The sequence below is a fragment of the Sarcophilus harrisii genome, chromosome 1 (genome assembly GCF_902635505.1).
Source record: "Sarcophilus harrisii chromosome 1, mSarHar1.11, whole genome shotgun sequence".
NCBI classification, from domain to species: domain Eukaryota; kingdom Metazoa; phylum Chordata; class Mammalia; order Dasyuromorphia; family Dasyuridae; genus Sarcophilus; species Sarcophilus harrisii.
Window position 1 is genome coordinate 531,451,547 of NC_045426.1, and position 144,179 is coordinate 531,595,725.

The window sequence follows — 144,179 nt, forward strand, 5'->3', positions numbered from 1 at the left end:
ACATTCCAGATTTCAGGAAATTTTGAAAAATGTGTGTGTGTATGTATGTATGTATATATGTATATTATACACACATATATACATACATATATGTACACATTTGCTTATATACATACATATATAATTTATTTACATATAAATATACTTAAATATATCATAATATAAATATATTTATGTATTAATATTAATAAATATATAATTATATAATATTTTGATATTAATAAATATATTAATATGTTAAATATAAAAATAAAATATATTAAAATTAATATCAATTATATGTATGTGCAAGTTGTACTTTGAATTCAACAAGTGCATTAATTCAACAGACTTTTATTTAATACCTTCTTTGTACTGAAATCTGGAAAAGCATATATCATTTAAGTTAGACATTGTCTAATAGGAGGATGTCATAGCATGCAGGTAACTGGAATTTATAACATTAAATGATGCAAATATTATGAAAGAATCTGATAGAACTTGGACACTGCTGTCCACATCAGTCACTCAACAAATACTTATCAGGCAATGTTCTAACCCTGATATAAAGAAAAAGCAAAAATAGTCTCTAATCTCAAAGCTCAAGTTTATATTCTAATGGAGAAACTATATATCTGAGTGTTTATATATAGCTATTATTATTCAATCATTATGATCATGTTCAACTCTTCATGATACCATTTGTAGTTTTCTTGGCAAAGATACTGGTGTGGTTTCTCATTTCCTTCTCTAGTTCATTTTATAGATGAAGTACTGAGGAAAACAGGGTAGGATGACTTGTTCAGTGTCACACAATAAATGAATCTTCCTGACCCCAGGACTAGCACCTACTACCTAATGGCACTTAGCTCTGTGTGTGGATAAATACACCCACATGTGTGTTCATGTATTTATCTTGTGTGTATATTTACATATGTGTATATTTTTATGTTGTTATTGTTTTTAAAGAATTTTTTTTTACATTTGCCTCCCTCTTCCTAATTATCTTTGTACTATAAGACTTTTTTTCCCCTCACAGCATCCTTTCCCACCTTTGACTGATGATATATTTAGTAACTGTTATTAGAATTCCATAGTGATGCTAACAATCTCTAAGTGATGCTTCAATCTTTCTACTGGATGGCCACTACCCACTTTATCTCTCTCTGTTGCCATGGGGCAGCTACTTAAGTACCTTACTATGTTTTATTCTTTGTATTCATCCTGCTCTATCAAGCTGATTTGTAACAAATGGCTTTTATACTATCATTTTGTTGGCAGTTTTAAGAACTCACAATGGGAGAGATAATTTATCCTTTAGTATTCTATATGATTTGTACTCACAGGATTATAGATTTAAAGTAGGAAGTCAAATGAGTGGCTTTTTTCTTAAAAACACTCTTATTTTACAGGTAAGAGCAATGAAACTCAGATATTTAAATGAATTATGTAAGGTCATATAACTTCTAAGCATCAGTTTTTCTACCAGAGTTATTTTTCTTGCCAGTGTAGCATGCTTCCTCCTAAAAAACCAAAACAAATAAGCATGAATCTTAAGGGCCAACCTGAAAGTTACTAGGGATGTTAGTATTGGCATTCATAATATAACTTAATCTTATGGAAAAAATTACATATACATACATTAATACATCAGAAGAATTTTTTTTCAATGTTGTATTCATTGATGTAAAATTCCTTTATTCCATGCTGTAGAAATGTATAGCTATCTGGGCTACTGTGTTTAAACATAAAATTCTCATTTGATGCCTTAATTTCTGGCAATATAATTCTGTAATCTTAGCATGATTGTCCTTTAGGTAATACACATAAATGTCATCCCTGGTCCATAATGCAGCTTGATAGAACCTACCAGAATCTACAAGAACCCAACATCACTGACATACTATGTTAAAGTATTAGTATTTACCAAAAGAGACAATCTCTTTTGTGTTATGGACCCTTTGACAATCTGCTGAAGCCTATATACCTCTTCTATAAATATTTCTTGAATGCATAATTTTAAGAGAATGATAAATTCAGTTGGAGGTTAGGGAAAATAAACTTATTTTCTGTTTCTGATTCAAGTTCAAAGACTCTCCCCCAACCCTTGAAATCTATCCAAGGATTTTTTGTTGCTTCATAGATCCCGGGTTAAGAACTCCTGATTAGTAGCTAACCTTGTGTATTCAATTCAATAAATGTTCATTGATTGAATATAAGAAATAGCACTAAAATCAAGTCTCACATGTAGGTTCCAGATTTCCCAGTCACTAGAGATTAGCAGTGTTGAGTAAGCAACTTTAACTCTCTCAACATTTCAGTTTTCTCATCTGTAAAATGAGAGGGTGAGATTAGATGTTCCCCAAGGTGCCTCTTAGCTCCAGCAATTTGATTCTATGAATTAAAGTGAAGAAAGTTACACATTACTATAGCTCTATGTACCTTTGCTTGTTTGGGAATTCCATTGCAAAAAAAAAAAAAAAAAAAGTTGGTTTCTTAAATTGTTGTTTCATTTTATTATCAAACCACTAAGTATGTATTATACTTGCATCTGAGTTCATTGTCAGCTAATAGTTTTGAGTGGTAGTAAAAATCTCAACTAAGGATGATTTCCAAGTCAGGCTTATGATTCATCCATGCTGACACTGCAGAATGATGTCTGATCTGTCTCGCCAGCCTTTTTCTAAGTATGCTTCCAGAGAACTGATATCAAGGTAAAACTGAGAGAAACATTGAATGCTACTTCAATCATTTTAAGACTGGAATCATAATAAGCTCTAATGAGCTTTGAGCTTTTGTGATATGCTTGGATGTATCTAAATAAAAATGATTGGATCAAATTTTACTCAGGAGACAAGCTGCTTCACTTTAGGAACTGAGTCAAAGAGGGCATCATCTGACATACCTATAAAATATTGCTAAGGTCTTAGTGGTGCAGACAGTTATAATAAATGATTTTAGAGTTCATACCTGATAAATGGTTTCAAATGCTATTGTAATAAAGAAAAAATACAATTCCTGGGCAATTATATTTTTCCTTATATTCTGCTGATGAAAATTCTGGGTTTTTTCTTCAGTTCCATAAGCATAATAATCATATCATTATTTTCCTATCATACATGCAGAAGCAAAAAATGTTTGAGTCGTAACCCTAAATGCCTGCATTTTTACATGACTTTTTTGTTCATGTTTTCACCACTTCATGGGATAGCCTCCTTTTTCACTGTTTCTATGACTTTCTATACTACTCCCCATACACACACACACACACACACACACACACACACACTTTAAATATCATCTGTTCTGCTCTAAGCAGATATGCCTAAAGTCATCTTAGTCCTCACCTTTCTTATGTACTTGATATGTACCCATTTAGCATCAGTTTCTGTATGTATTATACTCCCTTGTTAGTTTATATGCTTCAAGGTGTCAAGGATTAGGTTTTATTTAAAATTTTGTGTCTTAACAATGCTGTACATTGAACATTATGTATTTTTAAGATTTTTGTTCAATTGAATTTCATTTGAAATTAAATTGAATTTTCACAAAAAACAAAATTTACATGAAAATTAAGTGTACAGGGTCAAACTTAGAAATCTGCCTGTTCCCAGTTTATCATTAAAGATATGTTCCCTTAGATTAAAAACTATGCGAAAACATCATCTTTGAAAAGACAATATTAACCTTAATACTTGGGAGGCATTAACAAATTTATCTGCTACAGTTTATACTTTAAAGTATAAGATCATTTTTATGACAAACTACTTTTCATTAAAATATCAGATTCAGTACTGGGGAAGCATCTTTGTGATGAGAAGGTGACTGTCCCTGAATATATTTGTATGCATCCCTAGTTAAAAACTCATTGGCAGAGAGAGACAGACAGACAGACAGAGAGAAAGAGAGAGAGAGAGAGAGAGAGAGAGAGAGAGAGAGAGAGAGAGAAGAGAGAGAGAGAAATAGAGGCAGAGAGAGAAGAGAGAGACAGAGAAACAGGTAGAGAGAAACACAGAGACAGAGAGAAAGAGATAGAGAGAGAAGAGAGAGACAGAGAAACAGGTAGAGAGAAACACAGAGACAGAGAGAAAGAGATAGAGAAACAGAAGCAGAGAGGAGACAGAGAAACAGAGGCAAGGAGAGACAGAGACAGAAGAGAGACAGAAACAGAGAAAGAGGCAGAGACAGAGAAGAGGCAGAGAGAGAGAGACAGAGAAACAGAGGTAGAGAGAGACAGAGAAGAGGCAGAGAGAGAGAGACAGAGACAGAAAAGAGAGACAGAAACGGAGAACAGAGACATAGACACAGACACAGAGATAGAAAGAGACAGAGATTTATATTTATATAAACACACATACCTAACAATCACACAGTACCAATCTTGGCATACCTTGTGAATGTATAAAATGAGCCATATCATATTTAATTAACAAAAAAATAAAACTAAGACAAACCTATTCAATATCAAGGAAATAGCATTTCACACAGCTGTCATTCCTAAGACAACTGTGGGAAAACTAAAATTTCCTTTCAAAAAGGAAGAAGATGATTGGTAGATATTTACAAGGAAAATAATAAATAGGTTGAAAATCTACAAATACATTTTTGGTATAAGCAAATATCAAAGGTTGGCAAAGTGAAAATTCAATTAAACTGAATATAGGTAAAAAATTATATATTTCTAATATATACACTTGAAATAGAAGATATGAGTAGAATCAAAAGATCTTCAGTTGTGTGAAGTTAACACTGAATTGACTAAGAATATGTTGACAAGGAAGAATGACCAATGAAAGTCATGAATATGTATGTGGAAAAGGAAAGGACTAGGTCATCATCACCAGAAATCATGTGTGGGTTATACTTCAGACTAACTGATCAATTCAGATCATGTAATGAAACATTAAAAACTGGTCAGAACTTAACAATGAGTTACAAAAATGAAATACCTTGCAAGATAGAGTCTGGTGACCATAATTATATATTATGAGCTACTGTATTTCATAAGTAACAATAATCATGGACCTCACAAGTTCCTTGAGAATATATTATAATAACTATACCAAAATTGAGTCATCATCAAATATGGAACTGTTGCCCACAATCACCTGGATATAACAGGACAACTCGTGTAACTGGAGCCTCAAAGAACATTTGTATTAGACATTCTTTATTGATGGAAATTAATCACTCAATTTTTCACACCCACATAAGGGGCAGAGTTAGTGAGCGCTTCAGATCAGGTCTTAGCTAGACTAGTCTTTTCAGATGACAGAAGCACCATTTAACACTAAACCCATTTTCAAAATCCTTCCATTTCTTTTAGGACATGCCTGGTTGTATATTCCATTACCATAGATTTGAAAACACACAATCACCTCAATATGTGAGGAATCTATAATGTAACATATTAAGAAATGATATCTCTATGAAGGTCCTGAAATTAAATGAAAATAGCATCCCAATATTTATAAAACATTTTAGAATGTACAAGGAAGGAATGAAAAGCAATTTATTAAGTTCTTAATGCATCAATCCCGTAATAAGTACCAGAGATACAAATAAAGAAATAAAAACAATCTCTGCCTTCAAGATGGTTACAGCTTAATAGGAAAAACAACATAGTTGGGGAATGATGACTATAAAATTGTAGGAATGGTGAGTGACCATAGGGAGAAAGAATGACACTTCCTATCCAAGAACAATAGAATAATTGATTAGATCATTTTTCCAGGGCTGGTAGATGGAAGTTATTGGTGGGTAGGGAAGTGTACCTGAGTGACAAAAGTGCAATAAGATAGTTGGCAAAAGCATTTGGCAAGAGAAAATTCAAATATGGTGACGAGGGCTTTCTTAATGTGTTATTCCAGCAGAGCTAGTCACCAAGACAAAGATCAGAATTCCAAGATGGAAATTCCTCTGGGACCTAGTCTCAAGTGTGAACCTACAGGTATTGACCAAAAGGTTGAGGAAAAGGTGGCCATAAAAAAAAAAAAAAAAAAAAAAAAAAAAAAAGTAATTTCAATAAGTCAGAAGGCCTGGGTTTGTGTTCTAATTCTGACATTTAATTAGCTGTGTGACCACATGCTAGTCATTTAACTTGCCTGAGTTTCAGTTTCTAGATGAGTAAATTGAAGATAAAATGACTTGTGCTGTGTATTGCCACACAGGATGAGTATGAGGAGAGTACTTTGTAAACCTTAAAGAGCTATAGAATTGTGAGTTATTATTATTGTTATTATCATTGCTTCTGTTGCCACTAACATTTACTGAACATCACTACGCACACTCAGTGTTCTGCAGAAAGAATTAGATGCAGCATCTACTCCAATTGGGATCCTATTTAAAGATACCTTATGTCTTACAGAAGTAGATCTGGAGGAGCTGATTTTTTGTTGTTGTTGTTGTTGTTGTTTTTTTTTTTTTTTTTGATAGTGTCTGTTAAATACCCATGAGACTACTGTACAGGGATGTGCAGCACATATGAATTTTATACTAAATACTTCCTAATTCCAGGGCAAATGCCTTCCTCCATGGGGAATGACCTCCTTAAGCAAAAACCCACTCCACAAAGAACCTACACATACACACACACACACACACACACACACACACACATACACAATCTAAATGGAAAAAAAGATTTTTTTTTTTTTTTTTTGCTGATAAGTTTCAGGGGGAAATGACCTGGAATCTGGGTCTATATACTACAAAGATCTCAAAAAAATAATTTTGGTTTCTCTTTTATAGCCCAAAGACTTTTTTTTCTTATCTAGAGAAAATAATAGAAATGAAGAACAGACATAAAACTTTAGCCTGTGTAAATTAAATGGTTCTGCAGCATTAACTTCATAAAACCATAATCCTCTCCCCCATAAACTATTACATGCACTGCAACATATCTGATTTATGGGGTGTAGAATCGATGGGAAAAAATTAATGCTTGAAAAACATATTAGAGACATTATTGAACAGATTTTAATTGAGATTTGATTTCAATGCCCCTTATCCACATGATTAATGGGTCCTACCCCTCGACTCCAGCAGGCTGAAAAGGGAGTCTTTAATATGACAATTAAGTATCTGTCTTTAGGTTTTATGTAGCTCTCTCCTCAGATCACTTCATCAGTACAGTGGGGCTTTTGTGCAGATTAAATTGAGACTCAATTTTCTCTATTTTCCAGCACTTACTTATGTTTTATGACAAGCACTAAATCAATTTTATGCTATTATTGATTTTTTCTTAAATGGACACAAACCATTTCGCCTTTTGCCCTTCTTTTCTACTTTCCTTCCCTTCTCTTTTCTCACTGTATGCTTGATATACAGCCAGCTAAAGAAATTCAAGCATTTCCTGAGATTTCCACAGGTCATGCCAATTCATTCCATTTTTACAACATCAGAATTGACAAACTTAACCTGGGATTCTAACAAAACTTATATATTGTTGTAATGTGACAAAGGTTGCAGGTTGTTATGGGTTTTTTTGTTTTCCTTTTGCTTTCAAACAAACAAAATATCCCCAAGGTTAATTAATTCTTTCCCTTGAAATTTGGGTCAAATTGCTTTCATAATTCCTAAAAATTTTTGAAAAGTAGCTCCAGCTATAATTTTTCTAACATCCTTGAAGTCTAATTAATACAGTGATAGAGGAAGAATCTATTTCATGGCTTGCAGGGGAAAAGGGCATTATCTGCAAGGTGCAATAACTCCTTAGAGATGTGTGGCAATAGCTAGTAGTATGCAATGCAATTAAGAAGCTTCTACATCTTTTGAGCTTTATCCTCTATGACCTATGGCAAAAATTAACAGCTGCCTTGGGCAGAAGAAGCAAAAATAGGCACATAATTTGTAATCAGATAGCATTTTCCCCATGAAGAATACACATATACATGTATCTATATATATAGAGATAGATAGATAGATAGATAGATATAGATATGTGTGTGTGTGAATACACACACAGTCAACCCAAATGAATATAAGCTACTAAAAAAGTTTTCCGTTTTTCAGGGTTTCAATCATACTGCCTCTTATTTTTTAATATAATAGACACAGATAATATTTGGATGCAATTACTTATAATCTATATATAAGCATGCTATAAGTACAAATAAAAGTGTTTTCTATGTGATACATATATACACATATACACATATATGTGTTGATTTATTTAAGATGTAAAGTTAAGATTTTTATAAATATGAGCATAATATATACATAACCAGCTACATATAGCAATCACCTGTCCATCTGTTGTTTTGTCTATCCATCTAATGTTATTAGCATCAAGCACACTGATTAGTGCAGATGACAACAATCAACTAGGAATGCAAAAGACAAGATACAATATTTACCTTTCATATGTTATTGACCTGAAACCAATGAAATCAAATACAAAATAAATAATAAATATGATACTAGAAATGAAAAGAAAATTTCTACACTAATCATGCCTTTTCTTCTTTTCTCCTTTTCTCATGAGGTAGTCTAGGCCAACAGAGACCTTAGAATCAGTTTCTCAAGGCATCAGTTTCCTCACCTTTAGAATGGGAATAGTAATACTTGCATTAGTAAATTTCATAAAATTGTTAGGGGTTCAAATGAGGGCGTGTATTTGAAGTACTTTATAAACCTAAAAACAGCTGCATAAAAATTAGTGATTATTATTTCAAGGTATGACCAAGGTTATTCTTCCAAAACATTATTCTAATGAACTACTGGCTCATTCATAAAAAGGATATATGTTATTTATTCCCCGGTGCTCAGGGAGTCAGCAGTTTTCAAGTTTCTCCCATAGGTCAAAATTCATAGTATAAAGGTATAATTATCACTCGAGGCAAAACAACAACAACAAACGAGGACAGATTTTCCCTATCATATAGCATTTCTGCTACAAGTCTTTTTTCCCTTCTCTTTTTTTTTCTGTATCAAATATCCCCAGTTAGATACATAAGTTTGTCATCCAGTGACAGACAATGACTTAGAGATAGCCTACAATGCTGGGGCTCCCACAGCCCTTCCACTGCTGATACTTCATGGAGGATACATGTCAGTATCATTGATGTCAACTTTCATGAATGTCAGAAGGCTCACGATTTTAGCCTTAATGTTTGACTTTCTCATGAGTCCAAGATAATAGAAGCAAATATCATGAATCGACATTCTCTTGTCTTCCTATCTCATGTAATGAGAAAATTCTTTCATGACCAATCACTCTCATGAGACTGTTACATGTCTGGATGCTCTTGTATTAGTGGGTTGGAGTGTGGAGATGGGGCAGATCTGTCAATCTATTTGAAAGGAAATAGCTGAATAATGAAATGTTTAGCTTATCTTTTATAAGAAATATGGAATTCTGGCTTCTTCTTTTGATAACTCAGTTTACTTTATTCGAATACAACATCTTTGGAATTCATTTGATCATCTGATTCTATTATTTTTAAGCCATACTCTTCTTTAGGGTAATGATCATCATATAAATTCTGTATAACAGGACAATTTATATGGAAGGCCTGTAATTTTGTAATCACTTTTAAAGTAATAAATTTATACCTGTATCAGGGATTTCTCTTCAGTTTTTCCACTCAGTTCATGTTGATCTAATGGTGGATCTGCATGACCCTTCAAGGTTGCATCCTTTGTAAAGGACAAGTGGCTCATTGAACTACATTCCAATCAATTTGAGATTGTTTCAATAAGAGTGCTTGACATTTTTATCGTACTGCAGTTTTATAGTAAAGGACTTGCTTTGTATGTTTGTGTTTTGTTTTGAGGCTGGAGATTCTATGATTTTTTTTTTCTTTTTAAAAAAATATTAGCACAACCTTATTCTGTCTTCCCCACAAAGTGAGGAGGTAAATGGAATGTAAAATATATAAATAGTAGAAAAATATACAAAGTATTTTTCGCTTAGTATTGCATAGTTTAAGGCAGGTCCTTAGGGTATGAAATACAAATGAGTCCAAGGTTGAGCCTATAACAAGCTGATTTAAGAATCTTTCTAATGACTGACAAATTTCAAATTAAAATGTTAAGAGACTGTCAATATAGCTCTCATAATAAAAGCAGAAGTGTGCTAGTAAATGTTTAATAATCAGCTCTTCAAAAAAATGTGCACTTGGCATAGTTTTAAGTCTAATCTTGCTATTATTATTTGTATTACAAAGTATACATATGTATATGTGTGCACGTATGTGTGTGCATATAGATAGAGACAGAGACAGAGAAAAAATTAATACATGAATTAGTACAATTCAAATTTCCTAAAAATACTCTCTTTAGAATTCACTAGCAAAAAAATTATTTTCAAAAATAAACAAACCAGTTCATCATGCCAAATTGATCAAAGTATTGATTTTTTTCAAGCTAAATGGGGTATAAGGAGTAAGTAGCTCTTTGGAGAAGTTTACCAATGAAGACCCTGTACTAGGAAGATCATATTCCAAGTTATCCAACTATCTATCAATCTGCATTTGGGAACAGATTTTTCAGGCACAATATAATGTCTTACTAAATTTATGGCCAAAAATGGCTTTGCTATTCTCTTTCCATCCTGCCAATTCTGTTTCAGTTTTTGGATCAAGCAGGACCCTGATAATTTTTGCCGTGAAGAAAATGTTGACTTTTTTGACATTGATTGATTAAAGAACTTAACAGGCAAAGTGATCATTTTCAAATTCAACAAATTTTTAAGTACCTACTATGTACAAGCTGATACCTGCATCTCATAACAAAGTTAAGATCAGAATGGACTTGTTTTAATTATTCCCGTATTCGGGATTATTTCATTGTGTTTCTTATTATAGGTCATTTAAAATAATTCTTTGTCTACTGTCTGGTAGTGGTTTAATTTGGCAGGATACATTTTCCCAAGTTGTTTCTCAAGTTGTTGCATAGCAACAGTAAAAACAATAACAAAAAGGTAGGAGTGGGGAAGGAAGAAAGGGTATGGAGGTGATAGGATAAAGGAGGGGTCCTGATGAAGTCCAGGGAACCTGGCACTTAGGCAGAGAGGGTCATGACATGATAAGTGGCTGTCATTCCACAGACAATCTGTTATTCTTTTAGTTAAATTTCCCTCCCATCCCCCAGCAAAGAACAGGGATGTCAAGCAAGAGGGGGATTGGATGGGAAGGGAGGGAGAAGTGTAGTCCAGTAAGGTTATACAATAACCAAACCCGGAACAACCAGCCTCTGACAGGAGTCTGTCAAAGCACAACCCTTCAGTTCTTCGGCTAGAGTAAAACACCTTAACTCAGCTCTGAGAAAGAAGGAGGGAGGGGAAAGAGACCACCTTCAGAGTGCAGCTGGAATTGGAAGCTGTCTGCCTCAGCCGTTAGAAATATGTGGAGAAATTACCTATCATTCCCTGTAGAGACATCCAGCAACCATCCCAGCCCAGCTTTTCAGTTCGGTGATAATATGCTCCTATCAGTTTTAATAGCCCCATGCTGGATTCAGGAGGTATTATGGATTGTACAGCAAGCATATTGTCATTAAATTAAATTTTCAGAACATTCCCCAGCTCATCACAAATACCACAGAGAGTAATCATAATCGGTTCTCAACACATGTGTAATTGCCTTCAGCTGGCGTTTTTTACAGTTGACATTGTTCAGCAGTGATAAGGTGATTGGTGATTTGAATACACAGCTTGTTTCATAGCTGCCGTAATTGAAATATGGTATGTGTGAATGGAAGATTACATTAAGACCTAGGATAATCACCTGACATGAGAGTAATTGAGTCTACAATCTGCCACTGAGTCTCTCAGGGAGGGCTGAAATGAAAAGAACCCATTAGTAGATTACACCACTGCTGGCGCGGCTTTGTGCTGGAGTATCAGGCTGGCATTCCAAAACTGCGGGCTATGTGTGGATGCTGTCTAGGGCACCATAAATGAAAAGAAAGAGAAGGGGAAACAAAACAGTTGAAAAGAAAAGTTAACTTGTTTCCTCAGGGGAGCCAGACCAGGTTCTAGAACAAATATTCCTTATCACTCAGGAAAGGTTTTTTCCCTGATTCCCTTCATTGGTCCAGAGGCAAGATGTTCAGCTAGCAGTGGAATGTGGGGCAAGGGGAGGGGAAGAGTAAGGGGTTCCCAAAGGGGTTCTTTCTCTGGGCTGGCTTTCACAGAGCAGCCAACACAGTCTGATGAAGCTGCCTCTTGAGCAAGCATCCTTTGGGAATCAGAAACTTCCTGCCCAAGTAAAAAGGTACAGTGATTGCCTCATTCAATATGATTTAAAAGGAATATTCCTTTCAGTGAAGAAATTAGGAACTTTATACTAAGAATAAATGACCAGAGCATAAGACACCAAGAGGAACTATAGTTATCCAGACCTTGTCTTGGGAATTGTGTATTAAGTGGTGTATAAAAATCATTCATTGGTTTCCATCGGAAAGAACCATGCCAAATTGGTAGTTTATTGATCCTGCTGCCTGTCACTCTGAAATATTACTGCAGTCAGTTTTTCCAGTTATGTATCAGAGATTCTAAGTAGAGAAGCTGGGATTGTAACATTGGAGATGATTAACCCCAAAAGTTGTTACATATTTACAGTTGTTCATTAAGATCAAAGAAATTTATTCTGCATATTATTAATAACTGATAGGCTTGGTTTCTCACAAATCATGTTTTTTACTATTCCATAAATCATGAAATTTTGGTTTTTTTTAGGAATTCCCATTTATGTATGTGTGGGGGGGTATGTATATATATATATATATATATATATATATATATATATGAGAATATGAGAGAGAGAGAGTAATAAATATATATTTCAAAATAGCTATTCTTTAAAAATAATCAGAGGAGGTCAATGAATCCCAAATGTACTACTAAAAAATTTGATTTTCAATTTTTTAAACAGCTCATAATTATAATATGCTTTAAAATATTTATTTATAAATCTTGTAGTGACCTTGTGAGACAGATTTTCATTATACTTTTCATTTTTATCAGTAAGACATAGAAAATGAAATAATTTGTGTAAGAGCTAAAATTAAATATAATTTTGAGTTTTATATTGCTTCTATTTTCAACATAAACATATCCATTTTATATCTTTTTTTTTCTTTCTCCAGAAAATCTGATTTTAAATATGAAATGTTACTTTGGTAAAATTATGCAAATAATATATTTTTAAGGCCTTGATAAAATAGATTGTTATCTTTTATCTTATATGATGTTATTTAAAGATTAGAAGTGGGAGTCTATAAATTCTATGAAGAAATATAACCCACCATTTAGTAAACACAACCAACATAGATATGGCACTGGAAAAGAATTCATATACCATCTAATCCAACTCTTTTATTTTACGTTTGAGGAAAGAAAGACAGAGAGGTTGTGTCATCCAGGCACTAAGTGGAAGAGCGAAGATTTTTGAATTCAGGTCCTATAATTCCAGGTTCCAGTGCATATTCAGAATTTTCTATTAAACCATGTAGTTTCCCTCATATGAATACATATAGATTGGAATATTTTCTTATAAATGCAATGTCAATCCTAGGGTCGTGTTATAAGGTACTCAATAAATATTTGATGAATGGATATATTTTGATAGTTCACATGTAGGGTAGGTTTAGAGATAAAGCAATACATTCTGTTTTGGATATGTTAAATTTTTTTGAAAAAGGGAAAACTGAAACAAACATCAATTTACCAAGACTTATTGAATAAGTCTAAAAGAAAGGTGGTAATTAGAACAGGACTGGAGTCAGGAAGACTCATCTTCTTGAGTTCAAATCTGGCATCAGACACTTACTAACTGTGTGACTCTGGGCAAATTACTTAATCCTATTTGCCTCAGTTTCCTTATCTAATAAAATGAGGTGAAGAAATAAATGGCAAATTATTCCAGTATCTTTGCCAAGAAAACCCCAAAAGGTGTCATAGAGTCAAACATAACTGAAAAATGTCCAACAAAAAGAAGGAACTCAATATATTTTGGTCAGAAAAGTTCTGAGTCATATGAAGCTTAAATTTAAAACAGAAAAAAGCCAATAAAGTGACTTTATTTATGTATAAAATACAACTCAGGAGTTTGCTTAGACCAAAGGATACATATAATTTCCTATCTTAGCATGAGAGTTTAAGTAACAAACATACTGATAAAACAGATATAATAAATATTTATGAAAGTTATTCAGATAAAATTCAAACTGTTCTGTGTGATATCTAAAGTTCAAAAGTAAATTCCCATAGTTCAAACCTATTATAGTCACCTCTTCACTCTAACTCATGTAAAGCTGTCCAATGTTACAATTCATCACATAACCAAAATACATAGCATCAATACATACCCAAAATGATATAGTGATGCACTAGTCATGATGACCAAATACACTAAAACTTTAGGTTATCCAATTTCAAATAGGATCTCACTGGAACAAAGCAATCCTTTTACTCTTCCAGAATTGACTATGTCACTCACTCCAATGATTCTTACACTGTGTACAGGGATATAGAGGCAGCTAGGTGGAGTAGTGGATAGAGCATTGAATCTGTAGTAGGGAAGACTTGAGTTCAAATATGTTGTTAGATAGCTGTAGGATGGAAATAATGACAGCATATATCTCACAAGGTGGTTGTGAGAATCAAAAGAGATAATAATTTTAAAGTATTTTTTGTGGCATTGGCCTGGCACACAGCAAGCACTACATAAATATTAGCTATTATTTGCACATAAAAAATAAACAACATATTTATAGCAAGAACATTCATATACATGATAAAGGAATGAGAGGACAATAAGAAGTAGAAAAGTAAATGGAAAGTAATATATTATTTTTTTTTCTTTAGTCCAAGAAAGATTCACTGGGAAATGCTAAGTTGGGATAATTTACCCCAAGCGATAAGATAGAAAAAGATTGAGTAGTATTTAGTCACCCTAACAGTTTGTTAAATCTAATCAGTAAGAAAGTCTTCTTAGCCTGCAGAAGGCTCCCTAAATATGTATGATATGTTTTTAGGCTCTGATTCAGGGGATAGGAGATGAGATTTAGAAATATATTAACTATCATACATACATGAATTGGCCCTGACTCTTTGATTGTAAGAGAGCTGTGATATTTTCTGGTGAAAGAATAAGAAAGAGAGAAGCAGATGGCAATGCTTCAGGCAGCAGCAGCAGACACATGAAGCCTGCAGCCAGCTAGGGTAACAATCACACTGCCATGCACACATTGAGAGGTTCCAGGGTCAAGCCAGGAGCTGCAGGGAGATCCAGGGGTTGGTAGTAACGTGCCAAATGCTACAGGATTTGCAGAACCACATTATGAAATGGAAATATCAAAAGGGAGGGCCTGTCCAGGCCCTCCTAAAAGGACATCAGAAGTCCCAGAGAGTGCTCCTGGGGGATTAGAAAAAGAGAGGACAACTAAAGCAGAGCTAGCATTAGGAGCCATAGTAGCAATATACAGTATAGGGAATGCAGGAACTGATGCTTTGACTTTTGAGGACTATAACTGAACTTTGGGTTTAAGGGAAATCATAAGTTATGATGATTATCTTGCTTATGGGACATATCTGCTCTTTATTGTTACTTGTTTTCATGGATTACTGACCAAAGATGAAGAAAAATCCCAACATTTTACTAGCTAGATCCATTACAAGTTTCATTACATAGTTTCAGCTGTACTCTCACTGCAACAAGAAAATCCTTCGTACACTAGTTCTCACAAAACTGAACATGTCCCAATTTTTCCACATCCCTTCCAACAATTGTTGCTTTCCCCTTCAATTATTTTAGTCAGTCTGATAGATATAAAATGATATTTCAAGATTGTTTTGTTCTAATCAATAATAGTTTGAGTGTTTTATATAACTATAAATTGTTTCCGGAATGAATTTTCTGTCCCATATGTAATGGAAGCTCTCCCAACCCTCTTCAGAACTCTCCCAGTATCTCTTCCCCCAGTCCTAGCAGCTGAAAATCTTGCTTTATTTTTCTTTCATCCTTTCTTCCTTATTTCTTTTTCTTCCCTCCTTCCTTCCTTCTTTCCTTCCTTCCTACTTTCCTTCCTTCCTGTCTTTCTACCTTCCTTCCTTCCTTCCTTTCTTCCTTCCTTCCTTTCTTCCTTCTTTCCTTCCTTTCTCAGGCAATCAGAGTTATGGTACTTGCCCAGAGTCATACATCTAATAAATGCTCTATCCACTGTTTCATCTAGCTGATCACACACACACACACACACACACACACACACACACACACACACACACTTCATCTTTGTTTTACAATTCACTAACAAATTTCAGGCAATTTAGAAAGCGTTCTCTTTTCTCTGATATTCCTCATCTCATATCACTAAGATATCTTCTCCCACTGTCTTCTCCTTCACACCTGTTTTATTCCTGTTTCCTTCCCCTTATCAATGTCAACCTCAATATATGCAAACGTAATCCAACTTTATTTTGACTTCTGTGGATCACCTCCTCTATCATCCTCACTTTCTCAATAATCTTCATTCTTTTCCTGTATTGTGGCTACTTCCTTATTATCCATAAACATAATCATGTCTTCTTCATCAAAAACAAAACAAAACAAAAAAATTTCCATTTAATCCACCCATCACATAGCTGTCATTCTACATCTCTCTTCCCTTTTGTAGATAAAACCCTTGAGAAGACAATCAATAGCAGATTCTTCCACTTTCTTCTCACTCTCTTCTTAACTCTTGAGATTCTGACTTTCTACCTTCTTATTTAACTGAAATATCTCTCTCTCTTTGTCTCTCTCTCTCTCTGTCTCTCCCTCTCTCTCTCTCTCTCTCTCTCTCCAAAATTACTAATGATTTCTTAAATAACTAAGTGAAAGGTTTTTGATGAATTTCCATCTTTCTTGACTTTCTGTAACTTTAATACTGTCAACATCCTCTTCTTATCCAAGTTTCCATGACACTGCTCCACTTATGGTTCTACTACTTATGTTTCCTTTGTAAGTTCTTCATATAGTTCATGCCTCTTAACAGAGGTGTCCTACAGCTCTATCCCAAGTCTTTTTCTTTCTTTCCCTTTATATTATTTCATTTGATAAGCTCATCAATCCCATGGTTTCTGTGAGGATTATCTCATCATTAATTATTTCTTTTTCTATGCATATCTTCACTTCTTTCCTGACCTCCAGTCTCCCATTTCTATCTGCCTATTAGACATTTTGAAATGCATCTTCCATAGACATCTTAAACTCAATATATTGAAAATTGAACTCATTATTTCCCCATAACTCCCTCTTCTTCCTCAGTTGAAGTCCCTCTCACTTTTCCTGATTTTAATGGGCCACCAATCCTAATCCAAGCCCCATTTGCTCATTGTTTGGTCCTGATTGACTCAGATTAAATGTAAATAGCAGTTATTTTTGCTTTGCCCAGAAATCCTGTCTTCTCCTCCCAGATTCATTCATTCATTTATTTTGATATTTTGGACTAGTAAAAGATGAGATTCTTTGCCTCAATTGCTACTTAGACTTAATCATTGTATGGGTGCAACCTCAAATTGACACCTGTTGAAGATCTTAGTTTAAAAAGGCCAAGGTCTCCCATTTCATCCTGGACCATCCCCAGTCATCCTGTTCTATATCTTGTCTCTTGATCCAAATGGCTCTGGAGGGGAAAGTAAGGCAATTGACCTTTCACAGCCCTTTTTCACTTAAATTCAATTCACTTGCATGGCATGGTATCACCTCTTTGATGTCATGGCCCTCTTAGAGTGGAAGATAAACAAACAAAACAGGGATGGGTTGGAGCAGGCTACAAAACAAGAAACAAGAGACTCTGGAACCTGAAACAAAGACATATATCAGCTCATTACTGAAAGGAGACCAAAAAAATAGTTACCTGAAGACCATCAAGATTAAAAGTGAAATATTTTTTACTCCCAACAGGGATAATGGATGAAACACTGAAACTGATCTTATGTCAAGCATTGATTAACAAAAGTCTTTGCCACCATGGGATTTTCTTTGGTCCATCTTGCTAGTTGAAATGAACACTTCCCAAGTTGACAGGCACAGGTGTTTTATCTGAGAAGCTGACAGTCCCAACTTTGGTTTGTTTGGCCGTAAACTACTGAAGCTTTACAACATACCAAAACTACAGTAGTACTGTATGACACTGTCAATATCATTTATAGCACAATTTTATACAAAGGCAGAAGTGTCATAAAAAAGAAATAAGTTCTATCAACTGCCCTAAAATGACTCATGTCATAAATAAGTCTGATTTCTGAAAGGGAACCAATAAAGTTCTAGCAAATTCAATTTTTCCACTAAATAATCACCCTGACCTTTTCCTGTAATCTCACCCTCAAAGAAAAAAAAAAACAAAACAACAAGTCTTGAAGGCACAGGAAAATGTAACAAGATTTGATAAGACAAATACAAGACTTCCCTTTGAAAATAGCTTAAAGAACTGATATTGATGAGATTAGGGACAATGTCTCAATCTTTTTTTTAAATGCCTTTCGCCATCAGCATATTAGCACAGTACTTTGTTGTCACCAACATTTGTGGATTGAATATATGTCCAAAGAAATGAATGATGAGAAATAACCATACTCGGCAGAGTCTTATTTGATATCTATTATAAGATAGATATTAAACAAATTCTTACTGAATTGAAATGAATTAAATTTGAAAGCTAAAACATCTTTTAAAAAGACTAGGAATATACCACTTCTCTCTTAAAGTTAGATATTTTCCATGGTACTTAGTAATTCACAATTTGTATCTAGTTATCCAAAGTTGATGAAGTGTCTGTCACTTTTACCCTCTTACAAATAGACCCAATCAGATAATCTCATGCAACTCTACCCTCTACTTTTATTATATACCATGGAATCATTCTATTTTTCTGGGCCTTTGTACTGGCTATCCCCCATGAATAGAATCTTTTCTCTTGTTAGATCCAATTCTTGGAACCCTTAGCTCCCTACCAGGATTAGATAAACCAATAATACTTTCAGGAAGTTGTTCCTCATTCTCCCAGTTTTTGATGCCTTCTACAAAATAGACTCTCTATATACATATCTTTAAACAGATTGTAGAATTTAATCTCTTTAATGGAGCCAAAATACTTGGTGTATATATATATATATATATATGTATATATATATATATATATATGTATATATATGTATATATATATATATATATATATATATATATGGCATTTAAATGTTGGTTGATTGAGTGTATGTTGGAATCAGTGCCCTCTAATATCCCTTAAAATGCCAATATTTTGCAATTCTATCATTCTGTAAATTAAATGCAACAAAAATAACCCTGCTAATAAGATCAATATAAAATATAGCACTCAATGTTTAAGATATCACAAATACAAAATACTTAAAAATGAAAGATCAAGGCATTTCTGATATTGTTAATAAAATCACAGAATTTTAGAACTGGAAAGATTTCAGAATCTTCCAGCCCAAATAATCTTCAACATATAATTGTCTTCCCTAATACATCAAATCTTAAAGATAATGAGTTGGAAAAACTGACCACCTACTGGATAATTTTCATGACTAGGAAATATTATTTTTAATATAACTGTTAGGAGAATCCAGTTGGTCAGTATTGTTAGTTGTCAAATCCTGGTTTGTCTTAAATGTTTCACCCCCTTCTGTGAGGCTCCAACAATTTGCCACAGAGAAAAGAGAAGCCACCTTTACCTTCACTTTAACCAAACTGAATTGTTCTTTCAAGTTACCCCCAAATCTCTTCTAGTTGCCTCCTTAATTATAAAGTTTGAGGAAATCAACAGTAGCTATTCATCAGGAAACCTGAGAATAGTTGCTTTGACCAAAAATACCTTCACCCATCAATACTCAGAAGGAAACAAATTTTAGAATAGATAAAACTATAAGAGAAAAAAAGAGATAAAAAGCAATATTCTGTCACAGAACTTTTTGTTTGTTATATACCTTCCAAGAGCTATTATGTTCCCCCTTTCTTTAATTAGGCTGACTAGTTTGTTCCTGAGAAACTCATGTTTTTGTTTTGTTTTATTTTGTTTTCTAACCAACCCCTCTTCAGAGACCATGTATCATAGAATCATGGATGTAGAGCTAGAAGGGATTTTATAGAACATCTAGCCCAACTGTGTCACTTTACAGGTGAAGAAACCGAGACCTAGAGAGGTGAATTGACTTGCCTAAGCACCAACAGCTGAAATAAGATTAGAAATCAGGTTCTTTTACTTTAAATTCAGAGTGGTTTGTTATTTCCTTCTCCAGTTCATTTTATAGATGGAAAACTGAGGAAAACATGATTAAGTGACTTGCCTATATAGTCCTATAGCTAGTAAGTGTCTGAGGCTGGATTTGAACTCAGAAAGATAAATCTTCCTGATATTAAGTCAAGGACTCTTATCTACTCCATCACCTAGATGCTCTTTTTGAACCATACTGCCTCTCAAATATTTTAAGGGATTGACATAGGAAAATTACCTTCTACCCTCAATCTATAATCAAGGAAAATGATTCTTCCAAATTCCCATGTCAAGGAGATGACCAATCCATACTACATATCCTGACCTTGACTTTGGTTCACATCTAAGATGAACAATTAAAGATGGCTTAGCTGTTAATGTAGTATATTATTGTAATTAACTGAAATTATGATTATTTAAAACCATCAGAATGCTAAGTCTGGAATTTGGAGATCTAAAATTGAATCCAGCTTTGATATTCCCTATCTATAGGATAATATGATTTAGAAACAGAGAAGATGTTAAAGATCATTTAGTCCAAACCTCCCATTTTGCAGATGAGGTAATTCAGTCCTGGAAAGGTAAAACATGTTTTCCAATGTTAGTCACCCTGTGAGTTGGTGGCAGAAATGAAATACAATCCAGGTCTAATGAAATCTAGTGCTCTTTTCAGAATTCTTAGGTGTTATGGGACTATTGTATCACGTAAAGTCTCTAATAATCAAGAAAATGAAAAAAGTAATATATGAAACTATGTGCTTGGCAGAATTAATAGGAGGAAAAACTACTATACCATAGGGTTGTAATAGAAAGAGTGCTAGATTTGTAACCCACAGAGATCTGGGTTTGAATCTTGTCTTCAACACTTACTAGTTTGATGACCATGCTCATCTTTCTGTTCCTCAGTTTTTTCATTTTTAATAATAATTGGAATAATACTATCTATAATGCCTATTTTAGGGAGGTATTTTGAAGATTAAACACAATAGTACAAGTAGTTTGCCTTACAAACTTTAAAGTGTTAGATAAATATTAACTGCTTTGAAATGCTCAAATAATGAGATTGCCCTGGGACTTTAATAAAATGAATATTCCCTCTTCTGATATAGATTGTAACTCATCCATAATTGCCTCACATGCCTTCCCAAAAGAGCCTTCCTCTTTTTCTATTGAAACAGAGGAAATATAAGTGAAAGACACAAAATTCATCATTTATCCCTTGCTCTTACCTTGCAATCAGTTTTTTATCTTTCCATCATACATTTCTTTGATTATATCAATTATCTTTTTCTTCACAGGGTAACACATTTTTAATTTTTCAGAAAATATATTATTCCATGATTTGCATTTATACAATAATATTGGCAGAATATTACTATTAAAAAGACAGATCTTTCAGTCTATTGTCCTCTTCCTATTTAATTATAGGTCCAATTCACATATATATATATTTACTCATAAATACACACACACACACACACACACACTCAGAACTCTGTATTTTCTCAATTTAATTACATGGCTTTCTAAGCATGGAATAACACCTGTGAAAAATACAAAGCCATTTGAATGAATGAAACTAAGTAATGTGAAATAAGTCTGGAAAGATAAGCTGGAGAATGCTTGTGAAGTTTAAATTCCAACAAGAAGAGTTTTAATTTTTCCTGTGGGTAGCATGGATCCACTCAGAAAGGAAGTGACATCATCATATTGGAGTTTAAAGAAGGTAATTTTATAACTATGGGGAAATTGTAGAGGGGAAAGACCAGAAACAGGCAGAGCAATTAGGTGACTATTGAAATGGTACAGATAAAGAGATGACTTGAATGAGAGTGGTCATGTGATGGGAGAAAAAGGGACAAATATAACAGATGTTTTATAAGTAGAAAATAAATGATTTTTAGGATAAGGGAATGAGGTAGCAAAAAGTCTCTAAAAGGACTTTAAGGTTGCAAAATACACTGTGACAGAGGCAGGTCAGATATCTGTGTTCTTATTTTATGGATGTAAAATGCACATAATTGATGTTAAGTGGCAGACAAATTTTTCTGCTTCTATTCTAATGTTCTTTCCATTTTATCAGTGTAATATTAAACTTCATTCCAAGGTAAAATATGAAACACTACCATAAACTATTCTAGAAGAATAAAGAATGCTTGAATTTCAGAGTTAGAAGGGGTCTTAGTGATCATTCAGTCCAATATCCATATTTTTAAAGATGAGAAAACAGGTTTGGAGACAGCAATTTTCTCATAGTCAATGATACACAAAATGAAAATTTCTCAAACTTTTTTATCATACAACAAAATTATGAAAAATCTGGGCCTCAGTTTCTCCTCTGTAAAACAAGAGAGTTGAACTACATGATATCGGGTTCTTTCCAGATTCATGAACCTGTTGCTTATCTCTGAATATCCAGAATCTAACAAAATGTTTTATTTTTTTTTAACTGATCTTGCAATTTTTTGCTATACAGAACTCCTGGTGAGACAATTTCCTCACAACCAAGACATAGTGGTATTTTCTTTATTATTTTCAATCTTAGTAAGTTGCCTGAGACACTGAAATATAAATGACTATTACAGGATCAAATAGCCAGTATACAGCAGTGTAAGGTTTGAATTAAGGTCTTTTAACTTTAAAGCCAGTTCTCTATCCATTAAGCCATATTACCTTACACCTAATAAGTACTTAAAGAGTATTTGCTCAATTTTATTTAAATTCAAAATAAATAGTTGCTTTCATTATATGGATTTATAATATATAAAATATATACCTGTATCTATGTATATATACACATATATTAAATACATATATAGATAGATAGATAGATATACATACACACACACACAAAAAAAAAAAAAAAAAAACTTTGAACTGACTTTTTCTCTTCTCAAATGACTGTGATGGTGTCTGATAGATATAAAACATTATTGCTACAAAAAGGTGATCCTTTGGAATTTATCCTCAACGTTATATGGAAAGGTTCAGTATACTTATTGTTAGTCATGAAAACATATAAGGATTATAATGGGATTCTACAAGACTCAAAGAGATGAGCCTTTGTATCATAGGTACTATACCAGTTGAATGTCATTCTTGATATCAGAATACATTCTTTATTGTGGCAGAGAATTCAAATAGAATTTGCATCAGCCAGTCTAAAAGGTAGCTGCTAGGCAAATAATCTTACTTTCCATAAACAAGACTGCTTCCTTATAAGGAAAATGTCTACTAAAAAACTAAGCCTAATCATTGGTTCAATTGTCATTCAGAGCTAGTCACTAGTATCAAAGACAGAGATAATTATAAGCATTTCCTTCTTATCTCAATAAAATGATATTGATGAGTTTGTCCACTCTTTAAACTGATTTATTTAAAAATTTCCTCTATAAATTCTGCCAAAATTTAAAGTTGGAATCAATTAATTGAAAATCATATTTATGTGTCTATTGCATTCTAAGCACTGTACTAGGCCCTAAGGATTGAAATAAAAAGGATGAAGCAGTCCTTACTCTCAAAACCTTGCATTCCAATGAAGTGACCAAAAGTGCACAGATAAGTATAAAATAAAATAAAGAGAAAATAATTAAATTTAAGCTAATTGGGGAAAGAGGGCATTCGAAATCAGTAAAAATATATAAAAGATAGTCTTTGATGCCTCTTTTAAGGACAAAGAAGGAACCTATGAAGTAGACGTGAAGAGAGAGTATATTTCAAGTGCTATGTATATGTAGTTTGGGGGAGGAAAAGTAGGATTAGCCAATGGGAGGGGGTTGGGGGAGACAGAGAGATAAAGTACTTTGTGTGAAGAACAGAGAGAAGGTCTGTTTTGCTGGACTGCGGAGTACAGGAAGGGGAATAATGTGCAATAAGATTGGAAAAATAGGCTTGGGCCAGTTTGTGAAGAGCTTTAAAACTAGACAAAGATAATATTTTATCCTAAAGAAAATAGAAAGCCACTGGCATTGATTGAAAAGGGGAGCAACATGGCCAGAAAATTACTTTGGCAACTCTGTTGAGAATGGACTAGAGTGAGAATAGACTTGAGACTGTCATAATAACTTAGGGAAGAACTGATGGTGGTCTGAACTATGGTAATTGCTGTATGAGTAGAGAAAAGAGATATGATATGAGAGATAAAGTAAAGATAGTAATAGGAATTATAGCAACTGATTGATATAAAGAATAGGGGAAAACTGGGAAGTGGGAGGAAAAACAAATATTAAGGCAAAAAACCCCAAGAAAAATGAAATAATATCAGTGTCACCTACAGAAATAATGTATGGTATGATAACTGGGAAAGCTTCAGCATCTTTCAGCCTCAGTTTCCTCATCTTTAAAATAGAAATAATAGCACCTAATTTACAAGGCTGACATGAAGATCAAATGATATAGCACATTCACAGTGCTTCACCAACTCTTAAAATGCTATTCAAATATTAGTTTTCTTTTTCTTTTTTTTCCAGTGGGCTATTGTGATATGAAACTCAAGTTTAGGGCATAGAATTGGAATGAATACATGAATTCATATGCACATAAATACTCATATGTGTGTATTATCTTCATGGAGAAGATAATACCTTGAAAGTTAATGAAGTTAATGAGAGAAAATGTAAAGAGAGAAGAGAAGAGGGTCCAAGATATGGGGAAAATGTGTAATATAGATGAAGGGCCAGTAAAGAAAGCAGGAATTGTCAAACAAGTAGAAGGAAAAGCAGGAGAGAGAAAAACTCTGAAAGGAAAGAAAATTCAGGACATAGAGATAGTCAAAAGTGGTAAATGAAGACTGAGAAGGAAAAAACAAAAACAAAAACTTCAGATTTGACAATTTAAGAGATCACTGGTCTTTGTAGAAAGCAGTTTTAGTTGAAAAATGAGAACAGAAGATTAATTACAAAGAGGAAAGGAGTGAGAAGAGAGGAAATGGACAAAATAAGCACAAAAAGATCAAGCCTTTTCTTTCTGACAGACTTTCAAATAATTGAAAGTAGCTATTGTTTCCCATTAGTCTTTATTTTTCCAATATAAATATTCCAAGTTTCTTTTATCTATGATCATCTGACATAGATTCAAGCCCCTTTACAATCTTACTTGCTCTCCCCTAAATGTAGACTAGTTTAGCAATGCCTTTCTTAAGTTATGGGCAGCTGAGTGGCCCAGTAAATACAGTCCCAGACCTAGAGTCAGGAAGACTCATCTTCCTAAGTTCAAATCTGGACTCAGAAACTTGTTAGCTGTTTGACCCTTAGTAAATCATTTAAACCTGTTTGCCTCAGCAGATTTTTCCATAAAATGAGCTAGAGAAGGAAATGATAAACCATCTTTGCCAAGAAAATTCAAAATGAAGTTCTGAAGAGTCAACTGCAACTGAAAAATAACTGAACAATAATCTTAAAATGTGGCATCAAAACCAGAACACAGCATTACAAATGCAATTTGAGGATGGAATGCAGACTTTTTATCAGTTCTTTATTCCTTGAAGATGTGCTATGTAATGTATCCCAAGATCAAATTAACTCTTTTTTGCTGCCATATCACTCTGGTGATTTAGACTGACTATTTAGTAGTGTATTAACTGCATGTATTTTTGAAATATAATTTTCATTCCCATCCTTGGAGTACCTTGGACCCCTAAAGCCACCAGTCCACAGAGGTGAGTTTTGCCTTTTTTTGTTGCACATCAGCCTTCATTTCTCTTGATCCACAGTATCTGGTCATACAAGATCAGACAGTTTCCTCAACATGACTTAAAGCAGCCCTCTCCTTTTATAGAATCTCCTCCATGTTTGTTGACTTGGTATTATAACTTAAGTCCCTTGATTACTAGGATTGTTTAAGTTGCACTTTCAGACTAAGGATATGCCATGATAGTTGCCACATCTCTGATGGAGTGATGAATTCAAGGAATGTGGACCAGTATCAAATGAATTGTTGTAATGATTAAGCCATTGGGGATGAGAAAGGTGGAATTTTAACTGTGCCTCACCAGTTGGCTTTTGGGAAAGTTATACAGGGGTCCTCAAACTTTTTTAAATAAGGGGCCAGTTCACTGTCCCTCAGACTATTGGAAGGTCAGACTATAGTAAAAACAAAAACTTTGTTTTGTGGGCCTTTAAATAAAGAAACTTCATAGTCCTGGGTGAGGGGGACAATTGTCCTCAGCTGCCGCATCTGGCCGGCGGGCGGTAGTTCGAGGACCCCTGGTTAGCACATAATTCTGAATAGAACTGGGATAGTCTTAAGAGTACCAGTATAGCATTAAAAGAGTCAGGCATGAGAAAATGGGGTTATAGATTCCTCTGACTATTCACCTTCTCTGATGAAAATGTTTTCTTCCCCTCCTTTTTTCATAATCACATCATTCTTTGCTAAATGTGTACTCACATCTAACCAGTTTAAATTATTTCTCCTAGAATTTTCCAGTGAATTGAAGTCAAGCAGACTGGCATAGTTCAGAGAAATTCTTGTGTTTCCTTTGTAAATATTGGTACATTTGTCCTTTTCCAGTCATATGGTACTTTTTCCTTTCTTGTCAATCACTCAGATACCCCTGGTAAGGGTGTCACAATCATATTTGACAACTTCAACTCATTCTGATCTTAATATTCCTTGTGCTGTTTTTATAAGAACATGCTGTGCTTTTACATTCATTCCTCATTCCTGATCAGAGGTCCCTTCTTCTATTTATATAATTTTCAAATATAAATGAGTAAATGAGTTCTCTGCACATTCATATTGGTCTCTTCAGTCAAATTCTCTTTTTCCTCCTCATTAGGATTGTTTGACTTTTTTGCTTCAGGCTTTTACTACTTAGAGTTTCTCATCTTCCCTGACTGGACATCTTCCATAGAATTGTATTCCATGATCTATTAACCATCCTCTCACCAAGCAACTTCGAGATATGTTTTCCAAATCTAGGGTATACATAAGACTAACCCAGTTTTCTCTCTTCTGTCATAAAATTAGGAAGGAACTACTACTTCTCCCCTCTATTCTTATTTCCAACTCAGCAACTAGTTCCTTCCTATCAGTGAAAATATAATCTATATGAATATTTACATGTGATGCTATAGTGAATTCATATGAGATGAACATATAGGATATCCATTGGAATATATTATGATGTTTGGGGTCTTTTTTGGACTTCTTGGTGTACTAAATAGCTGGCAACACATACCATATTTTCACTGGCTTTTTATTTTTAAAAACAGAATGAAAAAAGACTTGAGATACATATTGTACCTCACAGGTACAATATGAAATTGAAAAGATGAATTTCTCTATATCAGACTTCTCTACTCTTCAGACCATTTTCTACACAGTTTTCAAAGTGATTTTTTTAAAACATAGTTCTAATTAAGTGACTCTCAATCTCAATAAATTCAGTGGCTTCTTATTATCTCTAGTAAAATAAAAATTCCTCTGTTAGGCTTTTATGCATCTTCATGAGGTAGACTCAACCTATCTTTCCAGCCTCTTTACTTATTACTCCTCAACTAAACTCTTGTCATGTGTACAAACTGACCTTATTTTTTTTTTTCTTTATACATGGCATATCATGATAAGATGAAAGACTTGAGAGGAAATTTTTCAGTTTTGGGGTGTTTTTATCCCTAGAATCACAAATATCTGTTGTGTTAAATAATGTCTCTTAACTTATTACCTTATCTTTCTCTCCCATTCCTTTGCATTGGTCATCATCTCTCATGTTGGAATAAGCTTCCTCCTCATCTCTGTCTCCTGGAATCCCTTGTTTCTTTCAAGAATCAACTCAAGCACCATCTTCTTCATAAACTTTTCCTGATTTCTCCCATTCCAATGTATATTGTCTTTCTTTCCTCATAATCTTTTATTCAACTACTCCATATTTGTTTTGTGCTTTTTTTATACATATTTATTTTGGATGTACTTATTATACAATTATTACTATTTATTAATTATTATTAATTATGTACTTATTATTATACAATTTTCTTTCAAGGGCAGGTCTATTCATTTATTTCTGATTATCTTAATAACCTCTACTATAATGCATTTATGTTGCATTTATATCTGATATGTACATAGTTATTTTATATAGTTATATAGTATTTTGTTTACCCCATTAAACTGAATTCTTTGACAGCAGGCTTCGTGGGGTTTTTTTCTTTTCTTTTATCTTTCTGTATGTCTTTTTCCCTTCCCTCTTTTTCTTTTTTGTATCCCTTGTAATTAGCACAGTGCTTAGCATGTGATAAGCTCTTAATATTTTTTTTTTCATACACATATACACATATACACACGAAATAGCCCAGAAGCATTCATTTCCTGAGACATTTTGAGTTACTGGTTGTATCCTAAACATAAAGAGCATGTTAACCTCCATTATGTGCTCTCCACAAGTGAAAAGGAGAAAAACTCATCTGATGATGATAAATATGAGTACACATATTACTCAAGAAAAGAAACAGTTTTGCTCATCTTAGGCATAATAATGAGACATAATTCATAGAAGAGTTGTGCTTCTGTGAAGAAACTACCTGGAACTGTCGTTCTTGTTCTTCCCTGCATTATATAACTGGAAAGCCTGAGCATATATGGTTATAACATATAGAACTATGCCAAACAAAGCAGGTTGGTCTCCTCTGCCCTATAGCAAAATAAGAATATTCTCTTCATAACCCCCATAGTACATTATGAAATGCCAACTGAGAAGTTTCATAGCTAATTACACATTTTGGGTTTTTTTTTAATTACTTAAAATTTTATTGATTTAGAAATAGTGTGAGGAAGAACAATGAGGGAGAAAGGGGGGTTGAGGAAGAAAAACGCAAATGAGAGAAATAAGAAAGGAAAGGGAAAGAATACATTCTATTTCCAATGAAAATAAAACACTTAGAATAATTTCACCAAGAAAATTTTAACTATAAAAACTATGAAAAATAAAATTCTTCTTAAAAGCTTCTTGATCACTGATTTAATACTTCTCTCTTTTATTTCTCCTGACCACAGATTTGACATGGCAAAGAGGAAACTGAGATGTGGGGAAGTTAAGTGACTTATCCAAAATTATTGTTGAGTCCTTTCAGTTATATTTGACTGCTTGGAACTCTCTGAGGGCTTTTTGGCAGATATTGGAATGACTTTCCATTTCTTCTCTAGCTCACTTTACAAATGAGAAACTGATACAAACAGGGTAAAGTGACTTACCCAGGATCACACAGCCAAAATATGTCTAAGATTGGATTTGCACTCAAGTACTCCTGACTCCAGATCCTGTATTCTATCTACTGAGCCATTTAGCTGCCCCTCCCCCAAGATTACATAGATTGCAGTTTTCAACATCAGAATTCAAATTCAAGTTTTCTAGAATTAGTGCTTTTTTTCACTTTCCCAAATTCCCTGTCAAATTTGTGAACACCAGTGGCAAATGTGAGAAGCATCAAATTAATCACACATGATTAACTTTTAGGCTTTACTGTGGCATGGAGTTAGCAATGTATTCTCAAAAACTGGACCCATATTATAAAATGCTGAAAGATCAAATTAAAACACTGTCTGTTTGACTCCAAGGCACTCTAATTGGACTTTATCATCTGGGGATACTATCTGAAGACTGATAATGAAGTGGTTAATACTTATGGTCATGAAAATTCATGGCACTCACAAGTACTATCTCTCTATAACTAATAGTTAGGAATTAGTTTGATTTAAAAGACTATTTAGAGGTGGAGCCAAGATAATGAAATAAAGTCAGAAATCTGTTTGAACTCTCCCAGTTTCCCTCAAAAATCACATGAAACCAAGCCTCTGAACAGAGTGTGATGGAATGAAACTCTCCAGCTGAAGATACACTGAAAAAACTTCAAAAAAGATCAGTCTCACTAAAGTGAAAAGGGTGTTCAGCCCAGGTCAGATAGATTCTGGGAAAGCTGGTGAGTGGGTTTTAATCACAGCAAATCACCAACTAAGACTCTGAGTCTTGGCTCAGTAAATGAGCAAATCAGTGGGGCAGCTTCCAATCCCAACTCAGAAAGAAAACTCTGGGAAACCAGGCTGTTTCCAGAAAAAAAACAGGCAAAACTACCTCCTACAAAGACAAGAGGCCCTTGTATTCAAAGACAAGGCTCAGAGCTGCAGAAGAAGCTTCGAACAACTTTAAAACTATAATCTCAAGGAAAAAATACTGCAAACTGCCAGACAAAAACAATTCAAACATCAAGGAGTAGTAGTCAGGATTTCCCAGGATCTGGCAGCTTCTACAATGAAGGATTGGAAGGCCTGGAATGCCATATTCTGGAAGGCAAAGAACCAAGGAACAAGAACCTGGAGTTACAACCAAGAATTAACTACCCAGTGAGTTTCAACATCTTCTTTTAGGGAAGGAGATGGAGCTTCATTGAAGTAAGAGATATTTAAACTTTTTTTTTTTTTTTTTTTTTTTGCTGAGACCATTGGAGTTAAGTGACTTGCCCAGGGTCACATAGCTAGGAAATGTTAAGTATCTGAGGCCAGATTTGAGCTCAGGTCCTCCTGACTTCAGGGCTGGTACTCTATCCATTGTTCTACCTAGCTGCCCTTCATTCAAACATTTCTATCAAAAAAATTAGAACTAAACAGAAAATTTAATCTACAAAACACAGGATCCAAAAGAAATATAGAAAGGTAAATGGGGGGGGGGTACATAGATAGATAGATATAGATATAGATATTTAAAGGTTAAAGTGTTTATATCCCTAAATGAAATAAAAAAATATCTGTAACTTTTGAGAACTGTATCTGACACTGGGACAGACAAAGAGGGGTATCACATGGACTGAGGGTGCGATTATGAATGGATTCTGATGTGATGACATCAGAGAAAAAGACATTAAGGGATGGAAAAATTCTGTTTTAGAAAAAGGAGGAAAGGGGGTTATTAGTTCACACCAAAAAGAGCACAAAAGACCTATTATAATTGAGGGGCAAAAGGGAGGGGATGAAAATTACCTGAAGCTTGATCTCATCAGTTTTGGCTCTAAGAGGGAATAACTTGATCATTCAATTGGATATAGAAATGTATTTAATGCTAAAAAGAAGTAGGAAGAATTAATTCTAATACTATTTAAATTATTTGCAAAAATAGGTAAAGAAGGAGTATTGCCAAATTCCTTCTATGAAAAAATATGGCACTGATACATAAATAAGGAAGGGCCAAAACAAAGAAAGAAAATTACAGACCAATCTCTCTAATGAATATTGATGCAAAATTTTAAAATAAAATATTACCAAAGAGATTACAGAAACCTCTCAACAGGAAATACACTATGACCATATAGTAGGAGTGTATAACTGGTTCAATATCAGGAAAACTACTACCATAATCGATATCAACAAAACCAACAGAAATCATATTATAAATTCAATAGTTGGCAGAAAAAGCTTTTGACAAAACACAGGACCCATTCATATTAAAAGAGATTATAGGGATAAAAGGAGCTTTCTTTAAAATAATAAGTAAAATCTATCTAAAACCTACAACAACCATTATTTCTAATGGAGAGAAGCTGGATGTATTCCCAATAAGATCATGGGGGAGATAGAAGAATGCCCATCATCATCACTGTTATTCAACATTGTATTAGAAATGATAGCTTTAGCAATAAGAAAAGAAAAAGAAATTAAAGGAATTAGAATAGGCAATGAAGAAATAAACTATCACTCTTTGCAGAAGATATACATAAAAAATCCTAGAAAATCATCCAAAAAACTACTGGAAAACAGTTCACAGCTTTAGCAAAGTTGCAGAATATAATCCATACAAATCATCAACATTTCTATCTACTACTGATAATGCCCCATCAGCAAAAGATAGAATGAGAAATTCCATTTAAAATTACTGTAGACAAAATAAAATATTTGGGTGTCTCACTGCCCACACAAACCCAACTATATGAACATAATTACAAAACGCTACTCACCCAAATAAAGTCAGATCTAAACAATTAGAAAAATATTAATTGCTCAAGGGTAGGCTGACCTAATATAATAAAAATGACAATTCTGCCTAAATTGGACTACTTGTTCAGTGCCATACCAATCAAACTACCAAAACAGTATTTTATAGAACTAGAAAAAAAAATAATAACAAAATTAGCAGTACCAAACCTAAAACTATATAGTAAAGCAGCAGTCATCAAATCCATTTGGTACTGGCTAAGAAATAGAGTGATGGATCAGTGAAGAAGATTAGATACATACAACACAATAATCAAAACCTATTGCAATCTAATATTTGATAAATCCCCAAACTCTAGCTTCTGTAATAAAAACTCACTATTTGACAAAAATTGCTGGGAAAATTGGAAAAGAATGTCAGAAACTTGCAAAGAACTACATCTCACACCCCAAACCAAAATAAAGTCAAAATGGTACATAATTTGGGCATAAAGGAGGATGCCAAAGACAAATTAGCAGAACAAGGAATAATTTACTTAACAGATCTTTGGAAAATGGAGGAACTTAAATCCAAAGGAGAGTTAGAGAAACATTAAGATGATTTTGATTACATTAAATTAAAAAGTTTTTTTTTTTTTTTTTTGTACAGACAAAACCAACAGAGACAAGATTAAAAGGGAAGTACAAAGCTGGGATAAAAATCTTTACAGACAATATTTCTGATAAAGGTCTCATTTTTAAAATATATAAAGACCTGTGTCAAATTTATAAGAATACAAGTCATTCCCCAATTGATAAATGGTGAAGCAGATAATTTTCAGATGATGAAATTGAAGTCATTTATTATGAAAAAAAATGCTCTAAATCACTATTGATTAGAGAAATGTGAATTAAAATAACTCTGAGGTATCATCTCACATTTCTCAGATTGGCTAAAATGATAGGAAAAGATAATTACAAATGTTGGAAGGGATGTGGGAAAACTGATACACTAATGCATTGTTGGTGGATTTGTGAAATGATCCAACCATTCTAAACAGCAATATGGAACTATGCCCAAAAGGCTATAAAACTGTGTATACCCTTTGACCCAGCATTGCCATTACTGGGTCTGTATCCTGTTGGAATCTTTACAAAGTGTTAAGCCATTGGAGTTGATTTGATCTTAGAAAGAGATATTTTGGGCCAGAACTTGAAACAAAGTACTAAGTGGAACTGATGGAAACAATGCTTGTGTTCACACCTTTAGAGAGCTCATAAGTATCTAAGAACTCAATGGAGTACACATGTTTGGGAGATTTCAGAGAGCATGCTAGGAGATATCCCACAATCCCACTCTCAGAGAAGTAGCATAAATACAGTTCCAGTGAGCGACTCGAGAGAGAGTTCTGGGAAACTTCAATTGGGGTTGGAGACAGAGCACTCTGGGAGATACAGAAGTGTACTCGCCTCAGTTGGAGATTGAGAAGCCACGAGTCGGTGCTGGCTGGAGGCTGAAGAAAGCAGAGGCAGAAGCCAAGGACAAAACTGCAAGATCTCTTGGAGCCAGGCAGAGAGATAGGCCTCAACTAACCGGGCTAATTTGGAAGGAGAAATAAATGTTTGCATTTTTACCAGCTGGCTGCAATTTTGGAGTAATTATTTATTTCAACTGAGACGAAGGCTGCCTCCAGGAAAACCTCCACAGTATCCCAAGGGAATGATAAAGGAGGGGAAACAACACACATGTGCAAAAATGTTTGTAGCAGTTCTTTTTCTGGTGGCAAAGAATTGGAAAATGAATGAATGCCCTATAGTTGAGGAATGGCTGAATAAGCTGTGGCACATGAAGATAATGGGATATTATTGTTCTATTAAAAAATGATGAAGTTGATTATAGAAAGGCCTGGAAAAATTTACATGAACTGATTCTAAGCAAAACAACCAGAACCAGGAATACATTGTACACAATAACAAGAAGGTGTAATGATCAACTATAAAGGCTTGGTTCTTCTCAGCTGTTCAGTGATCTGAATCAAAAGCAATAGACTTTGGATAGAAAATACCATCTGCATCCAGAAAACCATCTAAGGAAATTTAATGTAAATTAACACATGCTATGTTAATTTCTTTTTTCTGTTTTTTTTTTTTATTTTTTCCATGTTTTTTCCCTTTTGCTTTGATTTTTCTCTCCCAACATGATTCCAAAAACAATATGTTTTAAAAATAAACTTAAAAAAAAATTTTTTTTGAGAAGAGGATTCTGGGAAGATGGTGGAATAAGTCAGAAAACTTTTACTTCTCCAAATTTTCTCCACAAAAGAAGACAAAACATTGCCTTAGAGCAGCAAAATAAAGACTAGATAAAGAAGTTGTTATCTTAAAACAATTTGAGAAGACCACAGGAAAGACTGGCCCTCAGGTAGACAGTGAAACATCTCTAGGTTTACTCTACAGAATCAACAAACAAGGCCTGGGGGCAGCTGTATTGAGAGGCTGCTTAGCTTTAGAAATTTTCCTTTTGCAGACAATGTAGGGGTCTTACAGCTGAGTAAATGATTAAAGGACCTTCTACTGTTAAGGAACTCAAAGAAGAGCTGTGCAGAGGAGACATATCCTGGGCTATGACTGCAGAAAGAAGGAGCTAAACACATATTTGGAGAATGAAATAGCAAGGGCCAGGGACCCAGTTGGCTATGAGCATTTGCATAAGAGCAGAGTCCCTAATTTCAGTTCTAAGGTATAGAGGACAGCTAAGGACAGGAGTAGAATTTAGTGTATAAATAAAGGATGGTAATCAGGATCTAAGATGCTGCTAAACTTAAACCAGATTTAGTCAAAAGTGAAAAACAAAGATGCTACACTACATGTCAGCAATATTATTCAATACTATCTTAGACCACTTAAAATACCTAGATAGTATAAAATACCTAGTGTATAACTGCCAAAACAGACACAAGAGCTATATGAACATAAACATAAAACACTTTTTATACAAATATATTTAGATCTAAATAGTTCAAGCAATATGTATTGTCCGTGGATAAGTAAAGTGAATACAATTTTTTAAATGGCAATTTCATCTAAGTAATCTATTTATTCAATATCATCCCAATTAAATTACTAGAAAGTTATTTTACTAAGTTAGAAAAAAAATAATAAAGGTTTTTTTTAAAAAAAAAAAAAAAAGGTCAGAAACTTCAAAGAGAGAGTAAACATATAAAGGAAATAGATTATCCATAATATTAGGTGAGAGCATTGCTGAAATATGAAAAAGATAATTTCAATTAGGTAAATTTAAATTTTCCTATATAAATAAAATTTATGTAACCAAGAAGAGAAGGAATGCAGAAAATTGGGAGAGACAATCTCTTAGATAGGATGTGATAATTGGGTTGCTGTGGTATAGGAAATGATGAGCTGATAGATTTAGAAAAACATGGAAAGACTTGGTCTCACAAAGGAAGATGCTATCTACCTTCAGAGGAACAGATGATAGGAGGAAATAAATATAGTATGGATTTCCATATATGTGTATGAGTCTATATGTGTTTATGGGGTATATTTACAGATATCTATGTATATATATATATATATATATATATATATATATATATATAGCTGTGTGTATGTATGTATTTTCACTCTTAATTGTATCTTTCTTTAGGTTGGTAAGGAGAAGAGAGGGAAAAAATAAAAATGATTAGCAAAGAACAAAAAAAAACAGAAGAAGCAAAGAAAAGCTAGGCAGCTTTGAAAACCATATATAGTATTAAATATATACATTTTCTTGAAATAGAAATTTATTGTTTCATATTGAAATTTCTACTTTGTACATGGCAATGATTTTTTTTTTTTTTGCTGGCTCTGGCACACTTCCATTCTCTCAGAGTCAATTTTTACTATCATTTTTGATATCTCCTCCATTGATCATTAGCTTGCTCCCTCACCCATGATAGTCTAATCATCAATTTCTCCCTAATCTATGTCATTCTCTGATGTCTGCAACCATTTCCTTGAAAAAAAAAAAAAGTTGAGACAACCATTCCCTCACGTTACCTTTCTATTCTTCCTTTTCTGGTCAAACTGCTGGAAAAGTCATTAATATTTAGTGTCTCTTCTACTTATCTTCTTACTCACTACTAAACTCCTTGAAACACAATTTCCCAGTGTTCAATTGACTTTTTGACCTTTCTGAAATATATATATATAGCTACCAACTTTTCCTTCTCATTGTTTTCTATTAGGTTTTCTTGAATCTGGTATCTCTTGATTCTCTTCCTACATAGCCAACATCAATAAGTACATAATCTTGATTGTATGCCTTTTTTTTTTCTGGCAAAACTTAGCTGGCTGGAAATAAGTTGAGAGGAATTTAAAGTTAGTGATCACACAAGGTAAAGAATCAGAAAGTTGAAAACAGTTCATGATGCAGAAGGAGAAGAGAAGTGATAGAACCTAAGCTAAATGTAGAAGCATATGAAATTGGAATTGGGAATTAACTGTATATGTGAAGAAAAGAATTTCAAGACAACAAATGCATGCTTCCACTTTCACTGTAGGCAATTTCTTGGAATAAATCTAATTATCTCTGTTGTTTGGAGAGGAAGCCAATGGATTGACTCCTCCATTTAATGGTTCTCCTTTGTAGTCTATTCTGTGCAGCTACTACCCACAATAAAAGCCAATTTAATTATCTTATTTATTCTCCTAATCTGCTCTTCTCCCAATACTCAACTGTATATACTATTTTCCCATGCCTAGTATATCTTAGAACATGGGACCATGAGAGTGGTAATGCGGAGGAGTGAGAATGTATGATTAGTCCACTGTCATAAAAGATTATTGTCAATATGTAAAGTTGCATTAATCAAAGCATTATCTCATCATTGCCTGTTGTTGTGTTCTTCCATATGTGTTTTCCCTAACTCTGAGCTGACTTCCTCAGCTTTGAATTACTGCCAGAGAATCCTTTTTCACCTCCTGCCTAGTTCTTAGATTTAGTTACCCTATGAACTCTGGCTTGATACAGGGGATAGCATCCTGTTTACTCTTGTCATGACTAGGACCACACTCTCTTTCCCCAGGAGGGTTATTTTGGCTCTGTTCATTGTCCTAATCACCAACCTGTGTCAGCTTCATCCACCTTCCAATCCCTAGGGGATAGGGATTTGGCATAACAAGGAAGAACTGAGAAGTGCATTGAGACCTGAAATTTGCAGCAATATATAACATGAATTCAATTATTACTATCTTAATTGTTTAGAATGTATAACATAAAGAAATATTTGTGAGGGAAAATCTCCTTTGAATTGAAGATGTATAAACCTCAAATCTAGAGGAGGAAAAAAAAGCAGACCTGTAAGTGGTATGTTTGTCCTAAATGATATCAGTGCAACCAACTGAAAAGCAAAAATCTGGATTTAATGCATTGGTGTAGGTGCATATATATAATTTTTAAAATCTACATACTGACAAATAGTCACTATTTGAGTATCATATTAACATATATTCTACCACACTTTCCCCTTTTTAGAAATTAAAATCATATGCCTGATCATTGAATTTTCGGCTCCTCCTATATCATGAAAGTGCAGAGCTCAGGAAAGCTCCCCTAACCTTGTCCTAGGAGGCTTCCATTTTCAGCTAAATTCCCAGTTCCTATAGTTCTGAATTGTTCACCAAACACTGAACACTTTACCCACTCTGGAATCATATGTCATTACTATACCACAGTGCAAGCTTTAATCCTCCCCATTAAGTAAGCTTCACTTAAGTCTTTCCTAGTCTCTGCTTCAGTGCCTACCTTTAAATAAGAAGAACCAAAATATCCCTGAATGCCCCAAAGTTACTCTCTGGAGACAATGTTGTTGATGACTTATCCTAGATCAATCATCATTGAAGGTCGCCTGTCCTATTTGGCAATATTTGCTCAGTAACTAATAAAGATCAGCCTGCAGTTATTTATATTAGGTTATCATCTCTCCAGGGTGAAGCTTAATCCATTTTGCAATGTTTTTCCCAACAAGACAACATGAGTTTCTCTGTCTGAAAATGAATTAAGTGCACGGTTTCTAAATATGGGATCTGACATTGTTCTTGTTACAAAAAGCAATTTATTCCCCAAAAGGCTTACACTTCAAAGGTTATATAAAAAGGTTCAAATATCAATGCTATCCATTTTTCAATTACTGGGCTTCCTAACACCACTAGCTTTTGGACAGATAAGCAGTGGTATCAGTTTTCTTATTCAACATCTTATAGGTTTCCAATTCCACAGCACAGAGAAAGCAAATTTATTGTAATACAATTTAGCTGCTTTGGAAGCTGGAGTATCCAGATTGTTTCCCCCAAAACCATAGAATGTATCAAATAGCATCTTAAAGGGACATTTATGTAGTGCTAGATACTACCGATTATGATTGTTGATAGAGTTTACAAAGTCTGCCTATTGAAGAACTCATAACAACAACAACAAAAAAAAAAAAGCAAGATGGTTTGAGAAGACTATTTTTACCTTCTTATGAAAATTAAAGGACCAGCAAAAAATCTAAACAGCTATTAGGAGTTAGATCAGAGATAAGCATGCACCTATTTTTCTGTAAGAAAACAATCTTCAATCTCCTGTTCAATAAGACTCAGGGACAAAAATCCATATTTCCTTCCTAATATACATTTTAAAATATTTGGTAAATATATGATCATCAAAATTATACATTTTAGAGGAAAATACTTAGTATTAAAAGTAACATTTTCTTTCAACTAAAACAGATGATTCATTGAGGTAATGAAATGGTCTAATCTAAATTGTTGTATTTATATTTTTCTTTCCTTTTATAACAAATGAATATATGAAGGATCCATGATTCCCTTAGGGAAGGGAATCATGATCTATTCTGGGAATTCTCCCAACAAAGTAGATCAAATTTGTCTAAGACTTGTTAGTAATGGTAGTTCCCACTTCTTAAACCCAATTCATGAGCAAATCAAATGATCATCCTTGTGATGTCATTAGTCCTTTTTCTGAACAAAGGAATAATAATAACAACAACAAGCATTTTAAGGTCTGAAAAATACTTATGTATGTGATGATCAACTATAATGGAACTGACTCTTTTCAACAATGAGGTGGTTTAAGGCAATTCCAATAGATTTATGTTGAAAAGTGCTACGTACATCCAGAGAGAGAACTATGGAGAATGAATGTGGATCAAAACATAGTATGATGAATATGAAAATATGTTTCAAAAAACTGCACATGTTTAATCTGTATCAGATTGTTTGGGGAGAGGAAAAGGGGAAGGAAAGGGAAAAACATTTGGAACACAAGATTTTGCAAAGGTGAAAGTTTAAAAACTATCTTTGCATATATTTGGAAAAATAAAACATTATTAAAAAAAATATAAAAAAACTTATGTACATTAGCTTGTTGGCTCCTCCCAATAGTACTAGGAGGTTGGTGCTATTATTAACTCCATTAGAAGATAAAATTCAGATAAGTTCACAGATATGCACAGCTATTAAGTGCTTGAGGTTGGCTTCAACCTAGATCTTCCTCACTTCAAGTTCAGTGCTTTTTAATCACTGTGCGATAGAATTATACAGAGGTTGGATGACCTGCCCAGTCTTTGCAGAAAAAGTGTCAGAGAGAGAATTTGAAGCCTAAGAACTTAGCTCTTTATTAGTGATTTTCAAACTTTTTGATCAGATGTCTTTTTTATATTTATTTATGTTTATATTTTAAAAAATTAAATTTCAAATAAAAATTTAAAAATTTATTGAGTACCTCCAAAGAGCATTTTTTTTAAAAATGGAAAGATAGTAGATAGATAATCAGACAGATATATACATACAAACTACATAAGTATGTATATATACATATATATATATATTTACCATATAGAAATTTAAAATGCCTTAATATAAAAATGGAAATTATTTTTAACTTTACTTGAAACTTGAAAGGTTTCCAAGGGTCCCCAAATTTCACTTTGAAAACCACTGCTATAAATATTGTCCAATTGTGTCTGCTTTTCATGATATCCTGATCCTACCCCTCAAACAAAGAATTTTCTTCTTTTAGCATTTATATTCTTCCAGAATCATATAAGCCATCTCATTATCATTACCAATGCTATTGTCTGAATGAAAGTTTCTTAGAATCTAGAGAAGACATAAGCAATAACATACCTCTTCAAAGAGAAGGAGGTTAGTAAGTTTGGTAAATTATTATATTGAGTTTCTCAGAAGAAACAATACACCATGATTTTAAAAGCAAGTGTGTGTGAGTATATGTATGTGTGCATCTGTATATATCTGTGTGTGGGGAAGGGGGGGAGGTCCTTTGTGATCACAGGAGAAGAAAGTCAAAAAAGAGAGCTATAAATACTATCTCACCATTGATATTGTTTAAATGTTTTCCATTCTACTTATTAAATCCTCTTATCAGGCAAATTGTGCAAATACAGACCTGTTGGTAAGCCTAGGCACCTGTCCTATTCAACTAAATGGTCCCTCGCCCTGGAATTATGTATGGAGGCCCAGGTTCAGTCCTGAGGAAGCTTCTCCTCTGAATAAAGAGGTCAGTCTCTATTTTTTCACAGGGACTTTTTTATGCCCCCACCTCAGGACCTTGGAGAACATCAACTAAAATTTCACTTTAGTTCATGTCTAGGATGTCCTCAAAAAAAGATTAGAATGCATGGATATAGGACAGTTCTTTATTTCTTCTGCAGAAAAAATGCTTAAAATACAAAGGAATCATGTATATTTTCGATAGAAAAGATTTAAAATGTGATAAAGTAGCCTATAAGATCTATGTTGATACTTAAACCATTAAATGGTTTAATAAGAATGTTTAATAAACATTTAACCTTAACCTCAGCTCTGCACTATCTGAACAACTCTCTAAAAATTCTTGTCTTGGGTCAAACTAGGCAAGGGTTTGGATTCATCCTCCCTTTAGTGGCTATCTCCTCTTACTGTAGAGGGCTGGAACTCTGAAAAGGTGTACTTAAGATTCAGTATAGTTGATGAGATAATAATTCTCTAGCTATTGATGTATTCACTCTAGTCAAGTACATACACGTACTTAAGGTAATAAGGTGATGTGATGGCTCTCATGCTCAAGTGTGGTTGGGCATGCTCTGTGTGAGGTAGTGACAAGATTGTACTGGAGTATTTAAAGGAGTCACAGAGGACTCTCTCTCTCTCTTGGCCGCAGCAATCTCAGCCACAGAGAAGACTTCAGGCTCCGATATCCAGATTATAGATTCCATCTTTGACCAGCCACATGTCTCCTCTCCTGCCTCCTTCACTTCATTCACCCACTAATCCCAAGGCCTCGGGCTGATCACTTGAGTTCACCACCATTTGTGAATGAACAGATTCCTTTGCTGCCAGTCAGTCTATAAGCATTAATTAAGCATCTACTATTTGCTAAGAATTGTGCTAAAGGTAAAAGACAGTCCCTACTTCTATTATGGCATATTTCAAAGTGAAGCTTTCTCCAGAGTGATCTGGAGAAAGGAAAGGAAGAATGAGAAAGCTATATCTCCCATCGAAGTACATTGAGTGAAAAGTTTTTTGAGTTCAGTAGTGAATTCTCTTTTACAGAGGCACCCCTTACTGCTATTAAAAGAATGAGGGAACAAAAAGAAGATTGCTTCATCCTCGCAGTGTTCCAGTCCTTCATCACACATGCATCACTGGTTAGGAGCATATAGAATATCACTCACTATACATACTCTTTCTTATGCCTGCAGCCCTTAAAGTTAAGACCAACAATCACCTCAGCAAAAACATGTTTGGGAATTTCTTGTTATATTGTTCTCTGCCAAAATCTCACTACTTTTAGGATCTATTCCAAAGCCCCTAGCTGATCCTGAAAAGAGAACAGTACAAAGTAGAGACACTAATTTTCTTTTTAAAATCTTTTATATGGGGCAGGTAGCTTGGGCAGTGGGTAAAGCACCAACCTTGAAGTCAGGAGAATCTGAGTTCACAAATCTGGTCTCAGGCATTTAACACTTCCTAGCTGTGTGACCCTGTGTGACTTAACCCCAATTTCCTCAGGAAAAAAAAAAATTATAAATCTCTCTTAAGCATCAATATAAAATTGAGTATACTTTGGAAATTGTTATACTTCAATAGCTCAATTTTGAGCTAAATGAGAGCTTAAATTTTCTGTGGAAAGAAGAGGAAAGAAAAAATTAAGTCTTTCTACCTACACGGTTATTCTAAAATGATTAGCACCACAATTACTGAATATGTGAACAACAGCCAATTTGTGATTTAATTACTAAATGGACAGGTTCAATTCTTTTCTTTTTTATTCCCAAACATTCATGTAAAGGAAACTATATGTGGGTCAGAAGGATGGAGTACAAATATTAACTGATACTTTCTGCTTGCGTGACCTTAGGGAAGCATATGCACAATAAAGAGAATATTGGACCCAGAGGCACAGAGACCTGATTATAAATTAAGCTGTGTGATCCTGGTAAGCTATTTAACCTCTATTTGCCCCAGTTTCCTCCAGTGGAAAATGGGAGGCAAAAATTGCACTCACCTGTCAGAATGGTTGTGACATAGAGTGTATGCTATATAAATGAGCTATTAGCTATTATAAATGGTTTAATATCTCTAGTTCTCTCTAAAATGAGTAGGTGGAACATTCTAAGGCAACTAATCAAGGGAATTCCCTTTTAAGGAAAAGCATTTAAGCACTTACTACATGTAAGTACTTTGCACTTTGTAAGTGGTAGAAGTACAAATGCATATTATATTCCAATGAGGTGGAGGAAACATACATTTAGGAATGTGAACAACCTATATGGGAGGAATTTGGGAGTGAGGTCTGGGAGTCAAAGAGATAGTGAGTACATGACAATGACATAACCTTTGCAGAAGCATGATAATATATATTGCATTACTGCTCCCAGAAGAAATAGAAAGCAGGAGGAGGAGGGAAGATGAAACACAAAAACTGATTTTGTCTAGCTCAGGCTAGACATAGTGAAGTATATGAGTTTTTACTTATACATTCAACAGTGAGGAGAGTTCAGATTCAATATGTGAGTTCTGAAAATGAATGTATGAACTCTTATAAGGCTCAGATTCTGTGTTTTAGGAGGAATCATCTAACCAGCTTAAGTTAGTATATAAAGAAGACAACTTTGGGACTTATGTCTTATTTTAGCAGTTGTGTAAACACTCATTCATATTTCCTGGAGGATGGATTTCACTAATTGGGAATCAATTATTTGATTTTGACCCTTAACAATGGACTTTTAAAGGAAAGGTCGCCCTCTATGATAATATACAAAGGCAAATAAAGTTCCAAACAAAGGGGAACTTTATTTGCCTTTTTCCCCAGAATGAATATGAGAAGACAATGGAATTGAAGAAATGTTGGTTAGGGGAAAGAGAGGAGTTCCATTCCCTCCCAGCTCCCAGTAGCCAATAACAGTTAGTAAGATATATGGCAGAAACACACTCAACTACATGACCTGAAAGGAGGGTGTCTGGACCTCACATTCTTTCCCCAGGATAGAGGAGACAGGGATATGAACTTTCAGTCCAGAAGATGTAGACCCATCAAAAATGATAAAGATGTATCTAATTGTTACTCAATTCTTCAGTCATGTCCAACTCTTTGTGACTCCATGTGGGGTTTTCTTGCAAAGATACTAGAGTGAGTTTACATTTCTTTCTTCAGTTCACTTTACAGATGAGGAAACCAAGGCAAATAAAGTTAAGTGATTTGCCCAAAGCCACATAGCTAGAAAGTGTCTGAGGTCAGATATAAGTTCATATTCCTGGTTCTGGACTCACCATTCTATCTACTGTGCCACCTAGCTGCCCCTGATGTAACCAATTATTTGTAGGCAATTTGTAGTCATTCATGTGGGATTTATTGCATTGCCTATAGGCTCTAATTAATTCTTTTATGGGTTTCAACATTTTCTCTGGGGGGTAGAGTAAAAATTATACTCTCCCAGAAAAAAAGAGAACCAGGGACATAGGGTGCTTAGTTTCAGTCCTCACTCAAAAACTTAAAATCCATGTATCCCTAAGCAAGTCAGTAAACATCACTCAGTTTTCTAACAATAAAACGAAATTAATAATAATATACACTATTGAGAAAATCAAATAAAAATAGCATGTGTAAAGCCCTTTGCAAAGCTTTTTAAGTTCTATGAAAGCATTCAACATTATCATTATTACTATTCATTATTATCTTGAGTGCTAGTGTTGTGTCCTGGCCCTCTTTTATTCACATTTAAATAGATTTGAGCATGATCTATATTCTGGGATATCAGAGAAGAAACTTTGAATGAGGGAATAATAAGCCATTTTTTGTCCTCCAAACTGGACCCATTCAGACCAAGAGCATGTTACAGTTAATGACCTTCAAGTTATTTTCTAGATGTTTTTCCTCCACAGCAATACAAAGTCACTGAATGTGACTAAAGTAGGGAATTATACAGTTAGATCTGTATTTAAGGAAAATTACTTTTGCTGCAATGTGTAAGATTGACTATAGTGATGAGATACTGAGGCAGGGAGACTTATTAAGAGGCTGTTACAATAACCCAGGAAAGAGATGATAGCTTTGTGACTGGAGAGAAGGGCTGATTGGAAGAATGTCATGAAGATAGTAATGGCAAGGTGTGTGTGTGTGTGTGTGTGTGTGTGTGTGTGTGTGCACATATGCATCTTGAAAGAATAAGAAGTAAAGAACAATGCTAAGGTTATATATTTGAGAAGATAGAAGGATAGTAATGTTTTTGACAAAAATAGGGAAGCTGGAAGAGAGATAGAGTTTGGGAGCAAAGATAATTTCAGTTTTGAACATGAGGAGTCTAGTTATCCAGTGTGAAATGTTTACCAGGCAATTAGGCATACAGAATGATAGAGAGACAGACAGACAAACATATAGATGATAAGTAGGGATTTGTGTTTATAATATATATAAATATATGTGGATGTATATAAGTACACAATCCTCTAGATAACTATCCACCTGAGTCATCTGAATAAAGGTGAGAATTAAATCCATGAAATTTTCTTCTGACAAAGAATATTATAGCATTCCTATAATTTCAGAAACTGACATTCAATTGTCACTCATAAGCTTATTATGTATTCAGCAATTAACTTCTAAAAAACCGATCTGGGAAAATCTGGAGAGCCAGCAATTTATGACTTCAGAAGACAACATATTTCTTTGGGACTCTCAGATTCCTATATTTTGGTGATTGACTAATAGGATTTGAATTACTTACTTGAAAAAGAACCAGCCATGATCCAAAGTGTGTGTGTGTGTGTGTGTGTGTGTGTGTGTTTTACTATTCAATTTAATGCATTTATGTGTGTTTTATAAGTGATAGGTTAAATGGAAATAACAAACTCTACTTTTTCCAAGTCAATTTTAGTGAGTCACAGCAATGACTCTAACAACCTCACAGAAACCCACATCCTAACATCAAATCTGTTGCCTTCCAGGAATCCACGCATTTTCTTGTACTGTTTTAAGAAGGTAAAAGATAACAACATATAAATATAGTGGCTGATTATAGTTGTTTTTGTTTTTTTTTTAATCTCCGGGTTATATTCAAGAATAGATTATTTAAAACATGGTTTGTAAGCACTTAGGACCAAATAATGCAACCAACACAACCAGCATTGGTTCTTCAGTAAAATACTCTTATTAATCTTCTCTCTTTTTCCCTCTTTTACTCTCTTTTTTTTTCCTTCTCTGCTTTTCCTTCTCCCCCCTCTCTCTCTCTCCCTTCCTTGTTTTCTTCCCTCCTTTTTTCTTTTTTCTTTCCTTATTTTCCTTTCTTTCTTTCTCTTTTTTTTTCTATTTTTCCCTCCTTTCCTCTTCTCCTTCTGTTCCTTCTTTCTTTCCTTCCTTTCTTTCTCTCTCCCTTCATTCCTTTTCCCTTCTGTATTCTTTTCCTCCTTCCATTTTCTTTCTTTCTTTGGTTCCTTCCCTTATATTGTTAGATAAAAGAAATTCCATGAACACAGTATTTCTGAATTTTAGCAAAGTATCTGATGAAGTTTCTTATGATATCCTGGAAGATAAGATTGCAATAATTATCTGTTGTTATCTAGGGTATGCTTCAGTTAAGTGGTTTGGGAACTGGACTAGATGACTGACTGGACATAAAGAATGTTGATTTGTGGCTGAATTAAAAGCCTGGGAAGAGGTTTCCATTGGAGTACAACAGGCCTCTGCATTTGGCCCTATTCTATTTAGAAATTCTGTAAATGGCTGGAGGAAAGCATAGAAAACTTACCAAATTCATAGAAAATATATTTGTCTAATTTTTTTCTTTTTCTTTTTTTATTAAAGCTTTTTATTTTTCAAAACATATGTGTGGAGAATTCTTCAACATTAGCCCTTGCAAAACCTTGTGTTCCATTTTCTCCCTCCTTCCCCCCTGCCCTTCCCTAGATGGTAAATAGTCCAATATATTCTAAACATGTCAAAAAAAATTTATGTTAAATACAATATATGCATACATAGCTATACAATTGTCATGCTTCACAAAAAAATCAAATCAAACCAGTAAAAAAAAAAGAGAGAGAGAGAGAGACAGAGAGAGAAGCAAATTAAAATGTAAGCAAACAACAAAAAGAGTGAAATTGCTATGTTGTGAACCACATTCAGTTCCCACAGGCCTCTCTCTGGATGGAGATGGTTCTCTTCATCACTGAACAATTGGAACTGATTTGAATCATCTCATTGCTGAAAAAAGCCTCAACCATCAGAATTGATCATCTATTAATGTTGTTGTTGCCATGTACAATGATCTCTTGGTTCTGCTCATTTCACTTAGCATCAGTTCATGTAAGTCTCTCCAGCCCTCTCTGAAATCATCCTGCTGGTCATTTCTTACAGAACAATAATATTCCATAACATTCATATACCATAACTTATTCAGTCATTCTCCAACTGATGGGCATCCATTCAATTTCCAGTTTCTTGCCACTTCAAAAAGGGCTGCCACAAATATTTTCGCATATATGGGTCCCTTTCCTTCCTTTAAGATCTCTTTGGGAGATAAGGCCAGTAGAAATACTGCTGGATTAAAGGGAATGTACAGTTTGATAACTTTTTTGAACAAAGTTCCAGATTGCTCTCCAGAATAGTTGGATCCATTCACAATTCCACCAACAATGTATCAGTGTCCCAGTTTTCCCACATCCCCTCCAACATTTGTCATCAGCTTTTCTTGTCATCTTAGCTAATCTGAGAAATATGTAGTGGTATTTGAGTCTAATATCTAACATATTAAATAACAAAAAAAAATAATAATTCTCATCCAAAAATGTTTCTAACAGTTTAAAATGGTAGACTAACACTAAAAGAAAAAGTTTTGGAAGAATAAATGATTAAGGGAGAGGTGAATGGTGTAGTGGATAGATCACTGGCCCTACATTCAGAGACTGTGTTCAAAAATCCAGCCTCAGACACTTAGTAGATGTGTGAACAAGTCATTTAACTCCAATGGCCTAAAAAGATTTTTTTTTTTTTTAAGTTTTTTAAAATGTTAAATTATCCTGCTATAGACATTGGGAATGTGAATAAAATATAGTTCATGATTTTTAAAGACATGTGTTCTAATGAACTTCAAGTACACTATTAAATATGTTGGACCCCAACATGCTATGTATGCCACCTTAAGATGTATTAATAGAAGTATGCTGACTAGAAAGAAAAGACAAACCATAACTAGAGTACTATGTCTAATTCTGGTTATTAGAATTTTGAAGGAGCATTTATAAGCTGGAATGCTTAGAAAAAAAGTGATCAGGATGATAAACAGAAATAGAAGTCATACTCTAAAAAGATCATTTAAGAGAGCTGGATGAGTGTATTCTGTAGAAGAGATGTGGGGGGAGGAGAATGTGTCCAATAGGTTCCTAAACATTTGAATTGTTGTTATGAAAAATTTTTATTCTCCTTAGGAGAGCTAGGATCATTAGGTAGAAGTTACAGAGAGGCCGATTTAGATTAAACAAAAGAAAAAAATGTATTAATTGTAGCTAGTCATAAATTGAATAGGTTGCTTTAAGTAACAGACGGAGAGTATATGATGGGATGAGGCATGTAAATAGTGAGTTCTCAAACAGTGAAGTATTTCCAGCAGAAACTGGATACCATTTATTAGGGATAAGATTTCAGATATGACTTTTTAGATAGATATTGGATTAAATGGGCTCTGAGGTCCCTTCCAACTTCCTGCGTATGATTAAATGTCCATTGTGCTTTGAGATTCAAGATATGAATAAAAGTGACACTAGTAAAAATAAGAATTATACAATAAGGAATCATCCCTTCAAGAATTTATTTCAGAAATCTAGAAGACTAAAATAACATCCTTTGTTATTTACCAATTTATCTGATTTGAAACATATCTAACACTTTGAGGACTATCTATCATTAGTTTTTATGCCCTGCCCCTGCCAACCATCTTCTTTTGGTTGAGACAGAAGTGTCAGTTCTAGCATTGACCTTTTCCTTCACATATTTTGTTTAGGAAAGAATGTTATTCAGTATTCACTACAGCACAAAAAAGATTCCTCCTGTGTTTCACACAACCCTTCACTGGTTTGGCAGTTCATATGAACTCTCTATCTTGTTTAAAAATTTCATTGTTAGATATTTTTCTCATGTACGCCTTTGAGTTTGTTCTTTTACTTTCTTCTAAAAAAAAGTTCCTGACTGATTTTTCTAAACTTAGCTTGGAACTTAACAGGGAATGAATAATTATATATTTTCTCCAATATTATGTGAAAGATGCCAAGAGTATACCATTTATTGTGGTGCTCTGACTGTTGTGGATCTTATATAATCCACATTGCTAATAAGATCTAGAACTTTAAGCTGGAAGAGACATTATAAGCTACTCTCAATTTAAAGATGAAGAAACAGGTTCAGTTCCTTCATCCAATGAGTTGTCCAAGGTCACAAGTAAGAAAGGAAAGGGAACAGACATTTATACATTACCTACTATAAGCCAGACACTGGTTAAGTGCTCTACAATTATTGTCTTAATTGATCCTCACCAACTCCTTCAAGACAAGTGCTATCATGATCCCAATTCTATAGCTGAGGAAACTGAAGCAAAGAAATTAAGTGACTTGCCAAGAGTCACATAGCTAGAAATTAACTGAGGCCAGACTCAAATTTAAGTCTTCCTGATCCCAGAACTATCCCTCCATCCATTGTGCCATCTAAGTAGCAAATAAAAGAACTGAAGTTGAAAAATTAGATCTTCTGAGCTCAAGCCTAGTGCCACAGTGTCTAAAGGAATTAAGATAACTAGAATTGTATTTTAAAGATATTGATTACAAATGGCTACAGTAAATTTTTATATCTGTACCTCCATGACAATAACCCAAACAAGCCAAAACCAGGACTCACATGGGCATCAGCACAGTCTCCAAATGAATCAGAACTATGAAATTTTCAGTTCCTTTGTTTTTAGAATTATTCCTAATTGAACAGTTATGCAAGAGAAATGAAAAAAAAAAGATTATTATTATATAAATACAGGATGAAATGGATGTATGACAAAATGTATGATGAGTAGAATTCTGTAGTCAGAGCAAGGAATGAAAATGGAAAACCTATGGATTTCATTAGTACCTGCACATTTTCAACAGATGTAGTTTAAGACCCTCCACTAAAACCCCTTTTTAGAATATTAATAAAGGATTTACAGTATCCTGATTAACCATAAAGGACATAGAAGAAAGATGTTATCTGCATCCAGAGAAAGAACTGATAAATAGAAGAATGCATAGAATAATTTTACATATATATCTATATCTGTATAGGTATCTATCTACTATATACATATGCATGTATACAAATATACATGTGTGCATATGTAGATAGATAGATAGATAGATGTGTTTATATGTCTATCATTTGGGGCCTAATGATAGCCATTTCTAGAATGAGGGTGGAAAGGGAAGGGGAACAAAGGAAAAAAAAAAATAAATTTACATGATAACTTTATTATATATTTAAAAGAACTAGCAAGTTGCATAGAATAGATTTTTAGTTTCATGTGCAATCATCTTTTTTTACTATACTGTGTGAAGATCGCGTATTTTAAAATCAGCACGAGTCAGGAATTCAGGTTAGGGGAAAATCGTTAGTCTTTATTCTTAGTGAAGAAGGATCGGAGGTGGAAGAGAATTGGCGATAGCAATATGTGCAGCTGAGTCAAGAAGCTAGCTGGACCAGCAGTCACACAACCAGCAGTTCCGAGTCTCAAACCCAGCCCCAATCTCCCCCAGCTTCTCTTCCAATCTCTCTCTCTGCCTCCACCCACCAAAATCGTCATTTCCTATACAACACATCAGGACTTGCACGGAGAGTGGGCAGGGACCATTCTTTATCCAATCATGTATATTAATAGAGTATAGCCCAATTACTCTTTAGCCTCACGTACTTGGGACCTCAGTGCATCAACTCAAACCTCAGCCCATTACAATACTGTGTTATGGAAATGAGTGTTTTATTCCATAAATTAAAATAAATAAATGATGGGAGCAAAGACATAGGCAAGATGGATTATGATCTGAAAAATATAAGTGCTCACAATGATTAGATGTTAGCTTTATCAAGGTTTCTAAATGTTTCGTTCAACCAATTGTATTGTCTCTATTTTTGATATACTCATAAGGAAAAGAGGTTGCTTTATTTTATATTCTGACCTTGGTCATAAATTTCAATTCCTTCAATCTGTAGACTTCAAAGCAAATGCAATTTAGTTCTATTCATTCACTCATTTCTCAGTCATATCTGGCTCTTTGTGATTCCATTTGGGGTTTTATTGGCAAAGGCCACAGTGGTTTGCCATTTCCTTCTCCAGCTTGTTTTTAGATGAGGAAACTAAGGCAAACAAAGTTAAGTGATTTACCCTGGGTCACACAACTACTAAGTATCTAAGGTTGGCCCCTATCCACTGTACTATCTAGCTATCCCATTCAATTCTGCAGACATTTATTAAATGCCCCAATGTTGTGCCACAGTTCCCTTTTATTGTCCTGACTCAGTTTCCTTAATTGTCCTGACTCAGTTTCCCTAAATTTTCCTGCTTCAGTTTATAATTCTTTTCTGTGAGAAAAAAAGGACTGCTAGAAGGCTTTCAATTCAATCTGAACTAGTGAGAAATGGGGGTGGAGTAGAAGTGCCTAAAACTAAGTGAATAGGAACTAGGGGCTCCCATTCTTTCAGGTATTGAGAAAAATCCACTAGTTTCCTCAATTTCCTGTCTCTTCCTTCCTTTTTTTTTCTTGTGGAAAAGAATTATAAACCGAGGCAGGACAATTTAGGGAAACTGAGTCAGGACAATAAAAAGGAACTGTGGTGCAACACCATAACAAGTTCTAGAGAAATAAGTAATGAATATAATGAAATAAGTAATGAAAATTGAAATCAATTGCTGTCCTTTATGACTTTCCACTCAAGTTAAGGAGAAGATGTATAAATCCATGAGTGAATATGAAAACTAAAAACTAGAAATAGCTACCATTAGGTCCAAATCAGTATATATAAAATGTTTTCTAGACTTCTATGTGAGTTAAGCCTTGAAAGAAGCCAGAAATTCTTGATGGTTGAGGTGAGGACAGAGTTCATTCCAGATATTGAAAGCAGTCCAGGCAGAGAAGTAGGATATAAAATAACAAACAGTAAAGACTGACTAGAATGCAGCAGCAATGAAATATCTGGAAAGAGAGGCAAGAATTGTTTATGAAGGGCAAGTTGAGTATTTTGTATTTTATCCTAGAGGCAGTAGAGAGTCACTGAAACTTCTTGATCAGGGCAATATCATGGGTCAGATCTGTGCATTGACTAAATTCTTTCATCTAAAGTGTAGAAAAATGGATTAGAGGAGAGGGAATGAAAATAGATTAATTGGAAAGCTATTGTTATCATCCAGATTAGGGAGATGATGATTTAAATTAAGGTAGTGACTATATGAGTAGAAAAAAATGAGATACAAAGGACGTGGAAGAAGAATTGACAAAGCCTGACAAGTGATTGCATATGGAATGCTTGAGGATGGGAAAAAAAGTTCGAGGATGACTTAAAGATTGCTAACTAGAGTAACAAAATGATGATGGTGTCTTCAACAAAAATTTTAAAAGAAACTTGAATAAAAGGAATATTGAAAGGAATAGTAATGATTAGCATTTTGGATATATTGAGTTTGAGATAAATACAAAACATCTATGTGCAGGATGTAGTAGATAATATGAAACCAAAATTTATGGGAAAGATTAGGGCTAGATATGTAGATTTGGGAGTTAAATGCATGAGGAAAAACTGAATTAATGAAGATTGATGACCCAAAGAGACATGGAGAGATAGGCAGAGATAAACAAAGACAAAATATGAGAGAGAGAGAGACAGAGACAGAGACAAAGAGAGAGAAGAGAGAGACAGAGACAGAGACAAAGAGAGAGAAGAGAGAGAGAGAGAGAGAGAGAGAGAGAGAGAGAGAGAGAGAGAGAGAGAGAGACACTACAGTTAGGATGAATTATTAGACTCCAAAGTCTTTTTATTATCATCTAATCCAACCTCTTCATTTTCTAGGAAAGATAACCAAGGCACAGAGAGAATAATTGACTTTCTGAGACTGAAACCGTTAAGGTAGGTCCTCCAATAAACCACAGCTATTTTATTAAAGCTTGTGATAGAATATAGTAATAGTTACATGCCTTGTAGTAGAAAACCCAGAATTCCTACTCCAAATCCTATGTCCTTTCCAGAAACCTATGTTACCACAAACCTACAAAATGTGTTGCCCTGGTTCATTTATACTGTGTTATGGAACTTGTGTTCTAATCCATGTACATAGATTTATACTGTGTTAGGTGAAAATAATTTAATTTACAGGTTCATCTAAGGAAGCGTTTAATAGTGATAATATTGCTCCCAACTCAACTTTTGATTTAACTCCTGAAATTTGATCAAGGGAACCTCTGTATCTTGAAAGTAATAGAGCTATTATGGTAAAAATAAGTAGATGTTCACCAAGAGGTGGGATGGACTGCTCACTAACTCATTTCATCAGCAATCTGGCTCTAGGGTCCCAAGTCAATATTTCCAAAACTATATCTGTCCTCCTTTACTCTGTTAATTGCAACATAAGCAGTTTAACAATAGCAACCATGGCTGCTTGGGTGGTATTTATACTTCTGTTGGATGGTCATCAGTTGTAATGATTAAGGGTCACTGCAGACTTATACTGAATGCAAGCAAGTGACCTAGAAGGAAATGGTTCCACATCCATTGCCTGTCTTCAAATCACTGAATTCTCTTCCTATAAGCCATTAGTGAGCACTGTTGCAAATTCACTATTTTACACCACTTTAAAAAAAAATGGCTGTTAAAAAAGGACATGATTCTGATTTTTAAGGAGCAAACTGCATCTGAAATTGCATCTGTGCACCAGCAAAGACAGAGATTTTCTTAAAGCTGATAAATCCTTTTATCACTCTCTACCCCCTCCCCTTTTTAAACATCAGTAGGCTGTACTAATAAGGCTACTTTTAGTTGATATATCCTGGGAGCAAGTTAAATAATAAGAATCCATGTACATGGATTAGATCATCAAACAAAAGCGTTTGAGCCTTCCTCCTGCTTACATTTGGATCCTGGATGGAAAACTCAAATCTCAGCTGCTACTTGAGGTTTTATCTTAATTAATATCTCATATCGCAGCCTCTCTATGAAATCAATTATGGTGTAACTGATGCAATTATTTGCTTACAACATTTTTATAATATACACTTAAGCAACATTCTGGTAATGCGTAAAATCAGATCATCCATAATCATTACCACTTTAATTTCATATTTATTAAATATTTATCATTTAGCATATTTCTCAGTCAGTGTACATTAAAGACTGAGATAAGGACAGTAGAGAGTATTTCTTATAATGTTGGGCATAGGCATTTTTAGCCCACTAATGTATTTAGCAAGACAAATATACTAGTCTAAATTAGTTATTTCCCTTTCTCTACTGATAATTAGCACTTGAGGGGATGAGTATGAGTTACCTATTAGCTCCAGTTCTTAGGTTGAGAGGCACATAAGGGGTGGAGGAAGCAACACCCACATTATCAGTCACAGTAAAAACCTGATCCTTTTCTTCTGTTTATTTTAGGAACTTATCAATGAAAGGAAACTTCCCACTGTGACAGACTATTGCATACTCCTTTTTTTCCTGCTGATGCTCCTTTATGTTGTATACTGCTGTATACCTGTATTGTTGTCTAACAGTGTTAATTTCTTCTAACCATAAGGGGTACAGCAAAAGACTTTTCATGATGTCCCTAAGCCATCAGGAAATAGTCTGTGTTTACATAAGTTGTTTTAGCACTTCTTGGTAGTTAACTAAAGTACTGTTGCCTCTGAGTGGAAAGTTATCTGAAAGCAAGAGCAATTTATTCAGATACTAGGCACTCCCAGCTTCATTGTTATGTTTATCAAGTCAACTTCTATTTAGTCATTCTTCCTACTTTTGTGTGGCATTCTCTGGATTTCTCTGACTTCTACATTCGATTCCTTCTTCATTTTTCCAACTTCATCATTTGTTCTTTGTAAAGATAGAATGATATGTAATTCCAGTTGGCAAGAGAGGAGGGGGGAGAGAAGATGTGGTGAATTATAATATCTTGGATATATAGTGCTTTCTCTAAAAGATGATGCAGCAATGTGCAGAGAAGAGGGCTTCTGAGTCAAAAAAACATCCAATCTCCAGCATGTGTTGGCTGTGTGACTCTGGGCATTTAGCTTATCAATGTACCGGGCAGGTCTCCTGAATTACCCATTTCAGGGGAGGTGCCAGTGGATTTTGATAGAGGAAGTTCCTTAAGAGGAACTCCACATACTGATGACAACTCATGTTCCCTCAGAGAGAGAGAGAGAGAGAAGTACACTTATCACCAGGAGATCAAAGCCTTTACTCATATATGTTCCCATTATCTTTATTCAGTAAGTGAAATAGGAATTATTCTCCTCACTTTCCAGAGAAAAAGCCTGAGGGAGAGGAGAAAAGAATTAGTATCTATATAGCACCTATTAAGTGCCAGTCACTGCTAAGATAAAATTTTACAAATTTTATCTCATTTCATCTTCACAAAAATTCTACAAGAGAGGTGTTATTATTATTCCCATTTTGCAGTTGATGAAACTGAGACAAACATATTAAGTGACATGACCAGGGCCACATAACTAGTAAATTACTGAGGCTAAATTTGAACTCAGGTCTTCCTCACTACAGGTATAGTGTTCTAGTCACTATGCCACCTAACTGCTTCTAACTAATTTAATTTGAATGGTATCAGCAACAGATTTAAAACTAAAGCCTAAATTTTCTGATTCTAAGATCAATTAGTTCCTTGACCTTCTTTGTTATAAAAGATAGAATCCACTTCAGTCACCATCCCATTGCCACCTTTCCTTCCTCTGATAGATGTACTTTTAAGAGTCATAGCTAAAGAATGTTATAAAGCACAGTTTCTTATTCAAGTTACAGTTAAAGGAAATTACTTTGTACAAGGCTTTAAGCCATCTTACCTGGATCAGAAAGAACTTTTACTAGTATCATTGCTCCATCTTTCTATATAATGAGATAATATAGTAATAGTAAGTGCTTAATGCATGCTTGTCCCAACCTATAGGTCAGAGGACCATAGGATCCAAGATCTTAGTCCTAGAAGGGCCTTTGATAATCATGTTTTCAAATTCTCATTTTGCAGATGAAAAACTGAGACCAACAGATCAAATAACGTATCTAGCAAATAAGTGGAAGAATAGGGACCTGAACGCAGGGGCCCTGACTTCAAGTTTAGTATTCTTTACTTTCTATCATGGGTCTTCCAGGCCAAATAACAATTTATCTAACTGTTTCACTTTTGTTGCAACTATTTTTCCTGGTTGATGATCCATTACTCCTCTTTCAGCATGTCTTAGTAAACACAGATCTCTCTCACATCAGAAAGAAAAGCCTGCCTTTGGTACATATGTACTTGATACATAGTAGCAAGTTAAAACTTTTCAGAACTTCCAGGCACCTGAGAGGAGAAACCAACTGATTGAGTGAATTTCCTCCTTGGGAAATTCTTATGCCAAAGAAGGGCAGCTAGGTGGCACAAAGGAAAAAGTGCAGTTGCTGGAGTCAGGAAGATGCATCTTTCTGAGTTTAAATGTGGCTTTAGACACTTACTAGCTGTATGACTCTGGGCAAGTCACTTACCCCTGTTTGCCTTTGGTTTCTTTACCTGTAAGATGAGCTAGAAAGGAAATGGCGAACTACCTCAGTATATTTGCCAAGAAAATCCCAAATGGGGTCACAAAGAATTGGACATAACTGAACAAATGCCAAAGAAACTGCAAAAAATTCTGCCAAAGCATTTCCTATATAAAACTTTACATGTCTGACCTTTTTGCATTTGCAGAGGCTATTCCTAATATATAAAATGTTTTCATATCTCAACTCTTCCTCTTGGAACTTACAGATCAGCTCAGTAGTCATCCTTAACAAGAATACTGTCCTGATCTCTCAGTTTTTATACTACCTCATACTATCAAACCCACAAAGTCACTTTGTGTTGATTTTTTCTACTTTGAGTTTACTTCTCTGAATATGTTCAATTCTTCTATGAAATGTAAGCTCCTTGAGAATACCCTTACCTCTATATCCCTGTTTTCAAGCATATTGGTTGACACTTGATAGATGCTTAATAAATACTTGTTGATGGATTGTTTAACTTGTCTTAATGACAATTTCTTCTTTTAAAAAGCAGAGGAACAAGGGACGGGAACTTCTATTATGGACCTGTTATTCAACTTGCTCGTAGAGTGGAAATGATTTGCACCATGGGGACAAGAGTCTACTCAATCTTGGAATTGGTGAAAAAGTTGTTAGCCAGGATTCCACACAACACTCTTTGGAAAGTAGGTTTCAAAGGGTTCAGAGAATCTCATTACAATTTTAGAATAGAAGTCAGCCAAAGAATGAAGAGAATTTCTCAAGAATGGAATTCTGAAAACACTAAATAAAACAATGTTGTTGAGAAGAAACAGGTGCAATGATCTAAAGACAATGGTATGGATGCACAAGGAACTCAGAAGCTAATTTAAATTTAAAGACATTTATAGAGAAAGCAAACACAGGCAGGTAATTGAAGATAAAGACAAAAATGTGATACGGTATTCTAATAATGTTACCTATATCCAACTACAAAATGAGTTCAGGCAAATGAGGAAGGCTAAAAACAACAACAACAATAAAAAGATTCATTTTCATTTAACTATATTGTCAAAAAGAGAAAGATAAAAATGATGACAGAATCATATGAGTAAATGTGATGATAATGGACAACAGAGAGAAGACAGAGCTACTTAACTCTAAGGTTACTTCAATGAAATTCAATGCAATAAGCCTTTAATAAACTTGTATGTATGTAACTCCTTATATAAAGTACTCTTCTTTTTCTGTCCATTAAAATGACCTTAGAAATGACTCAGATGAAAAAATCTTAAATAAAATATTAGCAATGAGATTGCAGCAACTCATCACCAAGATAATATAATAAGACCAAGTAGGACTTATACAGGAATGCAAGGCTGGTTCAGTATCAGAAAAACTATTGGCATAATTGACCCTATCAATAACAAAACTAACAGAAATTATATGATAATCTCAATAGATGCAAAAAAAAAGGTTTTGACAAAATACAGCACTCCTATTTAAAAAAAGATAAAAAAAAACACTGGAGAGAATGGGAATAGTGGAGTTTTCCTTAAAATGATAGACAGCATCTATCTAAAACTATCAGCAAGCATTATGTAATGGGGATAAGCTAGAAGCACTTCTAATAAGATCAGAGATGAAAAAAGTATGCTCATTATCATGATTTTTACTCATTATTGTAATAGAAATGTTAGTTTTAGTACTAAGAAAAGAAAAAGAAATTGAAGGAATTAGACTAGGCAATGAAGAAACAAAACTATCACTCTGCAGATACTATGGTGATATATTTAGGGAATACTAAAGAATCAACTAAAAAACTATTTGAAAAAATTAACAACTTTAGCAAAGTTAAAAGATATAAAATAAACCCACATAAATCATTGACATTTTTAAATATTATCAATAAATCCCAGCAGTAAGAGATAGAAAGAGAAATCCTATTTAAAATAACTATAGGCAATATAAAATATTTGGGAGTCTAATTGCCAAGAAAAACCCAGGAACTCTATGAACATAGTTAAAACACTTTTCACACAAATAAAATCAGATCTAAAAAATTAGGAAAATATCCATTGCTCATGGATAGGCAGAGCTAATATAATAAAAATGACAATTGTACTTAAACTACTGATTCAGTGCCATACCAAACTATCAAAAATCATTTTTCAGAACTAGAAAAAATAATAACAAAATGCATGTAGAAGTACAAAGGTCGAGAATATCAAGGGAATTGGTGAAAAAATGCAGAGGAAGATGGCCTAGCCATACCAGAACTAAAATTATATTATAAAGTGATAGTCTCCAAATCATTTAGTACTGGCTAAGAAATAGAGTGGTAAATCAGTGACATAGTGGCATAAGAAAACATAAGACATAATAGTCAATGATTATAGTAATCTACTTTTTGACAAATCTAAAGATTCCAAGTTCTGGGATAAGAACAAATTATTTGATTAAAAAAATGCTGAGAAAGCTGGAAAATAGTATTTAGAATCTAAACACACATCAACATGTCACACTTTATGCCAAGAACCAAGATAAGGTCAAAATAGGTTCATGATTTAGACATAAAGTGTGATGCTATAAGCAAATTAGTAGAGTAAGGAATAGTTTACCAATCAGATCTTTGGAGAAGGGAGAAATCTATGACTAAAAAAGAATTAGAGAACATTAGGAAATGTAAAATTGATCATTTTGATACATTAAATTAAATGGTTTTCTGTGATGAACTTTTTTTTTTTTTAACAATGAAGTGATTCAAGGCAATTTCAATGGACTTCTGATAAAAAGTGCCATCCACATCCAAAGAGAGAATTAGAGATTGAATACAAAGCAAAGTGTTTTCACCTTTGTTGTTGTTTCTTTGCTTATTCTGTTGTGCCACAGTTCCCTTTTAATGCCCTGACCCAGCTTCCCTAATTGTCCTATCTCGGTTACACTTCCTCGGGCTATAATCCTTCCCTCTTAATCATTAGAATGTTTAAAAGGATAAAGATCTTATATCTTAGATGTAATAAGAATATCAGGTGCTTCTCCTCATCCCAATATCAGGTGCCTCTCCCCATCTTCAGTACCTTCCTCCATTATGTCCTCCCCATCCCAGTTGCCTCCCCTCATTATGTCATCGTTTTTGTTACCCTATAAAAGAATCTTTGTATCCGACATTAGTTGCTGGATTCTTGGAGATGATAGTCTCATTCAGTCCTGGGTCCAAACCATGGATCCATTTGGTCCCAGTAAATCTCTCCCTTTCAAATAAAATATTAAAAAAATCTCTAATCTCTATTTTGCCTCAGTTTCTCTGGCATTACAGTTTTATTCCCTTTCTTTTGCTTTTCTTTTTTTTCCCCTTTTGATCTGATTTTTGTAAGCATGACAAATATGAAAATGTGTTTAGAAGAATTGCATATGTTTAACCTATAACAGATTGCTTGCTATCTTGAGGAGGTAATGGCGGGGGAAGAGAGGAGAAAAGATTTGGAACATAAGTTTTTACAAAAGGATTGTAGAAAACTGTCTTTGCATGTATTTTTTAAAATACTATTTTAAAATGTTTTTGGACAAACAAAATTGTTGGAATCTTTACTAAAGTGTTAAGACATTTCTTTACAAAGTGTTAAAGACATTGGAGTTAATTTAATCTTAGAGTTATTTTGGGCCAGAACTTGAAACAAGATATTAAGTGGAACTGATTGAACAATGCTTGTGTTCACACCTTTAAAGAGCTCATAAGCATCTAAGTAATCAATGGAGTTCACACTTTGGGAGAGTTCAGGGCTAGTATGAGATCTGAATTCACACCTTCCTTAGAACCAGAGAGCACTCTGGGAGATAACCCAGAATCCCTCTCCCTCCAGAAGATGGAGTTAACCTTTGGGAGATCACATAAATAGAGGGAGCTCTCGAAGCTTGAAGTGACTTCTTCTGGTGGAACAGACTGGAGATTGAGAAGCCACGAGTTGGAGCTGGCTGGAGACTGAAGAAAGCAGAGGCAGAAGCCAAGGACAAAGCTGCAAGATCTCTTGGAGTTAGGCAGAGAGATAGGCCTCAACTAACCGGGCTAAATTTGGAAGGAGACATAAAACGTTTACATTTTTATCAGCTGGCTGCGATTTTGGAATAATTATTTATTTCAACTGAGACTAAAGCTGCCCCTCCCAGGAAAACCATCACACAAAATGATACAACTGATATTAGAAAGGAAGTAGAAAACTGGGAAAAATATTTACAGCCATTATTTCTGATAAAAACTTCTTTCCTAAAATATATAGAAAATTGGCTCGAATTTATGAGAATACAAGCCATACAAGCCATTCCCCAAATGATATATGGTCAAAGAATATGAATAATTTTCAGTGGAAGAAATATCAATTTGTAGTCATAAAATTATCTAAATCACTATTGATTGGAGAAATGCAAATTAAGACAACTCTGATGTATCACTTCACACCTGTCAGATTAACTAAAATGACAGGGGAAAAAAATGATGATAAATGTTGGAAATGTGGGAAAGGTGGGAACACTAATGCATTATTAGAAGAGTTCTGTATTGATCCAATCATTCTGAAGAGCAACTTGGAAATATGCCCATAGATCTAGCAATGTCACACTGAATCCCAAAGAGATCATAAAAGAGGGGAAAATGTACAAAAAAAAAAAAAAAATGTAGCAGCTCTTTTTACAGTGGCAAGAAATTGGAAAATGAGTGTATGTCCATAGATTGTGGAATGACTGAATTAGTTATGCTATATGAATGTAATGTAACATAATTGTTCTAAAAGAAATGATGAGCAGGCTAATTTCTGAAAAGCCTGGAATGACTTACATGAATTCATATTATTTTCATCTTTTTTTGTTTCTCTGACAGAGAAAAAACAGCAACAGTTTTGTTTTAGACCACTGGAACTTGTCTCTGTTACTTTTATGAGAGGAGAAAGCATTCTAATATCCTGAACTTGAGAACACATAGAACAAAAAACATTCCATGTTTTGTTAAGGTAATAAATAACTCTGTTTAACATGCTCCATGTCCCAGTGACACTGTCCCTTGTACAAGATATTCCATCTCCTGATACCATGCCTAACTGATTTTTCCATAGACCTAGAATTCTTTCCCTCCTCATCTCTGACTCCTGGCTTATCTAGTTCCTTTTAGTTCTCAGCTAAAGTTCCACTTTCTGCAAAAATCTTTTCTTGATCCCCCTTAATGCCATTGCCTTCCTTCAGAGATTATTTTCAATTTGTCCTGAATATATTACGTTTGGACATAATTGTTTGAATGTTGTTTCATCAATTAGATTGTTAGCCCCTTGAGAACAAAGATTGTTTTGCCCATCCTTGTGTCCTCAACACTTAGTACATGTCTGGAATAAAAGGTGCTCAATAAATGTTGTTGATTCAGTTTGAGTTGGAAAAGCACTATCTACTTCATAAGAGTGATTGTGGAACTTGGTGCAGAATCCCTTGGAAAATCACAGCCTTATCCTGATGAGGCCTGTTCAGATGTGTATTAAAAACTGTATCTAGCATTAGTTCATGCATTCACTTCTTGAAGATAGTTACCGTTCAATATCTAAGCTACATTTTGATGAAAAGTTTATTACACAGAAAATTGCTAGAAATAACTAACCTTTAATTACACATGTATACTGTATGATGAACAAAAGACATCTTAAAAGAAAGAGTATTATCTAAACAGAGTCTTTGGTTAAAATTAATTCAAATCTCAAAACTACATCGCGCCCAACTACAAATCTTTCCACCTGAGAAGCAACCCACTGGGTCACACTTTAGGAAATCAATGTGATTCTTCACCTGACCATTGGAGTCTAAATTTCTTGAAATCAAGAACCCTATTTCATTTCATCTCTTTGTTCTAGAATGCCCCCAATGCATTGTGCAACACCATACTCTGTAATTGCTAAATGAATAGAATGAATGAATTAATGAATCAATGATCCCGTCTTGGAAGTATATGCAGACTATATTGACAGTATCCTTAATGTATATCTGGCCTCTCAACATTAGAACCATGTTTTTATAACTTTGTTTTTCCCACACTTAGAAGTAAATTGCAATAAAACACTGTAAGTACTGTACCTCCCCAACTCTTCATTTCATTTCCTTACAAAAGCCAAATGGGTTCATCATAATTAATGCAATTATAACCAACACTGCATAATAATAATTAACCACATATTGTTAAGTGCTATCAAAAATGCATGGCATTTAATTAGTTTGGAACAACATTGTCCGTATATCACAAAATGTGCTAATGTTATACTTTGGATGAACATTCTTCAGCAGGAAACACTTTGGCTAACAGGCTTTTAATGCATTTATTAGTGCTTCAATATTATTGAAGTAGTGCACTAGCAATTTAGTCTAAATATTCCACTTCAATTAAACATTTGGCCCCTCTGAACTCTCTGGAATTCTCAAGTTAGGGATTGTTGGGTAATTATGCCATTTGCAGATACAGTATAATATTATAACTCTCTAGTTCTGAAATGTCAGTAACTAATGGATATAATTTGCCCCAGCAAGATTTCACTCCTATCATGTCCAGTTCTCCTGGGCCAGAGATTCAGTTGCAAAACTTATCAAGGTCAAGAAAGCAAACAGGAATCAAGAAATTTTTCCCTCAGGAAAAATTCAAAGTCAGAGGAGCTATTTCCCATTTCTAATTCAGTCATCATTACTCACCTTATATGTTACTTAGGCAAGTCATTCAATGCAGATCATTTTCTTCTGTGAAATGGGAATAATAGTGCTTGCTTGATTTTCTTTTTACCTCCTGAAGATGTGGTGAGAATTAATTGGACTAAAATCTTAGCCTTGATGCATTGTTTACTCCTTAGAAATAGGAATAGGGTAAACAACAGTAATTCTCCCAGTGTTGTTCCCCATATTTCATCATAACTTCAGGAAGGTGGCCATTTCATTTTGCACTGCATGACTCCCAATGCATTTCTAGAAAAGTTCATCATGACTTTTCCCCCTTAAGATGAATGCACTTACACACCAACTTATTTCGGTATTTATGAGACTTGATAAACTTAATACAAATTCTCAGTGTAAGTAACAACTGAAAAATTACAATGCATTTCTCTGGAGTAATGCAGAACTTATAGAAATGTGAATCTTCCTTGACCCTTCTTAGAAAAAGATCTTTATGTACATGCCACAAACATAGAATGTATGCTTCAATTAGATTTTGATTGGAGAAAACAACAATTATATATCACAAGGAGAATTATAGACCAAATGGTTATTTCATCTTGCTTCATCTCTGCCCTGATTGACTACCTTGATAGATTTTAGTTTTCAGTTTGGGGTGCTCTATTTTAAGAAGGGTATTGGTAACTAGACAGCACTATGAAGAACTTATCTAGAATAGTAAAAGCCATTGAGTTCATGTGATAATTAGAATGGATTGACAAAACCAGGAATCTTTAGTCTAGAGAACATTTAGAGGAAACATGATAGCTGTCATCAAATATACTCTTGACAAGTCTTTGTCAAGAGTAAGAGAAATTAACTGTTTTTTTTCATTCCAGAGGGCTGAATGGGAGTCAGTAATTAGGTGTCTACTATTTACATTTTAGCACTGTGCTAAATGTTGGGACTACGAAGAAAAGCAAAAGATAGTCACTTGCTCCAGAGGACTTCAGAGTCTAAATGTGATGCAAAGTCCATTTTTAAGTCTTATATAAAAGAAGCAAGGATTTCAAATTTATAGAGCTGTACTAAAATAGGATGGGTTGATTCCATAAGAAATTTTCCATGGTTGGACATGTGCAACCTCAAGCTTGGGTACCTTTTGAAGATTTGAAAACCCCCACGTTTGTGCCAGATAATATACTAGGTGATGAGGATATAAAGATCAAAAACAGACCAACAATTTCCATTGAAGGGAAATTCATATACATAGATAAATGTAATACCTCCCTCTGACTTCTTTATTTCAATTTTCATTTACATTGGTAGAGTGGACCCCCAGTAGGTAATTAACTAGTTCTCTTCTGAGGATCTTAAAGGTAATATTGAGGGCTTAAAGGTTTTCTCATGATGTTGATACCAAGCCTCCATTGGTGTGTTTCTCATGATTATCAATTATTGAACCAGAACCAAATAGCTTTTAGAAAACTATTTACTACTATAAAAAGAATAGTATGTATATACATACATAAAAACGTATATATATATATATATATATATATACTGAAAATATATATACTGAAAATTGGCTCAGGATCACTTCTAGTTAAGTGGTCTCATTCAACCAGAAATCTAGGCCTGGTGGCAATGACAACATTGAAGTAATCTCATTCATTTGAAACTTCAGTCTCATATTTCCTATTTAAAGGACAAATTGGGGGATTCATTTCTTTGCAGAGGCCCAAAGCAAGACCATAACTTGTCAAGAAACCCCTCTCTCTCCTTGGCATAGCTGCCTGCCAGGACCCTGCCCGCTGAAAAGAGACCCCCTCTACTTAGTGTTAACACACCCCTGTTTATCTCTCTGACAGGATTTCTCAATATCCCTTGTTTATCTCTCTGCCAGGACTTTGTCAGTGGAAAGTCAGCCTCTTAGCAAAAGCTGACTTCTTAGTGCCAATAAGCTTTTTGCCAGTCTAACTTTTTGGGTTTGTGAATTCTTTTCACATTGGACCTGTACCAACCAGAAGGGGTTCCCACAAATCTCTGCCCTGTACCAAACCTCATCAAATACATGTGTATGTATACACATAAATATACACCCATATATAGGAGTGTGATATTTGAAAGGTTTAAGAAACAAAATTTTGAGGTAATTAGTTATTATTAAAAATGCAAATATTTTAACTAAAGAGTTCAGTGGCTCTTGAATGTCAAAGGCAATTATTACTTTGGGCTCACAATTTATATGTCTTTGGAAAGATGGATGTTCCAGAGGATAAACAATCAAATTTGATTGGCTAACAAATAATGAAATAGAATGAATATGACAATGAGGAGCTAGATCTATTCTAATGAGCTTTGATTATATCATTTAATTCTAAATTAACCCCACCCTGAGGCAATCCAATCAAAGAATTTATCCTCCTCCCACCCCCCAAAGCTGAGTAGAACACTATGAGCCGATTAAGTCCCTCAGATTAAATCCCTAGTAGGTTGGGTGGTGTCTGACCACAATTGAGGAGAAAGTTAATTCAACCTTTGAAGAATGAGCTTTGAAAATGAGGACTTTAGAAAAAGAGGGAACTCTGAATTTCTTTAAGTCATTGGTTATTAATCATAATTTCTCTCAAGATGTATTATCCCACAAACACATAAATAATCTAGGAAATAAAAGTTATCTTCTTACCCTCTACCCCTACCCCTCACTCCCCAAAAAAGAATTCACTCTCAAGCATTTGACTGGAACTTTTTTTACCACTGGGCTGGTCTGCTCCTGAAATACTATCTCCTCAACTGATTTTATGTTTTAAAACTTCCATAACTGATTGATGATAATCTCTTGAACTAACCAAAAGACCTGTCTTTGCTTGCATTGATTGATTGATTTCAGAGGCATAAATTATTGTTCACACTTAGTTGACAACTTTCATCAATTAATTGTTCCTAAACTCAATTAAGGAGGTGTTGTCCCTAGATAAGAACAGTATCTTTGCAGTTACTTTAAGTAAGTAAAAGTTACTATGTAATTTACAATTAAAAATACAAATTATATGTAGAGTAATTCAAAGGAGAAGGCTTTATTATCATAAACTTCCTATATGATATTGCATCTGAATTGAGTTTATATATGTTTTCAATAGAATGTATGGGTTTCTATGAGTCCTTTGCAATTATTGAATCAAGGAGATAAAGGCTATCTTCCAGTTAAAATATACATTGTTAACTTGATTGCTTTTATGGAAGTTAGGTACCCATTTGCTTATGTACAGAGACAGACATAAGCTGTATATGGAGTCTGTGCTAAAATTTTCCAGAGGCAATTTCTGAATAAGTATAACATGAAGCAAAGAGATATGATTGTTTGGAGAATTACCCGAGACTGTTCTGGTTATTGTCAAATTAAAGCTTGGTATTCTAGATCAGTTATTTAATGTAAATAGATGAAGTTACAAAGCAATGCTTCATATTTTGTTTCTCATTTTGATGTCAGTAACAGCTCCAAGGGTATAATAATAATAATACAAACTAAGAAAGGATAATATTCTAAGCACTGAAAGAAGGAGTCAGATCCAATTTGATGCCAATGTAGAGTTTTGAAAAAAAATAAAACTGGATTGCTTCAGAAAAACATTTCGGGAAAATATACTGCTTGAATTCATCTGAGTGCTTCATGGAGGTAACCTGCTATTAAGCCTAATGCAGTTCTAACTGACTAGTCCAAGATTCTTATGGAGCTCTGGACAAAAACTGCCATATAAAATACAAGTAATACATGGTTGCTTGTTTAAAGTAGAAAAGAAAAGATTAAATGATTACTAAAAATCTAGGCTTAGGAAAGAAGATTAAAGTGAGTAAGGGGTAAATTACTCTTTAAGAAAGGTTTACAGTAAACATAGAATGAACTTTGCTTTAGTGCTTAGTATTCTATTAATTTCATTTTATCAGACATGTTAGTATATTAATTACCCCTCACATCTTTATCTGTTGAATTTCTTTCTTTTGTCAGGGTCCAGTTTAAATAACATCACCCCCTTGAAGCATTCCCTAAGATTCCTGACTAGGATTTTAAGTGGCACATTTTAGGAAGGAGATTGTTAACCTAGAAAGAGAAGCCAGGATAGTGAAGGGCCTCAAAACCATACCACAAGCAGATGAGTTGAAAGCAATGGGAACATTTAGCCTGAAAAAAAAATTATATGTTTTTAAATGGTGTTGAGGTTAGACTGTTTTGACTTGGTCACAGAAGGCAAAGCAAGAAGCAGTGGATAGAGAATGTAGGGGTGTCAACTCCTCTGTCATCTCCTTCCTATTTGTGAGATTCCTCCTCAGTCTCCAGCATCTAGTAAGAGTGGAAAAATTAGAAAAGGTAGACTTACCATCATATTTCACTCATTTCCTGACTGATCTCCACCTTCTGGGAAGAAGAAAAGAGAAGTAAATAATACTTCCCCATTCCATATTATCTCCTTTCTGTTCTGCAGAATTCCTTGGAAGAAAAGCATCATTCCATTGTCTAAAGCTCTGGTGAAGAGAAAGGGCACCATTCTAGTCAATCTATCTCAGCCACTGAAATCTTACATGCATTCTCCAACTTCTGTGGGAAAAGGAGAAGCACCATTCTGTCCTACCAGTCTTCCAGTGTTGAGATAAACAGATAGAGATCATTCCATCAAGTTTCTAGCCTTCTGTCATGATCTGGGTGAAGGAACATATCACTACTTTTTCTTCCAGGTTTTCCTCCTTTGCATAAATTTTCCAAGGTTCTGAAAGGACTCTACTCTGGAGTCATAACATTATTGACACTGAAAATCCTTTTAAAAATTTCCCAAGCCAGTGATTTTGAATCCCCTCCTCCCCATAAGCAATCATTCAGACTTCATTTCCCATCCCCATAATCCAATTTCTTTTCCCAAACCCCTCAACTCACCCCACAATGTTCTTTGCCAAACCTACCACTACTCCATAGAGGAAACAAACAAACAAAAAGACAAAACCCTCTGCTGACTTTCAGTCTCACATTTCCAATTGCCTAGATAATCTTAAACTAAATTTGTTAAATTTAACTAATTATCCTTTTAAACCCTCCCCTCCTTTTTTTGTTCCCTATTGTCCCTAGAGGTTAATACCATCCTCCGGGTCCCTCGGTCTCACAACTTAGGAGTCATCCTCAACTTTTCACAATCTCTCACTTGACATATCTAATTTGTTGCCAAGACTTGTGGGATTTGAATTATGCCCCTTAAATTATGCTCTTGAACATGATCCCTTCTCTTCTCTGATACTACTACCACTCTGGTGCAGGTTTTCATCATCACAGAACTTGAACTCCCATAATAGCCTCTGCTGCTTACTTCAAGTCTCTCCCCACTACAATCCATGCTCCATTCAGCCACCAGGTATGACCATGTTACTCCTATTCATAAAACTCCTTATTTCCTCTAGGATCAAATACAGAATCCTTTATTTGACATTCAAAGCTCTTTATAATCTAGTTCCCTCCTAATCTTATCACCCTATACCTTTCTTCCAACTCTGTACTCTTCATTCAATTGACATTGGTCTCCTTGCTTGTCCACAAATAAAACATTCTGTCTTAAGTCTTTACATTTTCTCTGCCAGTCCTCCATATCTGATAGATTCTCTCTCCTCAATTCAATTTATGAATTCTCTGACTTCCTTTAAGTCTCATCTAAAATCTTATCTTTTGCAAGAAGCTTTTCTCAACCCTTATTAAATGTCTTTTCCCTGTTATCATTTACTATTTATCTTGTATGTATTACATATATATATAGCATATATGTAAATATGTATATATATAAATCTTTATATGTGAATATATGTGCATATACATGTATGTAAATGTTGGTTTATTATTTCTCCAATTTGACTGTGAGCTTCTTAAGGACAGACACTGTCTTTTTTTTTTTTTAATTTTTTAACTCCAGTGCTTAGAATAATCCCTAACACATAGTAGGTGCTTAATACATGAGTGCTGATTGATCAGATGGAGAACAATAGATAGCAGACCTTGCAAAACAGCATGATAATATCAATATACAACATATGAGACTCTGAAGCATGGGGAAAATAAATTTTCCAGTATATATGCTCTGATTAGGATTCCTAAAGCATATGTATATGCTTCCATGCATGAACTCTAGTCATAGGTCTTCCAAATTTGTACTCCCCCTTCATGCATGTGCTCTGGTCATATGTTTTCTCCATATTTTAGTTCATTCCTTTCTTATTTACTTCTCAATCTTGTATATTCTTTACATGAGTGTCTCTCGACTTCTATTCCATATATATTTACCTGTTTTCTCTCTCTGATAGCATATGTGTTTCTGTGACAATGTCCCCAGATTTATGGAAGAAATATGCTATTGCTATATCCATTACTATACCATTTCATTAAAGATATTTATTTGTTTTCAACTACTTCTATTCTCTTGCAGTTGATTAAAGGTAAATACATTAGTGAAAGCTTGTGAGACATAGTTTGAGGATTCATAACTGGATTAGACATCTTTGGAGTACTTTCCTTGCAAGTTGGGAAGAATGCCCCAAAGTATCAATTTATAAAAGTCACACATTTTTAATGGACTGATGTATTTTTCTGTTGAACAAGAAATGTCCTGTTAAGGGACAGGTCAATTCTCTGAGAGCCTCCACAGCTGTGAATCATAAAACATCTGAAGGAATTGTAAGCCAGCCTTTGCTGACACAGATGTTGTGGACTGGGAATGAGATAAATTGGAGGCAGAGGGAAGAGGAGAGAGGTCAGGCAATACAATGGCCTCTCAGTGAAAGAGGCCAGAGAACAGCAACTGTCTCTCAGTCTCCTTGTATCATCCTCTCACAAGAGGAGATCCATTTTGGGTTGGATCTCTAGCAACCACTATCAGGTGGCTCCCGTGTATTCCAACAGCTCTCCCCTGTATTCCAACAATGTCCCTTAAAAATCTTATTGCTTTCTGGTCCTTAATAAATTTATCATTGTCAAGAAAAATAATATGCATTTATTTGGTAAAGCTCAGCCCGTAAAACATTATTTTCTCCAATGTTAGAATATTTCTTAGGAGATAATTGCTCTTTGAAAGATTTAATAGAAAAGTCTAGAAGTGCTTATAATATTTCAGAAGGAGGATATGTAGGTACAGAATTCTCAGAAAAACAGAGGCTAATTCTCTAATTAACATTAATGACACTAATTCTTAATGTAAGTGAATTTATAAATGAAAGTCCAGATGTTTTAGTTTTCCTAATAAAGTAATTTTCTATAGTTTGAGATGCTGTAATTTATCACAAAATTTTACTCCTTTCAATAGGTTATGATTTTAATGTCATTGGAGTTGTGTAAGGTTTTATAAATGTGTAGAATTGCATAGCATTATGAATTTATTTTTTCTCTTTTGTTGTTTTATATGCTTGGTAGAAATAAGTATTATTTGCATGTTTAATCCAATACTTTTAGGATCTATTATTTCATCAGTGATGGTACTTGCTTCTGTACATGCAGATCAAAATCCTGTATCATAGAAGAATCGTGTTATTATTACAGGAACATAGAATTTAAGAGCTCTTGAGAACCATTCACTGTGCAATCTTCTCATTTAAAGGAGGGAACTAAAGCCAAAAGTTTTTAGTACATAGTTAGTTTGTAGCCAGTATGAGTTTTTAACCTAAGTTGTTTTAGTATTAATAGAGCTTTCTTTCTACTACATCACTCCAGAAGAGCCATTTGTCTATTGATTAGTGTTTTCAAAATTGCTTCAGTTGAAGACTTTCCAGTTTGGAAGGACTTAATCATGCTCCAGTAACCTAGATAGCAAGAAATCACATTCTCCTCTGTGTCACATTGATACATCAAAATTAGACTTTCACAATCCCTTAAAATATCTAGTTTATGCATATTTTTGTTCACCATGAATTTTTTGCACATTTTATTTAGGAGTCATTTTATCTCTGGCACATGTAATAAATTCTTAACATTAAAAAAAGAGAGGAGGTTAATCTATTTTGTTTTAGAACTAATAATATGATATGGTTGAGTATATTATTTGATGTGAAAATCCAAAAATCTTCTCATGAATGTGGTATGGAATTTTGGTAATGCATTGGCCTTTGAGTTGTTGTTCTATCTAGACATTGATTTCATCATTAAGACCCATCAATTTCATTTATTAAGCATTTAGATCATCCGTGCCTACTTGACAACTGATGCAACTAAAACTCTAGTACCTGCTTTGACTCTTTCTCAGTTTGATTTTTTTAATGGCATTTCTTCTGGTCTAACCACATCTGCACTATCTAAATTTAAACCTTTGTAAAATCAAATAATCCTCTTGATTGTTGGGGCTTGAATTCTTTTCAGATGAACTCATTTTCCAGCTGACTTTGATTGACTTTGTAAGAACCAGTTTTATCCAAGTTGTTTCCTGACATTCTGCTTTGATGACAAAAACTCATAAAGAGTTCACCTGAGTATATGTCCCAAGGAAGTCCAAGAAAGAAAGAAAGAAAAGATTATTATATAATAAAATATTCTAACCATACTTTTAAAAGAAGCTAAGTAATACTGATTGTTAGATGATGAATAGCTGAAAAATTCTGGAACATGAATGTAATGGAATATTATTCTAGAGTAAGAAATGCTCATTTGAAAGCATTGTAATACAGTTGAAAGAGTCTTATTTTTTGATATCAAAGGATCTCGATTCAAATCCTTGCTCTTCCATGGGTCCTAGGCAAGTCATTTAAATCTCTTTAGGTTTTGACTCCATCATCTAAAGCATGATGACATTAGAAGAGATGACTTCTGGTAAGTTATGATACCATGTTCCTATGAAGATAAAGAATTCAAAGTGATATGGGAAGGTTTGTATGTGCTGATTTAGAGTGCAAGAAAAAGACCTAAGAGGACAACATACTGAATGACTGCAATATTGATTGCCAATGGCTTTGCTGGGGGACTCAAACATGCTGTAAATTTCCCAAGTTATGCCCCAAATACCTTCCCACATGCCAATGCTTCCACATTCCCATAAATTCTTCTTTCCACCTGCAATCTGAAGCTTTTCTAGTCTGATACCATATAGGTCATCACAAGAGAAGCTGTGTATATGCAATGATGCTCAGTCCTTTCCATTGTGAGATAGCAAAGAAAAAAGAAAGGGAGGATTTGGGAGAAGAGAAAGAGAAGTGAAGGAATCCCAAGACCTGAGTAATGATTCCGATGGATATACTGTTCTAGAATTCTTCTGTCTATACAATTAAATTTTCAGTGGCTGATATTTCCCCATGTCAAAGAATATTTGACTAGACTGTGACAGTGCAGGTGAAAAAATAATTAAGAGGCAGCACTCATATAAATAATTTTAAAATATACAAAACAAATATAAATTTATTTCTCAGAGCTGGTACTAACCACTTGGGCAAGATGGGGGTGGGGTAGAGGAGGAGATTAGGAAAGAGCTCATCTAAAAGGTGGTTCTTGAAATAAGCTTTGAAAGAATATTCATTTTTGTCTGTCCCATGGAGTAAAGCATGTGCTGAGTTCTCAATAAGTATTTGTTGACTCATTTAATCAACCAATTTTTGACTAAAAGTCAAAGTTCTCCACTCATTTCTTCAAAACCACAATTCTTATGACAATTATATATAATATAATTTAGTTCTATTGCACTTTAAGCAGCTTAAAATAAGTATACACACATAGATAACCTAAAGTAACCACAAACACAGAATAATTATGAAATCAATAAACCATTCAGCAATCTCAAGAACACATGCCAATAACTTTGCAGAATACAAAGGCAACCCAGTATATTGAATACAATCTGAAAAGGCAGTTAATATGCCAAGTGAATCTGCACAGGTTGGTAATGTTGATTTAGCTGTCTTAACTGTGTTGAGTGATTACCTCCATAGATCACACAGTGGAATTGTGAAAGAAAACAAAATTGCTGCTCTCACATTTGATTTCTTTACATCTTCTGTAACTATCATGCATTTCTAACTCCATCTCATAAGTTTCACTATCAAACAGTGTGACACAGAATTCAAGTCTATCTTAGTACTCATTACCCCCATTCAATGGACTTTAGCTTCCCTAGCACATTTTCATTTGAAACAAAAATAAATGTTAAGTATACAATCCATGGGTAGATTGGAATCCCTATTTCTATCTATGTTAGGACTAGACAAAGATGTGATCACAGAAAGTATATTCCACCATACAAGAATAAATTTTCTCCTCCTTTTCTATATTCTCCCAAGTTCTAGAACAATGCTTCCATAAATATAAAAATATATTATAACTTTAATATTTTTTCTTGGAGGAAATATCATTGATATCAAGAAAAGTATGATGGAATTTTAAAAGTATTAGATTTATAATCAGGAAAGACTACAGTTCAAATCTGATCTCTAATAGATATTAGCTGTGTTGCCACAAGCAAATAATTTAACCTCTCTGAATCAAATAAGAATCAAGATAATTACTACCTCACAGGAATAATTGAAAATTAAATAGGAAAATGTATGTAAAGTATGTTGAAAACCTCATAGTACTATTAAAACTATAAACTATAGTTTATAAAACTATAAATAGGTTATTGTATCACTACTCATACAAATACCATGTGAAAATTGGCCTGATAATACCACTGCTATTATTGTCACCACCACTACTACCACCGTTACTACCTATTATTTTGTTCAACCATTTCAGTTAAACCTGACTCTATGTAATTCCATTTTGGGGTTTTCTTAAGAAAAAATGGTTTGCCATTTCTCTCTTCAGTTCATTTTACAAGTGAGAAAATGAGATAAAGGAGATAAGTAACTTGCCCAGGATCATAATTGTAAGGAAGCATCTGAGCCCAAAATTCAATTCATGAGGTTGATTTTTCCTGCTTTTCCTGACTACCCACATGAATATTGTTCCCTTGGTTTCAAAAAAAAAAAAAAATCTTGGATTATATGAAAACTTTGAGCTAGAAGGATATACAGTCTTTCAATGTGAATTACTCTGATAGGGATTCATAATTTACACACCCATATTTAATGAAAATAATTAGTTAAAATTTTGTATATTTGAGGGAGGTGATTTTTATGTAAATCAGCTTACATAGAAATATCTAAATGATTGACTTTTTCACTTCTCATATCACCGTTTAATATTGGGTCAAAATATGAATGTTCAAATGCTACCATTACACTATTTAGCAAGCTTTGTCTTTGTTTTAAATTATTTGTAGCTTAGAAAAATGCAAACATATATGTCAATCTACTGTCAATGTTCAACTACTTTTTGCTTCATTCTTATTCACTGTTAAATCACAATGTCAGTAGTGACTTCTTTGGGGACCATGTCTATTTAATATATTTGATTGACTGGATATTTTGCCATCAAAATGATTGACTGCTTAGTGTTGGATCAGTCATAACAATTCTACAGTTCATAACTGAAGAAGTCCATCTCAATTATCAAAATAAAGGATTTAATACAACTATTTTAGTCCATCAAAAAAAGCATACCAGAGCTCCCCTTAGTTACTGAAGCAAATACAAAAAGATAAAAATAGAAATGGTTTCTTTTAATGACCTTAACATATCCTCTTATAAGATTTTTTTTCTGTCTGCCTTAATTATGTTAATTTTCATTTATATATTTAGTATTACATGGATGCAGCCTTAAATCCCCAATTTTGACTTTGCTTCTTGCATTTTACCTTAAATAAAGTTTTCAGGATTTCATTCCATTGCTTCCCATTGTTTTTCTTTAATTTGCCCTAAATAAAATTTGGCCTATTTTATTGAAATTTGATTAAGTAATATTTACCATCAAGACTTTAATATCTTTTCTACTAAACTTGTGTACTTTTTAACTCTTAGCTTTAAGATTTCCTATACACATTTCCTATTTATCCTTTATTCTTTGCCAAAGAACAAATACTGCCACTTAAAAAAAATCTCTCTAGGTTTTTCTTTATTTAACTAATTAATCAACAAGAACCAGTGGATTTGCTACCCCCAAAATAAAGCAGGAAGAAATAGCCTTTATAGAATTATGGAAATTTTAGCATTGGAAAAGATTTTGTGAGTCATTAAGTACAGTATTCTCATTTTACAGTTGAGGAAATGATTCCAGAGAAGCCAACTAACTTGACCAATGTCTTATCATATGTATATGATGCAAGAGGGTTAACCTAATTGATATATGGGCAACAATATTTTAAAAATCTTAAAATCTATATTAAATAAATAAAACTGAAAAGAAAAAAAAAATCCAAAAGCAAACTAAATATAGAAATAAAATGATACTAAACCCAGAATTTTCAAAAGCATAAAAAGTAAAGAATCTTATTCTTACCTCCCTACTTCTTAACCCATTCTTAAAAAGCATATTTTTTTCATTTCATTGAAAAGCTTAAATTCAAAAGTTAGAAGGTTCTAATTCTAATCTTACCTCAAGAACTAGTTTGAGGCAAATGACTAACTATTTTCACCTCACTTTATTCATTTGTAAAATAAGAGGAGCTAGATTTAGTGAGATCTAAATTTTTTATAGCACTGAACCTATAATACTATTTATATTGTTTACAGGTTATGAGAATACACTTCTAGCCTCCAGGAATGTGCAAGAGCCCACTCAAACTGACTTATGAAAACCACTGTTACATTTTGAGTTGTGAACATTTATACTCCCCAAAATTGTCAACTACAAGTGAGGGGTTCATTTTCTGCGTTGTGGATTTTCTGGATGGAAGAAAGTATTGGCTAATAATGCATATTAAACTTTAAAATTGTATTGTGTGTGTGTGTGTGTTTCCCTAGAGAGCCAATTGTTAAGCATTCTAGCATACCAATGTTTCTTCCCTCTTTCCTACCCCTATCTTGAACTGGCAAGCTATTTTCACAAAGTTTATCTGCTACTTGTCTCTTCAAAATTTAGTAATATCCCTGAAGGGTTAAGGGATTGAGTCAAATGTTCTAGTTAACAAACTCCCACTATTTCTTACCACTCCCTCATAATTATCAATTGTTATAAATTAGTTTGTCAAATAATTATCTTTTAATATGGTATCGACTACAATGTCACAGATGGGACAAAATTACCTTCCCCCTAAACTCTGAAAGAGTTCCTCACAAGTAAGTAAAAAATCTTAGAGAATGTAAACTCAAATTTAGACTTAGGTGACAAAGTAGATAACTAAGAGTTCTTGGAAACTTTTTTACTTAAGCCTTTAGACTCTGTCTTATGGCTTTTCTATCAGCATCCCTGTAAAGCTTTGATTTTTTCTTACCTCATGTCTAGTCTGTCTTCACCTCCTGAAGTTAACACTATTGTCAGCAGTTCCAAGAGTGCCGCTGGGACTAGGATGCTAATGAAAAAGTTCCAAATCCTTAGATCATCTGGAGATTACAATGGACATAGAAAATCTAGAATCAAGAAGACCTGAATTCAAATTCAGTCTCAGATACTTACAAGCTATGTAAACTTGGGCAAGTCATTTTACGTCTGTTTTCCTTAGTTTCCTCGTGTGTAAAATGAAGGTAATACATAGTGTTTCTATATAATACTAGTTTTATATATAAATATATAGTTATATATTTAATAGTACTAATAAGAGGGCTACTCTTAAATTTAAGGATACAGATTGTTAGTATTGAACTTTTTGGGTTGTTTATACAATCCTACCCTGTCTTTAATTGTTTGGAATTCAGTAACTTTGCTGAAACTGAAGAAATAAAACAAGGAACAGTAGAAACTTCATTTAAATGGGTATCTTCATGGTATCAGCATATTGTTCCTGTTGAAGAATTCATTTGGACATAGTTTTTATAAACTCATTTCTAGGAATTGTAGGATAAATATGGGGAAAATTCAAAGATTAACAATTATCAGAATAAAGTAAAGAGTATAAACATAACTAGATATGTCATTCATTTGTCCTCCAGGCCCCAAATGATAAGCCCCTTGGCTGAATGGGTCATTGATTTTGGATTGGATATAAATTATTTTTCTAGGAAAGTAGAAAAACTAACCTTTGTTTTGCTAAGTGTTAGGGGTCAAGGAGAGAAATAGTGATTAATTAGGTCTCTGTTTCTAGTATCTTTTTTCTGTAAATGTTTGTGAAAAAGAAAAGAAAAATAAATACTGACATAAATTACATTCTTGATAAGTTTACCAAAGTGTAGAAGAGGTTTGGGAAGTTCTTTTGAAATACAGCAATGATCATCTTCTTATTCTTCCTCCTCTTTCTTCTTGTTATCCTCTTATTTCTCTTCCTCCTCCTTTCTCTCTCTTCCTCCACTCCTCTTTTCTCCTCTGCCTTCTCCTCTTCCTCCTCCTTCTCCTCCTCCTCTTCCTTCTTTTTCTTCTTCCTCTTGCTCCTCCTTTTCCTCTTCCTCCTCTTCCATCTTTTTTTTTCCTGTGTTAACTATGAACCAATAGTGATTCATTATCTCACCTTGTATTGCTAATGATAATGTCTGACCTACAAAGACTTGCTAAATATTAAGTGTTGTTAAATACAGAAAAGAAATACTTTCTTTAAGGACAGATTCTGAGCATTTGATTCCTTCGGCCATATGTGGATTCATATTCTGTCATCAGAATGGACTAGCATGTCCCCATAGTACCATGCTCAAATGTGCTCTCCATGTACATATAAAATTCCTTCAGTTGACAGGACAAGCTGTTAGACTGAATCAAATCCAATGCACTTTCTTCACTGGAGAACAGGCCAAACATTAAATTACTTTGCTGTCACTCTAACAATAGATCACTTAAATCATCTAGATGGGATAGAGTGAAGGAGATCAGGGTAGATATGGCATTGATTCTAATAATCTATTGTTCTTTTTTTAAAGGAGAGACCAGATTCAAAAAAAATATACAGAAGAATTAATGGTAGGAGGGGATGCCATATGGAAATTACTTTCAAATAATGCCCCAGTGATTACTACCCACTCTGTATACATTAATGAATAATACCCAAAACAAGAAACACTCTGATGAAGGCTTTTATACCTTGTATAGGAAGATATCATCAGTGTCAGGACAAACACTTAATAATGCCTCAATACAAGACCTATGAATTTTCAATATGGAAAAAAAAATCTTTCTTCAATGAACTATCAATGCAAACAACAGAGACATAACCTATAACTGGAATGTCAAAAACAGAAGTGGTTTTTCTCTTTATATTATGTCAAGGTTACCGATACTAACCTCCTTCATCGGTTTCTCAGTTAAAAAAAAATGAAATTTTACCCTTTCATAAATCCCAAATGTAAGAATCTCACAAAGCTCTCAGCAAACTGTATCACAGATACACTTAGGATGAATTCTTTGAGAAGCTGCCTTTCTAAGGAGCCTAATAACTCTCTATCTGGCCTCTTGCCCCACCCTTTTTAGTGTAAAAACCTGAAAATAATTTTGAAGTTTTTATAAGATTCAGAGTTGAAAAGAACCTTAGAGATCCTATCTTCTGATGACCTCATTTTACAGTTCTTAAACACAAACAAGATGGAAAAGAAATGCTAACAGGAATAAAAACATTTAAAATAAATAGTTGAGCAAATTGCTTCTTCATAAATTTTTTTTTGTCTTGCACCAACTAGTGCTCCTCATTGCAAATATAAATGTGTGTGTGTATGTGTGTGTATACACACATACTATGCATACATACATATGTGTTTGTATATATATATATAATATATATTATATATAGTACAATTTAAGAAACAATCAACAAGTAATTGTTAAGTGTCTGCCATGTATCAAGCATTACGCCAGGCTCTAGGAACAGAGACAAGAACTAGGACTATGATTTTCTTGGTATAAAAAATCCCATGTGAAAAAATTCTTCTAAATGATGTAAAAAGTAACAGAATTGAATGTGTGGAGTAAAAGAGAATGACAGACAGAAGGATCTCAACCACTTCATTCTGCTGGGAAAACATGTCTTTTACCAAAGAAGGTCAACACCTTCTCTGCAATTTGTAGTCTTCTTATAAAGTTGGCAAAAGCTAAGACCTGCCCAGGATCATATAGGTGGGATGTTTCAAGAAGGAGAATTCTCTGTCCACAAAGTTATCAACTGCTGCTCAGACTCTGGGAAATAAAGATTATAATTCAATACTTCCCAAATTTAAGTAGAATACTACCTTTTCTCAAGGGAGAAAGCATGTACATATATAAACAAGAATATGTTGGTAAATGTTTAACAAAGTACTGATCTATATCTGACCCCTAGACCCAGATGACTTGGGAGGGGAAAATGTAGTAGATGACCTTGTACTGCTTAACTCACTTCAGTCCAATTCACTTGTATGACATGACATCACCTTCCTGATGTCATGATCCTCTTTGAGAATAAAGAACAACAATTTCAACAACTGCAACAGCAATTACTTTAAAAAATGTAAGTGAAACATAATTTTAAGTTAATCAACATTTTTCCATCATTTCTGAAAACTAGATAATCAGTTAAACAGTCAATAAACATTAATTAAGGATCTACTGTGTGTCAAGTACTATTCTAAGTGTTGAAGATATAAAAAGAAGCAAAAGAGAGTCCCTATCCTCAAAGAGTTCACAATCTAACAGAGCTGACAGCAATTAAACATGTACAACAAGCTATATACAAGAAAATAGTAGGTCAAATACTATAGATTTGTTCATTTCTGAAGTATAAATGTTCATACAAACAGTTTCACAATCAATACCCTCCAGATAGTGTAGCCTGGCTTCAGCAAACTTTTTCAATTAAATATATCTTCTCTATCTCTGTCTGTCTCTTTCTGTCTCTAGAATCTCTCTTTCTTTCTGTCTCTCTCCATCTCTCAATCTCTTTTGTTTTTCTCTTTATATTTCTCTAAATATTTATATAATTATAATGTAAATGTCTCTAAATATGAATAATAAATATAAAGTAGATATAATATAAATTATAAACAAAGATATATAGTTGCACAATATATACATAAACACAATATAGTTTTGGTGAAAGACACAAGAAACTAAGGGAATAGGATGGGCCTCATGTAGGAGGTGAATTTTGAAATCAGCTTATCAGAGTTTATAAAAGAAAATGGTGAACAAGGGAATATATTTCAGCCATGATAGATAATTCTGTGCAAAAAAAAAAAAAAAAAATGGAAGATGCAATGTCCTGTGTGAGGAATAACAAGAAGATCCATTTAGTACAGCAGATTGAATAAGAGAGCATAATGAATGGGGCTGGAAATCTATGCTCAAGTCACAGTTTGAATGGCCTACACAGGGAAATTTGCCTTTGGTACTAAAAATAGTGTAACAGGGAAGCAGTATTATTTATTCAAGATATTTAGGAATATCACTTTGACAGTTTTGTAGATAGTGGATTGGAGATTCTAGAAACAGGGATTTATTGTAACTGTTGCAGAGAAAGATGAGGAAGGCTAGAACTAGCACCATACCTGTGTGAATGAAGAGGAGTGGTTTTTTAGTGACAAAAGCTATTATAGAAGAAATATAGGTGTGAAGTAAAAACCACCACAAAACAATCCAGAATGAATTTTACAAAATTTAGAAAAGAATAAATTTGAACCCAGAGAAGAACTTCTCTTCCTTTTCTTTGTAGAAGTGGAGGACCTAAGGGTATAGAACATTACAAATATTACGAGGTTATTTTTTAAAAGATTTTTAAACTTAAAAAAAAAATTTTTTTTTCCTCTTTTACCTTTTCTCCTCTTCCCCCATCTTTTATTTTAACAAAATAAATCACTATATGTGGAGGCTCTTTAGGAAGATAACAGACAAGGACATAGGAAGAAATTTAAAAGATATTTTAAAAAGACATAACTTGTTTCTTTTTTTTTTTAAGGAAGAATCAGGAAACGGTTTAAAATTTATTTAAAACTTTTCCTATTTGTAACATGCTACCTCTTGATTTTAAGCTACTACCAAGAATAAGAATTTGAGAACCCAGACCCAGTCTTCAGAACTAGGACAATATGTTTTACAATAATAACAATGAAAGTGTTGTTGTTGGTACCCCTTATCTGTATTTGGAGACCTCATAATTTGTAGATTTCACCCTGAAGTGGAAAATTGTGCTTTGACCATTTCCCAAGGAATTGCAAACTTAAATGTAAATGTTTAGTTTTAATCCAATTTGTGTGTGTGAGGAAAAATCCATCGACTACTTTTTGCTGCTTTCCAAAGCTCCACAATGGGGAATGTCATTTTAGGGGGTAGCTTCCTGGACTTTTAGCAGCAGTTCAGGTCTGAGCTCACAAAGTCATCAACTCAGGATGACTCAGCAGAGCAACTCCCAGAATTTAGAGGAGAAAGATGGAATTTTTGATCTACACTTCCTCTCTTAGGCCTTTCTTTTTTGTTTTTCCCTGAAAGAAAAATCGCATCTCCCTTTCTCTTTGAGCTATTTGAGTGGTGAGATTGACTGTGCCAAATCGCCCAGAGAGGAACCAGCTTGAGAAGTGCTTTGCTTTCATGCCTCCTCTCCCAGTAATGCCCAGATTTCAATTTCATACGGGGAAAAGCCATTTTCCTGGTATAAGTCAGCAAATTGCTTTGGCAGAAAGGAGAAACCACCTCTTTACACAACCATAAACCCCTCCAAGACTCAGCATGGTGCTATACGCCCAGATGACTGAATAGGAACCCAAATGGAAAGAGGATTAGTATGAATCTTCCTGTTGGTTTGTTGAGGCTGAGGTGATTCTGATAGCTGCATTTGGCACTTTGGCTGGACTTATGGAAGCCTGTCCACAACCCATCAGAGAGATTTTTTTCTGGCTTTGTCTCTTCACCTTGGCAAAAAGGGCCCCAGGTGGGTTGTGAACTATGTTTTTACAGCACTCTAAAAGGCTTTGCTGTCCCAAAACATTATGGCATAAACTTTTAGCTGAATGTCCTTGAGAATTTCATAGAATCATAAAATTATAGAATTAAAAACCTTTACTTTGAATTTCCTTGAATTACTGCACAGGATGGGGGCAAAAAAAATTATTTTCTCATTTCGTAAATCTCCCTCTGATGCTTACAGGACATATTTCTTTAATGTGATTTTTATCATCCTTTCATGAAAAACAGCCTGATTTTACAGGATCTTATATAGCTGTTCAGTGCATAACACTATTTATTAGAGGAAATTACAAATAATTAGGATACAAATATGGAAATTACCTATTAATCATTTGTGTAAAATCTTAGAGAAGGAACAATAATAAAATATTGTTCTTGTTGCAAAAAAAGCCTAAAACCATAAGAGAAACCCACCAGTGTATTTTCTTCTTTAGAGACACAAGGTGATAGGTCTTGTCTCTATGAAACCAAATGTTTACAAATATTCAAGCCCATAAATTTGAAGAGGAAACTGAATACAGAAAATTCTTGTTAATGCAGTACATTTTCGGGTAATTTTATGGTCTAATTTTCAGTGGTTCCCCACAGAATGAATGCAGTTCAGAAGGCAATTTTATAAAGTACTTTGCAGATAACTATTATCTGCTAATTATTAGAAATTGCATGTTGTTGTTAATTGCATAAATAAATTGTTTTATCTGAAAGTCATTAAAAAAGGTTTGGTGTTTGAAGCATATATGGTTTTGATGTTCCTGTATAAAAACGTTTAACTATTTAACTCTAAAATAATGACATGGTGCTTTTAAGCCAATTGCTTAAACTAATGGATTTGGGGGGGTGATCCCCCAAACATGCATTTTCCATTATTTGTTTGAATACTTTGCTGGATTTAAATTTTCTGTGTTCAAAAAAATGCTAATATTTAGGTAAATATACCAGAATTATTTTTGCTATGGTATCATATTTGTTTCAAATAGATAGTTGGAAAATATGTAGGATCAACTTTATTTTTGGTTTTCCTTTCACTCTCCCAGACACTCTATACCCCACCCCACCCCAGACAAAAACAACAACTCTGACATCTAAGCAAAAAGAAAAACAAAAACAATCATTTCTTGTATTTTACTCATAAATAGCATTGAGAAAAATGAATGGAGCGAGGAGTTAGTCATTCTAATATTTTCCTTCCATTATGAACTGATCCTGAACAATATTTTAAATGATTTAGGTTTGTTTGTTTGTTTGTTTTGATTAATAGAAATACAAAGAAATAAATTCACAGAGGGCCAGTCTGATTTTATCATGAGCAGGTCTTGTCAGAATAAATTAATTGATTCTAGTAGATTATAGGTATTTTGCAGCTATGCATCTACATCTAGCAAACAGAATAGCAAAGCCTCTCATGTCATCTCTTTTAAATTTGTATTTACTTTATTTTTAATTTCTGGAATAAAACAAACATTTTCACAATACAATATAATAAAATAAAGGATTGTACATGAACCTAGAAATCTATAATGTACAACTTGCTACTCCTTGTAAATATATAATAAAGTTACCATGTGAATTTATTTTTTTTTCCTTCCCTCCTCCCCACACTTCTGCTTATTCTAGTCATACTGTCATTTGTGAAAAATAAGAGCAGTAGACTAGACAATAGTGGTCTTAGATGAATTCAGAACTGGTTGAATATTTAGACCAGGAGTATATCAGTAAATGTTTTAGCAAATATCTGGGGGGAGGGAGGAAGGGAGAGGAGAAAAGTATGAATATGACACTTTTAAATTTAATCTACTATTTTCTTTGTCATTCTTTTAAGTCTAAGTAATCAAAAAAAAATACATCAAACTCTGATTTATGACATTTGCTGATTTCCAAGGTGTATGCTCACACTAAAAATTTAAGAGTCAGCTCACAGGAGCGAATTAGGAGCTTCAGTTCAACCTTGAATTCTAGGCCTCACTCACTCACTTACAGAATAGCTATTAGTTGTTAAACGCCAGAATAGAAAAGGAAAAAAGTAAAGTACCCCATGTATCTATCTGTGCTTCCTTCTAGATTGTTTAACATTTTCACCAGTAGATTTGATAAAGGCATAAAAGACACAGACACATTTAAATTTTCATTTGTCACTACCCAATTTACTAGATGACAGACTAAAAATTTGAAAACTATCTCACCAGATGAATACTCGGTCCAATTCTTACTGAAGCTGAAATGAAAATTTTAAAATGATAAATATTAAGTCTTACGCTTATAAAAAAAAAAAAAAAAAAAAAAACTTCACAAGTATAAGATGGGGGAAGGCATGCCTAAATAACAATTTATCTTGGGGAGGTGGGGATAGATCTGGGGATATCAGTGGATGCATGCTCACAATCCCATTTACCATGTTCTAGGAAGGGCATTGATAAGTTGAAACTAAGTCCAGAGGAGGATCACAAAGAGATGACAGGGCACCAAAATGGTGACAGACTTTAATTTTATAATGTAAGAGGATCAAATGAACAAATGGATTATTATTAGCCAGAAGAAAGGAAGATTTAGGGAAGTATGAAAATTGTTTGCAAATGAGTGAACCGCCATCATATATGAATGCTTTTCTTCACCTCAGAGAAAAAAACAGAAGCAATAGGTAAAAGTCTCAAAGAACAAATGTAGACTGAAGGTACAGAAATGTCTCATACATTTCCTCTCACAGAAAGTTTTCAAATGTTTTCTAGTTCAAATGTTGCATACACTGGACAGAAGCTTTCTTTCCAGGGATTTCTTTGTCCAGATGATTTTTCAAGCCTGACCTTTTACTGACTGAGACTATCATTTTGTGTAATCCTGGCATCTGTATCCTTGCCAGATATGAAGAAAGAAAAGGTCTAATTATTCGTATTTGAATTTGAATTTGTCTTTGTTGAAGATTCCAAATGGTGCAACTGAGGAAAAAAATTATTAAATATCTCCTTCCTATCAGTCACTGTAGGTAATATCAACCAATCAATCAATAAACATTTATAAAGCTTCTACTTTGTAGCAGGCATTATCAATTAAACATTTTTAAAGCACCTTCTGTGTATCAGGAGCAGTACTAAGGGATACAAAAGAAAGGTAAAAAAAAAAACATTTTCTTGACCTCAAGAAGTTCACAGTCCAATGGGGGAGACAACAAGCAAATGAATATGTAAAAACAAGATATATCCAGGAAAAATTGTTATTGTCCATTCTTGGAGAAGACCAAAATAATATCTCTCTGTTAAGTGTAATATATCATGATTGAGATAGATCTAAGTAATATGAGCTAGGAACACTCCACCACAGGATAGGAACAATAGTACATATGAACATTTGAAGTGGAGATGGATTCATATTTATTCATCTCACATTTCATTTGAGCTGCTCAAATTCTGTTTTGCTCATAGCTCTATCTTTGATGTGACAAATGGAAGCTATGTCTCTGATATCTCACATTTGATTTAAAAAATTCTTCAGAAAGACTTTAAGAGTATCCTTGTCCTCTAACTTCCATATGAACACTTGCTTTCTGTGACTTCTCAGTAAAAGTCTTTCAGACAAACTTACTTTTAGCATTCATATAATGTAGCATGCTTAGCAGTTCAACTTGAGTAAAGACTTCAGTATCCTGTTCCTTATCTTGCTTGGCAGGAGATCTTCAGAATTTTCCCCAGACAACTTAAATGAAAGCAAAGCAGTTTCTTGGCATGGCACTGATATACTCTACGTTTCACAGGCATTCAACGATGTGGTCAACACAACAGCTCTGTAGGCCTTCAGTTTGTTATACAGTCTAATACCTCTTTTCTCTCACACTTTCCTTCTGATTTTTTAAAAACTGAGATATCTCTGGCAAAGTGAGAGTCAACCTTATGATCTATCTGTACATCCCAGTAAAATACTATCAACATAAGTGAACTTATTCACAGCATTCTAAATTTCTCCATTTGTTGTATCTGATGATTTCTCATACAGATGGTGTAGTGCTGACTGGTAAAGAACCTCTGTTTTCTCGATGTTAATTAGTAGACCAAAATTAGCACAGGAAACAGAGAATTGATCTGAACTTTGTTGCATCTCAGTCTCAGAGGTTGCTTTGAATACATTGTCATCTGTGAACAAAAAGTCACATACCAACTTTAGTCTTAGCTTGTAGCCTTTACAAGTTAAATACTTTACCAGTAGTATGGTAGCTGATCTTGATATCTTGTTGAAAGTGACAGACAATATAGGTGAAAAATATGCTAAAAAGCATTTGAGTAAGCACATAGCCCTGCTTCATTTCATTGGTGACTAGGAAAGCACAAGCACATTAAACATTATCAGAATCCAAGCAAGCATACTGTCTTGAGACATTTTTTACTGTGGTGATGAATTTCTCCAGGCAATCAAATTTTGTCATAATTTTCCACACGCCCTCACAATTGATTATATCAAGGGCTTTGATCAGACTGACAAACATTGAGTATTCCCCTCTGTCTGCTCATGAAATTTCTCCTTGAGTGGTCCAAACCAAAATATTGATTGTTCCTCAGATATTTCTGAAACCACACTGCTTCTCATGTAGATAACTACATGTCAGATTAAGGACCAGCCAATTCTGGCAAGATTCTTGCTAGTAATGGCTAAGAAAGATATCCCATTCCCCCAGCCTTGCACACATACCCCATGATTGTCTCCAGATAACCTCTTTCCTTTTCCTTTATAGAGATAGACTGGAAGAATCCCTTAACTCCTGGAGGATAACCTTCTCTTGTCATATAGCCCCAAAAAATTTTGGTCAGCTTTTATATAAGCAATGGACCCTTTGCCCTGAAAATCTCAGCTGGAATAGAATCAACACCAGATGCTTTTACATGCTAGAGAAGAACTCAATGGCATTCAAAACCTCTTCTTTAGTTGGAAATTTGGCTAAAGAAGGTTTTACTTCGATCTGAGGTATATGGTCAATGGCTTCAGCACTGATAGATAACCATCTGTTGATGGCTGAGAACATTATGGTGGAAGTGTTCAGTTTATCTCTCTTAGATCACAACTTTATCACTAATCAATGTGGCTCCATCAACACTGAGTAGTTGAGATATATCATAGATCTTTAGTCCATAAATAACCTTCAGGGAATCTAAAAGTGGTTTGAAATGTTACTATCACTGTAAAACTGAATTTTATCTCTTCTCTTACTGAGTCAAGAATCCTGTATCTAAGTTTCCCTTGTACATTACTTATGATACAATTAAGTGCTATCTTTTTAAATTCAGATTATTTTATTAGTAAATCTTATGGAGTTCTCATTTTCCATTTAGCAGCTTCTGAATTTCCCCATAATTTTTGTCAAACTGATCTTGATGTTTTGTAAGTATTATGGCCTAGATTAGTAAATAGGGTGCTGTACACCAAATTTCTGAAAGGCTTTTCTGTTCCACTGTTGCTGATTGTGTGTTGGCTCAGCTGTCCTGTTTGGGAGACTAGCTCTAATCTGTTGGCATTAAGTCTTCAGGTGGTCTTAGCTTTATAAAATGCAAATGTTTAGATTAAAAAGGATAAGTCTATGATGATCAGTCCACTAATCTGTGAATTTGTCACTTTCATATGCTGTCCATCTATTCTCCTTATAATGGCAAAGTTTATTAAAATGCCCGTGTTTTCCATGAGGATACATCCACAAAGTTTCATTGAATTTAGGTAAATGGAAGATTGTGATGAGGTCATGAGATGTAAAAGTATTCATTGTAAAAGTCACTTGCTAAGTGACTTATTACTATTGCTCTTTCCAATGTTTCCTGGAAGAGGTAATCACATTGTTGTGAGTCTGTTATTCACTCCAAAGTGTTATGAGTCTCCAAAGTTGTGAGTCTGTTATTCACTTACCAAAGTAAGCATACAAGCTTTTAGATTAAGGAATTTTCATTTTAAGCTAGAAACAATGGAGAACCAATTACACAAAGTCTTAATTATCTAAAAAAAACAAGAAATCACTGTTTTTTTTTTTTCCTTCAAAATCAAGCATTTTTAAAGCTATATTTTATTTTATAACGCAATTGGGATTAAGTGCCTTGCCCAAGGTCACACAGGTAGTTAGATTTGAAGTTGGGTCTTCTTGACTTCAGGGACAATGCTTTATCTACTGTGCCAGCTAGCTGCCTCTAAAGTTATTTTAAATTATTTTTAAAATAAAAAATATATATATTTTTTCTTTCCCATACCCTTTCCCTGCTCCACTGGGAAAGGGGGCAGCTCTTGTAACATAATGCAAATAATCAAGCAAAACAAATTCTCACATTAGCCATATCCATAAAATATGTTTCATACTAAGACACAATGAGTAATCATCTTTCTATCAAGAGATGGGTAGTTTGCTTCAATATTAAACATCTGGAAATTGTGATTGGTCATCACATTCTTTTGAGGTTTTAAGTATTCCAAAATTTATTTTCTTTACAAAGTTGTTATCTTACAACTACAAAACACATTTCACACAAATAAAGTCATATCTAATCAATTGGAAAAATATCTAGTGCTCATGGGTAGGCTGAGTGAATATAATAAAAATGACAATACTACCTAAATTAATCTACTTATTTAATGCCATATTAATCAAACTCCCAAGAAATTATAGAAAATAATAGAAAAATAATAACAAACTTCATCTGGAAGAACAAAAATTCAAGAATTTCAAGGGAATTAATGAAAAAAATGCAAATGCAAAAAAATACCAGACCTAAAACCATATTATAAAGTAGTGGACAGCAAAATCCTTTGCTACTGGCTAAGAAATAGAGTAGTAAATCAGTGGAATAGATTAGGTTCACAGGACAAAATCGTCAATGATTATAGTAATCTAGCATTTGACAAAACCAAATACCTTAGGTTTTGGAATAAGAACTCACTATTTGACAAAAATTTTTGGGAAAATTGGAAATTAGTATGGCAGAAACTAGGCAATGATTCACACCTAACACCATATACTAAAATAAGGTTGAAATGGTTTTATGATATAGACATAAAGAGTGATATTATAAGCAAATTCAAAGAAAGGATAGTTTATCTCTCAGATGTGTAGAGAAGAAAGGAATTTATGGCCAAAGAAGAACTGGAATTCATTATTGAACACAAAATATATAATGTGATTATATTGTTAAAAAGTTTTTGTACATTGGGGCAGCTAGATCATGCAGTGGTTAGAGCACCAGCCATGAAGTCAGGAAGACCTGAGTTCAAATCTGGTCTCAGACACTTAACACTTCTTAGCTTAACATTTAACCCCAATTGCCAAAAAAAAAAAAAAAAAAAAAAAAAAAAAAGTTTTTATGGAAACAAAACCAATGAAGACAAGACTAGAAGGGAAGCAAAAACCTGGGGGAAAATGTTTACATTCAAGGGTTATGATAAAGATCTCATTTCTAAAATATATAGAGAATTGACTCAAATTGATAGAAATTCAAGCCATTCTCCAATTGATAAATGGTCAAAGGATATGAACAGACAATTTTCAGATAAAGAAATTAAAACCATTTCTAGTCATATGAAAAGGTGCTCTAAATCACTATTGATCAGAGAAATGCAAAGTAAGACAACTCTGAGGTATTACAACACACCTCTCAGATTGGCTAAGATAACAGGAAAAGATAATGATGAATGTCAGAGGGAATGTGGCAAAACTTGGACACTAATACATTATTGGTGGAGTTGTGAACTGATCCAACCATTCTGGAAAGCAATTTGGAACTATGCCCAAAGGACTATCAAAATCTGCATACCAAAAATGTTTGGGGTAGCCCTTTTTGTAGTGGCAAGAAACTAGAAATTGAGTGAATACCCATTAGTTGGAGAATGGCTGAATAAATTGAGGTATATGAATATTATGTAATATTATTGTTCTATAAGAAGGGATCAGCAGGATGATTTCAGAGATGCCTCGAGAGACTTATATGAATTGATTCTGAGTGAAATGTATGTAAATGAGTGTATTAATATTCCTAGTTTCCTCTATCCTCTCCAAAATTTGTCATTTTCCTTTCTTGCCAGTGTTATCAATTTGATGGATATAAGGTAAAATTTGTTGCTTAATTGTAATTTCTCTAATTATTAGTGAGTTGGTGCACTTTTCCCATGTGATATTGATACCTCAAAGATCTTTGAGAACTACCTGTTCATATCCTTGGATCATTTATTAACTAGGAAGATTTTATTTTATTAAAATACAATAAGCAAGTATGTCCTTAGCTCCTTTCTTATTCCCTTTTCTAATTTTTTTTTTTCCCTCTCTCATCTCATCCCCAAGTGTTTGGATTAGAAGATCAACATAGACCTTTCCCTATGACTAAACTCATAGTTTGCCTTAATTTTAATTTCAAAGAATATTCTTAAAGCTGAAATTTGCTGTGCTTAGTCCTCTGACCAAGATCCATGTAATTATTTTCCCTTAGTTTAATAACAACTCAATATAGGTCAAATCTTTGAACAGCCTTTTCAAAACTTATATCCTTATTTTAGAGCAAACAGCAGAAATTGGGTTCCCTTGAAAAACAAAAGAGAAAACAGAAAAAGCCACCGTAAAATACTAAAGATCATAGTGTAATTTGCATGGATGCATCCTAAATAACTGTCTTGGAATTTTGCTGTTTTTATTTGTTTGTTTTGTTTTAGCATTTACATGGTACTTTAAAATTTGTAAAATACTTTATGAATCAATTAATCAAGATTTTCTAAGTGCTTTCTATGTGTCAGTCACAGTTCTAAATGTTCAGAGATATAAAAGGATTCAAAAGAGATTATAAACTTCTTGTCCTCAAGGGCTTTATAATCTAACGGGATAGATTGTAGCTGTTGTAGTTTTTCTTTCATTCTCAAAGAGAACCATCTGACAGTAAATGTCCTCAGACTCTTAGTAGATGAGTGATCCTGAATATGTCAGTTAACATAGTTATAACTAGCATGTATCGCCTAAGGTTATTGCTAAGATAATGTTTTAAGACATCAGAGAGGCAATGCTATGACATGCAAGAGAATTAGATTTAAGGGAGAGAGGGCTGTGCAAGACCACCTGCCTCATTTTCCCCTTTCACTGGCCAGATATAGTTCAGGACCAACTGGACATGGCCATAGATACAGTGAAAGACTTTTTAAGCTAAAATCTTTAACTGGTTTCAGTCTGACTGAAGCCACATCCATTCAGTGATTTAAGGCTAGGTAGAAATTGATACAAAGAATGACCTCTTTCACCTAGAAAAATCTGCAAACAAACATTATATTTTATCTTAGAAATAACCTTAGGAGATACATGCTAGTTATAACTATGTTAAATGACATATTCAGGATCACTCACCTATTAAGGGTGTGAGGACATTTACAGTCAGGTCTTCCTGAAAGTTTTATTTTAGTTTTTGCATCCTATCTACTCTATCCATTTAGCTGACTATATATTTTATATGTGTATATTTACATTTTATTCATAATCTTATTAGTATGCTCCTTTAGCATCTTTATGAAAATGAACTCATATACACACATATATAATATATAAATATATGCTAGAGAGAAATCCTATCTCTACTTTACATATATATATATATATATATATATATATATATATGTGTGTGTGTTTGTATGTATGTGTGTGAATATTGCTAGACACTTCCAAATGTAATCCCATAGTTATCTCAACTTCCACATGTCCAAAATAAAACTCACAAGCTTTCTCTAATCCCTTTAGCACTTTCAAATCCTCACTATATACTAATCACTGTGCTTAGAATTATGGAGCTAGTTCCTTGCTCTCAAGAAGTCCACCTTTTAATGGGGGAACTGAAAGGCTAACTAGGTACATTCTAGAAATATGCAGACCAGAACCGAGATAATACTTGAGGGCATTAGCAGTTTCAAGAACTAGCGAAGGTCTGTGCCACAAGGTGGAATCTGAGTTGAGAAAGAAATCAGAGAAATCAAAATTTAGATATAAAGAGGGAAAGCATTCCCCCTTTGGGGTGTGGGAGTAAACCAGTGAAAAAAGCATAAAGGTGGGAGTAGGAAAAGCATGTGCAAGTCACAGCAAATTGATCAGTGTGGTTAGATCTGAAATGGAGGAAAATATTTAAAAAAAAAACTGAGAATGTAAAAAGCAGGCTAAGTTGTACAGAAGTTTAAATACTTGAGAGCTTTGTTTGATTCTGGGGGTAACAAGAAATCACTGGAATTTATTGAGTAGTAGGAAATTATATGGAAAGAAGGGATTTTCTGAAGGAAGGACAGATTAGAAACGAAAGAGACTTAAGGATGGGAGACCAATTGGAAGAGTATTGAAATAGCCAAATGGAAAGATTATGCCTATGTAAAGTGATCAACTTGATCAATCATTTACTCTTCCTTTTCCCTCAGCATCCTCTTTAATTTTTAATCAGTTTATTCAATTAATTCAGTCATGTCTATTCTAACTACACAATATTTCTCTTATTTATTGTTTTCTCTCCATCTACATGCCCCCAAAACTAATTCTTGCCTTTATCATCTCTCTCTTGGAGTATGATGATATCTCTCTATTCTTACTGCTTGTTTTCCCTTTCTCAAAGATCTGCACTGTGTCCCTATTGCCTCTAGGATAAAATACAAATTCTCATCCTGGCATTTAAATCTCTCCATAATCTAGTTCCTAATTAACTTTTCAACCTTATTCTATGTTGCTCCACTTCATAATATATTTCTTCTAAGCCATGTGGGTGAATGAGTTGTTCCCTGAAATTAGCAATCCACTTCCTGCTTCCTTTTCCTTGCCCAAGTAGTTCCCCCATTCCTGGAACATACTTCTCTTTTACCTTGATCTCTTAGATTCCCTAAATCAAGTGGTACTCTCTAGAGGGGCTATAACTAGCTTAGAATAAACAGAGCTCTAGTCAATACAACTAATATTTGGGGAGACAGTGCACTTACTCACCAGGGCCCATTTTAATTTGTATCCTAGTCCTCCAAAGGATCAACTTATGAGACTCTTTGAAATATAAGTCTCACCATCACTCCTTCAATATGATTTAATTTATTATATGACTGTCACTGTACCCATCAGTATATTCCTTGTGTTTACCCATTCTGTGCCATGATTTTCCTGCCAGCATTCCCAACCTCTCCAACTAAGTTGAATTTGCCCCAAGTGTATTTTCAGCTAGTTATAAAGGTCTCCTATCTTTCAAGTCTTTATTGATTATCCCCTTCAACCACTAAGCTCTATGGAAAGATTTTTTGGAGTCTTAAATTGAATGAAAAGATGCATTTTTATTTTAATTTAGTTGATTTCATTTGTAATCTTACATATTTTACTCTATGAGTCTGAAAACATTTTGAAAAGGGTTCATAGGATTCACTATATAACCAAAGAGCTCCATGACACCCCAAAAGGTAATGAACTCTTATTAAAGTATAATGTTAGTTCTTTGAGGGAACTTTTTGATTTGGGGGGGACATCATATTATTAGGGCCAAAAGAGGGCCTGACACATATTAAGTACTTAATAAAATTTAATTTAATTGCTGAAGAGGATCATAACACTTTCAGCCAGAAGGAACCAGCTTAGAAAATATCTTAGAAATTATTTTGTCTAACCCCTCATTATTTAGATGAGAAAATTAGGGATAGGGGAGAGGGCAGATGACACATCAAAGGATCATAGATGCATTAATGTAGAGATTCATTTACTCAGTCTCTGATGTCTTCTAGTTCAACCTTTTATTTTTTTCAGGAAACAGGCTCAGAGGTTTTAGGAGATCTGCCTATAGTGACACAAGCAGTAAACAGAATAAGGACATCATCACACATCCTCTTATTCCAGAGTCAGTGTTCTTTACACTATACCATGTGGCCTCTCAATTTACCTCAGGTCTGACAGGTAGTAAGCAGCAGATGGAATGGGTTTTCCGGGAAAATGGTTGGCACCAATAGCATTTTGACTTGAAAATGTGAACAAGTGCAATTCCATATTAAAAGAAAAAGGTATCCTGCTGAGTTTAGAGAGAACTTGGTTAAGAAAGCTCAATGGCAAGGTAATTGACTGAGTAAATGAAGATTTGCATTTTAGTCCCAACAATGAATCTGTTAATTGGTGCTTACCACTGTTCTTTTAAGAAAGTGTGTATGACATCCCATATGCACACACATTTACAAGAAGCTCAAATCACTATTGAACAGTATTCTATTTTTGAGCAGTTGGAGTTACCTGGAGGGGGAGGAAAAGAAGCTACAGAAGGGAAAAGTATTGCTTCAACAGAGTATACAAGATAAGCCTTTTTTTTTTTTTTTTTTTTTTTTTCTAATTAGTGGAGGAGTGAAGACTCAAAGCAGACCAAGATACAGATTTTTAGTAAGTGGGCATTTCATTCACCAGTTGGCAAGACCAAAGAAGTCCTTACCTACTGACCAAACTACTGGTGATAACTAGAAGAAGCTTGAGGAAGGATATGGATGAAAATCCCGCAGAATGGGATATGGATATTATTAGAGAGACAGAAAAACATCAGTGAGAGCACAGAACCATTGGAGTGTTTGGCACATGTCTATCAAATTTCTCTTTCAATTTCAGTGCAACTAAAGTTTTTCCATTCCAAATTAATTGCAAGGTTTTATCTCATAGTTCAAAATGACAGCATTTCTCTCAATGAGTAATAAGAGTAGAAAGAAGTGGAATGTGTCTCACTTGAGATAATTAGCTCTCTGTGGCAACATTTAAGTTTTTATTTGTTTGGAAATCATACAAGAGACTGACAAAATATTAGTGAGGACACAATTTCCTCTGTAAAAAGAAGCCGAAGAAAAGCCAAAGAAAAAATAGTCAATCTGCAAGGTTCCAAGGAATTTTAAAATCCCAAAATTATATATGATTGAATTGTTCTTCAATGGCACTCTGTAAAATGAATATCATATCAGTTTTTTAAATGGAAAAAAATTCTGACTGGAAGAAAAATCTTTTGAATGCCCTGATAAAATGCAGACTTTGTTACTTCCTTTTCTGAGAGAAAGGACAAGGGGTTCTTAGGGAAGACTCCAAATAATTAATGTAAAATAATATTCAAATACCCAACAAATGATTAACTGTACTTTAAATGGAAAATAAAAGCCTGTATTTTGGTAGGCAGAAATGAAAAAGAAATGATTTCTTGTCAGTCTTGAAGGTTAATACTTATAACTTAGCTTGGCCAAATTAATATGAAAATATCAATTAACTCCCCTCAACAATAAAAATATCTGTATATGTAATAAACATATAACTGAACACAATCTCAATAAATTCTCTGATGTTAGCTTGGAGAACCTTCCTAAAACTGTAATAATAACTTTGATAGATTAATATAATGAATTATGGATAACAATTGTAAATAGATATAGGGTTTTACAGTTTACAAAGAAATATATGCATATATACAAACCCCCATAAATCTAGAATTAGAAGAAATTAGAATTAAAAGAAAGTTAGAAGCCATCTTGTCCAACCTTTTCAATTTACACATGAGAAAACTGAGTCACAGAAATATTGCTGGAAATCAATCTATCAGAGGCATGATTTTAGAGGTAATACACTTTCCACTTGTATTCTTCTATAAAGACTTCTATAAATATTAAGCCCAAGTAGACAAAGTATTAACCTGAAGTAACCACAAATGATAAAAGAGAATCTCAGAGGTTAGTTAAGGACTCCCTAAAGGTCATTATCTATCAGACAATCTTTAAATTTACTTTCAATTAGTCATCCAATTCAATTCAATAATTAACCAGTCAAAAAGTTTTAACTGTTTATTATTTACTAAGGACTGTACTAAGTGCTAAAGACACAAAGATGGACAAAAAGACAGTCCCACTTTCCAATGAGCATATAATTTAATAGGGAAACAGCATGTAAATAAATAAGTACATACAAGACTGTGTGTGTTTGTGTGTGTGTGTGTGTGTGTGTCTGTGTGTCTGTGTGTATATGTGTGTGTGTACTCATAAAGAGAGAGGGGGGACATGAAGGGAGGAAGGGAGAGAGAAGATGACAAGTAATGATAGGGGAAGTACTTCGTTGTTAGGGAAGACCAAGGTAGGACTTATGAACAAGGTGAAAGCATTCCAGGCAGAGATAGTCAATAGAAAGATAAAGAGGTGGAGAGATGGTATCATGTGATTAAACTACAAGTAAACAGCATAAACTGATCATGGAATGTGTAAGAAGACAAACAAGAAAGGTTTCAATGGCTCAGGTAATGAAGATCTTTAAATGCCAAATACATGTCTTTCTATTTGATCATGGAGGTAACAGGGAGTCATTGATTGCTTATGTGCCTGGTACTTTGCCATAAACAATCCTTATTTCCAAGATACTAGCATTCTACTTGAGAGATACAGCATGTACCCCCCAAAATAAATACAACATATTTATCTTGTCCATACAATGTAATTTCAGGGATAGGGTGGAGAGAATAATAACTGGGAAAATAAGAAAAGGACTTAAACAGGAGATAGTCCTTGAGCCACTATCCTCACCTTAAATGGGAATCATAAGAAGCTTTTTTTTTTTTTTTATTAATTCCATCTTGTATTACTCAACAGTTGACTTCATTTATCTGCAAAGCACTATTCTAAGCACAATATTGCTTTCCTTTCTTCCTTCTTTACTTTCTTCCTTCCTTCTTTTCTTTCATAATTCTTTCCTCCCTCTATTCCTTTCTTCCCTTTTTGCTTCCCTTCCTTTCTTTTCCCCCTCCTTTCCTTCATTCTTTCTTTCTCTTCCCTCCTCTCGTTTTTCTTTCAGTTTTTCTATTCTTCATATTTTCTTTCTTTGTTCTTTTTCCCTCTTTGCCCCTTCCCTTTTTTTTTGTTTCCTTTTTTGGAAAAAAGTTCTCCAGTCTCCTGGTCGTTTTGAAATAAAGACAATCAAATTACCCCATTCAGTCACGTTTTATGGACAAGTCTCTTCCCCATTCAACTTGGGGTGTATCTCCCATGCTGTATCTCCCAAGTAGATTCAGCTACTTTGTTATTCCTTCCACAATAACATAATGCTACTTTGTCACTTCTTCTACAACAACATAATGCTAATGGCAACTAACTCCAGGAATAGTCACCCTTTGTTGATTTATTGTTTGCGTCTGCATTACACATTATGCTTATGTCCAATAATAATGGGATTGTCAACTTGCTTAGGAAATGATTGAGTTCAGAAAGCATTATTTTTTAACTTTGCTACACAGTTTGTTCCCATGTACTCTGCTGCCTATAGCATCTATAGATATTTGGCATATGGAGAAATTATCATCTCACCATCACTCTCCATCCCTCTCTTGCCCAAGATCCCAATAAAGAGCAATAAAAAACACCAGAAGGTTAGAGTTGCCTTGATAAGGAACATTTTTAAGTCATGCTTTCAGGAATGTTTTGTGAGTATGTGTTATTTTTCCCCCCACAAATACAAAATATAAAAGTAATTATCTCTTGGTGTGCACTAATTGAATGTAAAATTTCATTAGAAAAAAAAAAAGATTAGTTATTTTTCACTTAGTGAGAAGATAAGAACATTGTCTTGAAATGCAGGTTGGTGGTCTAATAGATAGCATGCAGGGGACCCACGTTTCAGGCTGAGCATAGTGCCTCCTTTGGCAATCCTTTGAGCAATTCTGCCATGGGATGACTGACTAGCTGCTTTGACAGAGTGAACCAAAATAGTTCAAGCAATTGGGTATAAATACAAAATTAAAGGAGGAAAGGATATAAGAATGTCCTATCTAGTGTCTGGACTAGTGTTCCAAGCAACTCAAATAACCTTTTCAATCAATCAGCCAATCAACAGAGCACCTGCTATGGGCCAGACATTGTTCTAAGCATGTAAGACACAAAACCAATAATGAATTAGCTTCTGTCCTCAAGGAGCTTATGTTCTAATAAAGGAAACAACATGCGCATATATAGAAATATACAAGACATGACTGATCTTCTGAGGAGCTGAGAACTTTTCATCTCTAATCTGAATACCAACAAGGAAAAGCATTAGCACAGTAGTTTAAAACTAGTAGATGATTTTAAAATGTTGCATTGATTTGAATGAAACTAAATTGAAAAGGACTGTATTTATTAAAAGATTGTATGAATAGGCCAAATTCCACATAGAGAAAATATTATATCCTATTTTAAAATATTCTGATTTTTGTCAACATTATTCTGAAACACAGTATTACAATGCATTTTGATTGGTTTTCCATATAAACATTAATAATTTGCTGATAGGAACAATAAACAAAGAAAAACTGGTACAAATCAGTGAATTTATATGCTTAATGGCAAAACCAACCTGTTTTTTTTTTTTTTTTAATATATATATATCAAGACCAAAAAGCTCAGGCTTCTAGGATCTAAGGAAAGTTAGTGGTCCAAGTGGAAGTGGGGGTTTGAGTCACCTCGCATATGCTGTCTCCTATCTCTCCCTCAACATGTTTTACTGTTATTAGCTAGGCAGACTTGCCTGCCCTGTAAGTGACCAATATAAGTAAAGGGAGTTTCCATACTGGAAATTCCCTACACTAATGAAATAAAGATTCCAGATTCCAGTGGTGTCTAAAACAGAACTGGGGTAAACAACCTGTAATTCTGGAAGCAGACAATATTTCTCTATCATTCCATATACTGTGACTTTTTTTCTTCTTTTTTTACTTCTTACATACTTACTTTTTTTAGTTTTCTCTTTTATCATTTCACTCTATTTTGTGCTTCCATCTTTTTTTCTGTTTCCTTACACATTCCTTATTTGTACCAATTGCTTAGTAGAATCACAGAGGATTTTTGTTTAATTTTCTTGAATCTGGGGAAAGGTATAGGGCAGGATTCTGAAATCACCTAATCTAATCTTAACCAAAGTATTTGAGTGCCTTTAAGAGCCAGAAGAGTTGCTTAAGACTGATGATGCTATACTCTTAGCATCCCATGGAGAGATATTCTATCGTCATGTTAAATAAAGCTAGCTATTATGTTGGTATAGAAGAAAGACCAAAGCTCCTCACAATTGATAAATTTAGTTGGCAGAAGTGAATGAACAAAAAGTTAGGAGAGAGATCAGCAATTTGACCTTGTGATTAAGACTGAGCAAAACAGATTTGGGGGCATTTCAGTATTTTCAAATAATTTTGATTTAAATTCAAGCAAAATTCAGAATGATAGTGACATCAAAATCTAAGGTGGTACAAACACTTTGTTAAGTTATTTTTTTCATTCATGTCTCACTCTCCATGATCCCATTTGAGGTTTTTTTGATAGAGATCCTAGAATGGTTTGCTATTTCCTTTACCAGTTCATTTTACAGATGAATTAAAGCAAATGGAATTAAGTGACTTGTCAAGGTCCACACAGTAACTAAGTGATTGAGGCCAGATTTGAATGCATAAAGGGTAAGTCTTCCTTATTCCAAGCCCAAAGTTCCTTTTGCTGTGACACCTAGCTGCTTCACCATGACATATGTTATCTTAAAAAAATCAGAAAGGGATACATGACAGAGAAAATCAGGACAACCCTAAAAAAATTCAAGCAGTAAATCTGTAATTTTCATTCTCACATTGGTTTTGGAGCTGGAGAACAACTTGTATATTTATAGCATTTTTATACCTGAAGATACTTAAAAGTCACCATGAACTTACACATTCAGAAATGACTTCTTTTCCAGTAGGAATACACAATTACATAGAATAAGATAGATGTTTTAACAGGACACAAACCACTGGCAAGGAGAGATAATTAAAAAATGATGAAATTTCATTTTTAAAAATTAATTATTTTAATACACATTGTTTTATGAATCATGTTGGGAGAGAAAAAATAAAACAAAACAGAAAAACCACAGGAGAGAAAAAAAGCAGAAAAAAAAAGAGATAAAAATAGCATATGTTGATTTACATTCAATGGTTCCTTTTTCTGGATTTAGGTTGCATTTTTATCCAGTCTATTGGAATTGAATTCCTGAACCACTGAGAAGAACCAAGTCTTTCATTATTGATCACTGCACATTTTTACTGTTATTATGTGCAATGTATTCCTGGTTCTCATTGTTTCACTCAGGATCAGTTCATGTAAATCTTTCCAGGATTTTCTAACAACAGCATGTTCATCATTTTTTATATAACAGTAATATTCCATTACTTTCATATACCACAGCTTATTTAGTCATTCCCCAATTGATGGACATCTACTCATTTTCTGATTCTTTGCTATCACAAAAAAAGAGCTGCTATTAATATTTTTGCACAAGTGGGTCTTTTTCCTTCCTTTATGATTTCCTGGGGATACAGACCCAGTAGTGGCACTGCTGGGTTAAAGAGTATGCACAATTTTATAGCTCTTTGGAGATAATTTAGAACTATTTCTCTCCTTAACAGTTATATCATTTCATACCTCCAACAACGTCTTAGTGCCCCAGTTTTCCCACATACTAATATTTATTACCTTTTGTGTCAGCCAATTTGAGAGATGTGAGGTTATATCTCAGAATTATTTTCATTTGCATTTCTCTAGTCAATAGTGATTTAGAGCATTTTTTCATATGATTATAGATGCGTTTAATTTCATCATCTGAAAAATATCTGTTAATATCATTTGACCATTTGTCAACTGGAGAATAATTTGTATTTTTAAAAATTAGACAGTTCTTTATAGACTTTAGAAATGAAACCTTTATCAAACACTGGCTGTAAATTATCCCCCCATTTTTGTACTCCCTTTTACCCTCGCTTGTGTTGGTTTTGTTTGTGCAAAAAAACAAAAACAAAAACAAAAACAAAACAGAAAAAACCTTTCATTTAATGCAATTAAAGTTGTCCATTTTGCCTTTCATAATATTCTTATGGTTCTTCTTTGGTCATAAATTCCTCACTTCTCCAAAGATCTGATAGGTAAATTATCCCTTGCTCTTCTAATTTGCTTGTTGTATCACCCTTTATGCCAAATTATGTATCAATTTTGACATTATTTTGGTATAAGGTGTGAGATGTAGATCTATGCTGAGTTTCTGACATATTCATTTCCGGTTTTTCTAGAAATTTTTGTCAAATAGTGAATTCTTATTCTAGAAGTTGGAGTTCAGAGGTAGAAAATGATGAAATTTCTTTTAAAATTATGATAGTAGCTTTAGGGAGACAAAATGACTTACCCAGAAGACTAGAGTTATATATCTTATACATGGTTGTCATAGTTAGTTGTTCTTTTTTAATGACTTTAAGTTTCAAGTTTGATTTTACACTTCAGCCTGATATAGCCCAATATAAAGTGGGAAATTCATTGATAGAATCACATAATCTCAGATTTGGAAGAAACCTCAGGGAATCATCTGATCCAACCCTTACTGAAAATATAACACAATGATCTCAATGTTAAAAATTTGTGAATTGTTAAAATGATAAAACTTGAACATCTGGATGCTTGGCTGGGTCTTTCATTCCTTTTGTTATTACAGTCTAATTACATTGACTTAAACAAATGTTACAGACCTCAGAGGTTACAGGTTCAGAAGATCATATATTTAGTGTCAGAAAGGACCTTACTCATGACTGAATCCCATCACTTCATTTTGTAGTTGAAGAAGCTGAGGTCCTGAGAGATGACGTGATTTTTCCAGGATTACACAATTAATAAGTATCTGATGCAGCATTTGAACCCAGCTCAAGCAGACTCTAAATCTAGTGCTTCATCTATTATGCTATGAATATTGCCTTATACTTTACTGGATCTACATTATGTCTTTAGCTTGCAAAAGAAACATTTAACAGTATATGTTCCTTAGCATGGCTTTTCTGGGGACAATGCCTAAATGAATTTTTAAATATTATAATCATTCCACTTATATAATCTGGCAACTTTCAGATGTTCAGTCTACTCTCATTCAGTAGGTCCTGCAAAAGGTACTCAGCATGATTGGCAACTATCCCTAGAATCATGTGTCTTTCAATATTATTTCCTCTAGTCTTTGTCATTCCCATGGTAATTCTCTCATTTGTGCCACTGACCAAGCTGAAAGTTTATGAGATCTGCTGAGATCATATCCCAAGAGGGCATACTTGCAGGTGTCAGTCAAACTGATGAAAGAAAGAACAAATTCATTAATTAATTCACTCTGGAGCCGAGTTCTCACAGGCCAACCTTAAGCTCAGAGTAGATTTTTATGGTTGAGTTATAAATCTCTCACAACTAGGGTTTATTATAGACAAGCTGTCAGAGATTTAAATGCCATGGCATTATTGGGTGATACTGGAATATTGCAAAAGGGTGTCAACTTGTTACCTCTTGGGCAAACTTAGATTTAAATTCTTGGCAGAGAGGCCAAATGATTATGGTCTCAATTATCATAAAATGAACCATGGCTTTTACCACAGATAGAATGAGACTCTAGATCAATTGGTTGGCCTTTGGGAACCACCATGGAGATATTATTTTTAATATATACAAAGACTTAAATAGAGGAGACAGCATAATGTCATAAAATGAGTCCTGGACCAGGAATTGGAAGATGGAACTTGGTTCTTCTCTTTGTTTCAACATTCACTAGCTGTATGACCTTAGGAAGTCATGTCATTTAAACCTCGTCAATACTCAGTATTCTAGTTTCTTAGATCATCAGGGATTAAAGAGAGCTGAGACATTCTCTCTAGCCCAGGTCCTTGGTTTTTCAGCAAGTGGAAGTTTGGGAAAGGTGAAACAAGTTTTCCCAAAGCTATATGGCTAATTTGTGGCAGAATTAAGATTGTGGCTGATCTCCAATCTTGGAGTCCAGACTCTTTAGCCAAATTCTTTTTACTGAACCATACTATCTCTAAACAGAGTACTTGCAACATTTCATATTAAGGTTCCTTCTAATTCTAAAATGCTATGATTCGAAGATTTGTAAGAAGGCAGCTCATATAGTCTACTTGCTATAAAAGGGAGAATTCTCTTCTTTATCTCCTAGCTACTAACTTCCCAGGGCTCTCGATAAGATAGAATTGCTGCTGAGAGAGAATTTTACAGGACAGCAAGATCCTCCATGACACAATTGCTACTGGAACAAATTTAGCAATGTGGAACTGATCAAATTCTATTTTGGAGTATGTATAGATGAATGCTATTTAGCAATTAGCTTAGGGCAAGTGATAAGAAAGGCTTACTCAAAACTGCTTTTGAAAAAAAAATAGCAGTGAGGTAAAGTCGAGGAGGTAGATATTAGACCTCAGGAAAGGATGAACTTCCAGGAAAGAGAGAAGAATAGGGCCAGGTGAAGGATAAGCTCAATCATATTAGGGAGAAGAGGAAGAAGTTTTCTATTTTATCTAATTATTCTTGCTATGTAGGGGCTGAGATCTCTGCTACTGGAGTACAACTGCAGAGAAAATTCAGTCAAGTCCCAGTGATTTGGTCCTAATTAAAGCTTTATATGTAGATGAGGTGATGAAGAAACAACTATGAGACACAGCATCATTCCACCTATATTACAGGGAAGTGGACTTATACTCTCATTAGTTTTATAAAGATACTATAGGTCTCCAGAGATACCTGATTATAATAAAAATATCCTTGTTCTTTTATGGCTAGAATGAAGCTGAGCCTACATAAAATGATTATATCCATTTCTTCATTATATAACTTTACATAAGGCTGCATAAGGTTCTTCTTCTTTTTCTTCTTCCTCTTCTTCTTCCTCTCTCTCTTTCCTTTCTCTCTTCTTCCATTCTCTCTTTCCTTTCTTTTTCCTCTCTCTCTCTCTCTCTCGATGTCTCTTTCTCTTTCTCCCCTCACTCATATTCTATTATTTAATAAATCTAGTCAATGCTAACTCCATAATATCTCTAGTCCTTGTCCCTTTCCCCCCATGGCTTCTGTCCTCAATCAGACTTCCCAGCTTCCTCCTCTGTCATATAAGAAGGTTAGATTAGTTAAGGTTTTTAATCCCTTCTAACTCATAAACAGTACTATATGATCACATATGCCCATGGAGATAACCAAGCCCTGCTCTGCTATTTACTGCCTATGTGATGTTGGTCAGTTTCCATAATCTCTCTATGTCTTGGTTTATGCGTCTGTTAAATGAGTGAGTTGGGCTAAATGACCAGCAGTTTGTAGAAAGCAGCCCTTTCTGCAGGAATGAATTCAGGAGGAAAAAACCTCTTTCAGACAATCATCCTTATAAAAGGCAGTCCCCAAATCAGGAAAACAACCAATTCCCAAACATTTTGCCACATTTATTAGCAGAACATCACAGGCCTCTGTTGGCTACAGAATCAAGCCTGTTTCCTAAGGGGACAGCAAGATGAACTATAGGGATAAATGAAGGGACTAAGAGAAAACAATTTTGGTATGAAAATAGTGGGATTCATTCATTCATCCTGCAGAAGGGTGTTTATGTTTGTACATATGTGTGTGCTTATATGTAATAAAAAGGGCATATGACCTCAGGAAGATGAGGAGATACTGAGAAGGTGATAAGCAACAGAAGCAGTTTTCTAATATCCATTTTAAATAGGATCCCAGTATCATTGATATGTTGCCAATGTCCATATAGCTGCATAATTAATTATTAAATATGTAGGGAAATAAAGATTATTACTGCATAATTATTAAATATGTAGGGAAATAAAGATTATTACCATAAGACAAGCAAAGAGAATGAACCTGTGAATCCCAGCTAGTTATGCTGAGGTTCAACCACCCCTTAATGCCAATTCTCACCTAAGTTAGGTGAATGTTATTCGATGTCCCCATTATATTAACCCCAATCATTACAGGTTGTTTTCTCTGTAGTAATCCAGAACTGCATTCTTATTCTCTACTTGTCTTCCGTACTTTTACATGCTTCTGCTGATGCTAACTGTGCCCTACACTACCTCTGGGCCCAATTCACTGCTCATCTGAAGCTCAAATCTTCCGTTGACTTAAAACTTCCATTAATGCCTCAGATGAGTGGTGAATTAGGCTCTGTGTGCTTTGCCTAATAGGGAACTTTCACATTTGAGCTGACTGCTATAGTTACAGGCAATCTGCTGTGTGTTGACTCTCTAGGAGCTGTAAATGAGGGTAGTTTTACAGTATTTAGGTAAACACTGCTTCTTCCTTACATGGAACAGCTGCTCTCACTGAAACCACACCTACTGGTTTCTTCTCCCATTGCAAATGTGCAGGGACTCGATGGGACACTAGGGTACCATTTACACTCCCCCATTTCAGAGCATTTCTTTCCCTAGTGAGTAGTTGATTTTCTTTTTCTTCAAGAAAAGGGATGAGCCACAAGAAAAAATATTGTTGTGTGTTTTTCTTTCCCTGCTCCCGCCCTCTCCTGGCCCAGCTATTGAATGTCTATCCTTTAGTTCCTTTCTGCTTTCTTTCAGAATTACTTTCAAAAACAATTATTCTTGTCCATGAAATTGTGAAATGTAAAGATTAGAAGGTACTTTAGAGGCTACCTTGTCTAATTTCTCCTCAAAGTAGAACACTATATCATACTTTGTTGTTCAGTTATTTCAACCATTTCAGATTCTTTGGACCCTGTTTTGCACAAAAGTTTTTTTTGGCAAAGATATGGATTGGTTTGCCATTTCTCTCCAAATCATCTTACAGATGAGGAAACTGAGGCAAAAATGATTAAGTGGCTTGCCCAGGGTCACAAAGGTCTGATGCTGAAGTTAGGAAGATGAATCTTCCTGATTCTGAATCCTTTGCTCTATTCACTATGCCACTTAGCTATCCTTATATCATAACCAGTAGTTATCCAACATTTTCTGGAGGGCATCTCATCAGGAGAATGCACCAGATCCCAAGCAGCTCATTTCATTTTTGAGACGGTTCTAATTGTTATAATACATTTCCTTATATGAAGTTTAAATCTTTCTTCCTATAATTTCATCCACTGCTCCTACTTCTGTTCCTTGAAGCCACAAGTTGATTCTGTCGTCTATGTAGAAGACCTTCAAAAACTTGCAGGCAGCTGCCCAGGGCACCCTCAGTTTTCCTTTCTCCAGAATTAGATATCTGAGTCATTCAAGTTAGTATTCATAAGCCATGAATTCATCCCCGACCATCTTGATTGCCTTTCTTTGGATGCTATTCAGATTATCAATGTCTTTTCAAATACATAGCAGACAGAACTGATCATAGGACTACATATGTTGTCTGACCCAATTAAAAATACAAGGGATGATCAAATCTATCTTCTGGATGCTACTGTAATCTTAATGTACCCTAAGTTCATGTTAACTTTTTGTTTTGGCTTTCATATCAATTTTGTACACAGATTGACTTCATGGACCACTTAAACTCTTAGATCTTTTTATTTTAATTTTGTTTTAGCCAAATTTCCTTCATATTAGATTTTTGAAGATATATATATATATATATACATATATATATATGTATATATATATATATATATATATTGCTGAGGCAGTTGGAGTTAAGTGACTTGCCAAAATTCATACAGGTAGGAAGTGTTAATTGTCTGAAACTAGATTTGAATTCAGTTCCTCCTGACTTCAGGGCTGGTACACTATCCACTGAAGAAATTCAGACCCATAATACTGGTCCCACTAATCCAGAAAACACTCATCTCCTTATTACTAATATGGGTAGCACTATTTTTCCAATCACCCAGGCTTGCAGTTTCACTGTCATTCTTTCTTTCTTACTCTTACTCACAGTTTTGCTCTTTATATCTCCACTATCCCTTATATAACTTGATTTATTTGGCCCTCAGTTTTTTATCTCTATTTTTTAATAACTGGTTTAACTAGACAATCTCAATGATCCTTTCTGGATCAAAGATTCTATACCTTTTCTGCTTGCTCCACTCTCTTTCCATTGTATAGCAAAACTTTCACGATGCTACATTAGCAGAATAACATATCGACCTCTGAAGAGTTGAATACAGCTCCATTGCCTTTCTGTCATCACACAGAATAATCTTTACCTCTCATTAAAAAAGGCCAATACCACATCATGTCCCTGTGATTATAAACAACCTCTTCTGACAGGTGAAGGATTCAGTACCAACTTACCTTAGAATTAAAGCTTTGTTTTAAAGGAAATTGGAAGAGATTTGAAAGTTAAAGTAATAGATGCAAAGCAGTAATGACCTGTAAATTATTTATTTAGTAATATTTTGCTTAAGTATTTCATATTAGAATATTAAACATAAATATGAATATGAAACATGCTGAAAGATAGAGCCTTAGCCATTGGATGCATTTCAAACCAGCTCTGGTTTTAGCCCACATATTTGCTGCCAAGCCATGATTGGTCCAGGAAAGGGAGCAAGAAAAGTATTTAAAAGGCATTAGGCATTAGCTTGATTTTGTCATTTCTCTCATTTTTGCTCTTTCTGCCTTCCCGATGCCCAAGAGGTCAGCATGAAAAAAGTACATATGGTGTGAACATCGCTGTGAAATAGCTAATTTGCTACAGTAGCAGGGGGCCTCTTTCCTTCAACCTCCTTTCCCTTTCCTGCTGCTTTTTTTTTAAACATTTGACAGTGCTTCCTGCTCTTGCCACCTCCTGACCCAAAGTAGGGACAAGAAATGGGATTATTTGCTCATCAATTATATAGCATGAGCAGGACCGGTTTGATGTCCCCTTCCCAATTTCTGCATTCCCCCTAATGAAACAAACCAAACGAAACCAAATTTCTGGACCTATGTTCTTTTTCATTTCCCTTATTTTTGCTCAATATACTTTAAACAGATAGTTAACAAAATATATTAGCATTTCATGCTCCATATAATTAATACAAAGTTTTAGCAACCATTCAATGATTGGTATTATGATAATATCTTAGATAAGAAGAGTACTTGTTTCTGGAATGTCCTGCAATGTCTTGCTGCTGCTGCTCTGAAATGAATGTTGTTCATTCCTAAATAATAATGCTGATTCTAATATCATTAATAATAATAATAATATGTATTATTATTATTGGATTATATGATCATGTGGGCTTTGAGATTTCTGATTCTATCACTTTGTAGTTTATGGTAATTCAGTAAATAGAGTGTAACCCTTTCTTATTTTTCCCTAAATGCATTAATTTAAAAGTTTCCCTTTTATATCATTATTATCATCATCATCAAAGTCATTTTGGAGTAGTAAGAAATAGATAACTTCCTCATCACTTTATATGTTTCTATAGTTATCTTGAGGGTATTTTCAGTTAAGACCGGAGAATAAATTTGCATCCCAAAGAAACTATACCCCATTATATTACAAAAACAAATCATTTTGTCCTCTTTTTAAACAGCTATCAAACATTCAAAATTTTTTAAAAGTTAGGATATCAATTTGTCCCAGGTTACCATTTCTATCTAAATTTCATATAAAGTTATAATAATAACACATTGATATCATATTTTTATAGTTTGCAAAGTGCTCTATATGTGTATATATTGTATATCTATATCTCTAAATGTATATAGATTTGTAGTTAGTAATAGTTATAGACAGACAGATAGATAACCTATATGAAGAGAGGAAAAGAGAGAAAGAAAAGGGGAGAGAGAGAAGATGCACATATTAAATAATTTGATTTGGGCAACAATGAAAATCCTTAGAAAGGAGGGAGAACAAGTATGTATGAGTGAGAACATGAGAGGATGAGAGAATATCTGTGTCTTGAGTTCTTTAGAATGTGAGAGCTTATTTTCCATGTGCTCTCAGAACTCTGCCAAAACCCAGGGGCCTTGCCAGATCGCAGCCCTCTAGTGCCTGAGTTTTGTCACATCCAGAGTTTTCTTTCTTTTCCTTAAGCTTTCATGTGACCTCCTCACTCATAATATTCCCCATGCTGAGGATCAGCTGAGTCCAGACAATGAGACCTTTCTGCTCAGGCAGGAATGTGTTCCCAGTCCCCAGCATCAGGGCGCACTTACGGTGGCTTTCTTTGGAAATGCTTGACATTTCCTCACAATTTCTTAGATGTACTTGGTGGGTAAAGTACGTCATCTTTGTTTGAATTTATCACACATAATAAGCCATTTTCTCCTAGTTTAATGTCATCCCCTCGGTAACCAGGAGGTCAGAGGCAACAATGCAAAAACAACAAATTTGTCAATGGAATGTGCAAAGCTGGGTATAAATTTATCTTGTCCTAATCCCTTGGCCCCTTTTCATACCATGATTTTTCATATGCATATGAGAATTTTCAGAGTATTGGTTTCTCACACATTTCACTGCCCACAAACAGACCTGAAACAAACTGATCTGTCAACCCCCATCAAAACAACTTCTTTCTTCCTTTCCTTCTTTTCTTTTTTCTTCCTTCCTTCCTTTCTTCCTTCCTTCCTTTCTTCCTTCCTTTCTTTCTTTCTTTCTGTCATACAGTAAACTTTGCTTTGCCATTCCAACTATTCTGTGCTTGGAAACACCTAGCAAATCTTGAATTGTTCTTTTTTTGTTGTTTGTTTTGTTTCTTTCTTTCCTTTTTTGTTTAATTTGTGAGAAACTAACTGCATTTTTTATTAAACAAAAATAAATCCATCAAAAGCAGTTGACAAATTCTCTCCTTTCATGGATGACCTTCCATGAATGATTTTGCCCCTCCTGAGAACTCATCAAATAATTGAAGTGGAAATTAATAATAATAATAATAAAATAGCTAGAATTTAAATAGTGCTTTCATGGTTGCAGAGTACTTTATTGTCTTATTTGATTTTTACAACAACTCAGAGTCAAAAAATATTGCCAGCCCCATTTTATAGATAAAGAAACTGAGGCCAGAATATGGTAAGAGATTTGCCCAGAATCACACAATTTAATTCATTGTTTGAGGAAGGTTTGAAACTCAGGTCTACCCTATGCCAAGTTCAATTCTCTATGCACTATACTGCAAGCGAACAGCTCAGCCAATCCTAAAATGCCCTTAGGTTTATTTAATGTGCTATGTTTTCATGGTCTTAAAAATTTGATATAATTCTTGTCAAGGCAGAATTTTGTGGCAGCAAATTAGATCTTCTGTTTTCTCCTATTTCAATCCAAGATGAAATGTTTTTGATCTTGCTGCTAAGTTCCTATCAAGAGATTTTATTATTTTGACTAAAAAGACTTATTCAAATGGACAATCAACCACATAAAGTAAGGATAGTCCTAGCCCATACCCCATTTCATCACTCAAGTATTTATTCTTCAAGCACCATATTTAAAAGTCAAAAGACCTGTGTTTTTTTGTCAACCAGCTTGTCCTTAAGTACAAAAAGAAAATAATAATTATAGTATTTCACATCATAAATACTCAAATAAGATAATGTATGTGACATATTCCTTATAGGTTAAAGCATCTTTTCTTTCATTCACTTATACCCCTTTTCCTTGAAACCACCAAGATTTTTGGAGTGATCTTTCTATTCCAAATAAGGGGGCTTGGACTTGTAGGAAGAAAGTACTGGAAGAAGTTAAGTAAAACAAGGTCATTTTCAGAGAGTAAGAACCAGGAACTGGGGAAGGGAAACCAGTAAAGAGCCTCTTCCTGAGAATGAGCTCCTCAGATCAATGCCTAATTCTGTCAGAATAAGCCTTTTTTCAGGAGTTGAGAGGGAGGAAACTAGATTATAACTCATAGGACATTTAAGCCTTGTCTTTACACTGGGTAAAGAAAGCCATAATCAACCAGCTTTTTGCTAAGTTATAAACTCATCTAACTTGCCCTTATACACAATTTGTATTCTGGAGCTACTATTATTTAAGCCATGAGGCAAATTAAGGAAGCTTCATTAGTGGAAGAAAAAGGTCATGCTCTTTAAAGAGAAGCTTAGACATAGCTTTCATCCTGAAGGTTAAAAAAAAATGAATTTATGTCATTGGAGAAGGCATTTTATTTCCCCAAGAAAAGTTACTTCTGTCTGACTTCTAATAAAAGACAACCTGGACCAGGGTGATGTGGATCAAGTTTGCTAGGTCCAAAGTTGAAAGTCAAGTATCCCCATCATGATGCTCTTGAACACACTGAAAGGAACTTTGATAAATATATCATTATGCTGTGGCCAACAGCTTTACAATGCCAGGCAACTGAGCTCCCATGCAAAGTGAGAATTGCCTCAGGAAACAGTGGCCCACACAGCATGAGAAAAACCAGCTTTTGACTGGGCTGACATTTGCTTTAGTGTGAGTTCATGCTCAACAAGCCCCAGCTTGGAACTGAAACATAACTATTATGAAGCTCTCCCTAGGGCAGGTCACAATGGCAGAATAGCTGACTGGTGGTCAAGTGTTTACATACAGTAGCCAAGTGAAAGAAGGGTGGGGAGAACATGACCCATCCACTTGAGTACTTGTCAAGTTCTCACACTTACAGATAAAATTCCACATCCATATTCTGGTCTATGTATTTTCCTTGGTGTGAGGCCTATCTGTTGTTGGGATTTTTGCCAGCAAAGTTACTCATGAGTGTCTAGTTCTATAGCTCAGTGGCTCATCATGTACTCAATCAAGGTCTTAAATCTGTTTCTGTTACCCAGCAATTGATTTTCCAGTAAAGTCTGTGACAGTGGAATTCCATGCACACAACAAAGATAGGAGACAAGTTTATGTCTGGGGTGAACTGGTATGAGCTACAGTTTCCTACTCTTTGGACCAAGGAAAGGATGTCTGTGTAAGGACAGATTTACCATTCTACAACAATATGTGATGGGCTACTCAAGTCTTCACCAAAGCAGTAAGACAGAGTCTTTGACTAAGTCTTCTTGCCCAATTTGTGAGAGGCCTTGTATTGGAAGGAAGGTGAAATTTCAAGCCCAAGTCATTTTATCTCCATTCTGACTTGTAATTTAAGAGGGTATCAGTAGCCTAATTCATCTTAATATTGCACGAGGTCCATGAAACAAGTCAGGAGGTTGTGAAAAATAAAACAAAAAAGCAAACAAATCACACATATGCATTCAAAGGATCATACGCTTAGAGTCTGGAGGTCCTGGAGTTCAACCCCCTTCATCAACAGGGGGAAACAGTTCTAAAGAGGTGAAGCAACTTTTCTAAAATTATATAGGTAAGTAGTTGCAGTACTGAGATTTGAATCTGGGTGCTTTGCATAGTTTATCACACTTTTTATTATACCATGCTGGGATTTGGGGTGGAGAAGGAATAGAAAAATGGGAGGAAGGAAAGGCTACATATAATGTTTGAAAAGAAAAATGGAATAGAGTTTATATTCATAGTTTCAATGATATAGAAAGGGAATTTCCTCTACTAATGAAGGCTAACATTTTATCTGCAATTTATAGAGTACTAACATACATTTTGACACTGAGGCAATGGGTTGTTATAAAGTATAAGAACCGGAAACATGACACATGGACTCAAATCCTGATTCCAAGAGTCGCTTTCTAGGATTATACAGTACTCCCCTTCACAAATCCTACAATCCAACGAGGATTGCAGAGGATGCAGATGACACCTGAAGAATGCGCCAAGGCATCCAGAAGGGGCAATATAAGCAGAAGGATTTTTGTAACCATTTTCCCCTTTTTTCATAGCCACTATTTAAGAGGGATCTCACCTAAACTTGAAAAAGTAGAATATCTGAAAATGTTGTCTGTGGTCTTCAATTTAATTTATGCCAAACATGTCTAAGCCCTTCACAGGCAACTTTTCTCAGTGGGAAAAAATATGATAAGGCTTATTTTAGCTTCAAAAAATACATATGGAACAATACTTCCTTTGTAGTTCTATGAAGTGTACATTCCAGGTGAATACAAAGCACTGTTTAGGATTTGCTTAGAAAACTGCAAAAACCTGTGCTTGATTCAGACAGGTAGAGGGCATTGTCAGACTAACTCATTTGGGATTGAAATTTTTCCACTGTTAGTTTCACTGCTATTGGAGCAGCAATGAACTGTACAAAGATTGTGGCCGCTCATCCTCAGCTGGCAGGGGGAAATACCAACAATTGTTTCCATGTAACTCTTCTGAGGGGTTCTCCTCTGAGGGATTCCATTCTGGATTTTTCAACAGTCAGAGCACATCACACATTCCAAGGTTAAAAAAGGAAGCTCCAAAGTATATATGTGAAATGATTAGTTAAGCACCATTTCTGGGAACCCAGGGGGCATTAGCCAAGTGAGCTCTAGGTTAGGTAGGGTATCTTATGAAGGTGATGTCCTGAGAGAAAAAGAAAAAGAAAGGAAGAAAGAAAAAGAGAAAGAAGGAAAGATAGAGAGAAGGAGGAAGGAAGGAAGGAAGGAAGGAAGGAGAAAGGAAGGAAGGAAGGAAAGAAGGAAGGAAGAAGAAAGGAAGGAAGGAAGAAGGAAGGAAGGAAGGAAGGAAGGAAGGAGGAAGGGAAGGAAGAAGAAAGAAAGAAAGAAAGAAAGAAAGAAAGAAAGAAAGAAAGAAAGAAAGGGAGGGAGAAAGGAAGGAAGGAAGGAAGAGAGAAAAGAAAATGAAAGAAAGAAAAAGAAGGAAGGAAGGAAAGAAGGAAGGAAGGAAGAAAAAGGGAGGAAGGGAGGAAGGAGGGAGGAAAGAAGGAGGGAAGGAAGAAAAAGCGTCTCCAGGTATGTTGCTGCATACCATGTTTTCATTCTTTTTTAAAATTAATTTTCTTTTTTTAAATTCTGAATTACAAAATAATTATTTGGAATGAATATTTCCATATGCAAAGAAAGAGAGATAAGTTCACAGGCAGCTCAGAATGCTCACCTCCTGCAGCTGGCTTTTCCCTTCAAAGATACAAGGTCAACAAGTTGCATTCAAAGGTGTCCTGTTTGTCTATGTTTCCTACTGGCCTTCTTTCTGTTCTCTTCTCTCGTGCTTTATTTTCAAAGGGCAGGCTACTGAAATGGGGAAACTTATTTTAATCTCTACAAGTGAAAGAGGTTTTTTCCTTTTAGCAAAACCTTCTATGATGTGGCTGCCAGATGGGAGAATCAATAAAGCTTCCCTAGGACAGAATCAGATCACATTCTATCCCTCCAAGAAAGATCCTTTTTTTTTCCCCCCTGATGAAATTGGACAGAGAGATCAGGCACATTAAACCAATGCATGTAGAGTGGATTGTATGCTTCCTTGTCTCAAAATGTCCTCATAGCCATCCAATCACTCCTTCCATTAACCAAGATTTTTTTTTCTTTTCTTTTTCCTTTCTCTTTTCTTTCCTTCCATTTTACTTTTTTTTTCCTTTTTTCTCCTCTCTCCTCTTTTCTTTTCTTGTTTTTCTTTTCTTTACATCTTTTTGTTTCTGTCCCTCTCTTTCTTTACTTCACCCCATTACCTTTGTCTTTCTCTTTGTCCCTCTCATCCCCTTCTCTCCTTTCTCCCTCTCTATTTTTTCCTCTCCACAAATTTCTGTGTGAATCCTGGCTCTGGTTGGCAAGTCAATAAAACTCTCAGTCTTCTCACTTATAAAATTGTGAGTATAAATCACTATCTACCCATGATCATTGTGAAGGAATTCTTATTTCTTATTCTTGCTTCTTTAATGTTTATTACAATTACTATTATCCTGACTAGTTCCACCAGAACTAGAAAATAGAATAGAAAATTTAAAATTCTAAAACCATGTCATGAATCATAAAACTGAACTATCACAGGACAGTGCAATACAGAGGAATAAACATTAATTCTGGAGTAAGAGCATCTATTTTCAAATCTCATCTTTGTTTCTCACATGTATGGCCTTGGATATATATATAATAGTCAAAATTTATAAAGCAAATAAAGATTTGCAAAACATTTTACATGCATGCTATTGTAATTAATATTCCCAATTATCTTGAAAGGTATTCCCATTTTACAGATGAAGAAATTCAGGTTGCAAGAAGGTAAATGATTTAGGCAGAGTCACATAGTTAGTAAATGTCTGAGTTGAAATTTGAATTCTAGTTTTCCTGACTTCATATTTAGCATTCCCAAATTCTACCTACCTTCCTAAAAAGTATTAAAGGGTCTCTGAGAACCTTTTCAGTTCTAACTAGTTCTTCTTATGAGCCCACAAGACATATAATTCAGTTTACAGATAGGTAACAACCACATTTTTTCTTCTGAAATATATTAAATTTTCTTTTTTATAATAATTATTTAGGACATGATTAATTTCATTTTCACATATTATTACCAAATGATATATAAATATCTTAAGTTTTTTAAATATTGTATAATTGATAGGCTTTATCAATACTTTGTGGGCCTGTGACCTCAGCTATGTGGATATACCCTGTAACCATGCAGATCACAATCAATCTACATTCCCTCACTCTTTTTAGCTCTAGTTCATGGCCCTCTTTCTTTCTTCTTCCTTCCTTTCTCCTTTTTCTCTCTCTTTCCTTCTTTCTCTCTCTCTCTTCCTTTCTTTTTCTTTTCCTATCCATGAAAGATCTACTCAGCATCTTTAAGCCTTTCTTCTAGATCTTTTGACATTTTGGGGTCCCAATGGAGCATATGCTCTTAGGTATGCAACATTTCATCAGTGTAAGGAAACTTCTGCCAACGCAAATCAACAATTATTCTGGGACATATTGTTTTAGACAATTTGCTTAAGTACCAAGGGGTTAAGTGACTTGCCCAACAGTCAGAGATTCAGCTTGTGTTAGAATGTGGATTTGGGTCCACTTACTCCAAGGTCAGTCTTCTTCCCATTATATGACACTGTCTCTCTCTGACATTTCTATAACTAAAATATAATTGTCTTTTGAAATTCATATCATATAATAATTTAGAGGACTTCATTTCTAAAGAGAAGAGTTTTTTAAGCTTATAGGTCCTCAGTAAAATTACAAATGAAAATAATCTCACTCTAAACCAGGGTTGTGTTAATCTTTTTGAAAGAAAAACCCACTTGTTGACTCATGACTTAATTTTGGTAGTCAGAGTTTATAGTGCAATATATATACATACACATACATTTATATGTGTATTTTTATTTGTATATATAAGTATATATGTGTTTACATGTGTATACAAATAGAAACACATATGTATATATACATATGTACATGTGTGCATATAAATATATGTTTACTTTGTTCATCTGAAACTGCATTCACTTCAGGTTTACTTCTATAATAACAAGATTTTCTTAATCAGAAATAGAGACCAGGAGAAGTCAAGAAATGTGACTTCTCATTTACTATCAGAATAAGTAGGAGAAGAAAAAAAGTTAAAAGAAATGCAACCCAGAATGCTTTGGTTTACAAAAGAAAGAAGTCAGAAGAAAAGATGTATTATACTCTATTACTAAATCTGAGAAGCAAATATCAGTACAGAAACATGGTGGAATTTTCCATAAAATATCTGAAATGCATCTTTAAAAAAAAAAGAATACTGAGAATAAGAGATTTCAAAGTTCAAAAATTATGTGGTTTCCTTCAGCTCTATGTTGTTCTCTTCTTTTCACCTTTAACAAAATACTTTCCTTTTCTGAGAAGTAGAAAAAAAAAAGCCATATGTCAGAGAGATAAAGGCTTTATAGTATTTTCCAGAGCATAATGCTATTTATTTGATATGGGATGTGCTATGAATCAGATACCAATGCTGATGTTGTCAAATTGACCCTTTGTAAATATTTTTCTTTCCTTTTGGGGACACTATCCTGTATGAAGAATTTAATAAATTAACAGCTTAATAGAAAGACAGGACTAAAAAATAATCTTCAACTGTGCCCTCTGTGTTTGGTAAAGCAGTGTTTTTTTTTTTCTCCCCATTAAAAAGACTTTAAGCATTCTGGGTTTTTTTTTTTTTCCTTCGGCATCTACCATGAGATAAATCTTCATTTCAAGGATATTGTGCATTCCCAAAAGGGACAGAGAATAGGCATGTGGGGGAGGATGCTGGTTGAAAAAGATGGATTCATATCAGAGAGTAAAACAATCATTTTTTTTTTCCTCCATGTAGCCCTGAACTCCAGATATGCCCTCCCTTGCCAGCTGACTCTAGGAAATTTAGCTGCAAATGACTGTCCTATCTCTCTGTCAATGCAGCTTTAGGTTTCAGACTTTTTTTTTTCCATTACCATTTGTGCACTTCATGATGAAGTGAAAGATGTAAATCAGATTATCTGGGAAGTTGGGGGGAAAAGAAACAGAACACAGAAAAATGAAAGAAAACCAGTTCATATAGTGAATAGCCATTTATTAAGTAAAATAAATTTTAAAAAATTGATGATGGCTTTTCAAACTGTATCCCAGAAGGCTCCAGAGTTGTACCAGGTACTAACTCATTAGGTTATAAGAAAAATATTGGCATGAAATTTAAGACTTCCTTAGAAATCAAAAATTGGTTATAGGCTTAGAATTCTTACATCACCAGTATACCTTTTTTTGCTATCTTCTTTTTTATTTTTATATTAGTTTATCTATTAGTCTATTCTATATTATGTTTATATTAGGTTCTTTAGAAAAGAGAATGGATTGTCTCTCAATTGACCCTCAATTTTTATTTTTATTTTTTTCCATTTTCTTGTTGGGACAAACAACCCCACAACTCACACATCCCAATTTCTACTGAATCAAATCCCAACATCTATAAATTATAATAGGTAAATTGTCTCCAACTCAGACAAGTTTTGTCTGTGACAACAAAAATAGTGTCAGAGGCAGAATTTGAACCTAAATCTTCCTGACTTCAAATCTATCCCTCTAGTCACTAGACCATGATGTTTTGCTGTCAGCAAATGTTTTAAAAAATAAAATAAAATGGAACATTACTAAAATGATGAAGCTGAAAAAATACATAGATTCATAAGAAGAATTACATAAACAGATGCAATATGAAATCAGCAGAACCATGTAAAATAACATGCACAAAAACTACAACAATGTACATGGAAAGAATAATAACAACCAAAAATTCTACCAAAATGGTGTATAGTTATAATAATCAAAGAGAGATGTGAAAATACACTTTGCTCCCTTCTTAGGCAGAGTCTAGGTATATATACATGAACATGTATAAATAGATGAATAGGAATAAATATATGATAAGTAGATAGATAAGTAGATAGGTAATTTATATGTCAGGTACTTTTACTGTATCATTTTTTTCTCCTTTCTTCATTTTTTGTTGAAAAGTACAATTCTCTAGATGGGAAGGGGAGAGATAGTCTAGGAAATGAAGGTAATATAAAAGCAAAAGTTTTCTAAACTTTAAAGAAAAACAAACTCACTAGAATCAATCAGGATACTGATATTACTTTTAATGGAACATTGATGAAACATATAAAAATAAATTGTTAATTCATACCAGAAACAAAATTAAACACTTTGTCATCATTTAAAAAAAAAAAAAACTATATAATACTCTTGGAGGCCAGGATTCAAGTCCTGAGTCAGATATTCAATAGCTGTGTGACCATGAGCATGTTCCTAAATTTTTCTGAGTTTCCAATTTCTCACCAATAAAATTGGGGAAAGATTTCTATAAATACCTATGCTATTGGTTGGTTGTGTGGAAAAACCCTTTGGAAACCTTTAAAAAAAAAGTTTACATACATATGTGTGAGTGTGTGTGTGCGTGTGTTACTATGATCTCAGGAGACCAGTCAGAAGACCATCTGGGGAGCTGTGATTTAAGAACAATCATTCAGTGCCTCTCCCCACAGCACCTAGTACAGTGCCTGCCACCCTATAAATGTTAATTGAGTTGAAATTAAATGAATGGCAATAGGTGTTATATGAGTGATAAATACAATGTAAATGTACCAATTATTGCTGGGGTTGAACAGAGGCAGTGAACTAGAATTTCATGGGTCAGATAAGCTGAGGCTAGAAAATAGTCCATAGAGAATATTTAAAAGGAGGTAAAGAATATCGGTTTTGTCATGTTGAGTGAGCATAAAGTTAGACAGGCAGCTTGCTCTCCATGGCTATAGGCGCTGCTGCTATGAGATCTCCAATGTCAAAAAGGCACTAACTAGTAAACAAAAAGGAAAGAGCCCTCATAAAACCCAAGGCATGGTTTAAGTGTCTCTGAAAGGCCACTTCCACCTTATGTCAACCCCCACTCAAAAGTCAGTACCTTCATGTGAACCTTTTCCAGCCTTGACATGCCAGATAATCAGAGGTGGTTGGAAGTACTAGCAATAAAAGAGAAAGCTGCAAGCCAGCAAGAACCAGTCTGGGAAATTTACTATTGCTAAAATGATGACATTTTGCTGCTCTTCTGAATGGCCTCCACACTCTCCACCTGTCCTTCCCCTCCCCAACCCCAAGCTTTATGGAGGTGGCAGATAGCTCATCAGTGATTTAGTGTGCTCAGTTCAGTTCCAAGTGGGCCAAGAAGAATTCCATGTACACAGGGAGGGATCTGAAGCTTTGAATATAGAGAATGCACAACCTGCAAGGTAGAACAATAGCTGTGAAACAGGCCAGAGAAATTTCTGGGAGCTACACTATGAGGACACATTGTAAGAATTGGTAGGAAATATTTTTTCCTCCTCAAATGAAAAAAAAAATACAAGTGAATGAAAAAGAAAAAAGGAAGGAAAGAAGGAAGGAAAGAAGGAAGGAAGGAAGGAAGGAAGGAAGGAAGGAAGGAAGGAAGGAAGGAACAAATTATTACTTAGGTAGTTTCCTGACCTGGTGATTTATAAGGTAACCCTTGAGAAACACTTCATATTTTGTACTTTCATCTCCCAATTTGTAAAATTGTGTTTATGATAGCTAGATTTAAATGAACAGAATAATTTTAAAGACTTAAAAGCCTGTCTTTGTCACAAATATTTCTCCCACTTATCTTCCATAACAGTTCATCCTTTTCTTTAATGTTTAATTTATTAATCATTAATTCATTGAGACAAAAACAACAAAGGAGGCAAAAGTCCCAGATTATATATTCTTTCAGAATAATTCTCTAGTTTCAATTATATAACTGTGCTAATATGCTAAACTGACCCATACAAAATGGTGGAAGATATAGAGGAAGACCCCAACTTGGGGAAGATTTATAAGGGACATGAATGAGGACCCCTCTTTCTGGGAGAAACTCATAGAATAAGAAAATATGTATGCACTGTGGTCAGTACCATGGCAGATGAGAGCACTGATCCATTGGAAACAGAGAAGTAGAGATTAGTTTAAAAGGTTAATTGACCATGTGACTTGGGCCCAGAGAGTTAGCTTAAAGATAGATAGGTAAATGACAAATTCCAATGAGAGAGGATGGAAAAGAGATGGTACAAAGAAAAGAAGAATTAGAAAGTGGACACAGGCCAAGCAAAGATAAAGGGCACTGGGGATGGTGTCTGGATGAGGGAATTAAAAAGAGAAAAATAAAAGAAGATGGTGGAGAATCCAAAAGACTTGGCAATTTTGCATTGGGAAAGGCAGACCTGATGCTTACCTATCTAAATAGGATTGTCAGAGGAAAGACTAATTGACCCATTGTGGAATTGTTTGCAAATATGTAGAGCTGCATAAATGCCTGATAATGAAGTAATTGTCTAAACATCTGGTTAATTTGGACAAGTCAAAACCAAACATGAATCCTGAATGCCAAACATGTCTTTGAGTGCCTGTGCCAGTGCTAGGCCATCTGTTCTCATACACCACACACTAGTTGCTTTACTCTAGTTGGCAGGACAACCCAGCAGACCAAAGGTTTACAGAATAATTAAGAACTTCAATTTTCCTTTTCACTTGTCTCTGGTCTACCTTAGGTTTTGAAATGACCCATGCATTTAGGAAGGAGATAAAAGTCACATCATGAAAACGCCATAGTAACTGAAGTAGCTATAACAGACCATAGTCAAGAACAACTTGAAAATGCCCTAGTCTCTTAGGCAAGAGGAAAGCATCATTACTCAGACAGGAAATATTCCTCCCCCCTCCTCCTTTTTCTTTCCTAATTTATATATTGAGAAAAATTCTCTCTTCAAGCAAACATTCTACCTTTTACCTGCTTCTCTTTAGCTGATAGTTTTGTACAGACACTTTTCAGATATTCTGTCTTCAAGAACAATTTGATGTTTTTAAATGTCTCAATAAGCCACCCAACCTTTCACATCATCAATCATATAGGGCCAGGCACTTGTAAAAAGATTTTGACAAGAGACGAAGGCAATAGGTGCCTGATGGTGATGGAGTCACTTATTTATATGCAAGGGACTGAATGGAGGAAAAAACAAATTAACCACTTCAGAAGAGAATGTTGGGTATCAATGACACTGGTGAAAGCTTTAACAGACAAGAAAAAGAAACTTCACCAGTAAATTGAGAGGTGGTTCAATTTAATTTCAGTTTCAGCTCTTTGAATGAATTGTGCTCACTTTAAAGGACCCATTGTTGTAAGGCTGACTAAACCAAAGTATGAATGTATATAAATACATGTATTTACATATTTTAATCTGACCAGAAAAAAAATCTAATAAATACACAAAGTCAGAGTTCGATAACTAAGATAGTAAACCCATGTTATGAATTGAAAGGGCTAGGGGTAGGGGTGAGGGGCAGAATTGTAGAGTAGAAAAGAATAAATAGACAAAATAATTTTGGTAATAATTAAAAGCATATGTATGTGATTTTTGCTGTAAAGCACAGTGGCTGACTTTGTTACAAATTATCATTAGAGTTGACAGGGGTGGCTTTCCAAAGATTTGAACTCTGGCAATCAAGCCTCTTCCCAGCCTGATCTTTGAAATTCCCTGTTGTTCAGATGTTTGGCTTTTAATGCAAAGTGTACAGAAAGGAAATGTCATTAATCTGTTCATGTTAGACTAGAAAGACGGAGCCAAGGGGATTCTGTTCATTGTCTTATTACTGGAGAAACAAAGGGTTACAAACATGATAACTGCTCAAGTTGCTATTTAAGGCAATCCTTAGATTTCCTGAAAAGCACTGGATTGGATTGTTGGAGTTAAATGAAACCTAGATCTCATGTATACCCCTCATTTTAAAGATGAGGAAATGGAGGCACCAGTGACTTGCCTAAATTCTCATGGTGGAGCTGAGACTACTCATAGTTAAAGGACCTCCAAGGTGATCTAATTCAACTATTTCCCAGTTCAGAAAACTGAGGCTTAGGAAATTGAAGGAACTTGGGAATGGTGACTCAGGAATCAAATAGCAGAGTCAGGATTCAAATTCCAGGCGTCTGATACTGAGCCAAAATCCTTTCCACTGTATATATTGATTTGTTAAGCAGTCAATTTGTTAAGCAGTGACTAAGGACCAAACAATATGGACATGAAGAAAAAGCCAAAAACCAACCTTGACTTTAAGGAGTTCAATTCAGAGAATCTCAGAATTGGAAGAGACTTTATCAGCCATTGACTCCAACTCCTATCGGAGCAAGTGGCATATACTCTGATTAAAATGTTAAAAGTAGTGATGTATCCCATAGCAGCACATTTTCTCATTCGCCATTTCAGAGCAAAATGGTATCGGTCAATAAAACTTTTTAAATGTATTTGTTAATACAGGCATATTTTTCTTTAGTATCACTTGCCCCCCTTCTTCCAGAGAGCCAAACCATATAATAATTAGTATTTTGAGAGGGGGGGGGAAGAAAGAGAGAGAGAGAGAGAATGAGAATTTTGGAATTCCTATCTTGGCCAGGAGGTGATATGGAAGTATTTTTCAATATCTTATGCTAAAAATTTATTTATATTTTCCCAACATTCTTTTTAGATTTTATGCATATGCCTATATGTATTAATTATTTGCATTCATATTGTTGTGATAGTATATTCTTTTCTTGATTCTGTGTACTTCCCTATGTTTCTGTTCATGTAGATTTTTCCATGCTTTTCTGCATTTATCACATTCATTATTTCTTAAAGCACAGTAATGTTATATTACTTTCTTGTACCAACAATTTTTCATTTGTTTTCCCATTTAAAGCAACTCAATTCTTTACCCTCTCAAAAAGTGTGGCTATAAATATTTATTTTGGATTATATGATATTAACTTTAAAGTGCTATGAAAAAGGGATAAATTGACTAGATCTAGTAAAACTGAAGAAACTTTAACTTATAACAAATTCCTTCTATAGTAGCTCTCAATGACCAGACATCTAAATGGAAGGATTCATTGATGCCTTTATATATTTCAACTCATTCAGTCTCAACTAACTGGTATAGTGACTCTATGCCATTGCTTTAATTATTACAACACTCACAGAAACTCACATATATATATATATACACACCTACACCTATCACATACATACATACATATACATTTACATATACAGCCTTAGTCTCTCTCTTGAACTGGAAAAAATAGACATTTTGAGAAAAGAGAGATGTTCATCAATAGATGAGAAAGTGACAGAATGATGATTAACTATTTCAGAATTCACAAATCTTTTGGACTCAGTAGTATTCATCAGCCAGTTTAAAGCTGATTTAGAGGAGAGAGTATAAACAGATTTATGATCTGAAGATAAGATACATGATCTTATTTTCATCATCTTCTTCTTTTTCTGATGATGATGATCATGATGTTATTCATCCAGTCACTGAAGCTTGCAGTAGAAGAATGAGTAGCTGACTCATCTATACGTAATCTATCCCTAAACCTGTCAAGCTATGCATCCTATTTAAGAAAGACAATTTCATTAGTTCATTAGCAACATATTCTATGAATGTATTTCTGTGAAAGATCTTTCTTCATTCATTTATTACTTTTTTTCAGTTTGTTCTTGTTCTGTATCAGTGTTAAATGAAGACAATTCACCAACAGCATTAGTATTCTCAACTTGAAAATTTTAATTGGACCACTTTTAAACCTTCTCTTGAGATTTTAATAAACTTAACTTTGGCCTTTCTCACAGGCCTTATAGTAATAAGATTATATGATGATCAACTGTGATGGACTTGGCTCTGTTGAACAATGTGGTAATCTGAAGCAATTCCAATACACTTGAGCCATCTGTATCCACAGAGAGAACTATGGAGGCTAAATGTGAATCAAAATAGTATTTTCACCTTTTTGTGGTTGTTGTTTGCTTGTTTTTTTTTCCTTTCTCATATTTTCCCCTTTGATTTTTATTTTTCTTGCACAGCATGATGAACATGGAAATATGTTTAGAAAAATTGCATATATTTAACCTATATTGATTGCTTGCTTTTGGTGGGAGCAGGAGGAAGAAAGGGAAAAACTTTTGAAACACAAAGTTTTTCAAAGGTGAATGTTGAAAATTATCTTTGCATGTATTTGAAAAAAAAATTTAATTTAAAATGATAAAATAAAATACTGTGGCGGAAAGTTTGGAGATCATTTCAAAATTTATGATTGTAAATCTTAATGAATTATCATAACAATTTCCAATCATCATTTGTCCTTAACATACAACTTTTATAAACAGTAGTTTCTCTTCTATAATAAGCCATTTTCTATAATTCAGTGTCACCCTCAATGTACTTGCCTTTTGTATCTGAATAAAGTACAGTATTACTCTATTATAGGATTATAAATGGATGTCTTAATTGCAAGTACCTAGAATATAGCAGCAATCAGGTGACAGCCAATCTCAAGAGTATAAGTAATATAGCTATGGATTGTTTCTACTGCACATTTGCAATTTTTAAGTAGAAATCCTATCATTGTTTATACTAGCTGTGCACTCTGGGACCAGCCTATCTGGAAAGAGTTGATATCCTCCTTAACATTGAAATTTTATAGAAACATAGGCATGCATATAGCTAAGTTTTCAACTTTTACTAAGGTTTTGATACAGTAATATCAAAACTGGGGAAATCCATGCAAACCCAAAAGAAACACACCACAAATTTAGGCAATAAAATCTAGGAAAGACTGGGATGAATGTTAGGGGAAGGGGTACAAATATGTTGGGACTTGCTGGACAGGTTTTATCAATAAAGAAAGTACTATTTTTTGATAATAAATCATGAAGAAATTTATTTGAAACCATTCTTTGGTATACACATAATTTTACCATTTATTAAAGATGAAAGCAAATTGGAATACTAATGAAATGGATTGCTTGTTTATTTTTATAGAAAGAATTAAATTGTCACAGAATATGTGATACTTTTTACAGTTACTGATTTTTTCATGACCCCCACATTCAGTTATGTGACCCCATATGGAGTTGCAGTCCACAATTTTTTTATTATTATGACTTTTTATTGATAAAACATATGCATGGGTAATTTTTACAACATTATCCATTGCACTCACTTCTGTTTCGACTCTTCCCTTCCCTCCCTCCACTCTCTCCCCTAGATGGCAGGCAGTCTCATACATGTTAAATATATTACAGTATATCCTAGATACAGTGCATGTGTGTAGAACTGTATAGTTCTCTTGTTGCACAAGAAAAATTGGATTCAGAAGGTAAAAATAACCCGGGAAGAAAAACAAAAATGCAAACAGTTTACATTCATTTCCCAGTGTTCTTTCTTTGGGTATACCTGCTTCTGTCCATCATTGATCAATTGAAACTGAATTAGATCTTCTCTTTGTCGAGGAAATCCACTTCCATTAGAATACATCTACATACAGTATCATTGTTAAAGTATATAATGATCTCCTGGTTCTGTTCATTTCCCTTAGCATCAGTTCATGTAAGTCTTTCCAAGCCTCTCTGTATTCATCCTGCTGGTCATTTCTTACAGAACAATAATATTCCATAACATTCATATACCACAATTTACCCAATCATTCTCCAATTTATGGGCATCCATTCATTTTCCAGTTTCTAGCCACTTCAAAAAGGGCTGCCACAAACATTTTGACGCATACAGGTTCCTTTCCCTTCTTTAATATATCTTTGGGATATAAGCCCAGTAGCAACACTGCTGGATTAAAGGGTATGCACAGTTTGATAACTTTAGGGGCATAATTCCAGATTGTTCTCCAGAATGGCTGGATCCTTTCACAGTTCCACCAACAATGCATCAGTGTCCCAGTTTTCCTGCATCTCCTCCAACATTCATCATTATTTTTTTCCTGTCATCTTAGCCAATCTGACAGGTGTGCAGTGGTATCTCAGAGTTGTCTTAATTTGCATTTCTCTGATCAAGTGATTTGGAACACTCTTTCATATAGGTAGAAACAGTTTCAATTTCATAATCTGAAAATTATCTGTTCATATCCTTTGACCATTTATCAATTAGAGAATGGCTTGATAAGAAAGAACTATTAAATATAGGACAGCTAAGTAGCACAGTAAATGGAATGTTATACCTGGAGTCAGGAGGACTTGCGTTCAAATTTGATTTTTTTTAATTAGCCCCATTTTATTTTATTTTTTAAATAACTTTTTATTAACAGAACCCATGCCAGGGTAATTTTTTTACAACATTATCCCTTGCACTCACTTCTGTTCCAATTTTTCCCCTCCCTCCCTCCACCCACTCCCCTAGATGGCAAGCAGTCCTATACATGTTAAATAGGTTACAGTATACCTTAGATACAATATATGTGTGCAGAACCAAACAGTTTTCTTGTTGCATAGGAAGAATTGGATTCAGAGGGTATAAATAACCCATGAAGAAAAACAAAAATGCAAGTAGTTTACATTCATTTTCTAGAGTTCTTTCTTGGGGTGTAGCTGCCTCTGTCCATCCTTGATCAATTGAAACTGAGTTAGATCTTCTCTCAAATTTGATTTCAGACACTTACTAGCTGTGTGAATATTGACAAGTCCCTTGACCCTGTTTGCCTCAATTTCCTAATCTGTAAAATGAAATGGAAAACCACTCAAGTATCTTTGCCAAGGAAACCCCAAATGGGGTTATGGAGAGTTGAACACAACTGATAGGACTCATAACATGTTAGCAAATATGGATTTTTGAAGATGCCAACTTATAGTCACATGCTATGAGAACCAGTAAGGTAAATATGAGCAATTGTTTCTCTGGCTTTCAAGCAAAGAAAATATAGCTTGACCAATTTACTGACATTGTCGGACATTCATAAATACTAACTGTGAATATAAAAAGAGAGAAAGAGAAAGAAATGAAGATAAAGGAAGGAAATGCCTTATCACTGAAAATAGAAATGATGGATCTAAAAATTATGAACTAGATTAATTTTCAATCATGGCAGATGAGGTAAGGATGGACCAATAAAATGAACTGAAATAGAGATGTCAATTTAAGGTTACTGTGGACATTTTCCTCCAAAAGATTCACAGCTCAGATATCAGAAATAAGTGGATGACAAGAATTAGTCAATATATGTATTTTAAACAAGCTATTTAAAGTTCTATCTGATACATGGGATACTCCTCTCCTTGTCCTTTTCTCCTCCAATTTCCACACACACTCAACTATATTTGGTCAAATATTAAAGCAACATCTCAATACAGTATGGATTGAAAATCATTACAACTCTCTAAATTTGCATTGGAGATCATTTTGAATAAAGTAAAGATGCTTCTCATTGGAAACTGAGGGCATTTGCTAGTAATCATTCCCCTAAAAATCTTTTTAAAACCGATATAGGATCATATAACCCATAGCATTTAATCCTCCAAAAAAGTGGCTTCATATTATGATTCCCCTCTAAGAAAAATTGGCAAAATCAAGTTACTTATTGATTTAGAATGCAAAGGCATCTATCTGTCCATCCATCTCTCTATCTATCATCTTTCTAGCTATCTACTTATCCATGCTTGTATCCATTGTTCCATCTATCCATTCATCCATCTCTCTATACATATCATCTATCTAGATATCTATTTATCTATCCATCCCTCTGTCCACCTATTTATTCATCCCTCTATCTCGAGATACTTACAATTATCCATCTATCCCTTGTTAAAGCAATAAATCCTCATAAGCATTAATTTGACTTAGAATCTATAAAATGTCAATGTTCTATAAGCACACAGGGAAAGATAATTTAAAACAACAAACCAGTTTATATTATTAAGCTTGCACCTGTCTTTTCCAGGCATATTCCAGTAAAAAAATACTTTGACAGTGGGATGAAGAAAGAACAGAAACTGGCAAACAGAATAAAGTAACGGATAACAAGTTGCAAATTAAATACCAAACAGATAAGTATCATTAAAGAGAGGTAGAATATATCAAAATTTGTTATGCCTCTAGGGGTAGGCTAAATTTGCTGTGCTATATAAAACAATGCTATTAACACGTCATTGTGAGATTTCCTTTTTAAGGAGATGACTTTGGTAAATGTGACTATTTTTTTTCCCCAGAACAACTGTTCATCTACAAAAGAAGCCTAGGAGCACAGAATGCAATTTACTAAGTAGCCCTAACAAGCAATATACCCAACATAATGATTCTAAAGTTTTAGAAATGGGCTAACGTACTTTAACTTACAGTACTGCTGATAGTTTCCAAACCTGTTGCTTTCAAATGGTGGTGCACAAGGAAATCAGATCTATTTCACTTAATTAAATATAGAATGAAATAAAATCAGCTATTCACATCATGAAAAATATTCTAATCTCTATGCAGAAGAGATTACATGTGAAGATTGCCAATGGAAAAAGTTAAATAACTCACATTTTAGTTTAAATATAAAAAATCCCTAAATATTACTGCACAAACATCCCCAATATTACTGCACATCAAAGCAAATGATCTAAAAATTCTGAATTCCATGGTGACCATAAAGTTATTAACTGTGTGACCTTGGACAAGTCCCTTAACCCTGATTGTTTACAAAAATAGAAAAAAAGAAAGAAAGATGAAGTAAGGAAGGAAGAAGGAAAGAAGGAAGGAAGGAAAGAAGAAAGGAAGGAAGGGAAAGGAAAAGAAAGGAAAGAAGGAAAGTAAAGGAAGAAAGGGAAGGAAGAGAAGAAAAGAAACAAAGAGAAGAAGGAAGGAAGAAAGAGAAGGAAGGAAATAAAGAAAAAAAGAAGGAAGAAAGGAAAGAAGAAACAAAGAAAGAAAGAGAAGGAAGGAAACAAAGAAAAAAGGATGGAAGGAAGGAAAGAAGTAATAAAGAAAGAGAAGGAAAGAAACAAAGAAAAAAGGAAGGAAGGAAGGAGAGGAAAGGAAAGAAGAGAAGAAAGGAAACAAAGAAAAAAGGAAGGAAGAAAGGAAAGAAGAAACAAAGAAAGAAAGAGAAGGAAGGAAACAAAGAAAGAAAGAGAAGGAAAGAAAGAAAAAAGGATGGAAGAAAGGAAAGAAGAAAGAGAAGGAAGAAAACAAAGAAAAATAAGGATGGAAGGAAGGAAAGAAGAAACAAAGAAAGAAAGAGAAGGAAGGAAACAAAATAAAAAAAGGATGGAAGGAAGAAAAAAGTAACAAAGAAAGAAAGAGAAGGAAAGAAACAAAGAAAAAAGGATGGAAGGAAGAAAAAAGTAAGAAAGAAAGAAAGAGAAGGAAAGAAACAAAGAAGAAAGAGAAAGGAAAGGAAATGAAGAAAGGGAAGGAAAGAAACAAAGAGAAAAAGAAGGAAAGAAGGAAGAAGGAGAGAGGGAGGGAGGGAGAAAGCAAAACAGACATGGTGAGTCAGCTTACAAAACAAAGGAAGATTTTTTTATAGTACTTCTGATATCAAATTTAATAAGAACATAAATTTAGGGCAACTGAATATATCTTCAGGCAGCAAAACTTAATACATAATCTGTGCTGAACTCAGAGTTTTCAACATCTATGTTTACATTGCACCTCAGTCATATACAGATGACTGGACAAGTCACTTAATATGTCTGAACCTTAGATAACTCTTTAAAACTGTAATTTATAGACAGAGTGATGATTTGCCTTGATAGAATGATCTCCCACATCTCACTAGCCATGAGGCATTGTTACATTGGTCTGAAATACAAATATTTAGAGTGAAGGTACAGGAGATTTGGGGAGAGGATGATATAGCAATATCTTACAAACTGGTTAAAATTGCAGTTTATAAAAATAGCAGAAAGTGAGGAAAGCTTATCTTAATAATATATATATATATATATATATATACTTACATATATATATATACATACATAAAAATGGGTTCTGTGTACATACACACAAAAATATTCTCCCAAATAATTGCTGATTTAATTTAATTTTGGTCTTTACTAATCTAAAGAACAATAGATGGCTATTAAGTAAGATACTAAAAAGTTTGGGATTTGCTCTGTATTGTTATTTGATTGCTTTAGAAGTGGGACTCTCCCAGCTGCAAGGCACTGTCCCAACTCTTCCTAGCCACAGAGGTGTTATTTAGAATACAAGCTATTTTAGCTCACTGAAGTAACTTATCCAGACAATCAGACTATTTGAAATCCACATATAGATGGGTGCTGAGGCTTATCCACCTCTACTACACAAAACTTTCGCAATAATCATAGGGCAAAGTCAACAAGGGACTACTTTGCCAGCTGAGAAGATCCCAGTCAAAGAGCCTGATGTAAACAGCTTCTGTCTATTCTAAAATCAGAAGTGAGAAAGGAGCTCTAAGGTCACTGAATAAATTTCCTTGGCTTCTGCAACTAAATCATTCCTAACAGATGGGAAGACAGTTAAGAAAGAGAGTTTCTCATGCCACTTTAGAGACCCAAAGCAGCATTTTATAATCATTTCAACCAAGACCTGATAATATGCACATGCCAGCAATAAATGGATAAAAACTTTACCTGTGCATATTTGGTTTTACTTAGTGAGCTCCTTCATGTGACTACAGCAAAAAACACAAATTCTAGCTTGAATGTCTTTTGCAGACTTCAAAAATTACATCAATTAGTGTCATATGTTCTTTTTTTTTTTTAGAAATATTTATATCTTTACTTGATACTTGTAAAAGGTGAAGAAATATTTCTCATCTCCATTTTGAATCTATCTAATGTAAGAAATATATCTTTCCACTCATTCTTCTAAAAAAGTCTGATTGCAAATGTATTTTTTTCTTTTCTCTTTTCCCAATGCCTGTCTCCTCCTCTGTTTCTCTTTGTCTCTCTGTCTGTCTCTCTTTTTGTCTTTCTTTTCCTTGTTCTCTTTCTTTCTGTTCTTTTTTTCTCTGTGTCACTTTGTGTCTCTTTCTCTATTTCTATCTGTCTCTGTCTTTGTCTGTCTGTCTGTCTCTCTCTCTTTGTGTCTCTCTCTGTCTCTCTCTCTCTGTTTCTCTCTCTCTGTCTCTGTCTCTCTGTCTCTGGCTCTGTCTCTCTCTCTCTCTGTCTCCAAATATGGGATTTTTTTTCAATAATCATATGTAAACATAATAAGTATTAGGGTTTTACAGATTGTTTTTTCTAACCTAACAAAGACATATCTGTCAGCATCAACAATTCCTTACTGAATATGAATGAGAATCTCTTTAATGCAGTACTGTGATAAAGCTCCATCAACCCCCACTCTCTCCCACCCTTTCTCCAACAGCAGCTTCCAAGCAAACAGCCATTGAATCAAATGATTGGCACACCAGACACTGGACATGTACTACAGCGGATGAAGAACAATGGGCAAAAAGACCATGGCATTTGATGTAGATTTCAGATTGAACTTAGGTTGGAAATTGGAATTTTCAGACTCATAAATGTTAGGTAAATTATCTTCCAAACTTTGTCCCTTGCAAGATCTTTCTCATGTTTGTTTTAACATGTCTGATTCAGACAATTGCTAGTTGACATCATATCGTACCGCTTTTCATTTACAGTGATTGGCTGCACAGGAGTTGGTTCACTCCTTAGGCACTCATGTGTTGCAGTGTTTGGCTCATAAATCTTTTTAATTGTTAAAAGTCTTTAACTATAGAATGGGATTCATTATCCATTGTGTTTGCCAAAATGCTATTTAATAAGTTGCTTGTTTTATTAACCCTGACAGAAAAGAAAACAGGGTTCTTTATCTCCAGCTGTTGGAGACAGATATGGGATATGTCTGAATGGTTTCTTTTAACACATTTCAAAAAAAAGTGTTTCTAACAGGTTTGGGAGGTTGCCCTACTATTTCATCTCACACACCTTTACTTTCACTTTGACATCTATCTGTTGGGCACTACGTAGCTCCATAATTTCCATAGATCTTCAGAACAATTTGTAAAGAACTTAAGAAAAAAAAAAAAGCTGAGATTTCAAAGTATCTATCCTAGAGCTTCCACTCAGTATTGTTAATCTAATAAAAAATACATTTTGGATATAATTAACTATTGTCACCTGAGCCAGCATCACAAAAGTTAGCCTTTATTTTTTAGGTTAAAATACTAATTTTCATTTTGATTACATCTGTGTTACAATATCATTAGGAATAGAATATTAACCCAATGAAACAAGTAGAAGAGCCTATCAGAATGTTTCCCAAGTGAACACAGGCAACTTCACAATAGTCCATTTCCCATCCCTACTCACTAGGGTCCATAGAGGCCCATATCAATGGCTTTGACCAAGTAAATATCAACCTAATAATTTATTAGGTTTGGGTTACTTTTGCAGATACTGGAGTCAAACTGATAAATTCTAGCAATGAATTCACAATACCTTGGTCACAGTTTATAAAGAAAGGAGACACAATATCATTAAAGATGATTAAGGATAGGAATATAGATGTAAAGGAAAGTATAGCTGAAAAGAGGTCTCACTAAGTGAAGGACTTGAAATACCAGTCTGCTTTAGATTTTTAAGTAGAGTTCAATCTCATTAAATAAACATTCATGCATACTCATATATGTATCATTCTTATGTGAAAACCCTTACCAAAAACCTACCATTCTCAAAGAAATATATTCTCATATATATCAAACTATGAGCTCAGAGTCTTTAAAAGACATTATCACATGGCTTCATTGTGGAAGGCTTATCAGAATAGGTATATATTCTACTCTGCAACATCATTTGTCAAAAATGACAATCTCTTTTATTAAAATGGAAAATTCACTGCTTTGTCTCCCCGTTCCCTCCCACTTGACTTTTTTTTTCTCCTCTGAAAAGCAGAGATAAATCCCAGTAGCACAATTAAAGCACTAGCTAAATATTACTTTGTTGGGCTTAACGATAGATTACAATGTGTGCATAATGACCCAGTTCTAGTAATATCATCTGATTTAGTAAGGAAATCAGAGTCTGCCATATGTTCACCAATAAGGTCTCAGAAATTCTTCTTCTTGTTCTTGATGTCTCAGCCAACTGCTTGTAAGGATGCTATTTGGTCCTGAAATCTTATTGTTTTTGAACACCAAGCACATCAAAGTCATAATCATGAAGCTCATTTTATCAGACAACTTCCAAAAGAGAGCAGGGGGTGAATTAACAACCTGTCACCTGCCTATTTAAATACCTTAGCTGTTAAATATTGATTCATTCCTTCATAAATGGATTTTTTTTAACCAAGTTGGAGACCAATCTTACAAACCATCTTGAAACGTTAGAATGAAAGGACTTCTCATTCTTTTTCAAGCTTATTAGTCTCTCTATATTATCACATTGAACTGTGATTGGAAAAAAACAGAAAACAATGGCATAAGTTTTATAACAAAATCTTATACATTCTGTGAAGAATGTTTGGTGTCTTAATAATAGCATAGAACAAATTTTAGCTGAAATTCTTTAAATTAAAAACTCATATTGGTCTTTGGTATTTGGGCTCATTTAATGAATGAAAATAGTGACTTCATTCAATTAAAATTAATAGGAAAATTATAATTTGGTCAACTTAATTCAACAAATTTTTATTAAGCAAAACTTACCACATGCCAGACATTATGTGAGGTGCTGGGATACATTGCAGGGACATAAATTGTCTCTGCTCTCAAGGAGTTCATGTTCTATTTTGTATATGTACAGAGATAAGTAAATGGGAAATACTGAAAACATATACAGAGTAAATTTTCTAGTTTCTAGTTTTTAGAGGAGTTAGAAGTAACTGGAAGGGATAAGGTAAGTTACTTTGTAAACGCCATTTTGGCTGAAACTTAAATAGTCTGCCATAATATTATGGAATATTTGGTAAAAATTAATCCATAGAGGTTTTTACAAAATGAAAAACAGCTTAGTTCCTATAAAATGCTTTGAAATTTTCAAAATGTTTTAAAAAGAAAAAAACCCAAATCATTATTTTATTGTTTATATATAATAGCTTAGGTAATAACATTTTTACTTCATTGCTAAAAGCACTTTATAGGTAGATATAGATGTACACATATAGTGACACACATGTGCCTATGTTCCACATAGGCATCTGTGTATTTGTGTATTATATACATACTCTTTGACTCTGTAATAATTTGGCATTATTCTTGGCATTATTCTTGTTATGAAATACCAGATTACATGTTCAAAACACAGCATTAATTGCATATTATTGGAAAATAGAAATGATTCTTAATCAGTGTAATCCCAGTCACTCAATGACTACTCCATGTAAAACATTCCAGGTTTGTACAAGACATACATATGAATAGGACTTGATTTCTACCTTAAAGAAAGTTATGACATATAGAAAGTAATAAGAAATAAATACATTAACTTCAAACAAAGTATAAGGACCCTTTTCAGAAAAGTATATTCAGAATATTTATAGATATTGTTATAACCGATGGTTTTCTTTCTTGGGTGAAGAAATGATATAACATCTAAAATCAGAATAGAAAGTATAGTTTTTTTTGGGGGGGGGCTGATTTTTGTTTCAAATATCACTGATAAAAAAATCACCTACTCAAATATATCTATGGTTTCATTGATATCAATGACACAAATCATTACCTTGTCCATCCTAGGAGATTCATTTACATTTCTCATAAGTTTGACACAGAGTCTACCCAATGTGCCAGGGATCTTCCTCACATTCTCCTGGAATTGAATAGACACTAATGGATCCTACAAGAAGCTCTCCATTGCTCTCACCACAAGAGCATGTCATTTTCTTTTGAGCATACCACTAATGGCTTCCTTTATGCTATTCATCCTTTCTGAATTTGTTTAGAATGTACTAGATCCTACAGAGTGATGTGCCTCTCCTTCATCTTTTCATTAATCTTCAACTTGTATTCTTCAAAGATGGTAGAATTCTGTGATATGGTATTTTAGAATATCAATGGAAGAAACAAATGGTGTTAAAAAATGATTCACTCTTGCTTCAGAGAAAAACATGGAATCATCTAAAGAACTACTGTTGTTTTTGTTCAGCCATTTCAGTTATGCCCAGTTCTTTATGACCATGTTTGGGATTTTCTTGGCAAAGAGATTGAAATGGTTTGTGATTTCCCTCTCCAGATCAGTTTACAGATAAGGAAACTGAGGCAAACAGAATTTGAATAGCATTTTGTTTGGGTCTCTCTTTTCTACATTATTCTAATTTGGATTATAATTATTGGTGTTTACTTTACACATAGAATTATAAACAACCCAAGAATAAGCATATTTCACCTTTAAATCCCCAGTGACTAGAATTGAATTAAATAAATTTAAGTTAAACAGGTCTATATTTTTTAAAAGATATTGTACTGATCTCTAAACTCTTAGGTGATCATCAGACTCAGATCTATTAGAGAAGTTACATATTATTTCTTGAACAATGCGATTCTCATTATTTACAAGCCCTAGAGAACATCAAATGATAAGACAAGGTCAACATTTGAAGTCTGGGTACATAGCCAGTTTGCCAGCATTTAAACAATATATGTCCCAATATGACTCAATTGAATAAGACTTATATAAGGAAGAGCTTTCAAAAGGATTCCCTGGCTCTGTTTTCTAGTGAATTCAAGTTAGTCACTTTGATATGATGAATAAGATAAATGAAATAGCACTTATGAAACACCTACAATGTGTCAGATGCTATGCTAGGCAGTGGTGACACAAGCACAAGAGTGAGATTATTCCTCACCTCAGGAAACTTACATTCTAAATGGGGGAAGTATAGTGAGAGAGGCAGAACACAGGACTGGTGGTCAGGGAGATTATTCAAATAATGTAGAATCTTTTTTTTTAATTCAATAACTTGAGAATTTTCTTACAAAACTCAATACAACACACTGCATAAAATCTATAACAATTAGCCAAGAATGGTTTGGCAGTTAATATAAATTTGGTTCCTGATGACGATTCAAACAAACAAACAAACCAAAAAAAATCCAGCAGGTTTTTTAAAAAGTTTTGAACAGTGGCAAAATCATTAGAATATACAAAGAATCTATAAAGAATTATTTGAAAGAACCCTACTTTTTATTTAATTGCAGAAACTCACAATTGGAAAAAAAAATCATCTAATTTAACTGGTAGCTGAGCTGAATACGTTCTATAACAACACTAACAAAGGTCACTAGAAAGTTTAAGCTTTGATATTTTGCAAATGTCAGACATTGCTTTATAGTCATATTTAGCAATTATCCAGTGGACAGGACCCAATATTGGCCTGTAGAATAGAGAAAGTAGTCCTTGCCTACATTGAAAAGGTATACTTAAGGCTCAGTATGATTAATTTAATCCTACAAAAAGGTGTTAACTCAGTGGAATTGATGAGACAATGGTTATTGATGAGTTTATATATATTTGGCACTTAGCATCATGATATAATAGTTCTACAGTTGATGTAATTATAATAGGGTATTTAAACTGAGGACAAAGTCAGCCACAGACATTACATCTCCCACCATCCTGGTGGCTCTCCTGCCTCTGCAAGACCCATCTGAAGCTTCCTCACCTCCCAGAAAGCTAGCCCAGCCCCAGGTGAAGGAGACAGACTGTGGAGGAGATAATAAAGACTGGACTTTATTCCTGACTATTCTTGTGGTGATTATTCTGCTGAAACCAAGGCCCATTTGGAGGACCTCCAGAGAGCTAGCCAAAACATTACACCTTTCTAATAACTATCTTCTAAGGTCTTAAAACACAGAATGAAAATCACAAGTGCAAAGAGAAATCATGATTTATGCTATTATTTATCACTTTTTAGGTAAATTCTAGAGAACGCAAGAAACAATAGTGAGCTGAATCAGAAAAAGAAAAATTATATATAAATTATATATATATATATATAAAACAGAGAGAGAGAGAGAGGGAGGGAGAGGGAGGGAGAGGGAAGGAGAGGGAAGGAGAGGGAGGGAGAGGGAGGGAGAGGGAGGGAGAGGGAGGATAAGTATATAACAGAGCCAGAAACAGAATGAACAGATGTAGAGATTTGCCTTTTTTCCTTCTTCAAGCCAAAGCATCAACCTGGCATACCAGCTACATGCAACTTTATTATGCCCCTGAGTGTTATGGTACAGTACTCTCTGTATTCCCTCCATCCCTGGTCTGGTCAGAATCTTCATTCCCTCAATTCAAATAAACCCATTGTTCATTGGACATAAACAAAACAAAGTAGAAAGTCTGAGATGAAGTTGTTTATTTGTTTTCAAGTTCAGCAGAAAATTAATGCCTTGCTTGCCTTTCATTCAGGCATTTCAAAGTCAGAACTCTTAAGAGCTACTGTGGGGCCACTGACTTCCCCTTGAAGGTATCCTTTTCTAAATGTTGTAGTTAAGTCATTGTCCCCTATGGAATGAGAATGAAGTTGAGAGGTTTGTTGTCTATAAAACTATGGCAAAATGAAGGAAAAAAAAAAAAAAGCATGCCATTGCTGAGTATAGAGATTTAGTAAAGATAAACTTTTTTTTCTTCTTTATAACTTAAAAGACATGTTGTTTTTGAAGGTTTTTATAACAACCAAAAATAAAGCATTTTGACATTGTAAATACATCAAAATGCAATAGGATATATTTATTAAATGTGTTACTGACCTTTGTAATTTTGTTGTTAAATGAAAGCCATTTTAGTCACTTTGATATTGGTTTTAATTTTTGAAGTTTAAGACGTTATATAATATTGCTGACAGCCACAAATAAAATGTTAATTCTCATACTCCAATTTCTTTTATATCTATTTCTTGTGGTCACATAACCCTTTATAAGGTATTTGGGTCTAAGTAATAATGTTATTTTTAAATCTGATCTATGAATGATTTGGTAGAGAAAACTTCTGAGAAAATTATTTTACTATACAGATTGATACTTTGTAGCTTACTCTCTTAGAGAGTTAACTCCAAAACTAAGAGGTTAAATCTTATGTTACACAGCCAATATATGACAGAAGTGATTCTTGAACCCATTCTTCTTGGATCCAAAATGGTTTGCTATCTACTATTCCATTTTACCATTGAAAATAACACCAATATTACTAATAATAATTGTAATAAAGCTTGATAAATAAATAATATATAATAATATATAAATAATAAATAAATAATATATAATAAATAATAAATAAATAAATAAAGCTTGATAAATAACGTCATCTGTCAATACCCTATATCACACATTCCCTATGCAATTCATGAGATAAGAAGGGCCAGACTTTTATCAGATTGATCAGAGACTTTTCTGTTCAAATTCCATTTCAATCATACTCTTTTCTCAATTGTTTGTTTTTCCATCACAGCAAATCAAAATGAGGTGTTTTCAAATATATTGGTCTATATTTTCAGTTCTATATAAATTTCTGCTTCATTTTTATCCTCATCTGGATATCTCTAGGAAAATATTGAAAATAAAAATTAGTTATGGCTCATGTTTAGGTTTTTCTCCCAAAGTTAATCTTCCTTCCCATAAAGACATTCATTGTAAGACATGAGATCAGGCATAGTGCAATTTTTAAAATCCCTCTACTACATAAATTAGAAAAGATGAAGTAGGATGCACAAGAAAAGAAACAAACAATAATAAAGCAGCCAAGACACTTAATATAGACTCTCTTAATTCTCATAATGATTCTTTATGGGACCAATGAATAGTTATTTCCCATTTGCCTCGGAGTTATTATCATGGGAGTCTGGCAAGGTCCAGATTTTTTACCTAGCCATAGTATAGTTGACCTTCAATTGTATAATTATCCTGTTGGGATATTCTCTTTTCCTTGAAAAAGCTGGCTATTATGAAAATCTTCTCCCTGAGCAACTAATGTCTGAGTCTCAGGTACTCAAAATTACCTGTGTGGGGAAACTTCTAGACAAAAATCAACTATTTCTCATGATTGCTAGTTGCTGGCCTATGTTCAGAAAAGGAAATAGGCAAAATAAGTCAGTAAAGAATTTGAAGTATAAGAAAGTCCTTATCCATCTGGACAAAACACATCTCACACTGTTACATGCTTCTAATATAAATCGCAACTGCTCCTGAAGGAGAGAAGTAATCCCCACAGATCCACCCAGCCTATTTTTTTTTTCTGATGTAAATCTTATAAAGTGAAAGTATTCAAAAGGGGACAATGGTCCAAAGAAGTATGTTTCTGTAGACAACAAAAACAACAACAACAACAACAACAATAAAAAAAAAAAAAAAAAAAAGCTTCTCCTGATAAAAGTCCATATTCCTGCTTAGACATCCAGTCATCAGGAGGCAACCTGCTTTCTAGAGACATATCAGAGGATTCCTCTGCTTTCTCTCAGCAATGAATTCCTGCAATATCTCTCAGTAAAGAAAATGCTATCCATAATTTGAAAAAGAACCGTGTAGTCCAAATGCAGAAAAAGTGTACTATTTTTGTTTTTTGTTGTTTGCTTTTTTATGGCTTTTCCCTTTTATTGCGATTCTTCTTTCAAAATATGTCTAATGTAGAAATATGCTTAACATGATATGTGCATAATTTAAATCAGACTGCTTGCTGTCTTGTGGAGAATGGAGGAAAGAGAGAAAATTTTAGAACTCAACATTTTACAAAAATAAATTTTGAAAACTATCTTTACATATGATCAGAAAATTTTGAAATAGTATTAAGTGGGGATAAAAGATATCTTTCAGTCAAGGACTAATTTGTATGGCTAGCTCCATAGAAGGTATCCTACCCAATACTGGTCCATGAAGTATTTCATTTAGTATATTAGAAAAATAATATTAGAGATTCTAGTGACTCCCCCATAGATAATAGTAGTTTGCTTCTGTTTGCAAGTTCATAACCTTAGAATCATTCTTGACTTTTTACTATCTCTCATATCACATGTCCAATCAGTTGACAAATCATAACAATGTTAGCTCTACTAAAAAGTTTCTCTGTCCCTGTATTTTTATTCACATAGCCATTACAGTGTCAGAAGCTAGATCTGAAGCCAGGTCTCTCTTGATTCAATGTCTCATATTTGCCCCAGCAATGCAGTGAAATTCATCATTAAAATTTCAGACTATGAGAGCCAACTGTAGCATATAGCATAAAGAATTGGTCAGGGAGACAGGAAGTTTTATGTTCAAGTTTCACTCCTGACATATTCTGAACAATTCTCTTAGCCTCTCTGGTGAGAGCATCTTTAAGGAATTAAATTGCTGAGAAGATGCTAATCTCCATTGGTAGAAGAAGTTTTTCCATCAGAGTTCACTAAACCACTGAAACCACAGTTTTATTCCCTATCTTTAATTCCAGATCACCAAACAGATTGGTATATTGTGTATCTGACTCTGTCCAATCACTGGACTTTGATGACTTTAGAAAAGAGAGTGAGACTGAAAACTTTGTGCAATACTATCTCACTTAAATACAATGTATGTGTAAATCAAAAGACATCATTCATACCATTTTACCATTTCTACCTATCTCAAAACCTTATGTGATAGGCAAGTGAAAAAGCAGTAGGTATGGATACACTGGGAGCTATAGTCACAGTCTCGTACACAGGTGGCCCAGGACACCAAGGTGACCTTCTTACTTGAAGCTACAATGGGAATCAGCAGTTCCCTGGGTGTCTGAGCAGCCTTTAAGGACCACACTGCTCATTTCTAATGTGAGGAAAGGGCTAGATAAAAAAAAATCTGTTTATCCAACCCAGATCTAATTACCATGGCAGGCAGGAATTCTATCCTGTATTCAACACACACACACAAACACACACACACACACACACACACGTACAAAAACTTCTGTGAAGATGATTCTACTCCCCATTGTGTGCATGCTTATGGACAACATGAGATCCAGTAGAGCTGAAAGATGAGCAGTTATTATTGCCAGAGATCACTAGGTATTACATTGAAGTAGCAGCTCTGATTTAAAAAAAATAATAATATTCTGGCAAATGAAGCTTGTTGAAATCATGGAAGTCATAGCCAGATAATGTTTTTATGGAGTGGCCCAGAAAGGAGCACCCTGAAGCTGGAATAGGTTTTGTGATCAAAACTAAGCTAATCAACAAGCTTGAATGACTACCACAAGGAGTGAATGACAGGCTCATGAAAATGTGATTGCCATTTTCAGGAAAATTCCATGTCACCCTCATGTGTCTATGATCCCACAATGATGAGGTTCAAGAAAAATTTTATAAAGACCTGAAAGTCCTTATCACAATGTGACAAAAGAAGACAAGCTAATAATTCTGAGTGATTCTAATAATAGCTTAGGTTCAGATTATCATAAATGGCAAGAAGTCCTTGGGAGGAATGGAGTTGGAAACAGTAATGATCACTTACTACTGAAGACTTGTGCATCTCATAACTTTCTCATCACTGTTTTCTGCATACATAAACACAATAAAAATTCATAGATGCACCCTCACAGCAAACATTGATATTGAATAGAGTATATGATTTTGAGGAAAGAAAATAGACAAGATGTGAGAGTGTCTAAGGTAATGTGTGGTGCAGAGTGCTGGACTAATCATGGACTTATCTTCTCCAAGCTGTATTCAACAAAAGTGACAGGCCCAAGGCAAAATAACTAACAGGAGACTTAATGTAAACAGATTAAAATGCTTCTCTGAGTAGAAACAATCTGTGGCTAACTTGAAGGGAAAGTTGAGCCAACACAGAATTGGCAACAGTAGAGCAGAAAAGGAACGGGCAGCCTTTAGAGATTTGGCGTATAGTACCACATTTGCTCATCTGTGTCAGAACACTCAGAAACATTGAGACTAGTTTGATGGTGAATCAAATGCTGCTAAATGAAAAATGAGAATTCCATTTTTTTCCAGAAGAATAATTCATCCATCTCTAATAAGGTAGATTTTAATTCTGTCAAAAGTAATGTACAAGTGAAGCTGATAGAGATGAAAGATTCTTGGCTCAGTAAGAAGGCAGAGAAAATTCACTTTTATACTGATAGTAACAATCCAAAGCACTTTTATGATTCCCTGAAGGCTATTTATGGACCAAATGCATTTGGTGCAATTTAACTAAGTGCTGATAGAACCACACCATAAGTACAAGATCCTGGAGAGATGAAGAAAACACTTCCATCATGTTCTCAAAAATCATCATTAATCAATGCTGAAACCAATAACCATTTACCTCGGGTTAAAGTCAATCACTCTCTAGACAAATTTCCAACTGAAGAAGAAATTTTACAGGGTCCTCTCCTATGACAAAGTACTTGGTGCTGATTCTATTCCAAGTAAAATGTATAAGGGAGGGATCATTGCTCATTCAAAAACTGATTGAAATTTTCCTTCTATGGCAAGAGGTTATCACCCATATGTTCAAAACACCTTCAATGTACATCTCTGCAAAAGTAAAGGCAATAGATTGTCCTGTGAAATCACGGGGGGGGAGGGGTTCCTCTCTCTCTCTTATTCACTGCCAGAAAGATTCTTCCCAAAATCCTCCTTAATAGACTGATCTTTCACTCAGAAGATGGTCATCTACCTCAGAGTCAATGTGGCTTCAAAAAAGGCCAAAGAACAGTTGGTATCATGTTTGCTGCCCAACTTCAGGAGAAATGCCAAGAGCGGAAGAAGTCAGTAAACAATGTTTGTAGATCTGACCAAGGATTTTAATACTGTCAGTTTTGAGAGCTTGTGAAAAAATGTCAAAATTTGGTCTCCCACAAAAGTTAATCAGTATTATATGTCAGTTTCATAATGGCATGCTTGCCCAAGTTCTGGATAATGGACAATGTCCTTGCACTTTCCTAGTAACCAAAGGAGTACAATAAAACTATGTGCAAATCTCCTGTGATTTTTAGGATGATTTTCAGCGATGTTGTCAAAGGCCTTCAATAAAGACAAACAGGGGATTAAGATCAACTAAAACACTGATGATAAATTTTTCAACTTGAAAAGGTTACAAACCAACCCCCAACTGGAGGGAATGTTGGTATATAACTTATGATTTTTTTTTTTTTGCTAGAGCAATTGGGGTTAAGTGATTTGCCCAGGGTCACACAGTTAATAAGTATTAAGTCTCTGAGGCCAGATTTGAACTCAGGTCCTCCTGACTTCAGGGGTGGTGCTCTATCCATTGTTCCACCTAGCTTCCCCATACTTTTTTGTTTGTTTGCAGATGATTGTGCCCTCAGTGCAGCTTCTGAAGCTGATTTGCAATTAAGTATGGAGAGATTCTCTGCTGTTTGTGTTAATTTTGGCCTTACAATTAACACCAAGAAAATACAAGTACTCCATCAACCAGCCTAGTACCACATCATCCAGGAAACTGAAATGCTTCCATTTGAATTATCTTAGGAAGCTTCTCAAGATCTCCTAGTAGGATAAGATACCAGAAACTAAGAACCTTTTTCAAACTAAACTGCTAAACTTTCAAACTCTACTGCAGAGAGATCAACTGATGATTTGATTGTCTAAAAGACTATTTTAAAAGAACCCACCAGGGCAAGCACTCATATGGTGGTCAGAAAAAAGCAATACAAGGACACTTTCAAAGACTCTCTTAAGAACTTTGGAAGTGATTGCATGACATGGGAGACACTGGTACAGGATTGCCTTGTACAATGTACCTTATCAGAGAAGATGCTGTTGCTCTATAAGAAAAGCAGAATTGAAGTAGCTCAAAAGAAAAATGAGATGCACAATTTTAGAGAATCTGTCCAAAATGTTCAATTTGTGCCCAACCCATAGTAGAACAATTTAAGCTTGACTTCCAAGATAGTAGTATCATTTTTATCCTCTTCAAGAACAAAGGATAACAACCACCTAAAAATGATAGAGTTGACATTAAAACTCAATTATTTGATTCCAAATTTAGCATTCTAAGTTCAGTGCTCTTTCCACAGAATCAATCACACTGGGTCATTTAATGCACTTAAATTTACTCTGGACTTTTAAAGTTTGAATTAATGAATTTCAACATGTCACTATCACTTAGCATAAACAGGAAAGAAAACAGAATGACCTTCAAAAACATCCATCTTATGTGCCTTTATTTGGATATGACAAAGAAATATGAACTTTTTTTTTTCTGAAGAATTTTCTGAAAGAAATTCCAATTCCACAAATTTCAATCTAAAATTTCTGTATAGAAAAGTCTTGTTTTGATGATATGTTCTGAAACAATAAAAACTGCACATCTATTTTTTAAAATCAGTTTTGACTACTTGACAATTACCTACCTTAAATAAATAAGGTAGTTTTGCTTCTGACATTTGTATTTCCTTCTTAAAGAGAGCAGAGAAATTATTTATTTATTTATTTATTTATTTATTTATTTTTATTTAATAGCCTTTTATTTACAGGATATATACATGGGTAACGTTAC